Genomic DNA, 144,179 nt, shown 5'->3' with positions numbered 1-144,179 from the left:
ATATTCCTTCCTCTCCTATTTTTCGGTTGGGCGTGGTGGGATCCAGTGAGCACATCATTCAGGCTATGGCCTCAGAGGAACTTGTCAACAAAGACAGTATATTTTGACAAGGAGCAACACAGAGGCCCATTCCCCCAGCCTTCTGGAGAGAGGTGACTTCCTGGCCAGGATGCCTTTGAAATTTGTTTTTCAGGTTTCTCTTTGGAAGTACTGGAATAAACAAAACCCTCCTTTAAATTCTTTCTGTTGTCTTCAAATATTTCTCTTTTGTCTGTGGATAAAAATTTAAATTAAAAAGAGAAATCCCAGCTATTTCTTTTTTTTTTTTTTTCTGATATCGGTTGTTTAAAAAGCTGGAGTATCTCCACACTAAGCAATTATGAGGTTATTGGAGCTGCGTGAAATTCTGATTTGCCAAAGGGATTGTGGCTCAGTCCGAAGCCCTGCCAGGACTTGTAGGTCGAGGGTGGTACAAGGGTGAGAAATTCTGTCCAAACAGCTGCTGTGCTCTCAAAACTGTGAGAGCAGCATCACCTTTGGGTTCCCATAGCCCTCTCCCCACTCCCATCGAGGCTGTGAAAACTGTATTCAAAGAGGACAAAGTTATGTGCAGATATAAGGTTGAAATTGTTTTATTATCTGGCTAAGTACTTTTCAAATGGCACATTTTATGAATTCAGAATAAAATAAAATGCAGTGATGTAAGGGTGTAAATACCTATCCAGTGGTGGGCAAACTGTGGCTCGCGAGCCACATGTGGCTCTCTTGCCTTTTGCGTGTGGCTCTTCCACAAAATACACGGCCTGGGCGAGTCTATTTTGAAGAAGTGGCATTAGAAGAAGTTTAAGTTTAAAAAATTTGGCTCTCAAAAGAAATTTCAATCGTTGTACTGTTGATATTTGGCTCTGTTTACTAATGAGTTTGCCAACCACTGACCTACCCTATCTAATAAAGAGGGAATATGCTAATTGACCATCACTCCATCACAAAGATGGCTGCACCCACAGCTGAAGCCAAGTTCCCATAAGGAGCCTTAACAAGCAATAAGCAGGGACCTGAGGCTACGCCCTCCGCCCCCCCCCCCCCCCCCCCCCCCCCGTTGGGCTTGACAGGGGACCTCAGGCCACATCCCCCAACTGCAGGGCTTGACAGGGGACCTCAGGCTGTGCCCCCCCGCCCGGCAGGGCTTGACGGGGGACCTCAAGGTGCATTTCCCGTCCAGGTGCTGGGCTAGGGGACCTCATGCTGCTCCCCCCACCCCAGCACCAGGCCGGGGGACCTCAGGCTGTGCCCCCCACCAGGTGGGGCTTGACAGAGGATTTCAGGCCACGCCCCCCACCCCGGCACCAGGCTGGGGGACCTCAGACCATACCCCCCAACCCAGCAGGGCTTGATGGGGGACCTCAGGCCACGTCCCCCTGCCTGGCTGGGCTTGACAGGGGATCTCAGGCAGTGCCCTCCACCCAGCAGGGCTTGACAGGGGACCTAAGGCCATGCCCCCCACCCCAGCACTGAGCCAGGGGACCTGAGGCTGCACCTCCTGCCTGGCTGGGCTTGACATTGGACCTCAGGCCATGCCCCTCACCCAGCGGGGCTTGACAGGGGACCTCAAGGTGCACCCCCAGTGCTGGATCGGGGGAACTCAGGCCGCGCCCCCCACCCAGCGGAGCTTGACAGGGGACCTGAGGCTGCGCCCCCCTGCCAGTAGGGCTTGATGGGGGACCTGAGGCTGCACCCCTCCCCCTGCACCCCCCCCCTGCCTGGCAGGGCTTGATGGAGGACCTCAAGCCATGCCCCCATCCAGTGGGGCTTGATGGGAGACCTCAAGGCACACCCCCCCCCACCCTGGTATGGGCAGGGGGACCTCAGGCCATGACCCCCGTCCTGGTGCCGGGCCAGGGGACCTGAGGCTACGCCCCCGCCCGGCAGGGCTTGACAAGGGTGGGACTGGCTGGGTCTGGATCTAGCCCAATGGGGGGGCGTGGCCGGGTCTGGGTCTCACACGATTTTGATGCGCATGTAGGTGGGCAGGGACTTGACTCTGGGTCCCGTGGTGTGCCCCAGACTCTGACAGGAGGAAGGTTTTCATATACATTTTACTAATTTTCTTCCATCTCTGACACTTCTATTATAGAGAAAGGGCAAATAGCAATATTAAATTATTTCCTCTAATTAATCCCCTTTTAATGTGCACGAATTTTGTGCACTGGGCCACTAGTTTACATTTAAAAATAGCCAGCTTAACAGGTACCATGTGAGAGTTGCATAAATGTAACATTGGAGAAAAGATATCTTAGCATATTTTAGAACACAAAACATTGAAGAAAATTTGCTTATATGTCATCTGTTAGAATAATAACAGAAAAGTTACCTCATAATAATATATTCTGTTTGCACAGTTGGGTTGTTCTTTGTAGGACAAGATTACTGAAATAGTCTTTTTATGGAGCTGAGTTGATATCCAGTAATTATTGGGCCACCAGTTTCTTCATATTTTTTTTTACACTCTCATTCTATTCTGCAGCCTATTTTTTTTTTCCTTCAAAGAGGTAGAACATGAATTTCTAAGTGCCTGGTCTTGTAATGACTCATAGTAAACTTTAGAAATGTTTGCTAAATAAATAAATAAATAAATAAATAAATAAATAAATAAATGTAGGCATTTCACAGTACTTTTGAAATACAAGTCTATTTTCTGAGTTCAGTGACCTTTTAAAACTATGGATAGTTACATAAATTCTCATACTTTATTACCATTAATTCTGCTAGATTTATGGAAAATCAATAGGTTATTTTGTTTGGAATAAAACACAACCCTTTTGAAGTTTAAACCTAGAGATAAAGCTGAAACAGGTCAGTGCAAATGTGCAGTATCTAACTTGCTATATAATTTTTTACATTTGCCCAATTTGAAGTGTGTTTACTTTTGATTTAGGTTAACCCTGTATGGCCCTACATTGCCCCAGTAGAAGGTAGAATCCACCCTCACCCACCCCGGTTTCTGTGAGAATAACTACTTTGAAATAGGAGCCAAACTGAAGAAAGTATCCCTCATTCCAGATGTCTCCTGCTGGAACATAGCTCTCAGAGAGATTGTATTTCTGGTGGGGACCAGGCTGCTGATATTATTTCTGACTTCGAAAGATGTCAGTGATAAAAATAGGGTTTAGCATATGGAGTTGAGCTTTATAGAGCAGGCATACAACACTTCCATATGGAATGATCCATCCTCCCAACCCAATATTGAATACAGGTTATGATATATTTTCTTAACACACTGTAAACAGATCATTTAGTTGGTCAGAGTTAGAACATTAGCCTCGGAAGGGATCTTCCATGTCTAGCTGATGCACTAATACTCAGAATTATACTAACTTTCTCTCAGTTACTACAGTCTGTACCTTCTCCTTATGAAGTGCCAACTCTAAGCTTAAGATTGCTCTAAAAGTTGAACAGTCTTTCTCACAAAGAGGTAAAATGTCCCTTCTGCATGTTTGGTAGATGCTGGTTTGCAAAGACATGTTTTGTAAGGATCCAAGGGATGGAGGTAGGCCTAGTGGATAGAGTTTACAGAGAGACTGGGTTTTTGTTATCAATAATCACTTTCTACTGGTCAAAATGGTCTTGGCATGGAGTGGGCTGTTTCATGGTGGTGGGAAAAATAAATTACCCCTAATTGGAAGGTTTTGAGTTAGGCTGTGTAATTAAGGGCCAGGAATATTCTAGGGGAGATTCAAGACTCTGACGGATGTCTAGGATAGAGAATACTTAGAGGATTCAGTCGGCCCTGAGGTATTATGATTCATTTTACAATACGCTTCTTCATCTGTTAGTAACTTTATCTGTGTATATCAAACTGCCCACTTAACATCTCCACTTGGATGCCTCAAATTCAACATATCTAACCCCAAACCCTTAATTTCTTCTTCGAATGCTGCTCATCCAACAGTAGTCTCCGTATCAGTAAATTGCTCCTCTACACAGAAGTCAGAACAATTCTTTAAAACTCTCCTACAGCTTCTCATCATGCCTCCTGCTCACTAGGCCTGGCACGGCACTCTCTTTTTCCATGTAGCTGCATGACTCACGCCCCACGTCCTCGGGCTCTGCTCAAATATCTCTCTTCAGAGAGGCTCTCCTGGCCCACAGTGTCTGTGACAGAGCACTTCCTGTCACCTTGTTCTCCATCCCCCTTACCTCCTCTATTTTCCCATGAAAAACTGACATGACCACATACTTAGTAACTCATTTAATTGATTAGTGTATGTCTCTCTAGCTAAAATGTACGCTTCATTAGGAAAGAGAATTTGTTACATCGCCTGCTACATCCTCAGTGTTTGGAAGCATTTCTGACATATGGTAGCTATTCAATAAATACGGTATATATTCAAATGAGGTAAATGAGTAATGACAGAGATTTAAACAGGGAAAGAAACAGTAAAAACAGCATAAGCAATATGTGTATAGGGCAAAGGAAAAAGCAATAGTGCTTACAAATGTTTTTATAATAAAGGCAAATAAATTAAAGTCTCTGATGCCTGTTTGCAAAATTATTCTTCCAAAGTAGCCATTTTGCTATGAACCTCCATAGTCATTATTGCACATGTTCACGCTTGGCCTTCAAAAGGAATAGAGGCATTGCAAACCTCACCAGCACAGAGTGCGATCAGTTTCCCTAGAGAAAAAGCATCCTCGCCACATTCTTTATGGGTCAGCCACACCGCTTATCAGCACTGATTGACATAGACCAGTCACTATCCAGGGGTGAGGAGCAATCATTGACTTTATCTCTATGTCAGTCCTATAGTGGTAGAGAAATCTAGCTTTTATATCTAGAGGGAAAATAAAGCTTTCTTATTTACTCTCCCCACAAATTGGATCTTCCCCATCCAAGTCCTCTGGGACTAGACTTTCTAACTTGCACAAAATATTGTTCAGGGTCTTTGTTTAAACATAGCAAACTTCCTATCTCAGTTAAGCTTGATGACATGGCAGAATTACTTTCAATTTTGTCCCCTAAAAATGGTAATTTCTCCTCTGTGCTGTATGATTTATTAAAATAACTTTTATCTTGAATAATAATAATTACTTATACATTTTGCTAAAAGTAATATTACTATATTTAAATCCATTTTTATTTTTAATAACAAAAAATAATCTCAGTGAATATATTTTAAATCTTTCTTATGTAACAAGAGTTTTAAATAATAGTGGGAAAAGCAATCAAGTTGTTTTTAAATCCAAATATATCATCTTACAACTGTCATAGAATTAAAACTTGAGAACAAAATTTGTGGGAATTATTTATTATAGTTCTTGCAGATGCTTGTATTTTAATGAGAAATGCATCAGAGAAAATAAAGAACAGTGTTTTTAGGTTCCTCAAGGAGTGAAGTCACTTTTTAAAAGTCACATTTACGGTTTTGCATTGAATAGCAGGAAGGATGCTGTAAATCCATGGTCCATTTTGGAATGCAGTTTAGCAACTCATAAAATATTAGACTCTTTGACCCAGTACTCCTACTTCTAGGCATTTGCCCTAAGGATATATCGCATTAGAACGAAAAGATGTAGGTACATGAATATGTCTTGTAAATCTGTTTTTCATATATAAAAATTGTAAACATCCAGACATCTATCTATAGGGGATTGATATAAATTATTGCACATCAATGCAATAAAATTCTAAGCCATTAAACTTAATGTAGCTCAATATTTATCGACATGGAGTGATGTTTGTGACATAGTGTTGAGTGAAAAAAAAAAGTGAAAGATGTTCTAAGCATGATTCCCTTTATGTAAAATTATATCCTTCTCTTTAGAAGGACATTCACTGAAATGTGATTTGTGGTTATTAATGGATAATGGGATTTTGGTGATTTTTTTTCTGGGTATATTTTCATGCTTTTAAGTTTTTATTGTGTGTATGTGTAATTTTAATAAAAGCAATACAAATTTATAGATATTTTCTTAAAATAAAATAAAATATAATAGAAAATATGCTACTTAGACCTATTTATAGCAGCAAGTTTAACTGTCAACAATATGAGATTATTTTGTTTGTTTCTTTGTTTGTTTTGGTGTTTTTTTATTGTTGTTTGTAAATCTTCACCTAAGGATATTTTTCCATTGATTTTTAGAGAGAGTGGAAGGGAGGGGAAAAGACACAGAGAGAGTAACATCAATGTGAGAGAGACACCTCTTCACTCAACTGTGATAAATTGCCTTATCTTTTACATTGTGGTAGAGAGCAAGGGGAGTGGCTGTTCTTTTTAATTTACCTTTATTTGCATAGCTCTTGAAATTAGAGGACATATGTGGGCTGTAGAAATCAAGCTTATAAACTTGTAATCAATGTAACATGATGATATGTCATCTAAATGAGGCCTTCCTTTCCTACATAATGGAGCCATAGTAGGTAATATGTGATATTAGTTTAATGGGTGATATTTTACTCTTCAAGCCTACCATGAAAATTAATTTCCCATTGATTTGATTTAGTTCTGTGCACCAGGAAGTGGATCACTAAAGAACAGGATTATAATATTAATTAAATATAGTTTTTTTTCCCCCTAGTCATTCATTCTTAGAAACCAACAAATATTTACTCACTACTCTGGAAAAATGCAATCCTCTCATCAAATAAAATGTTCATTTTTCATGAGTGATTTTCATAGCCCCAGTGCATACTCTCTGTTCCAGAACTAACTGTTCAGGACTATATAGGGTATAATATGTCTAAAGAGTTTTCTGTAAGTAGAAATGTAATTTAGGTTTTCATTCTTGTTTGCTGCATATTTTTCTTTCATGTTTATTTGTCACACCTTGGAGTTGCCACAGAAGAAGAAAAGAGACCCAGCATAGGAAGCGTTCTTTCCTTTCTTCTCTAAGCGTCAGTCACGGAGAGGGTAAATTAGAGATTCCGAAACTTGTGCCCACATGCAACAGGACACTGGAAACACATCTTCTCTGAAGGTGGATCCTTGGGACTGGAGCTCTGCCAGGCGATAAGGAGAGAGGTCTGAGTTCTCCAGGGGCCTGCTGTACACAAAATATCTGTTTTCTTGGCTCTTTCCTTCAAGCGTTCTTGGATTGCATACCACTTTGGAGATACCTTAGTTTTGGAAACACCACAATTATACAATTTAGATCAACTGATTTAATAAATACAAAATGCCTAGAACAGCTTCTAGAATATTTTAAGTACTCCCTAAGGACTAACTATGTTATAGGCCAATAATTCCTTCTCTGAAACCCTTGGACTCTGATGTATTTTGAAATTCAGGAATTTTTAGATTTTAAAACAGAAATAAGGGGGATATACTGTATCTTGTACAATATCTCAATCACCCCAAAAATCAAACACATTAGTATTTCTTTAGTGAAATAAATTAATATTTACCAAAGTGTATCATAAATAGCTTCATATCAGTTCAGGTCAGATTGTGCCACAGAAAAATTATTTTAAAATTTTTGGTTTTTAGAGGGTCTTTAGTTTTATAGTTATGAATAAGGGATTAGGAACCTATATCATCATCATCATTATTGTCATCATCATCTTTAAAAAAAGAAAAAAAATTTAGAGCAGTTTTAGATTCCTGGCAAAATTAGGTGGAAGATGCAGAGATTGCTCTGTCTCGTACCCATGCATAGCCTCTCCATTGCAAACATTCCCCACCAGAGTGGCACATTTATTGCAATTGATGAACCTGTATTGACAAGTCATTATCATCCTAAGTCCATAGTTTATATTGTGGCATATTCTTGGTGTTATGCATTCTAGGGGTTTAGACAAATATGTAATTACATGTATCTACCATTATACAAAACTAGAGGCCCGGTGCATGACATTCGTGCACTGGGGGAGGGAGGGTCCCTCAGGCTGACCTGCACCCTCTTGCAGTCTGGGACCCCTCAGGGGATGTCTGACTGCCAGTTTAGGCCTATTCCCCATGCTGCTGCCTCTCCTGCCACTGCCCCTGTGCTTGCCAGCCACAAGCCTGGCTCAAAGCTTCTGGCAGAGCAGTGCTCCCTCTGTGGGAGTGCACTGACCACCAGGGGGCAGCTCCTGCATTGAACGTCTGCCCCCTGGTGGTCAGTGCATGTCATAGCAACCAGTTGTTCTGCCATTCAGTCGATTTGCATATTAGGGTTTTATTATATAGGATATTTTCACTTCCTAAAAATCCTCTGTGCTCTACCTATTTATTTTACCCCCTTTTCAACCCCTTGGCAACCACTGATTTTTTTTTACTGCTTTAGAATTATGCCTTTTTCAGAATATCTTCTAATTGGAATCACAATATATAGCCATTTCAGATTGGCTTCTTTCTCTTAAATGTACATGTAAGTTTCCTTCAAGTCTTTCCCTGGCTCAGTAGCTCATTTATTTCAGGGCCAAATAATATTCCATTGTCTGGTGTACAACAATTTGTTTATTCATCTACTAAAATGCATCTTGGTTGCTCCCAAGCTTTGGCAATTATGAATAATGCTGCTGTAAACATCCATGTGCAGGTTTTTGTGTGAACATAGATTGCAACTCCTTTGGGCAACTATCAAGGAGCACAGTTGCTGGGTCATATGGTAAGAGTATGTTTAGCCCTAGCTGGTTTGGCTCAGTGGATAGAGCGTTGGCCTACAGACTGAAGGGTCCCAGGGTCGATTCCTGGTCAGGGCACATGGGTTGTGGGCTCCATCCCCAGCAGGGGATGTGCAGGAGGCAGCCGAACCATGATTCTCTCTCATCATTGATGTTTCTATCTCTCTCTCCCTCTCCCTTCCTCTCTGAAACCAATAAAAACATATCTAAAATAAAATAAAATAGCTGCAGTCTTTACTTAGAGAGCAGGACGTTCAGCTTGCGAGTGGGGAATCTCTGTGTGGTGCACGACTAATGAGGCATTTAAAAATGGGTGATGTTGAGAAGGGCAAGAAGATTCTTGTTCAGAAGTATGCCCAGTGCCATACTGTGGAAAAGGGAGGCAAGCACAAGACTGGGCCAAATCTCCATGGTTCTTTGGGTGAAAGACAGGTCAGGCCCCTGGATTTTCTTACACGGATGCCAACAAGAACAAAGGATCATCTGGGGTGAGGCTACACTGATGGAGTATTTGGAGAATCTCAAGAAGTACATCCCTGTAACAAAAATGATCTTTACTCCCATCAAGAAGAGTGCAGAAAGGGCAGACTTCATAGCTTATCTCAAAAAAGCTACTAATGAGTAATAGTTGGCCACTGCCTCATTTATTACAGATGTCTCATGACTTCTTTTATGTGTACTATAATTAAATTGATCTCATACACCAGAATTCAGATCCTAAATGGCTAATAGAGCATTTCTTTCAGGCAGTTCTGATTTAAATAAGATAGGTTGTTGTTAAATGAATATGGTCACTGTCCTCCCTTCTAAAAATATGGTTGGACTTGATTCCTAGTGTTCAACTTTTCACAGAGGTGGTGAGTGCCATCTCAAAACTGTAGGAGATTGGCTTATATTTAGGTTTATATGACTGGTTGTATTAATATGTTTAAATTCTGAGGAAATCCCTTCACTGTCTCTTAGACCTGCTTGTGTTTCAAGCAAGATTTCAAGTTGTGTTCATTAGCCTGTTAAAAGGAAGGGCTGCAGATAAGCTGGCAGTGACCATTTTATCTCTTTGGTCCCAACTATGCCAATTTAATAAAATTCCCTGCATCTAAACTGTTGCCTTTTACTGAAAGAAAGGCATTTTAGTGTGGTTTCTGTATAATATCAAATAAAGAGTATTGAACACTTCTACATTTTATAAGTAATCTTTAAGGTCAGGTGCTTTTAAAATTCAGCGTGTCAAGATATAGTAGCAAACTGTGAATTCTTTAAGTCAGACTGAGTTATAATTCAGGATTCTCTTGAATAGCTATTCATTGACTATATATGTGTGTGATTGGTAATGGTGCTTTTGCCAGCTCACTAGAATTAAAGTAGAGAATAGATCATCAACACAAAATTGTAAATTATGTCATCATAAGGCTAAAAAAAAAAAAAGAGAGAGAGTATGTTTAGTTTTGTAAGAAGTTGCCAAACTGCCTTCCAAAGTGGCTGTACCACCTGGTGTGGCAGTCACCACACTGTTGTTTGTGTCCATTTACTTTTAATTTATTTGTCTTTTTATTTAAAGTACTAGTGGCCTGGTGCACGAAATTCGTGCACATTAAAAGGAGATTAATTAGAGGAAATAATTTAATATTGCTATTTGCCCTTTCTCTATAATAGAAGTGTCAGAGCCCTGACTGGTTTGGCTCAGTGGATAGAGCGTCCGCTTGGGGACTGAAAGGTCCCAGGTTTGATTCTGGTCAAGGGCACGTACCTTGGTTGTGGGCACATCCCCAGTAGGGAGTGTGCAGGAGGCAGCTGATCGATGTTTCTCTCTCATCGATGTTTCTAACTCTCTATCCCTCTCCCTTCCTCTCTGTAAAAAATCAATAAAATATATTAAAAAAAAAAAAGAAGTGTCAGAGATGAAAGAAAATTAGTGAAATGTATATGAAAACCTTCCTCCTGTCAGAGTCTGGGGCACACCACAGGACCCAGAGTCAAGTCCCCACCCACCCACATGTGCCTCAAAATCAAGTGAGACCCAGACCTGGCCAGCCACCACCCCCCCGAATTGGGCTAGATCCAGACCCAGCCAGTCCCACCCTTGTCAAGCCCTGCCAGGCAGGGGATGTAGCCTCAGGTCCCCTGGCCCAGCACTGGGAGAGGGGCACAGCCTCAGGTCCTCTGTCAAGCCCCACCGACAGGGGGGTGCAGCCTCAGGTCCCCCGTTAAGCCCCGCTGGGCAGGGGCTGTTGCCTGAGTTCCCCCAACCCAGCACCAGGACGGGAAGCGCATCTTGAGGTCCCCTGTCAAGCCCTGCTGGGTGGGGGACACAGCCTGAGGTCTCTTGTCAAGCCCCATGGGAGCCGGGAAGGGCATAGCCTCAGGTCCCTGCTGATTGCTCATTAAGGCTCCTTATGGGAACTTGGCCTCAGCTGTGGGTGCAGCCATCTTTGTGACAGAGTGATGGTTAATTAGCATATTCCCTCTTTATTAGATAGGATGTTTCTCTAGAAAACATACAGTTGGGTCGTGTGGATTTTTTTTTTTATCCATTCTGGCAATCTCTGTCTTTTATTTGGTAAATTTAGACCATTAATATTCAAAGTGATTATCGATGTAGTTGGATTAAAAGCTACCATATCTGTTACTGTTTTCTATTTGTTGCCTTTGTTCCTATTTTTGACTTTTACTTTTTCTGCCTTTTGTGATTTTAACTGAGCATTTTATATGATTAATTTTCTCCCATTTTTTAGCTTATCTATTCTGCTTTTACTTTTTTTAGTGGTTGCCCTAGAGTTTGCAATCCTATATAATAAAGAACTAATATGCTAATTAGACCAAATAGCAGAATAACCATACAGATGACCTTCCGGATGACCTTCTGGATGAAGCCAGGGCAATGAGGGCCAGCTGAGGCAGGTGGGGCTGTGGGGGCTGAGCCCCTTGCACAAATTTTGTGCATCAGGCCTCTAGTATACATTTAAAACTAATCCAAGTTCACTTTCAAATAACATTATATCATTTTATGAGTAGTGTGAGACCCTTTTAATCTATATATATATAAAAGCCAAGCAACCGGAATGATGGAACAACTAGAATGACCAGAACGACAGGAAAGACAGGAATGACCAGAACAACTGGTTGCTATGACGCACACTGACCCAATCGGGGCCCCAATCAGCCCCTCCCAACCTCCTGTGGCCCCTCCCCTTGACTGGCCCGACCCCCAATCAGCCCCCCAACCCCAATTGAGGGCGGGGCTGGCCAGCCAATGTCCTACATCTCCTCCTCCCCCCACCCCCACCAGCCTGGCCCTGATCAGCCCTCATCAGGGCAGGTGACCAGACCCCATCCATGCACGAATTCATGCACTGGGCCTCTAGTAATAAAATAACCTTAATTTCCTTCTCTCCCCTTATATCATCACTGTCATTCATTTCATAAGTATGTATATAGATATTTTTTATGTAGCATACATATATATCCACATGATCAAATATAATCAAATTGTTTTCCCTCTGGCTAAAGGACTTCTTTTAACATTTCTTTCAAGGCAAGTATACTGGCAACAAATTCCTTTCATTTAATTTGAGAAAGTCTTTATGGCTTCTTTATTTTTGAAGAGTGATTTTGCAGGTTATAGAATTCTAGATTGATTTTTTTTCTTCTCAAAAATTTAAATATTTCATTCCACTTTTTCTTGCTTGAGTAGTTTTGGAGGGAAATAGAATATAATTCTTATCTTTGCTCTTCTATAGGTAAAATATTTTGTCACCCTGGTTTCTTCCAGGCTCTTTTCTTCTCTTTCCAAAATTTTCTTTATTGTTGAAAGTATTACAGATGCCCCCCATTTTCCCCCATTGGTCCCCTCTATACTCCCCCCAAGGTCTTCACCACAATATTGTCTGTGTCCATGGGTTATGCATATGTGCATATAAGTTCTTGGGTTAATCTCTTTCTACCCTCCTACCTTCCCTCTGGGATTTGTCAGTCTGTTCCATGCTTCTATGCCTCTAGATCTATTTTATTCATCAGTTTATTTTGTTCATTAGATTCCACATATGAGTGAGATCATGTGATACTTGTCTTTCTCTGACTGGCTTATTTCACTTAGCATAATACTCTCCAGATCCCTCCATGCTGTCTCAAAGGGTAAGATATCCCTTTTTAGAGCTGCATAGTATTCCATGGCTTTTTCTCTATCTTTTTTTTTTTTTATAGTTTAAATGTGATATGCCTAGGTATGGGGTCTTTCTGTGCCACCCCCACCCCCGGCTTTTCTTCTCTGAGCTTCCTGGATCTATGATTTGATGTGTGACATTAATTTGGGGAAGTTCTCAGTCATTATTGTTTCAAACATATCATCTGTTCCCTTTCTTCTTTTTTCTCCTCGTGGTATTTTCATTATGTTTATGTTACATCTTTTGTAGCTGTCACCCAGATCTTATATATTTTGTTTTAGTGTTATTTGTTTTTCTTCTGGCTTTTTTTTCCTATTTGTTTTTCAGGTTGGAAAGTTTCTATTGAGATATCCTCAAGATATTCTTTCCTTAGCTGTATTTAGTCTACTAAAAAGCCTATTAAAGGTATTTTTAACTTCTATTATAGTTTTTTTTTTTAATCTCTAGCATTTATTTTGAGCTTTTGTTTATTTGGTTGTTTTGCGTGTGTTTTCTTTTTATTTTTTGGAATTTCCATCTCTCTACTTACATTGCCTATCTGTTCTTGCATGCTGTCTTCTTTATCCATGACAGCCCTTTGATATTAATTATCATTGTTTTAAATTCCTGACTTGCCATATTCGAATCTGCTTCTGATCGATTCTTGCTATCTCTTCACATTGTGTTTGTTGCCTTTTAGTTTGCCTTGTAATTTTTTTATGTTGTTCATTATATTCCACAAATGAGTGAGATCATGTGATATTTGTTTCTCCGACTGGCTTATTTCACTTAGCATGATGCTCTCCAGGTCCATCCATGCTGTTGCAAATGGTAAAAGTTCCTTCTTTTTTTTACAGCAACATAGTATTCCATTATGTAGATGACCACAATTTTTTAATCCACTCATCTGCTGATGGGCACTTAGGCTGTTTCCAAATCTTAGCTATTGTAAATTGTGCTGCTATGAACATAGGGGTGCATATATCCTTTCTGATTGGTGTTTCTGATTTCTTGGGATATATTCCTAGAAGTGGGATTACTGGGTCAAATGGGAGTTCCATTTTTAATTTTTTGAGGAAACTCCATACTGTTTTCCACAGTGGTTGCACCAGTCTGCATTCCCACCAGCAGTGCACGAGGGTTCCTTTTTCTCTGCATCCTCGCCAGCACTTGTTGTTTGTTGATTTGTTGATGATAGCCATTCTGACAAGTGTGAGATGGTACCTCACTGTCTTTTTGATTTGCATCTCTCGGATGATTAGTGACTTTGAGCATGTTTTCATATATCTTTTGGCCTTCTCTATGTCCTCTTTTGAAAAGTGTCTATTTAGGTCCTTTGCCCATTTTTTGATTGGATTGTTTATCTTCCTTTTGTTAAGTTGTATGAGTGTAAATTTTTCTTGATAGCTGCACTTGTTGTATCAGGTAAAAGGAACTGCTATAAATTGGCTTGGGTAATGTAGTGGTGAAGTGGGGGATGGGAAGTTCTCTATAGTCCTATAATGAAGTCACAGTCTTTTTGTGAACCTATGTGCATGAATTGTGAACTTCACAAGTGTTTCCCAATTGTTTCTAATCCCCCCCCCCCCCCCCCCACTTAGGCAGACGGGATGGCTAGAGTTAGATATTTTTCTTCTCCCATGTGGAAGGCTAGAAGGAACTGCAATTGTGTATTTCTATTCCCCCAAGTGATTTAGGCTCTGATTAGACTCTGGTTATATAGTTTTCCCTGAGGGAACACCTTGCTAAGAAAAATAGAATGCTCTGGCATGTTTTAAATGGTTCCTTTTCCTCTCCGCCTACCAGAACCTTCAGGGGATTTTTGTCTGATATTTACTTTGAGAACCCAGTACGTTCCAGGATGTAAAACTCACGTAAGTGTAGCGGCCTCCTGATGACTGGGTCCCCTTGGAGTTTTTCTCTCTCAGATTTGTCCACTCTGAGCCTCCAGAAATTTATCATTTACATTTTAGGTTTTTCTGCTCCAGCACAGAGAGAATGAGGATTAGCCAGGCAAAACTGGAGCAATTCATGGGACTATGGAACTTGTAATTAGGATGATTTCACCTTTAACTAATGATAAACTCTTCAAATTGGGTAAAACAATAGTAAGTGGCATTTTCTCATGTAATGAAAGCCCAGAAGCAGAAAGAGCTCCCAGAGCATTATATCATACCTGGGCTCTTCCCCTGCCTCTCTGTGATCTTTGGATTCTGCCCAATTCTGTTTACTTCATCTTTAGGCTTTCACAGCTTGACAACATCTAAGAAGAAGAGAAATCTTCTCATTCACTTACCTTTTTCAGGTGTGGATAAATCTCTACCAGAAATCCCCCCTGCAAATACTCACTGCTCATCAGCTAGATAAGTTATATGGAGAGATAGGTTATCTGACTAGCTGATGCTGGTCATAGGAGGTAAATAGATGTTAGGGAGTCAACAACTGTGACCACAGGAAGAACAAAGCAGCATTCTTAGGATTTGGAGTAGACAGGTGTTATTTGTCATCTTGCTTCATATAAAACAATTGTTTGTGTCACCTTCATGGATGGTGAAGGTGTGTGAGGTGAGCGCTTACAGAGTAACAGAGATCGGCAAGGAAGTGCAGGGCATGGCCTCGGAGGCACCTCTCCACGGTGGGACCTCTCCTCGGTCAACTCTTACTTGCCGCAGAGTTAGTGACCATTGTATCCTGTGGTGCTTCTAACTCCAGCAGGAAGACTATGGCTCTTCAGTAAGGTGATGTTTATTCATTGAGTTAGACTCAAGCAACTTGAAAGCTTGCCTAACTTCCTCAGCATATTTTAAATTGGTCACAGCAAAATTTTACAAAAAAGAGTTGGTTACTGAAGAATAGAAAAGGATATTTTGGTCACATGATTGGAAAGTCTACTAACTATTGCTTAAGTTAGCATAATCTTGAAAGCATTTTACCCTAAATAATTATGGGCAAGTTGTAAAAGTAGCAGGAATTACTAGATTCTGAGGTAGAATTTGGCCTTGTCATACCCATGAGAAACTCTTAAAAATGTGGAAAAATCAGGTGGCTTTAGAAACTAGCAAAGATAATTTTTAGTTGAAATTTAACTTCAAAATTCTTTTTTTAAACTTCAATGGCTTCTGGATAAAAGTATTAATGTACTCTAGCATAAAGAGAATTTTCTTATGCACAAACTTTAGCCAAACGGTTTAGTGATCTCTCTAATCTTATTTATATCAATTTATTCAGCCTAAGTGTCAGGTAGAAGAATAATTAAAGTTAATATACCAAGAAGAGTATCCATCATTCAAATGTTCTATCAGAAGAGTTAATGTTTTCCTTTTTGGATATGCTTTGAAAGTATTGTAGGAAATGATAAGTGGCTATCTTGCGTATTTTTATGTTTTCAAGCTCTTCTAAAATTTCATGCACATGCTAGCACAAAGGTCAAGTTTTTAGGGGGCATTAATTATTTTTTTCATTAAGTATTTCTGAAAGGTGACAAGTATCCATCAATTTTAATGTATACCATGATCTGAAATAACATTGAATGCCTGCTTTTCCAAGCTAATAAATATCAAATAATCCCCTTAGAAACACAAGGGTACAATTAATGTAAACAACACCTTCCAGTAATAAGCCAGATCAGAGCTGTAGAATTAAAAGATTAAATATAAACGGATGGCGTCAAGTGAACAAAACAAAAAAAAGAAAGAAATATGCTTTGACTTAGAGGTGCTATCTGGTTAGGGTTTAGTTAGGTTAAGGTTATAGTTAAGCTTATGCAGGAAATGCTCACACCTTATCCACTGAGTACTTACAATACCTCAGGCATTGCTCTAAGCATTTTCTATGTAGCAATTCATTTAAACCTTAGAAGTTAGTACTATTATGCCCATTTTATAGCTAGATGAACTAAGGTACAGCAAGTTTAAGTTAAGTATCACATAGCTAAAAAAAAATGGGGCCAAGATTTGAACCCAGACAGATTGATAGTAGTGCTCATAGACTCGTGCACTATATACAAGTAATTTGATCCTAGATTAGGTGGGATTATTGTCTGAAGAGAACAGCTGCCATTACACTCAAAATTTTCAATTATGCAAGGTTAGCTGCAGGATGGCTTAGAGTTTAAGCGCAGGGATTACAGAGCCAAACCCCTGCCACTTAATAGCCAGGTGATTGTGGATAGGTTAATTAATTTCTCTATATCTCTGAGCTGTAAAACTGGGCTAATAAAGGCACCTAGCTGTTCTCCAAAGTTAGTGTGCATAAGATCCCTAGAAGGTTGTGATTCAATAAAACTGTGGCCGGGCTCAGAAACCTGCATTGTAAGTAAGCACTGCAAGTAATTCTGATACAATCTGTCCGCAGAAACCCTTGGGGAAATACTGAATTCTCTCTCATAAAAGGGGTGGGGAGATCAGGCCTGTGAAACAAGGCCTGGGCACAGTCCTAGCACATGATTGATGGGCAGAAATGGCAGCTCTTATTTGTTTCACGTTACAGAGACAGACTTAGATCAGAACAGAGTGAGAGGAGTCTCAGATCTCAGATGATATTGCAGATGAAGGGACAGAGTATGCCAGGATGATAATGACCAATATTCTCGTACTCTTTGCTTTTGGTTAGGTATCATGAGCAGGAGGAGAGGGGGAAATTACCAGTTCCTTTCCTTCTCATCCCCAAATCTCATTGAAAGTACTTACTTAGGTTTGCCTTCAGCTTTAACAAGAGAGCTACTCTATTTCAAGGGTCCCTCTGCTCATTCTCTCCCCATATTTCCTTACACACTTGCACATGCCAGTTTCCTTTCCTAGGAGCAACCTTTCACTCTACAGTTTGATGTGAAAAACAAAATTCAAATGTCTGGATGAGGTCATGTTTAGTTTGAATATGTTTCAGCAATGTGTCATTAGTTTAAAGAATGTGCATAACCATTTAATAAATCCTTCCTTGTTTTGATAGGGTGAAGTGGTGAAGGAAACTGGAGATTTTACTGTACCTAAAACAAAGGAAGGAAATCCAGGATAGTGGGAAGCAGGCCACGGTGCAGAAAGAGGACTGAAGATGACATACTGACCACGCACTGTGTCTAGCTTTATTGACTTTTGTTTTTTAAAATGAGCTGGAACCCTTGAGGCACTGTGTCACACAGCTGCAAACACAGCTAGCTCTTTTGCATAATTTATCAACTTTTCTTAAACTTACTTGTTTTTAGAGACTTTCTTAATGGAGGTAGCATTATACAGTATTCTGGTGTAATGTCTGGGCCCCAAAAATGTAGTCTAAGAATAGATCTACAACCTATCTTATCACAAATAAGTGTTGTAGATGTGTTTTAAGACTAATGTAACAACACTCACACTGCCTCTAAAATGTCTTAAAGTAGAACATGCATGCAGTGTGTTCCTTCCTTTGGAGTATGGTAAAACCACAGTGCACAGACATGCACTGGGAGTCCTCGGGGACTGTGGCTTGGGTGCCGTTCACTTTGGCGGACAGCAGAAGGAAGGCTCCAGGCTCCTGGGGTTGGGATTAGGCTCACCAGGGGTGGGATTCCTGACCTTTTACAAATCATTTAGCATCACTGAACCTCAGATTTTCTATCTGTAAAATGATGAGTCATGAAAATTAAATAATGAATATAAAATGTCTATTACAGATTCTGGTATATAACACAGAAACATTCATGATGTAGCAGCTCATTACAAATCTTACGTTTTTTGTTATCTCTGCACTAGACCATCGATTGACCTATGCTCAGGCAATTATATATTAAAAATCTAATTCTTGCCAAAACCGGTTTGGCTCAGTGGATAGAGCGTCAGCCTGCGGACTGAAAGGTCCCGGGTTCGATTCCGGTCAAGGGCATGTAACTTGGTTGCGGGCACATCCCCAGTAGGAGGTGTGCAAGAGGCAGCTGATCGATGTTTCTCTCTCATCGATGTTTCTGACTATCTATCCCTCTTCCTTCCTCTCTGTAAAAAATCAATAAAATATATTAAAAAAAAAAATCTAATTCTGGTTTAGTTTCTAAAATGTTGTGTATAATATGGCTTGTGGTATTTAATATACTGGTATATCATGAATACCATAGTCAACACATCTGATTTTTAGCCATAAAGTCACTTAAAAATTAGCCTTATGCTTGAAAGTGCAGCAGGAATCTTGTAACCATGAAACCATACACATGAGAAAAATAATAATGTTTAATAATAGTAGAACAGAAAGACTGGCAAAATCTGGGACATTTATGTAATCACTGAGTAATTATATTAGCCCTAGACTGCTTACTCCGTGCATCTTGTTACATGAAAATAAAATAAATCTGTATTTGCTTGGGTCCCTCTAGTTTGATTTCTGTTACTTGCAGACAAAGACACTCATATCAATTAATAAAGACTAAACCATTCTGGATGAGATAATGAGAGCTTTCTCCCCTGCTCTAGAGAACAGATGGCTCAGCTGACATGATGGAGTGTGGTTGAAACTAAGTAGTCTGGGGCATTAAAACTCATGGTACTGGAGTGGCCAGAGGACCTTTTAAGAACAAAAACGCCTATTGTTCAAAGTTCTTTGCAGTGTTGTATTGTCAGTAAAACCTATTAACCTTATTAATATTTTATGAATAGAGTCTTGTGGAAATGAGGGAATGATGACATTTCTCACCTGGATCAAAAGTGTTTAACAGAGAGAATATGTGGAAGTAGAAGTCGCAAGATCAAAGTGAGTTGGGGAACATAGTCCATGTGGCATACAGTGAAATTTGGGGATAGGCTTTAGGTTTGCACAGGTTGCTTTATTTAGGTTGGGGTTTGAGTCAATCTTACTTGGTATTGGCAATGGAAGGCTTCTGGGTGACATTTGGATGGCATGCCAGTAATCCAATGACTAGCAATTTGGCTAAATTGAAGAATCCTAATAGTGTACTTTTACTACTAAGATATCAGAATGCTTTCAAGCATGTCCTTTTCACCCTCTTCTAATAGGAAATCTACACATACTTCCTTAAGTTATCTGAACTCCCCCCCACCACCCTTATTTTTAGAATTCTTTGCCACTTAATTTCTTATCTCTACTCCAACCCAATAGAGTTGAAAAAATACTTTGTCATCGTGGTGTGTGTTTAAAACGTTCTATGCATCACTGACCTGCAATTGCATTACCTGCTTGGTCTTCCTTTTATGGTAAAACAGAAAACCCGTCGACGGACTTTACAGCTAAAACTTGACTAGAGGGTATATTCATTTCCTGCTGTAACAAATTACTGCCTGCTAGGTGGTTTAGCACCACAGACATCTATTCTCTCACATTTCTAGAGGCCAAAACCATGAAATCAAGATGTCGGCAGGGAGGTTCCCTCGGCAGTTTTAGGAGAACCTCTCCTGACCTCTGCGTCGCCTCCAGTGGCTGCGGAACCCTCAGCTTCCCTGGCTGTGGTAGCGCCACTCCAACCTGTGCCTCTGTTGCCACGTGGCCTTCTTTTATGTCTCCTCCCGGTCTCCAAATCTCCCTCTTCTTACAAGGACACCAGTCATTGGATTGTTTATGAAAGAAAGTTTAAGCTTATAGAAAAGTTTTATAAGAGTTTATTAGAGCCAAATGAGGGCTGACCCAGAAGCAAAATCTCAAAGGATTGAGAAAATGCTCCAAGCACAGCAGTTTTGCAGTTCTTTTCATGCATTTAGAATCAAAGGGGAAGACATAAGGAAGGTCACATGAAATCCATTGGTGGTAGATTAAGGAGGTGGAAGAAAGCAAAGTGGGGAAATCTTTAGGATTGAATGAAAAGTAAAATGGAGAGAGATGCATACTTCTTTTCCATTGGTGGGTGCAGGGTAGTTAACATTTACAGTACACAGTGATGGTATGTGGGCAACAAGATAGCCCTGAGGAGTTTCGTGGTCTCCTGCTCTGGTGCTGGCCATTGTGCCTCTGAGGTCTGGGAAAGAGAATTACTCTGACATTGAAATGTGTGTTGTCTTAGATGCATAAGAATAATGGACAGGGCTCCCTTAAAGTAAAGACTGATTTGTGTTAAGGAAGCTATAGACATGGAACGTGACTACTGCCCAGTTAGGAATTAATGATTAGACCATCCAGCGTGGTTACTTTCGGTCACTGAGCCTGCCAGGCCTTCCAAGCCTGCCAGGTAGCCCCTTGATGTTTACAGAATTTAGGGTGTACCCTAATTCAGTATGACCTCATCTTAACTTAATTACATCTGCAAAGACTTTATTTCTAAATGTATGAAAGGCTAAGTGACCGAACGTCCATCCGACCATGTGACCGACCAGCTGGTACATATGATGCGTACTGGCAATCTACATATAAATAAGGCTAAGTGACTGACCATATGTCCGTCCAACTATCTGACCAACTGGCCGGTACACAAAAATAAACGTTGACTCGTGCATGCACGATATATATAAAGCTCTCACTGGCACCAGTTTTTGTTGTTGTTATATAATGTTATTGTTTATTTATTAATCAATTTATATATTATTTTCATATACATTTTACTAACTTTCTTTCATCTCTGACACTTCTATTATAGAGAAAGGGCAAATGGCAATATTAAAATATTTCTTCTAATTAAGTTCATTTCAATGTGCACAAATCCATGCACCGGGCCACTAGTTTAAAAATAAACATTGACTTGTGCATGCGCAATACATATAAAGCTCTCGCTGGTGCCAATCGTACGCATGTGTTTCAATCTGTCATTGTCGATTGTGAATCTGATTGACATTTCTATTACAGAGAAAGGGTGAATATTGATATTAAAATATTTCTTCTAATTAATTTCCTTTCAATGTGCATGAATCTGTGCACTGAGCCACTAGTTTCTAAATAAGGTCACAGTCATGGGTCCTGGATGGACATGATTTAACCCAGGACAGAGGGGAAGTCCTAAGTATAAACTTCCATTTAATCAAGAGGAAATCATCTCTTTCATCCTGTTCCCATCCTCACAAGTACAAACTGACTCACTGAAAGTCATCTACAGCAGGAGTCAGGACTTTTTCTGTAAAGGACCAGATAGCAAACATCTTGGGTTTCACAGGCGATAGTTCTGTGACTGTAGTGTGAGAGCAGCCACGGACAATACATAAATAAATGAGCATGAAGGTGTTCCAATAAAACTTTATTTACAACAATAGGCTGCAGGCTTGATTTGCTGGGATTATAGTTTGCTGATCCCTGATCTATACCATTGAGAAATTGCTAACCAAGATAGAAATAGATAGAGCTGCCTAAATGTCTATGAACTCTGGTAGACATTCCAGTAACTATGGTTTAACATGTGGTTCAGAAAAGAATAAATTACAGTAATAACATTTTCCAAAGAAATATATCCTTTAAATGACTTCTATGTTTTCTTCTACCTTGGGTATTGAAGAACACGAGAATAGAAGAAAAAGCAGAAAAAGTGTAGGTGTGCCAGGCATCCTGGAGTTAAAGTGCTAGCTGAATATTACTGTGAACACAATGTGGTTTTTAATATTTTGCAATAAAGTAAATGTTGAAGTTATTCCAGGAAATACTATAACCATCCTACTGCTGTAACCAAGTCGTGCCAGTTTAGTCAAGTAAAAAATGGTGCATTCGAGTGCAATTTAATGTGTTGTGGAAGATTTTCATGAACGTGGAAGTCTGGTTATGACCATGGTGACTAGACCCAAGAGAAGCCAAAGGAATTTTACAAGGTACTTGAAAATAGAGAATAAGAGCAAGATTGCCGTAGGAACAATTGGCACTCCTATTTATTGGCCTCTTTAGTTTATTTCAAGAACTATTAAGGCATAGCAAAATAGAAATACTTAAACATCATTAAACAGCAAGGAATTTTACCTGTGGCAAAGGGCACCCAACCAAGCACCTGAAGAGGGTGGCACGAGTGGCATATGTGTAGGGGGGCCAGGCAATGATTTAACCCTCCTGGGCTACTGTGCAGATGGCTATACAACAGCTGTGCCCCAAGATTCTAGCAAATGGTGGAATTTAGGAACAAGGAAGTCTTCAAGATCCAGGGGCATTCTCCCCATGGCAGCACCCACCTCAGTGAGGTGGGATATGCCCCTTTGAGGTTGCCTCTGGCTTGGGGGTGGAGCCCAGGACTTTCACCTTGTCAGGATAAACAAGGGCTAATCGTCACTTTCCATTCTTCCTCAGGTGATGCAGGGCCACACAGATGTGTCATTGTGTTGGCTGATTTAGAAAATTCGAATGGGGCTGTCCTCAGTGATGGACGTGCCTTGTCAGTGTAGGTGGATTAGAGAGTTCTTTTCACTCCCCACGCTGGCCTGTGGAGATGCTCTCCCTACCTCCGGTTTTCCTCTGCCCACTGATAGAGGGCAACATGAGCCTAGAATTTAATATCTGTGATAAGCACTTGGGGCTGACAGTAAAGTGTGTGTGTGAACCTGGAAATAGGCAAATAATGTTCCTCTCTTAGAATTACATCAGCAAATAACACACCTAGCACATGATGGATGAATGCCTTAAAAAAAACAGTGAAGTGTCATACGTTAAAAGGAAGCATGGCAAGGAGTGGAAATCAAATCAAATCGAATGGAAGGTGAGAGAAAGCGGTACCCTAATTGATGTTAGTGTTACACCTGAAGGCAAGGGGCATGAGGGAGAGAAGCTGGAGACAAAAAGGACAGCCTGAGAGTAAGGATTGCAGCGTGTCCCCAGCTCTGCCCTGTCGCGTGGGTGCTCTGACCCGCTGGTAGGAACTTCCCCACCCGCTGGCTGTAATATCGCTCGATGATTGTCAGAGCGTTTATTAGTTGTGCTGAATGCTCTGTGTATGACAACCACTTAATCCTGACAAAACCTTGGGTGATTATTATGATTCCACTTGACACTTGGGCTCGCCAAGGCTGAGAGAGGTCAAATGATTCACCCACTGTCTCACAGCTAGGTAGCCACATAGTCGGGGCTGGCGACCTCTGTCTGAAATGAGAGACAGTGTTCTTAACTTGCTGTCTCTGCCTCTCATGGATATTCTCCTCGAGGAGGTGGGATTGTAGGCCTTGGCAGACTGATCCTACTAGCCTTTGGCATTCAACTAACATATTCACATTTTTATTCTGTATTTGTTAACTTTACTGGTTGGGGTAGACCAAACTGCTGTAACAAACAAGACCCTAAAATATAGTGGCTCAAACACAATAGAAGTTTATTTCTCTCTTGATCAACCAGAGATAAGTTATTAAGTGACTTTTTCCATGTGGGGAATCAGCAAATCAATTACTTCCCTCTTGTGTCTTGACCATTCCCTAGAGTCCTGTTTTAACCTATAACAAGTTGGCAGACAGGGAGAGGAAGAGCATGCGGGAGGTTTCAAATCAGACACAGAAGTGCAAATATGCGCTCTACTATTTGCAAGCTATAGCCTAAGCATGAACCTTCTCAGCCTCATTTCCTCATCTAAGGTTTAAATGAGATGTCACAAGTTTAGTGCACTGCTCAACTCAATAAATATTAGCTATTTATTATATACCTGGCATACTTTCCTAGAAATTGCTCTGTGACATTAGTATTATTCCCATTTACAGAGGAGAAAGCTGAGGTCACATAGCAAGTAAACAGAAGAGCTGGGACTGGGATCTAAAACCCATTCTTCTAACCCCTGACCAATACTTTCTCATAAGTTAAGTGTGGAATCATTGGCCTCTGGCAAAAGAGAACTGAGTTCCTTATGCGCTATTTAAATGTTTTCAATATTAACTAGATCTAAAATATAATGATCAATTCATGCTCCTTTTTCCATCCACTAGGTCTGAGGAAAGGCAGGCTGCCCTCAGTAAATTGTGTGGCACCAGCAGCCTGCTGGTGAGCAGCATGTGGAAATACTTGCTGACACAGACCAAACGTGAACTCAGATAACTTTTTATTTCCAAAGGAGACCTTTTAAAATACTTCCTTTCAGAGAGTAACCACCAAACAAGGTTATACTTTAAGAAAACAAGTTTGGATAGAGAAGATAGAGTTTTTAAAAAATATTATTATACTTTTACAAGTCAGAAACCATATGGAATTTCCACTCTCACATACTTCATAAATGACTTTTCCTGGTTTTCATGAAACTTGATCCTCCAAACTCCAAACTCAGCAAAGTCTGAAGATGAGTCGGTGTCTGGAACTGATATTCTAAAGGCTGTGCAGGAAGGAAAGGAGACTTATGGATTAAGAGGAATGAGACATCTTTTGCAGCCATCAAATTCTGACCCGATCTTACTTCTCACTGTCCTAGTAATATTTCTACTTCTCGACTAAAAAAGTGATCCTCTTGTCTTTTATTTATTATTATTATTTTGACATTTACCAAAAATAGTTAATACACTGACCTAAGATGAATTTTTTTAAAGAATTTTTAAGAGTTTACTAGTGGCCCGGTGCATGAAATTTGTGCACGGAGGGGGCAGAGTGTCCCTCAACCCAGCCTGCACCCTCTCCAATGTGGAACATCCCTCTTGCAATCCGGGACTGCTAGCTACTAACCGCTCACCTGCCTGCCTGCCTGATTGCCCCTAACCACTCTGCCTGCTGGCCTGCTTGCCACAAACTGCCCCCACCCCCCGCTGGCCTTCTCACCCCCAACAGCCCCCCCTACCGGCCTGATCACCCACACCTGGTGTCCCATCCTGGCCTGATCACCCAAAACTTCCCTCCCCTCTGGGCCCCTAACTGCCTCTACCTTGGCCCTGCCACCATGGATTTGTCCACAAGAACATCCAGAAGGTCTCCTGGAAGGTCTCCCAGTCTAATTAGCATATTACCCTTTTATATAGATAGAGGCCTGGTGCATGGGTGGGGGCCGGCTGGTTTTCCCTGAAGAGTGTCCTGGATTAGGGTGGGGGTTCCTTTGGGGAGTGGGGCAGCCTGGGCAAGGGGCCTGTGGTGGTTTTCAGGCCGGCCATGCCACCATTGGGGTGGGGGTCCCCACTGGGGACGGTGCCGGCCTGGGCGAGGGGCTGGGGGGCAGTTTGCAGGCCAGCCATGCCCCCATGGGGTGAGGGTCCCTGCTGGAAGGGTGTGGCCAGCCTGGGTGAGGTGCTGAAGGCTGTTTGCAGGCTGGCAACGCCCCCCAGCAGGGACCCTCACCCCATGGGGTGTGGCCAGCGTGGGTAAGGGGCTGAGGGCCATTTGCAGGCCCCTCCCTCAGCAGCTGGCTCAGGCAACGGTGACCCAAGCCTCCCACGTGCCCAGGCCAGCTCCATGGCCACAGCCCACAGGCCCCTCCTTCGGCAGCTGGCCTGGGAGGGTGGGAAGCTTGGCTTCCTCCATTGCCGGGGCAACCCAAGCCTCCCACTCGCTCTGGCTGGCTCCGTGGCCGCCGCCATCTTTGTCCCACTAATTTGCATACTCACTCCTGATTGGCTGGCGGGTGTTGCGAAGTAATGGTCAACTTATATACTTCTCTTTTATTAGTGTAGATTTGAGCCAAATTGGTGACAATTGCCAAGAAGCAAAATCTCAACAGATTGAGAAAATGCTCCAGAGAATGGCAGTTATGCACCTTGTTTTATATATTAGAAACAGAGGGGAAGGCCTAAGGGGGGGTTTGCATAAAATTCATTGGTGAAAGATTAGGGATGCAGGAAAAAGCAAAGCATGTACATCTCTGAGATTGCATAAAAAGGGAAAGGAATCATCTGGCTCCATCCTGGGGACCCCCCACTCCCCCGGTTCAGCCTCCAGTCTTTGCTGCCTTCTTGCCTCCACCTCAGGAAGACCCCCTTTCCTTTCCACCTAAGATGAATTTTTATGCCATGATCTGCATACAAAGCAGGCAAAGTTGAACAAAAACATGGCTCCTTGGCAATGTAATAATTTGATTTCCTTTGGATTAATATTTTAAAAGTATTATTCAGCATTTATTTAAGGGGGGTGGTTGTGGCTGAGAAAAATAATTTTTGTTCTTCACGTAAAGATATTTGGAAGAAGCAGGAGCAATACACGTTTTGCTGGCTACATAAGAAAGCTGGAGGTAGTTGGCACATGTTTCCAATGTATTTTGTAATGTTTGGGTGAATCTTTATGGGTTGTTGGGCTAGCCTGATTCTCAATATAGTTCTGATGCAAGATGCCCCTTGTCTCAGTTAGCAACTGCTTGCTGACAAATGATCCCCACATATAATGGATTAAATCAACCATCTTATTATCACTCACTAGTCTATGGTACCTCTGGGCAGGTCTGCTGACCTGGGCCAGGCTTGGCTGACATTGCCTGGGCTTGTTCATATGTTTTCTGTGAGCTGGTGGATTGGTTGGGAGCTGCCTTGTTTAGAAAGGTCTCTGCTGGCGTGAATCAACTCCACACCAAGTGGTCTCTCATGTTCCAGCTTGCTAGCCCAGATTTTTTTTCTCATGGTGGAGGCAGGAGTCCAAAATAGAGAAAGCTGCAACACATGAGGTCTCTCATGGTCTGGCTTCAAATTGCTGTGTCATCATTTCTGCTTCATTCCATTAGCCAGAGCAAGTCACAAGGATGGGGCAATGGACTCTACCAGCTCATAAGGGAGAACTGCAAAGTCACATAATAAATGAGGGTGGGTGGAGAATTGTCACCGTGTTTACAATCTACCGTAACAGCAAAATCGTGGAGTAAATGAAGTTTGTGTTTGATAATTAATTGCTCCCTTTCCTACAGCACATGTTAGTTGAAAGCTTAGTGGATTTGAAGTAAAAAAGAACAGGTTCAAATCTCAGTTCTGCTATTTCTTTTGATAATTTTGCTCTCTGAGAATGAATGTATTTGCCTTTAAAATGATGTGATGATGTCTTTCACCTGCCTTCTGAATTGTTGTTGTTTTTTTGGTTTTGCTCTATAAGCTCTCAGATGTTTAATAAATAAGGTTAACAACACACACTCTCTTTCTTGGGCGTTCAAAGCCTTTGTGCTGGTTCCTGGCCTCCGAAGCCCTTCTCCTCCTCCACCAGCAGCCCTGTCCCTTCCCCATGCACATCTCTGCTCCATTGAGGTTTGTCGCCCCAAAACCCTCCTTTCACCCTGGTCTGGACCTTCCCCAGTTCTCATTTTTTTCCTTCATCAAAAATTAACTCTCCTAATTTCATTTTCTTACTTTAAAATTGTTTAGCTAGTTGGATAAACAACTTCAACCAAAAACGACATTGATTCTAGATATAATTTTAACATCACCCTTCTGAGGAAATAGGACTGTTCCCACACTTCTGTTAAGCTCTGCTGGGTTCTCAAAGCACTTGGTATGCACATCTTCAGTAACCACAACCATTGCTTGAGCTTTGGAAGCATTTTTTTCTTCGTCACCTCGACCAGATTTCAAGAGCCCCAGCCCTGCCATTGGCCCGCTGTGTGACCTTGGGTGCAGCACTTCACTTTACACTTTATTTTTCTTGCCTCTGAACTGAGGAAATTGGACAAATGGACTTTGACAGTCTCTTTCAACTGAGATTACCTACGATATTCTAAAATATTTAAGAAGTGAAGTATGGAGAATGCAGTATGGTTTTGAATACTTTTTTTAATTTTATGGTTTACTAAATCAAGTATTTGGTAGCCACTGATGACTTAAAAAAGAGGGAATCATAATTAAAACAGCTCGTGTTTTTATTGAGTAGGCTCAGAGTCCTACTTGAAAAGAAGTCAATTGCTATAAAAACCATCTCATCTCTAAACTTTTAGTATAAATTGAAGAATTGTTATAGTATAATCAATAGCCATATCTGACATGAGGCATTTTCTGTGTAGAGGAATGGATGATGGAAAGAGAAAGAAAAGCAAGGAGGACAGGAGGAAGGGAAGGAGGGAAGAAACCAATAGTTACTGAGCTCTTACTGTGTGTGTGGTAAGAATGATCCCAGAAACATGGTCTCTGGCAGAGATTGTTAAATGTTCAAATGCTGGGTCCTCTTCCTGGGGACTCAGCCCTGGTACACCTGCCAGCCAATGCAGACGGCTGTATCTGGGTGCCTGGGTCCAGCCGACAGAATGTGAGTGGAGGGGATGCCCAGCCTCCAGGTCTGACTTCAGAAAGCCTTCCAACATGCTTCTCCTACTTCTTCCCGCTTCTAGCTTACCTGGATGGAGATATGTGCCGGGTGATCTTGAAGGCCATTTGTTGAAGACAGCAGAACTGCTATCAACCTGCTAAACCTGAGGAGGAGAGGTGCTGCCGACATGCCACGCCCACCTCAAACTACAACGTGAGTGAGAAGAAAACTTGTGTAACGTTTGAGCCTTGCACTTCTGGGCATCCACTTGTTACAGCAACGTAACTTATCCTGCCTAATACACATGTTAATTTTCAAATCATCTCATGAGTTAGATACTATTTATTTTTATTTTATAAAGGACAAAATGAAGCCCAAAGTGAGGAGGTGACTTTCTCAGGTTATACAAATGGCAAAGCAAGGTTTGAACTTGGGTCAGTCACACAGAGACTGCAAACATTCTATCCATGCAGAGAGAAGAGCCTACCAGAGTTAGGCTCTTCAAAATTCTCATCGTACTTGCACATGTTGGACAAAAGACCACCTTTTTATAAATTAACTAGAGGCCTGGTGCATGAAATTCGTGCATGGGGGGGGTCCCCTCAGCCCAGCCTGCACCCTCTCCAATCTGGGACCCCTCAGGGGATGTCTGACTGCCGATTTAGGCCTGATCCCGGGGATCGGACCTAAACCGGCAGTCAGACATCCCTCTCACAATCTGGGACCACTGGATCCTAACTGCTCACATGCCTGACTGCCTGATCACTCCTTACTGCCCCCCATGGCAGCCTGGTTGCCCCCAACTACCCCCCCACCAGCCTGGTCTCCCCTAAGTGTCCCCCCTGCTGGCCTTGTCACCCTTACTGCCCCCCACCCACTGGCCTGGTTGCCCCTTACTGCCCCCCTTGCTGGCCTGGTCACCCTCACCTGCCCCCCTCTGCCAGCCTGGTTGCCCTTAACTGCCACCCCCCTGCCAGCCTGGTCACCTCCAACTTGCCCCCCTGCCAGCCTGGTCGCCCCATGCAGCCTGTGTTCGGTCGTCCATCCGGTTGTTTTGGTGGTGACGGCCCCTGGCTTTTTATATATTAGAACCAGAGGCCCAGTGCATGAAATTAGTGCCCTGGGGGGGGGGTATCCCTCAGCCCAGCCTGTGCTTTCTTGCAGTCTGGGATCCCAGGAGGAATATCTGCCTGCTGTCTTAGGCCCAATCCCCCTGGGCAGTCAGATATCCCTCTCGCAGTCTGGCGCTCTCACAGTCCAGGGCTCTTCGCTCCTTACTGCCCGGAGGCGGAGGCAGAAGAGGCTCCTGCCACCGCCATTGTGCTCGCCAGCCGTGAGCCCGGCTTCTGGCTGAGTGGTGCTCCCCCTGTGGGAGTGCACTGACCACCAGGGGACGGTTCCTGCATTGAGCGTCTGCCCCCTGATGGTCAGTGCGCATCATAATGACTGGTTGTTCTGGTTGTTCCACCGTAATGGTTGCTTAGGCTTTTATTATATAGACTAGAGGCCCGGTGCACGAAAATTTGTGCACTCAGGGGGCGGTGTCCCTCAGCCCGGCCTGTGCCCTCTTGTAGTCTGGGAGCCCTCGGGGGATGTCCACCTGCCAACTTAGGTCCACTCCCCAGAAGATCGGGCCTAAGCTGGCAGTCAGACATTCCTCTGACAGCCCAGGAACCCTAGGACATCCCTAGCGCTGCCCCCTGCTGGTCAGTGCACATCATAGCAACTGGTCATTTTGCTGTTAGGGTCAATTTGCATATCACCCTTTTATTATATAGGACTAGAGTCCCGGTGCATGAATTCGTGCATGGGTGGGGTCCCTCGACCTGGCCAGTGATCAAGGCTATGGGGGGGGGGGGTGGGGGCTGGCCGGCCAGGGGAGGGGCCATGGGAGGTTGGCCAGCAGGGGGAGGGGCTGTGGGAGGTTGGCTGGCCGGGGGGAGGGGCTGCAGGAGGTTGGCTGTGGGAATGCACTGACCACCAGAGGGCAGTTCTTGAGTTGAGTGTCTGTCCCCTGGTGGTCAGTGTGCATCGTAGCGACTGGTTGACTGGTCGTTCCAGTCGTTCAGTCGTAAAAGTTGCTTAGGCCTTTATATATATAGATGAGCTAAGGTAGTAAATCTTACATCAGTCTGAACCCAATATGAGCAAGAGGCAATGTGCCATGATGGTATTAGAGTCTGACAGAATCTAAATCAGCCATTTACTAAAGGCATATCATTTAACTTATATTGGTCTCAGCTTTCCAATCTGGAAAATTAACATAAAATTTTTTTTAAAAAGTCTAGGAATCACTGACGAATGGCTAGCTATTCAAGTTTTCTTTTCCCACTTCCCTTTTGTCAATAACACTTTCTAAAATACATATATATATATATGTAAATATATATACATATATATATATGTGTGTGTGTGTGTGTGTATGTGTGTATATATATCTTGCACCCAACCAAATCTCATAAAGTTACTCTGTCCTGGGGTATAAAAATCTTCAAAAAATAGGGTTGTGTATTAAGAGAAATAATATTTTGAAGATTGAAAGAAATAACACATATTAAGCACCTAGCAAATATGCAAAGTACCTAGCATAAGTAGGTGTTCAATAATATCATGATTTTTTTGTTGTTGGTGGTAATCCTCACCCAAGGATATTTTTCCATTGATTTTCAGAAAGAGACATAGAGAGAAACATTTATGTGAGAGAGACACGGCGATTGGTTGCCTCCTGTACACGTCCTGATCAGGCCAGGGATTGAGCCTGCAACTGAGGTACATGCCCTTGACTGGAATTGAACCCAGGAACCTTCAGTCTTGGACCAATGTTCCAATCACTGAACCAAACTGGCTAGGGCCATGATCTTTTTAATAAGGCGAAGTGAATTCTGTGTTTGGGTATTGTGTTCAGAGTTGCTTGAGAATCCTGCGGGTTTTTTTCTTGCATTTATCTATTGGGATGTGACTTGCTTTACTATTAGCATAAGTCATAAGCATCCTGTTCTGATTTTCAGGAAAAGGAGGTAATTTGGGCTGCAGCCATGTTCTCATTAGAGAAATGGAGAGCAGTTAATGGTTAGTGTTGAAGAACAACAAAGCTCTTCTAGTTGCTTAGCAACTGAACCTGGGGGTGGGGGTGAGCAGAGACTATATAAGCAGCAGAGAGAAGTGTAAAAAATGAATTGAATGTCCAGGTCATTCCCAGGTGGGTGAAAAGAGATTTATGTAGTGTTAATATTTATAGCTATAGCCTATTCATTACATGACTGGAAAATTTAATGAAATAGTTTGAAATTCAGCAGTGGTAAGTCACAGTGGACATTTATTGTTCTAATGCAATACCTAGACTATTTATTTAACATGTTGATTACAAATGTAATATGGGAATGATTTAGCAGTCCTCTAGATCTGGAAACCCATCCTTTTGCATAGACACTACTGCCACCGTGTGGACAATGCTGGGAGCCCACTGGGAGCTGAAGGATGAGGGATAGGCATGAGAAGGTCCATCTCCGGGGATAAGAGAGTGGTCTGCAGATGCTTTTACTCATGTCCCTTAGAATAATTTGAAAATTTGTGGTGCATTTTTAAGTTGCTATATACAAATTTAAATTATAAGTTAAATATAATCGCCTTAGTTTGTGAATACTGATATTCTAAAATGAAACTGCTATCTCACTCCTTTAAATGTATGCAATGGAATCCAAATGGAATTTAAAGGATTTAATACATACCATCAGTCATTTTAAAATCACATGTCAATGCTTTTTTAATAAGTATTTTTGCATAATTCCTTTTCCTCTTTAAATGTATATTTGAATTCTGCTCCCCCATTAGACTTAAATCCTGATGTATTATACAGATATCTTCCTATCTAATAAAAGTTTGATTGATGCCTAACTGCTCCCCTGTCAGCCCAATTGCCCCTAACTGCCCTCCCCTGCCAGCCTGGTCACCCCTAACTGCCCTCCTCTGCCGGCCTGGTCCCCCCAACTGCCCCCCCTGCAGGCCTGATCCCCCCAAACTGCCCTCCCCTGTCGACCCAGTCACCCCTAACTGCCCTCCCCTGCCAGCCTCATCACCCCTAACTGCTCTCCCCTGCTGGTCTGGTCCCCCCACAACTGCCCTCCCCTGCAGGCCTGGTCACCCCTAACTGCTCTCTCCTGCAGGCCTGGTTACCCCCAACTGCCCTCCCCTGCAGGTCTGGTCCCCCCCAACTGCTCTCCCCTGCAGGCCTGGGTCTCCCCAGCTGCCCTTCCCTGTAGGCCCGGTCGCCCCCAACTTTCCTACTCTGCTGGCCTGGTCACCCCCAACTGCCCTCCCCTGCAGGCTTGATCACCCCCAACTGCCCTCCCCTGCTGGCCATCTTGTGGCGGCCATCTGTGTCCACATGGGGGCAGCCATCTTGTGTATTGGAGTGACAGTCAATTTGCATATTACTCTTTTATTAGATAGGATAATGTTATACATAAAATGCTAACATATTATATTTTATATGTGTATATTTCTCTGTAACAAAAATAAATATATAAATTAGGATTTAAATTACAATTTTTTTCTGTGATTATAAGGCTGCATTTATCTATACTTTTAAAGTAGATAATTGATTAAAAAAACACAAATATTGCCTGGCCAGTGTGGTTCAGTGGCTGAGCATTGACTCATGCACCAGGAGGTCACCAGTTCAATTCCTGGTCATGACACATGCCCAGGTTTGGGGCTCAAGGCAGCCGTTTGATGTTTCTCTCTCATCCAAATTTCTATCTCTCTCCCTCTCTCTAAAAATCAATAAAAAACATTTGAAAAGACACAGATATTTATCAATAATCCTTAAACATTAGAAAGTAGAACTTTATTTGAAAATCTACCCCCTAGAGCTTTTAAAAATATTAGTTCACTTACCTATGAGGAATATTTATTATTGCTAGAATGAGAGAAGAGTACACATTGATACTATCTATGTCATTTTTTCTAGTTGCAAGCCTCAAGAAACTTCACTCACAGAAATAAGTAATAAGACTGGAAGAAAATTTTTATTTACTTATTTATTAATATATTTTTATTGATTTTAGAGAGAGGGAGGGGGAGGGATAGAGAGAAACATTGATGAGAGAGAAACATTGATTGGCTGCCTCCTACTGGGGATCGAGTCCACAACCAGGCATGTGCCCTGACCGGGAACTGAACTGTGACCTCCTGGTTCATGGGCCAATGCTCAACCACTGAGCCACACTGGCTGGGCTGGAGAAATTTTATTGGCAACATAACTCGATTCTTTGAATTGTTTCTGAGTTACTTGCCAAATATGACCTAGTACTCTTTTAATATACTAGTATATATATTGAGAGCAAAAGAATTGGAAGCTACCTAACCTGCAAAAAATTGGGTACCCAGTCATGAGAATCATTTATTTTCTCAGCACAGATACCAATGTTTAGAACTGTCCCTGTGATGGACATCCCGTAGATTTCTATAACCCAAACAATGTGCCTGCACAGCCTTCAATTGTGTAGGAGGTGAGCTCTTCTTTTTCAATGGATGGAAGAACTTTAAAAAGGGGGACATGGGAGCAAAGTACTATAACAGCACAGCACAACGTGACAGGTATACCAGCATTAGCTGGCCAGAGGTCACCAAGGCTGACAAGTTTCTCCGGTTTAGTAATTACTACGATGACCAGCTTTAGAAATGGATACAAATGGAATCTGAAAATACAAGGAAAGGATTCCCTCCAACTTATTTTAGTATCTACCTGTCCCTTGAGAACTCTTTTTACACCTCAGGTTGAAATCACTTGTTTACCCCCAGAGCCAGTCTATGATGAAGCTTTTCATAGGTTTGATGCCAATTTGGGTTGTGACAGTGCTGGTTAAGGGGACATAGTTAAGTTTTCAACCTGTTGAATTTACTGAGTTGAAATAGCTTCCTTATTTTGCTATAATGTCTTCTGCATTAAGAAAAATGGCGCTAGGAGTTGTTCATAGCAACTTTGAAGACCCATGCTGTGTTGGCCCCCCATTTGTCATGCTTTTTAAATGGTGTCAGTTAGGATAGCCTGCATTAGGCTGAGGTAGTCAACAACCCAGATCTCGGTGATTTGAGAACAAGTTTTATTTCCACTCATGCCACATGTTCATTATGTCTCTGCTCCTCGCTTAACGCAGTGCCAGGGCAGCCCCTCTCTGGGACATCTGGTTTCTTGGCAGAGGACAAAGCAGACACAGAAAACTATGAGCAGTCTCTTAAAGCTTCTGCTCCAAAGCAACGTGCATCATTTCCAAACATCTCGTCGGGAAAAGTGAGCACATGATCTCTGCTGAGTTCCTCCCAGTGAGGATGCACGCACTCCCTCCAGGAAGAGGCAGCAGGGAATCTGACCAGTACTGCAGCTTCCCACACCGTGACAACACCACGTCTAGGAACCACTGGTTTATCGTGAACAGAGGATAATCATTTTCTAAAGTTATTATATAAAAATATTTATTTTAATTTTAAAATGAAAAAAGATTTCCAACATAGAGAATAGTACAGAGACGGACAATAAAGACACGAGCACTTATATCCTAGAATTAGCAACTGCTAATTTAACATCTGCCATACTGCCTTCAGATCCTTTTGTTAAAAAAGAAATAAAACACTGTAGATGCAATTGAAACACCCTCACCAATCGCATCCCATCCTCTTTTTAAACCCCTACCGTTCTATAAGTAACCCTGTTCTGATGCTAGTGTGTATTCTTTTACGTATTTACTAGGGGCCTGGTGCATGAAATTCGTGCATAGAGGTGGGGGGAGGGTCCCCTCAGCCCAGCCTGCACCCTCTCCAATCCAAGATCCCTCTCACAATCCGGGACCACTGGCTCCTAACTGCTCACCTGCCTGCCTGCCTGATAACCCCTAACTGCCCCCGCTGATGGCCTGGTCACTACAAGCAGCTTGCTGCTCAGTCATTTGGTCGGCCCTCACTAACCCCCTGCCGGCCTGTTCGCCCCATGCAGCCTGCTACTCAGTTGTTTGGTCAGCCCTCACTAACCCCCCTGCCAGCCTGGTCACCCACTCATCCTGCTGCTCAGTCATTTGGTTGGCCCTCACTAACCCCCCTGCTGGCCTGGTCGCCCCATGCAGCCTGTTTGGTCGTCCATTCGGTTGTTTCGGTTGCGACAGTCGCTTAGGGCTTTTATATATAGAGAGATTTCAAAAGTGCTTTAAAATCTACATAATGTAAAATGTATAACTTTTGACAACTTAATTCAGCATTATACATTTTAGACATCCTCCGAGATGATGCATACATATGTGGTATGAATAGATCACAATTTATCCATGTTGTGCTTCTGGCCTGTTTATAGCTTTTGTTGTTACAAAAATGGAACAGTAAACACTTTTATATGTTTGTCTGTGTTTAAGACAGAGTTTCTCTAAGATTTATGCCCTCAGAATGATGGAACTTTACCAGGTGGCCGTGCAGGTTTGACAGCTAATTGCTTTTGTACATCAAATTGAAGCTTTACAAATGGCGGCTCCAAAGAGGTGGACTTACCGGGAAATGGGGCTGTGGCCCAGTCCTGTTACCGACCAGAGGTGGTGGGTCTATTATTGCCTGTTGGGTAAAGAGAAGCTAGATTCTGAAGCAGGAGGGTTTTTGCCGAGCAAAGGTATTCATGAGGCAGCCCGATGAGGAGATGAGGAGAAAGCCCAAATTTGTCTCCCAGAATAAAGATTTGAAGCTAATTTTTAAAATAGGGATAAGGAGGACTATGCATATTCAGGAATTCTAGTTCAGGGAGATATTCTGATTGGATAGTCTTGGAACTATGCCATCTAAGGTGAGGAATGTGACAGAGGCTGAGGGGAGAACACAGTGATTTCAATGTGGCAGAGTTTGATGGGTCAGTCCTACATGTGTCCATATCTGGTCTCGGCACCGGATCTTCCTTGCTGGTGGGCCTCTCGCTTTTTAAAGGGTGTTGAATGGCTACAGTGGCACCTCTGTTACTTGAGTTCTGTGAATCATGTTCTGATGTGCTCTGGAGGGCAGCGTAGGGTCATTTGGCTGCTAACTGTACTTGCTCAAGCTTCTGGGACAGGTTCTGGCTTCGTCTGGTGGGCTCTGGAGCACTGTGAGGTGACCTGGTTTGTTTATCTGCCAAAAAACAAACAAAAACACTAGAGAGAGAGAAAAAACAACAACACACAAACGCTTAGGGTTTGGTGTCAGTGTGAGGGCCTGCCTTGGTCTTACCTGAAACCATCTTGGCAGAGAGAGTGAGAGACAGCCTCACAAGACTTTCCTGGGCCCCTGCGTTGTGTGTAAAGCATTGGCAAGGTCACCATCCTAGAAAACTAGCATTTCTGGGCTGTGCGTGATGTGGTGAATGGGGCCTGAGAAGCCACAAACTCAGCAGCTCCTTGAGGTTGGGCGAGGAAGGCCCAGCAGGGGATGCCAGGGAGTGGACGAGGTGTCAATGGAACTCACAGTGGTTGTCAAAGGGATCACAGGGACTGAAGAGCAGAAGGCAAAGTGTCCATCTCAGCTGATGTCAATTTGACCAGGTAAGGCCTGAGAACCAGCTTGTTCTTGCCCTGATGCCATGATGGCAGGGAGAGGTGTGGCTGTAGTGGAGCTGCTGTTGCTAGCTGGCATCTGTTTCCTGCTTTTCCCAGCCTGACAGAACCACATGGTGTTAGGTGCCCACCCCTCCCTTACAGAGCCCGTGGGCCTCAGTTCCAGGATTGTCTACGTCAGCGGTCGCCGACCTTACAGACCTCACACACCACCAGTGGTCCACGGAGCACTGGTGGGCGACCGCTGGTCTACATGGAATCAAGGTCATCCTATGTCCCTTGCTCATAGTTGGTCCAGAAATGAACATGTGACACAATTTGGGCCAGTAAGAACGGAGGAAAGATTTTCTGGGGAACTCTGAGGAGGTCCTTTCTTCTCTGAAAGAACATTCAAAGCGTTCTTTTCTCTCTTCCTTTGATCTTGGCTTGTGTGGAGCTGTAATTGCTGCAACCTAAGGATAAAAGGGGCCTATGAAGTAAGGTGAGCAAAAAGGTCAAAGTGAAAATGAGCTGGAGTCATTGTCCTGTCTCTGTGCTTCAGGTGGCGTTAGCCAACAAGGCCTCTTCTTGTTTAAGTTTGCTTGAATTGTGTTTTTAAATACTTGCTGCTAAAAGTACTGCACCTAGAGAATGGCAGGAAAGGTATGTGGGGAGAAGTAGGCTTACTTGACTGATTTTATTCTGAATGGACTGAAATTAATTTCTGTCATAAGGTAGAATAGAGGCTTAAAATAGGAATTAATTTCAATCACAGAACATATATAAGCAGTCCTTACTTTGCACGGTTCTGATAAGCATGCGTGTCAGTTACCATGGCTCAGTTAAATAACACCAGTCCCCAAGTCACATGGTTCAAATTTCAGTTACTATGATATGATATATTAATTGTAAGTAATTGCATAAATGTGGAAACTTTGCTGCTTCAGTCCACAAATCCCCACATCAAAAACGGGTGGCAAACATCACCAATGGCCAATCACGTCACTCCTTTCAAATCTTGTTGGTTGTGCACAGTCTTTTCATGCAGACAGCAAAGCATGGAGTGATGTTGCCTCTGTGCTTCCCAATGATAAGCACACGGCCCATTAATAAGGTGAACACTGTATTTTCCATCCATGGTTGGGAATCCGCATATGCAAAGGGCTAACGTAAGTTGGATTTAAGTTACCTTCGGATTTTCCCCTGCAGGGTGGTCAGCACCCCTAAACCCAGTATTCGAGAGTGAACTGTCCTTGAAAGACAGAATTGGCCAACAAAGAGAGAGTGAAGCAAAGAAACAAAAAGTGATCATACTAATAGACAAAAGTGTGGTGATTGTGGGCATGGGGGAATGATGGAGGTGGAAAAGGGCATAGAGGGGATAAGTGGTGATGGGAAAAATAAAATAAAATAAAATTAAAACATTTACAAAAGTGATCATACTGGAGGTGAACAGTACTTGAACATAAGCGGGGTTAGGAAGAAATTGTTGGTATGGGGTGTTGATACTGCTACCATTTGAGAGACTCTAGACATGCAGTTAGAGAAACTAAATGAAGGTGAATTTATCAACTTAAGTGAGGAAAGCGATTGGGATGGAAAGGATGGCAATGCCCCAGAGAAAGTGATGCCTCCAAAAACTTTACACCAAATGAACTCTTGGAGATATTTCATAGAATTAAAAGCATACATTTTGAAGCTGTCCCAAACTTAGAAAAGATTATAACAATTCATACGTAACATGGAAAAGATGATCAGTACTTATCTAATTAATACAGTAAAAAGATGAGTACTGTTTAAACTATTATTGATAAGTTTTAAAAAAAGAAATCAAGTACCTTAATTCTCAATGTTTCTGATGTTTTAAATTACATACTAAATAAATAGTAAGCATTTTTAATGTTTTGACACAAAATTTTAAAGATCAGAGAACAGTTGCAATTATGCTTCCATGTCTTTGTACCAGCCATTCCCTCTGATGATCTTATGTGCATCTTCCCAAACCCGTTCAGATGTTAAGATTATTTTGCACAGTTTCAGTTGGCTGTGCAAAGAGAGGACTGCCTGTGTATTCAAGGCACACCTTTTTGCACACCTGTTTGTGATCTTAAAATTAGTACATCCTAAAAATTGGGTAGGTTTGCATGGATGACTCCTTTAACATTTTGTTAAAAGATTTTGCCTTAGCTTGATAAGTGCCATGACTTAGGGACACGTGTGCATGACTGAGATATTGGGAGAATTGTGTTCTGGTCTCAGTTTTCTGGTTAAGCTGTATGATCCAGGGTGAGTCACTAACTCCCTGGCTTCGATTTCCCCTCTATAAAATAAGTGAGTGAATATGATGACTTTAAGGTTCTTTTGGGAACCACATTTCTATAATTCTCTACCATTATTTATTTTTTTAATATATTTTTTTACTAATTTCAGAGAGGAAGGGAGAGGGAGAGAGAGAGAGAGAGAAAATCAATGATGAGAGATAATCATTGATAGGCTGCCTCCTGCACGCCCCACACTGGGGATCAAGCCCGCAACCTGGGCATGTGCCCTGACAGGGAATGGAACCATAACCTCCTGGTTCATAGGTGGGTAGTCAAACACTGAGCCACGTCGGCTGGGCATCTACCATTATTAAAGAGGTAAAAATAGTGGAATGCTGCCCACCCCCAAAATTACTTCCATTTGCATAATAACAGTAAATGTTTATTGAGAATAAATGACGTCGGTGGATGCACATTTTGTGGTAGGAATTGTGAATACAGATATAAATCATCTGTGGTCTCTGCCCTTAAAAAGCTAATATTGATTCCTTTTCTCTTCAGTGAAAACTAAAAAAGTTTTAGAGGTTTATATAATGGATTCATTCATTGCTTTTCATGGCACCTTCTGCAGAACCTTGTAAGATACACTAAGAAAAAAAAAAGTCCCACTATGAAACCAGTTACATTTATTTTGTATACAGACTATATTTCTTCTTGTGAATTTGTCTCTAATGAATCTTCTATTTAAACAAAATTAACTGTTTGATTTTGTTAAAACAGTTAATTTTGCTATACCAGAATTACCCACTTTTGAGTTTTTCAGGGCAGTTGAGGAGACTGGATACTTGCATAGAAGGGCCAATCACACTGAAGACTGATAGTGGGCTGTTTTCAAAAAAGGATTTCGATATGAGATAATAAAACAAAGAAAACTATTTTAGTTTTAGGTATAATTTCTAAATTTCAGAATCATTTTCAGGTAAAAAGGAACATTGAATCAAAGCGATTTTAACACTAAAAATAAATTAATGGCTACCAAAATTTACTTTTATGAAGATGAGCTATTAAGTGCCATGACAATCACACAGGAGAATAAAATCTTAGACAATGTTAGTTTGTACCTGTTTTCCCAGGCTGTTAAATGTGAGCTTGGCAGCGGCAGCAAATTAGAGTAAATGTTGCATCCCAAAGAGTTGGTAGAGGAAGTTTTGCAAATCGTTACATCACTGTTGAATCCCTTCACCCTCAAGGTCTTGAAGGTTTTGAGCAAATGGATTTTGTGGAGATTGCTTTGGAGGCTAGTGCTATGGTTTCTCACCTCTGCCTCCTCAGAGGCAGCCACGAAAGGAAGGTGCGGGTTGCTGCTTGCCTCTCACAGCTTTCCTGCAAATGGAGGTGTGTTCTGGTGTGACCCTGACCTGGGGGATCTGGGGGTGTGGGTGTGCCAGCAGCTTTAGCACTGAAGGAAGAGGCTGCTGAGTTTGGCTGGGCCTTTTCTCCAAGAATCAAGTTCAGGACACGTATGTGGGTTGATGGTAGAGCAGCCTGGGACGGTTCTCATCCTGCCCAAGAATCTGTGACCTTGCTGGGGCTGGACATGTAGACAGGCACACGAGGAAGGACAAGTGCTCAGTGGAGACACAGAACCGTGCCATCCTCTTCTGTACATGGGCCCCAGTGCAGGAATTTTCAATACTCCTCCCGCATATGAACTGAGACGGTCTTTGTGGCTTGAAATGACTATAGAACTTCTATTACTTATAGTAACCAGATAAGGCATAGCACCTAACCCAGGGGTCCTCAAACTTTTTAAACAGGGGGCCAGTTCACTGTCCCTCAGACCGTTGGAGGGCCGGACTATAGTTTAAAAAAACAAACCATGCACAAATTCCTATGCGCACTGTGGGCCCGGGACGAGTTGGCTGCTAAGCAGGACAGGCAGCGGCACCCGGCGGGCCGGATAAATGTCCTCGGTGGGCTGCATGTGGCCTGCGGGCCGTAGTTTGAGGACCCCTGAACTAACCTAATATTCATTCCAGGGCAAGGGAGTTACCCCCACTGGATATTTCGATTCTAAAGCTATTGTTTTCCCTAGCACCTCACAATCCAGCAGGGGAGACTAACAACAATATAACGTAATTGACTGTGGAGGTGTAATGAGTTAGTGTAAATCTGATTAAGCCTGCTTGGAGGATCATTAAAAGTGAGGGTTAACAGCCCTGGCCAGTGTGGCTCAGTCGGTTGGGCATTGTCCTGTGCACCGAGAGGTCAGAGGCTCTTATGCCCAGTCAGGGCACATGCCTGGGTTGTAGGGGCTCCATCCCATTGGGGGTGTGCAGAGGCAGTGGATCGATGTCTCTCCCTCATCGAAGTTTCTCTTTCTCTCTCTCTAAAATCAATAAAAACATCTATTTTTTTAAAAAGTGAGGGTCACCTGACCAGCATGGCTCAGTGGTTGAGCACTGACCTATGAATGAAGAGGTCACAGGTTCGATTCCTGGTCAGGGCACATGCCCAGGTTGCAAGCTCAATCCCTAGTGTTGGGCGTGCAAGAAGCAGCCGATCAATGATTCTCTCATCATTGATGTTTCTACCTCTCTCCCTCTCCCTTCCTCTCTGAAATCACTAAAAATATATTTAAAAATAAAAATAAAATAAAAAGTGAGGGTTAACAGTGGAATTTGGCTTTAAATTAAAGGTGGGCATTTGCTAGACTGAGAAACATTTAGCCTTTGGTCTGCATTCACCTGTGATTCTTAATATTGCATAAGCATGAGTATCATCTGGAAGCTCCAAACCTCCAGAGATTCTAACTCAGATAGCATTCCGAAGCTTAGCAGCACCAGCCCTCACCCTCCCAAGCTCCCAGGTAATCCTGATGCAGTAGGTTTTGGCATTTGGGAACCACCAGGTCTCAGAAAAAACATCTGACTTGGGTTTCTGAGGGCCTGTTGGCTATCCTACACCTGGTCATGGTTTTCCTGAAGACGGCACTCAAAAAGTCCACCAACAAACATAACTAACATGTCTTCATTTTTATTGCTATTTTATAAAGCCTAATATTTTTCAAAAAAAGAAAATCAGTTTACATGTAGTAAGTTACAAGTGAACAGCTATAGATAACATAGCCATTAGAAAAAAAAAAAGAACTAAATATGAAAACAAAAGCAGTAAGCAGCAATGAAATTAACACCTACATAAAACTAGCAGTGCAATAAGATAAGCAGAAAGCAGCCTTACACGGAAGGAAAAAGTGATTTAAATACAGAAATAGCACCTTACAAAGAGGAATTGAGACATGTAAACTTGGTAGGCAGATTCAAGTATAAAAGTTATACCCCCAACTCTTGTACCAGAATGAAAGGGTTTCACAAACCCTGGACAGTGTAGGGCACACACCCTCCTCAGTGCCAACTCAGAGCTGCATTTCCTTAGTAGGATCACCAATGATTGTTTTTTTCTTTTACTAAATCATACAGTGACAGACTCAAGATTGCCACTGCCGCGTCACGGCCCCAAACACCCAAGTCAGCTCAGCAGCTTCACGGAGTTGGTGGCTCTGTAAGAAACGGATGCATCATCCGGACAGAAACCACCATGTGTTGTTTTCACATGTCACACAGCCACATTATGACGTGGGTCCTGAATACAAAAGGCACCTGTTCTTAGTTTTCTATCGCTAAGTATGGTGATAGTCCCGTTTATGGGGTTACTTCCTAACTCCCCGCAAGAACTGTGAATTCTCCGAGGTTTATGTGGTTATATCATGAACAGAATTTTTTATAAAAAAGGTAGTAAAGTTAAAGTGAGGAACTGCTAAGGACAGAGGAGATAGTCAGTCTGTGTTTTGATTTAAATGCAGACCTCTCGAGTGAAAATATTCGGGACAGTCCCCAGCAGGGCAGCTCTGGCCTGCATCCCCCTGTACAGGCATATACACCGGAGTCCTGAAAAGGGCCTGTTTTTATTTGTTCCGATAGGGAACTCATCGTATCCATTCAAGGTAATCATTATCATGCAATGGTGGATGACTGAACATTTTTATCTGTTGAACTCCAGAGAAGGTTGTAAAAAAGGGGAAAAATAACATCTTGTAAACTTTAAAAGTTTAGTGTTAGTAAAATTTTATATGGTAGCAAATTTACTTATTCTAACTACCTACTTATAGTTTTAAAAAAATCTTATGGGGGTAATAAGGCTAATAATATCCGGTAGTTAATATAAAGCTACTTTACATAGACTCCCAGAGTCTCTTAAATTAATATTTTTATTCTTTCATATAACATTTTATTGGGTCCAAAAATAAAAATAAAATAAAACCCTAAACCAAGATTCCAAATCTAAGCTAGAAATTAAAAAGAAGAGAAAGGAATAAAGAAAGAGGAAGGGAAGGGAGGGACTCATTTATTCTGAAGAAACAGGAGTGAGGTTAAGATCAATAAATTTAGTATACAAAGATCTAGTCTGGCTATATACTGAAACCCTGAAGTAATCTGGCTTGACAAAGGGATACTGCATAACGGATTACCGAATCGCAGTCATGCTGAACTATAAGCCCTGCATTTTCTGTCCACTGAAAATAACTCTGGTTTGAATGCTCTTGGGTACTAAACAACCTCCACTTTCCTCTTACCCTTCCAAACTGAAGACAAAAAAGTAAAAGAAAAAATAATCACCTATTGTCCTGTTATCAATTTCGACATTAATTCTTCAGAATTCTACCAAAAGGTCCTAATCAGATTCCAATTTCCCATACAATTACTTTCCACCCTCCTGATTTATTCTATGAACAGTAATTGCTAGAAGGCATCCATACCTGACATTTAATATTTAAATTAAAAAAAAAAAGCACCCCACAGGGGCATGTAGTGAAGGACAGTGAACACGGTAGGGTTTTTTTGTCCACAGTTACTGAGAAGCAGCGGTTCGGCTGCTGTAGTTCATCTAAGTTCTTGTGCCCAGACAGGGTTAGCACATCCATTGCAGCAAGGTGTGCCATTCACAGTTATTTTGGTCTTGACATTCTGTCACGTGTACCAACATTATCCACATTATCTTTAAGTTGTAAAGTAAGTGCAGGGCAAATTATAGGGGAAAAGTACACACATTCAAGTCGTCATACCCTGAAAAGCATGTTTTGCTGTACTTGTAAACTTTCTGCACGAAGTCCCATTCCGGGAACACAATAAATAACACGGGAGGATTCACAGCTGAGGCTGTCTCCCTGATGAAGCCTAGGAAGCCGTAGCTTTTTAAACTGCAGGAAGGAAGGCTCTCTCACCACAGATCTACTCAGGGCGAGTGGAAATACACGTCAGGGACACTCACCCTGGTTAAGTGCTAGACAGGCCCCACCTTTAGGGAAACCACAGGCTCCAGTAGCTCGTTCAGATCTACTTCGAGCAAACAGAGAATTCTTGGAGCAAAACCACAGGTCAGCGGGCGCTTTCCCTGTGACACCAGGCACAGAGTCTGGGCGCTAACTGGTACTAAACGCGCCATCAGTAACAATGACTTTCAGGAGAATAGACGGTGACGGGAAGTTAACGTGAGGACCGGCGGATGAAAGAGGCGCGATGGCGTGCATTCTGCTTCCGCTCCAGCGCCAGGACACGGCCTGTGACACAGACAGGGAAGCTCAGGTGGTCTGAGGCACGCCACCGGGCAGAGCACCAGGTTAGTGGGCACCACCGCTGGGTATTTCAAGTCTCCGCTGCGCCGAGCTGGCGTTTTGCGACTGCTTGCTCTCTCTTCTCCTAGGGACACGGTCTCCAAGGCTGCCGGGCGTCTTGAAGAATGTCTCACAATGTGTGTGTCGGGTGCTCTTGGGGGTCCCTGGAGTTGGGGACTAGAAAAGAAAAAAAGAGTAAATAAAAGCAGAAGTGAAGTCAAATTGTTCTCAGTCTCTGAACTGGAAGCCCAGTCCTGTGTCATTAGGATCCCTGGGCAGGCGTTCCCTCCTCTTTGCTTTTCTATCACATTTATGTGATTTGTCGCCTCAACCCTTACCACAATTGGAAATAAACTTATGTTGTGTGCAGAAAGGCAGCCTCAACAAAGAATTTATAAGCGGGGCACCTGGAGCCAGGGCCTGGGCTCTGCCATAATTAGCTATGAGACCTTGGGCAAATGATGTAACCAGTATGTCCCTCAGTTTCTTCATCCATGAGTACTGACTTTAGAGGGTTGTAAACACTGAATAATATACTGATAAGGTACTTTAGAGCATGCTAGGCAAATAGTAAGTGTGTTTCTTGGCTCTTACTGATATTTATCCTCTCCTGTTAAATATTAAACATTTATCCCCTTAACAAGCTCTAAGAGGACTGTTATCCTGTTTACTGTTACACCTCACTGCCTAGATCAGTGCCTGGTGATCAGAAAGTATATGTTATGTTGTAATAGCCTTGTTTAAAAACCAACATGTTTATTTCAATGTCTGCTAAACTTCTGAGCCTCTGAATAACATGTTTAAAATATTTTTTTTGCCGCAACATAACTTTCTTTTGGAGAGAAAGCAATCACTCTGAACAATGCTTAATGCATGATAGGAATTCAACAAATACTTATTGACTGAAGTATAAATGGAGTTTGGGGGAGAAATATAGTTTATATTAATCATATACACTTATCTATGTATATTTGCATATATTCTGAGAGTGTAGGCATATAGATGCCTCCTAAACATTGCATTTTAAGAAATGACAGATGCTAAAAATCTTGTGTCAGTATCAACACTTCTGAAGTTTCTCTTGTTTCTGTACAATTAAAATTCAGGGTGGTCTCCTTTATGGACCTAATGAAATGAAAACTTGGAGAATCTGAACATTCAGCATCCATAAAAAATTTACCTGAACTAAGCCCAAAATAATTTCCTCAGATTTAAAGAAAATAAGAAACATTTTTGTCTTTAAAGCACGAATCTCCTGCCTTAGGCCTTTGTACTTTATAAGCAGGTAACCGGATCTATAAGGGAAGCCGGGAGAACCTCTCCCGGAGCCTCCACTCTGCAGTCAGGTGACTAAAACCAAAGCTGATGAGATGCAGGCACACCCGTCCCAGAGTGATGAGCCTTCTTGTGCAAACTGAAACGAAACTTCAGGACTCACCTGCTGTAATTTCACCATGGAGCCTGGATGTCCTTCGTACACTGGGGATGTGGGCTGGATGGCGTTGTGGGGCCTGGACATCACTGGACTCTGGTTAAGTGAGTGAGGACCCTGAAGCTGAGGGTCTGCCGAAGGGAGTGTCGAGGAGTTTGGGTTAACCAGGGCTGCAGGGCCGATGAGAAGATGAGGCGTTGATCTAAGGCCTGGCAAGCGGAAATTCCCAGGTCCCGTGTTTGGGACAGTGCCGGGGGCAGGGGAAACTGGCCCGGCCATTGTGGGAGAGTAGAGAACAGGAAATGGGCCCAGTGTCGAAGATGGTAAGACCATGCAGGGCACACCGAGGGATGGCAGCTGACCCGAAGGGGGTCCCATAGCATGAGGGGTCTGACTGCCAGGTAAGAGCACATTGAGACCATTTAATCCTGAAATAAGCAAAACAAGGCAAAAGTCAGCATGAAGGTCCCATTCAAGCTCAAATTCCTCAGGGCGCTTGCAAATGGGAGCCCCCAGTAAATCAACCCCACCTGAGCGGCCAGCCTCTCCTCTGGTCCCTCCCAGCCCCTCCCCTGGTCCCTCCCAGCCCCTCCTCTGTGCTCTCCCAGCTCACACTGCCTCTTTGCAGCAGCGGCTCTGGATGAAACCCCACATATTTCTGTGTGAGAACTGGGTGGATGCCTGCGTCTCCTGAGGGGGGATTCCAATGTCAGTACCACTGCATCGAAATGGAGGAGGACTATGAACTTGGATGGGAAAAACTGTATCTTTACTTCTACGACCTTCTAGCTGAAATTTATATTCCCCTCAGTTAAGATCACGGGCAACACAACAGTGTTATTAGTACCTTGACTTTGTCACTAGAACAAAGCACAGATATATTCATAGAACATTACAGCTTTGGCAGATTTCTGAATAGACTGTTACGCTCATCTCAACTTTTAAATTATGGGAGTATTGGATTCTCTGTCACATCTTTTTATTACTATAATTAAAAAACATTTTTCTAACTGTATCTATAATAATAAAAGTGTAATATGCTAATTAGACTGGACAGCTGAACGACCTTCCGGACATCCTTCTGGACGACCTTCCAGATGAAGCCAGGGCTGCGAGGACCGAGCCCCTTGCACGAAGTTCGTGCATCGAGCCTCCAGTTTCCATATAATTGGCTTCCTCTGTAATCCCTGTGTTCTGTGCACTTGTAAGCGTGCTGAGGAGGAATCCCTGGGCTGCACCACAGAGGCAAAGGGCCCATGGCTGCGTCTGGGTTTTGTTCAATGCATCTGTAACACTGAGAATCATGTTTAGATTAAACTATCACAAAACATTTGCTAAAGGAATAAAGCATGTCTTCTAGAGGAGTGAATAATAACCAGTTCCTACACCTACCTGTGAAGTGAACAAGGACTTGAGGAAAATCAATTTAAGTCTCTTTCCATCCAGAGCAGCTTCATGTACCCTGTGCATATCTAAATTAGGTATCTATTATATTTCAGGTTTACTTCAAAATGGTAACAGCATTTATTGAGTCTTACTAAGTGTCAGGCACTATTCTAAATGCTTCAGATACAGTCTCATTGAACTGCATTTTCACAGCTCCCCTTCCCCCCCATAAAGCAGGTGCTGTTATGATTGCCATTTTACCAATGAGGGTGGCTGCAGACGCGTCTTACGCTCCCACAGACAACAGGTGGCTTTCACACCCAGCCCTCTGCTGCAGCCCTGCCACTGGACCAGTCACAGGCTCAGTCCCTCTGGATATTCAAGAGATCAGCACACTCAGGGCACACAGTGGCCGACTGGCTCATAATGTCTCACTGCACCAATGCCAGACTCAGCCGAATTATAAAAAAGAATCATTTTTTGAATTTGTTGTGCCTTTTTAAATTTTAAATCCTCACCCAAGGATATGTTTTCTTACTGATTTTAGAAGAAGGGAGAGAGAAACATCGATGTGAAAGAGAAACATCAGTTGCCTCCTGTAGGTGCCCCAACCGGGGATCGAACCCACAACCTAAGTATGTGCCCTGACCAGAAATCAAGCCCACAACCTTTTGGTATATGGGATGTGGCTCCAACCAACTGAGCCACCTGGTTAGGGCAAATAAAGTTTAATACATTAAAAAAAAAATCACCTGCATAATTATTTTCCCATTAACTTTGAGGTTGGTAAAAGTCTAAGCAGCCTCTCCCTTCGTTTCATCAATGGAGGACACAAGAGGGCTAAGAGTCAAATGACTCGGAGGCTCATCAATGAACTGCTTTGGTCAGGTGACACGGAACAAGATTTAAAAATCCAACTGATCGTCAATTACCCCAAGGGCCTCTGGGACGTGACGACATCCCTTACCTGCTGGTGGCTGCACGTAAAGACACTGCAGCAAAGAGGGCTCTGTGGTGCCTTCATTTTCTTGCAACGGCTTTTCAATCTCTGTGTTTCTTGGAAGACTTCCCCACTCAGAAGAAACGAAGCCATGTGCTGGAGCCTTTCCCCAAACTCCCCTTGCAGCAGGGAGTTGGCTATCCAAGTGCATATCTTCCAGGGACACAGACGCCCTGTTACCCAGCATCTTTGGAGAGGCAACGTCTGAGGAATCTGAGGATTTCTAAGCACAACCAAACCAGGAACCAGAAAAGCAAGTCAAAATCCCAGCAGCAAATCTTAATAACAGCTTTATCAAAACAGCTAACATAGAAACAGGAAGGTCAAACACAGCTGTGCACAACAGTGATTTGTGTATGTCTGTTGGCTCAGTCACGTTTTAGGAATGGTCTGAAAATCAACGTCACGTCTCAAGCACAGAAATGGCGGAGATTTTCATAATGGAAAACTGGCCATGATGTTCAGACTGTGAAATAAGTTTCTCAGATGCCAGCACAGAAAGGGTGAAGATTCCACAGTCTTTGAGGGGCCTGATAAGAACTGCGGTGAGGCCCCAAGCTGTCTTGGTTATCCAAGGCACATACCAGTCAGTCTTTCATTTCTGTTCTGCAAGCCATGCTGCATACACACTTAGGAAAATTCGCCCGGGCAGGAGAAAGGGCCTTCGTTAGTGAACCGATTCCCATGAAGGGTGCCCAGCTGACTCACTACAACCGGCTGCAATGCCAGTGCTCCTGCTGTCTGCGAGTCTCACTGGTCACATCTCATTAACCTCTGAATGGCCACGAAGTGGGAGACGTGGACAGCTCCTGTTTTTGCTCTTTTCACTTCATGGGGAGGGAGACGGGATCTCTGAGCAGAGATGAAAACTGACCAAGCACAGACTCTGAAAGTGAAGTAGTGCCCACGTTCCTGACTCTGGAACTGAGTGGAGTCCTGGATGAAGACGGTTTCAGTGATTTCCATGCATTTAAAACAAAAGGACGGAAAACATTCTACCCATAATGCCACCACACAGGCGTGTGAACAGTGGTGGCCTGTGTGGTGGCATTATGGGTAGAATGTTTTCTTTAAACATTTTGTCATTTTATACAAAGTGTGACTTTTATAAAAACCACTTTTCTTACAGTACTACTTTATGGCAAGGTTTTGGGGAAAGCTAGTTCAGGGCTTAAATATACAAGTGACCCATGAAATACCCCCTATTCCAGACTCAGTGGCTTATTAACCTCGGTGTGTCCTTATTAGGAAGAAGCTCCAGTAACGGGATGTCCCTAAACACACCCACCGGGAGCCCTTACCTTGGGCATGACCAGGGACAGAGGGCCGTCTTCGTAGCCCCTGCCTTGTCTTTTAGCGGCTGGCTCCTCCTCTGGCGGCTGCCTCTCCTCACCCAGGCGCTTCTGGGCTGCGGCTGTGGACCACAGCGCTGCGGCCGCCGGGGCCTCTGAGCCTCTGCTGTCCCTCTCGGACCCGGACTCCGGGGGCGGTCCCTCCCGCAGGCTCCCGCACAGCATGAACAGAGAGGTGGAGGGCACGTACAGCAGGGGCTGGCCGGCCAGCAGGGCTGGCTTCAGGCTCTCCATGTCTGAGGCCACAGAAGCGAGGGAGACACCTACTTGTCCATTCAGACCATTCTGTGTGGGGAAGGCCTGCAAGTCCGCTTGAGGCGCGGAGAACACCTGGTGGACTGAAGGACTGACACAGTATTCTGAGTCCACAGGGTGGACAGGGAAAGGAGCGGCGGGGTCCAGGCTGCTTGATGGAAGCGTCACCCCCGCACCGTCCGAGGCTTTGCCCCTGCAATAAAAAGAAACGTAACAGGAACCACTGAGTTACCGCATTCTGCCAACTCCTGACTCTACTTTTCTGAAGAGACGCACCAAAGCAAGAGCAGGGGAAAACTGCTCCGCTGTTAAAAGTGTATTCCCTGAACATACGTGAGCTAAGCTAACCGCAGAGGCGATGACCAGGCATAACCAGTATGGATGGCTGGCGAGGGTGGGGGAAGAGCTGATGGCTAATGGGGGAGTTGCTCTGGGAGGATCTCAGTTTAGAGCTAATACTGGCTCCTCAACTTCCTCTTCCACATCTAATAGTTATCAGTTATCCAGGAGGTACCCTTTACCAAGCACATGGATACTATAATAATTAGCATAACATTATAATACTTTACATAATTATTATATTACTAGAGGCCCGGTGCATGAAAATTCATGCACTGGAGGGCGGGGCGGGGGGTCCCTCAGCCCGGCCTGCCCCCTCTCACAGTCTGGGAGCTCTCAGGGGTGGGAACGCAACACCCCCATCACACCTCTGCTGCTGCCACTGCTGGCAGCACAAGCCTCGGCCGACCCTGGTTACCTGCACCTTGGGCCGGCCCTGGGTGGCTGGGCAGCCACCATCCGAGGCTTGCCTGTGCCTCCGGCCAGCCCTGGTCAACTGGGGGGCTGAGGGGGCTGGGGGACTCCGGAGGCAGGTGCACAGAGTGGCTGGACCCGCCTGGGGGCGGGCCTGGCTGTGCCACGTGCCTGCCACCCCGGCGGGGCTGAGGGGACTGGGTGCCGCCATCTTTGAGGGCATGACAGGCAATTAGCATATTCCCTCTTTATTAGATAGGATTAGTCACCACTCTCATTCCCCCCAGTTTCCTAGGGAACAAAACTGAGGTTCAGAGGGTAAGCAATCTGCCGAAGGTCACCCGAGGGGCCTCTTGCTCAGTCACTGTGAGAGATCCGGGCTGCTTAAGAGACTGGACCAACTTTGATTTCAAGGATATATCCATTCGTCTCAAATCCTCTGTGAGACAAATGAAGTGGGCCGTGAGTGAGGAAATACACTTATCTACAAAATTATTCTTTTCTGTCATTCTTGTCCCATTCTGCTCAGTATTACTATAGACTTTATAGGCAACACATTCAAAATCAAGGCCCATCAATATGTGAGATTATAAACATTATCTGACCTTTTATGCAGAAAAATTTCCAAATACTGAAAAATAAAATGTTTATATGTTCAGTATATTTTTGGAAATAGATGAGGAAACTCCTTTAGAAACTGGTAAACAGAGAACAGAGATTTCTGATTACCTTTCTGATGGAATCACTGAGACCTGGATTGCCCACAATCTCATTGTCCACTGTGCTGCTGGAAATAAAATGGAGCGCTCCAGGCTGCAGCGCTGAGTGACTCTCAACCACAGCCCGCTCTGAATAAGCGATCGCTATTACCCAGCTCTGTGAAACTCAGTGTGTCCACACTGAGCACATTACCCACCTTCCTACCCCCAGCCGTCTACCGTCAATCTCTCCATCTCCACCACTGTCACCATCACTGGGACCCAGGTGTTTCTGCAATGCCTCCTCCTGCTCTGGTAGTCCTGCTGACTCACGGTTTACACTGCTTTCCCTCTGGCTGCGCCAGCTCAGGCCTGCACCACAGACAGAATTGCTGCAAATGCTCTGCTCTGTGATCTGCTCACCTAGAGGACATTCTCTACTTCCAACCCCACCTGCTTAAAGCAGCCAGAATGGTCTTCCCTGGTGAATCTGCAATAGTCTGCACCATCTGTCTCCTAAATCCAAACCCTTCTACCTGGCTTTCGAAGCTTTTTGCCAACTTGGCCTACTTACCTCCAACACCCTAAGCTCTTCTTCTGAATGGTATTTCCTTTCACTATTCTATTTGGATAAATCATTATCGTTAATCAGCTTGCTGTCCCTCCACTCCCTGACCCTGCCTCTTCCCACATGAGTCATTAAAAACGTCTCTTGTTCCTTCTTTAGCATTTTCTCTGATATTATGTGACTGCTGTAAAAGGAGAATAACAGTACCAACCTCAAAAGACTGTTATGATTAGCACTGGCCAGTGGTTAGAGTGTTGGCCCATGCACCAAAGGGTCATAGGTTCAATTACTGGTCAAGGGCACATACCTGGGTTGCGGGTTCAGTCCCCAGCCCTGGTGGGGGCACGTGCAGGAGGCAACCAATTGATGTGTCTCTCTCACATCGATGTTTCTCTCTCTCTCCCCCGCTCCCTTCCTTCTATTCTCTCCCTAAAAATCAATGGAAAAAATATCCTCAGGTGAGGGTTAAAAAAGATTGTTATGATTAGATGAGTTAATATACATAACTTCTGGATTAGTACCTGGCAGTCACATGTTAGAATGATGACAAAGTGATTCATAGACTATGATGCATCATTTTTCAGTGTCAGACTAGTAGTGATTTATCCTTTTGGGGGCATTTGTTTTTTATTTTTTTTCCCTATGAGCTTTCCTAGCTCAGGGGATAATTTTTTGTACTTTTGTGTCCCTGATACTATATCATGCACATTGTTTTGCATAAAGGGAAAACTTACAAACTTTTAAATAAACAAATGGCTGACTTAGGAGCAAGATTGCTAAAAGTTATCTTTGGGTGGGTGGCATTTCAGTTTAGTCAAAGTTAACATTCGGAAATAGAGAATACACCTGGAATTTTTAAAAGACTTACTGTGAATTGTCTTCTATTTGTTGTTGGTAAATAGCTGCCAGACTTCCAATTTCTAGGAAGCCACCTGGTCCTATAAAGGAAAAGGAAGGTCTAAGAAATACAGCAAGAGACGTACACATACCAGTTTTTTTTAGCAGGACGCATTTTCACAGCTCAGGGACTAGAAGACTATCTCAAGTCTATTCTGGTTTTGATTCAAAGAGAGAAATTTTGAGAAGCTAGCTGTTACTGGTAAATTCAGGTCTCATCAAGAATTGGTAAGAAAAACAAAACAAGTGGTGCTTTGTATAGTAAGTCGGATGCATTTTTGAGATGCATCAAACAGGTCATCCGTGGCAAGCTAATTGATCTGCCAGGCCGACTAGGATCAATATCAAGGAAAGGGCCCATGGTCACACCCTGTGAAGTCACCAACTCTCTACCCCCAATAGTTGTCCCACTTTAGGCAGGGCCTAGAGAGGTGACTGGATTTAAAGTGCCAGTGCGTGGGTAAGGCTACGATGACATGGACTGACGTAGTCCAGGGTTCATTAAAGGCAGGTAGATACCTTGTTCTTCCCTGGAAGGGCTGCTGGGTTCCGAGTTCACTTTCCTGTGAATCCTCTCAGAAGCTGGAACTTTGTTGAAGGAGCCACATCGAGCCAGCTTCTGTGTAGCACAGGCTTGAACTTTGCTGTATGTTTCTCTTTTCAGTTCTGATAAGACAGATGCAGAAACATCCACTAGTTCTTCATCTACATAAACGAAAGATTTGGCAGTGTTGTTACACAGCTATAATTCCGGATAACTTTACCTTTTAAGATATGGCTTGGAAAGCCTATCATTGTAACGGAGCTACCCTATAAATGAGAAACTAAGACACTCCAAGGAATTATATGAGCCTGTCTCAAACCCCAATTTCTTTCGATGTACAATTTTTATAAGTTAGTGGAGGACTATAAAGTGAGACTAAAACCATATATATTCTAAAATTACCTAACCTGCAATAAAAGTAGAGCAAGATGTTTTTCACCCCAAAATAGAAGGGACCTGACATTTCAGATACTTTCTTTGGGCAGAGTATCAAAGGGAAACCCAGCTATGCTCAGCCCAAAGTGCATATTTTGAGATTTTTAACGTTAATTGAAATCAGTCTCTTATGCCGTAGCTCTAAGGCAATGAATATAAAAATTTCTATATTCTATTGCTTTATTATTTCTTATGCAGTAGGAGGCCCCGTTACCCAGTGACCAAAGGAATAAGGTCAACAGAAACCTCGTAGTTGAAATGCTGCAGAATAGTAAGGATAATAAAAGGCTGGGCCCGAGGGGCCCGTTTTATGCTTCAAGGAGCCGATATGAAGTCAGGACAGAATTTCTACATAGAACCAGGCCTGTATTTCTAGGTAGAAATAGTCCCCATTGCTGTTGCTCAGTTATTCCTACCCTGTTCTTCTGTGCTGTTTATTTCAAAGCTCAAAGCATGCCCATTTTAATAAGACTGATTAAACAGACTGAAGGGTGCAGCCACATTTATATTCTCTAAAACACACGAACATTGAAAAAGAAAATCACCTTTATGGGTTTCTATTTCTTCTAACAAAAACACAGTAAATGTTCTTTTTAGAAATTCAGAAATTACAGAATCAAAAAGAAAAAAAAAAGATCAAGACAGTAACGGGGATCAGAGTTCCCATCCTTCCTGAAACAGAACATTGGACAATATAGATAAATCAATCAGCGGCTCTCAAGACACTGAACATCAGGACATGAAAGACAATGATCCTTTAGAGCCAGGAATCAAGTGAGGCGAGCTCCATGACTGCCCCAGTTCACTGCCTGGAGAAGGTTTCCAGGTTGGGGTGCAGAGAGGGGGACCTAGAGAGAGCCGGAGGTCCCTCCAGGTTGAGGATGGAGCTGGGAGGCCAGGAAAGCCAAGGCAGCTGGAGGTTGTATGGCAGAATATTAGAGAGGAGAGCCATACAGAAAGAGAATGCGGGGGATGGGCGGAAGGAGCCCCTCAGGTATGCAGTGGAGTACTCGCACAGGTGAGAAAACTACCCAAGGCCAGCGGGGAAAGAACCACTCAAAGGGAGCAGAAGGAATAGTTGTTTCAATAGTGGGGACAATGTACATGCACATACACTGAGTGGCCAGATTATTATGATCTCTGAATGCATAATAATCTGGCCACTCAGTGTGTGTGTGTGTGTGTGTGTGTGTGTGTGTGTGTGTGTATTAGAGGCCGGGTGCATGAATTCGTGCATGGGTGGGGTCTGGCCAGCCAGGCCAGGGGGAGGGGACATGGGCGGTTGGCCGGCCTGCCTGCTGGTCGAACTCCTGGTCAAGGGGACAATTTGCATATTAGCCTTTTACTATATAAGATATACACTAAGTGGCCAGATTATTATGCGTTCAGAGATCATAATAATCTGGCCACTCAGTGTATATGCATATGTGTATATGTATATATACATATATGCATGTATACATATGTGTGTGTGTGTGTATATATATATATATATATATATACACACACACATACGTGTGTGTGGGTGTGTGTGTATACGTGTGTGTGTGTGTGTGTGTATGTGTTTTAATCATCACCCAAGGATATTTTGTCATTGCTTTTTAGAGAGAGTGGAAGAGAGAGGGAAAGACAGAGAAATATCGATGTGAGAGAAACACATCAATTGGTTGCCTCCTGCACGACCCCCCAACTAGGGCCTCAGCTGGGGAGGAGCCTACAATCGAGGTACGTGCCCTTGACTGGAATAGAACCCGGGACCCTTTTCGGTCTGCAGGCCGATGCTCTATCTACTGAGCCAAACTGGCTAGGGCTACATGCATATTCATTGTAGCTTTATTTGTCATAGCCAAAACATGGAAATAATCTAAATGTCCATCAACATGTAAATGATTGAAGAATGATATATCCATACAATGGAATACTTCTTAGCAATAAAAAGAAAAAAACTACTGATAAATGCTAATACATGATTAATCTATATAAATGCTAATACATGATTAATCTATATAATAAAAGCCTAAGTGACTGAAACGACCAGAATGACTGGTCACTATGATGTGCACTGACCATCAGGGGGCAGACGCTCAAAGCAGGAGCTGTCCCCTGGTGGTCAGTTCACTTAAACAGGGGAAGCGTTGTTCAACCAGATACCGGGCTCAAAGCTGGCAAGCACAGTGGCAGTGGTGGGAGCCTCTCCCGCCTCCGCAGCAGCACTAAGGAGCAGTGAGCAGGCAGGTGGTAAGGAGTGAGGGGTCCCAGACTGCGAGAGGGCACAGGCCGGGCTGAGGTACCCCCCCGACCCCCAGTGCATGAATTTTGTGTACGGGGCCTCTAGCCACAAAATAATTATGCCAAGTGAAAGAAGCCTGATAAAGAGTATAGGGAGTACAGCCTATTCTTGTTGCTTGTGGTTCTCATGTTCTGTGAAGTGAGCATGAACAATTAATTAGCAAACACTGAAGCACTGCTCCTAGAGGAAATACAGGGTTAGGTTCCTGCATGCCTCTGGTCACAACATTTTTGTCAACTGATCAACACATAACCCTGTTTTATGTGTTTCTTTTTAAAGACATCTTATTTAATATATATTGTTGATCCACCAGTTCTGAACTCATAGCAAACAGCACTAGAACTCATGCCTCAATGAAGCTGCTCTAACATGTATTTTCTCTGTAAGGTAAATTATTTAGAAACATTAGACAACACTTCAGTACTAGACAACACTTGGGCACCACTTCAAACAGCGAAATCACCAACTCCAAGCACACAAAGGTGAAACGGGGCATTAAAAGGACCACAAAAAGGACCCTCGTGTATAGGATGAGAGCTGAAACAAGGCAGAGCACTGCCCAGCTCAACCTCAGTTGGCAGCTCAAACTTTCTGCCACTCTGCATTTCTGTGAGCAACTTAGAAAGTGCTGCATTAATTTTGGAGTGACAAATTTTAGTAGATAAATTTGTAAATATGGAATCTGTGAATAATGACTGTATGTGACTCACTGATAAAAATTTTTATAAAATACAAACAAATCTAGAGTGAAAGAAAGCAGATCAGTGGCTTTCCCTGGGGAGAGAAGAGGGGAGGAAGGAAGGACGTTTGAAGGGTCAGAAGAGACTCTGGAGGGTGATGGGCTCACTATCTTGACTGCAGTGATTATTTCACAGACGCATAGGATGCAAAAGCTTATCAAATTGTAACTTTAACCACATTCCACTTATAATGTGCCATGGTAGCTCAATAAAGCTGTTAAAGGGAAGAAAAGGCCAAGATGGTGGGAAGGGAGATGAGGAAAGAGACATCTACTAAGTTTAATTGTGAGGAATTGCTAATCAAGGAGTGAATTAAGGGAATCAAAGGTAACTCGATGTTCCAAATTTGATAGCAGGGTTGATGATGAGGATATCAGTAGAAACTAGGGAATGCAGAACGAGGATCACATTTCGGAGAGTAGGTAAGCTACTTTTGAAGTTCCTGTCCTGGTTCCAAGCCCTCTTTCCCTCCTCAGATCAGAGCTCCCCCAGTTGCTGTCCCACTGGTTATGCAAATACATGAACTCATTTTCTCAACTCCAGCTCATTTCCCCAACTACCTCATTTTCTGCAATGATACCACCACCCTCGAAACCCTCCTCTCCTTCAACCTATCTAAAGACCAAAGACCCCTTGTCATGTCAGTCTATGTATCTAGTACAAATGTCTTGGCTTGACCTTTGAAGCCCACCAAAAATTCTGTTGCAGCTGATCACACTTCATGCCTCATCACTTTCTGCCCTGTGCCCTCCACTCAGATCAGGAGGCCTGATCTCTCCCAGCCACACGACTTTTGCTTAGGTATCAGTTTCTCTAACTAAAAAGCTCTCCATCCCTCCAAAACCTAAAAGTCCATCAGAACTTAACCCATATCCTTTGATTTCCTACAGCACCACTACCACCGTGTACAGTGCTGAATTGTTTTTTAAGTTTCAAATGAGTGCTAATTATACAACTCCAGTAGAGGCTCATTAACCAATGGAAGTGACCAAGGCATGGATCTGGGTACTCAGGTAATCAAAGAGGAACAAAAGACCTCTTCTGCCCTCATACCCACAGAGCAGGGACCACAGCATCACACCAGTATCACCAAGTACAACAGCATAATACTAAAGTGCAGTAGGTCAGATGAGAGACTCTCTGCTCTGGGTGAGGAGGGAAGCTTTATGGAGGGGTTAACATTTGTGACATATCTGGAAAGGGGGAACAGAATATTTTCATGTCAAAGAGGAGAGGGCTTCACAGGTGAAAGGATGAAGAGAAGCCAAAGGCAGAGCAACAGAAAATGGCAAAGTTGTATATTCCATGTAGGCACAGATGGCGTGCTATATACAGCTTTCAGTCTCTCATGGCACGTGCACAGTCCACATTCAGTAAGTACTTGCTGGGTTGAATTAGTTATACTAGATTTCAAGTGGTTTCATCTAGATCCTAAGTGAATAATGTGCTACAATGAGGTAGAGAGCTGTATCTTCTATAGGCCTGGGTTAAGTGGCAGGAATTTATACCACTAACACCAAAATTGCAAGGGTAATTTAAAAATGTTAATGGCTTTTACTCAGGCAGCCTAGTTATATGTAAAGTAGCAGGATCCAGTCCCCAATTGCTCAGCTATTACCTGTGAAATAGGTAGAAGATAATACCCTCTTCTGCTCTAGTTTTAGTGAAATTGACATTTGTAACCTTTGAAATAAATGATAAAAAAAGGTGTTCACTGCATCCATACTATATTTAGGAGCCATTTTTACCATATATTAGTTTCATGATAGCAATAGTATAATTTTTACATTATGTGGAATTTCAAAAAACACACAATATTTTAGGTATTCCCCTAATGTAGACATCACTCGAGTTTATAAATGTCATTTTAAATCCCCTGTCCCAAATTTCCAGGAAAAAAAAAATCTTCTGAATAAAATAGAACATGCTAAAGGGCTATATTTTACTAGTTACAGAAACTCCCACATCATAAGCTCTCAGTATTTCCCCTCCTACTGTGTGAGCCGACCAGCACGTACCATTTGTAGACTAATACTCACTGTTCTGAGTGTGACATCACAGTCTAATTTGAATGTGACTTGGGTAACGGAAAATGAGGGGGAAGATCGACCTCACTCTGTAGTAGATGTAGGATTTAGAAATGTAGGATTTTAAATAAAATAGGCCCCTAACAAAACCATGCCTCACCACTGGAAGCGAAGTCCACAGGCCCGATCCACTTGAAGGCTGGCTTACGGCCTCGCTCTTCCGTTACGTGCACTTTCTTGATCAGAGCCAGGCTGGTCAGGACATTGGCGATGTCATAGAGACGTCGTACCTTTGCTGGGAGACATAAAACACAATTACGGCCATGCTGCCTGTGACACCATTACATTGTAGTTTACGTGACAGGTCACTTTTCTTGGCCATCATATAAACCTCAGGGGAGAGCAGTGGGTGGGATGAAATGACCAATGGCTCTGTCATGAAATCACCCAGGATTTATGTATCTGCAGCCACAGACCAAGGTCGGGGTGTCCTTCTGTTTCCACAGCTTCACACCTTTACAAGACAAGCAGGGAGCGCCATGATTGCAAAAACACCGGAGGGAGGGAAGCGGGCTGTAATTAGAGGCTCAGTGAGTGTGATTCTGATGTGTGGCATGTCGGAAGCCTGCCTGAGTTTCTCCCAGCAGGAGGCTGTGGCACCAGCTCCACCAGGCAGCTGGGCTGTGAACATGACAGGGAATCCCCAGAGCTTCCTGCAAAGCTGCACTCCCGGGCACAGAAGGTGTTCCCGGGCTCAGGATTCTGAGGTACTGCTGTGCCGGAGACAGGCAGTTCCTCACCTGAAGTCCCGGCCTCTGGCCACCCAGAGGGGAGGGGGTGGGATGCACAATCCTTGAGTCTTAAGAGGTTTGGGGAGACACGTTTGAAAATGCATGGACTAGAAGAGAAATTCAGAAGGGGTGGTAACACAGTGAATAGGCAGGTGATGCCCAGAAAGTAATTTCTATTTAAGAAACCAATTTATAGGTAGGAAACCCACTTGACTTCAGGGCTAAGATCAAGCAAAGGAGTGTTGATTACTGTCTAGAAATAGCAAGCATTCATCCCAGATGCAATTTTCTTTCCAATCGTGGGAGAGCTAGGTTTTATTTAGTAATTTCTCCCACAGGATGGCTCTAATTCCAGCTGGAAACAAACAAACAGCTAGGTAATGTTGAGCTCATGGCTTCCCAAGGCTTGAATGGACTACCAGCAGCCAAGAGCCTCTGGCTTGGGACCCACACTCGACAGAAAGTATGAAGCTCGGAAACGCTCTCCTTGTCCACAGCCATGTCCCACCACCCTTTCCCTACTCTGGTCATTCTGCTGATTCTTACCTGTACACACCTTTCATCTCCTCTCATCAGAAGAGTAGGCGGGGGGTGGGGAAAAAAGGGGAAACAAAACTCAGACATTCTGTCTTGGATGCTGCGATACTAAAGAGAAATTTGAAGTATCTTACACACGGATTGCATTCTGCTTCCACCATCCACTCTAACTGCCAAGGGGACTTCAATGGGAATCCTAGCATGTGACTAACTCATCTCTCACAGCACCACAGATTTTGGGATGCAGGAAGGCGTGCACTTCTCCAAAAAACCATTATTCTTTTACTTTCAGAGGTAGAAAACATCACCGTATGAATCCCACCCTCCTGTGCTAGCTAGGTGGATTTAGGTGAGGATGCTTACTTTTAAATTTACTATGGTCCAGCGCATTCTGGCTTCCTTCTATCAGTATTTTGGCAGCCACATCGAGAGTAACAATCTTGGTTTTAGAGACAAGGAACAACATGACAAACTTCTGGCTCATGATTCTCAGAGACTTGTCTTTTCTGTTTGCAGATGCTACAAAGGGAATGAAGCAAAGGCATCAAAAAAGATAATTTACCACAAGAAAGACTGTATTTACAGTTTGCCAGAACGATCTAAGTCTGCTAGTGCATGGAAAGATCACTTTTATTACAGAGAGAAGCCTTCTGGACTGTCACAGTCGATGGCATATAAAGACAAGGCGGATTCTCTTGCTGCTCGTAAGATTTCCGTAGGAATAGACTCTGAAAGGCGAATGTTAATCCACTCTTAATGCGTTATACTCACACTGTGTGGAACAGAAAGCAGGAGGTGGTTTTCCTAAAGCAGCTCTCTGCCAGGATTGATGTGGGAGGAGAAAAGGATAGGGTAGAGCCCTACCCGGTTTTGCTCAGTGGATAGAGCATCTGCCTGCGGACCAAAGGGTCCCCGGTTTGACTCTGGTCAAGGGCACGTACCTCAGTTGGGGCACGTGCAGGAGGCAACTAATCGATGTGTTTCTCTCACATCAATATTTCTCACTATCTTTCCCTTTCTCTTCCACACTCTCTAAAAATCAATGGAAAAATATCACTGAGTGACGATTAAAAAAAAAAAAAGGGATAGGGTAGGGATGAGGAACTGTTTTCAAACATCCACTCTGCCCTCAAAGGCAAGGATTCCACTTTAATTTCTCTGTGCCCCAAATACAGGCAAACCTCGTTTAGTGCACTTCACAGATATTGTATTTTTTACAAATTGAAGGCAAGAACCCTCCACCAGCAAGAAGATTACAACGTGCTTTATTGTGGTGGTCTGGAACCAAACCCAGGCTGGCTCTGAGGTATGACTGTTTCCAGAATGTACTGTAATCACAGCAGGTGCCCAGCTCTTCCATTTCTTTTCACAAATAAACTGTAACTAAATAGGAGAACTGATGAGATGTGTGTTGCTGAGGATGGCAGGCAAACCATCCCGACAGATGGCTGTCTCCCCTGGTTATTAAGATACAACTGGCTCATGGGCTGGAACTAAAAGGCATGAGGCAGTAAACTGAATGAAAACCAGGCCCACCTTTCCATTCCTATTTCTTAAATTTGCAAGTGAAATGTGAGTGATACTTGCACGTTATCATCTTAGCAAGAGGGAGTAGGGAGAGAACGATGAGGATCTGTGGTTAAGACAGGAAGAGGATAAATGAGTCGGGAGGGGAAGACCAATGCAGATGTAAGTGAAAAAAATTCTGCATCCAAGGTCTATCTTTCTAATCAACATTTGCTAACGGGGTTCTTTTCTATATAATCTACTCCATTATGCAACTTGAAAAATTAATACCATTGTAATGATAACGTCTTTCAAAGCAACTTTTCCTTAAAGGCTCACAAATAGAAACCAGCATGGGGCTGTCAATCTGGAATGGGAGCTCTGTTAGCGATCTGCGGTCCAAACACCCAACACCAAGCGACCTGCCAGTAGACAGGTTTTCAGTGAGGGTGAGTGGGCAACCCAGTGGGGGAGCCATCTGTCTGCCTTTCTTCAGTGGAGAGAGTAAGAGGACACCTCCCTCCAGGGTTGTCAATCTGGCACTTCCCATCTCAGCAGTGAGTCTCTTCAGAAGAGACCATCACTGTCTCTCTGCTATTACTCATGTGGTTACAATGAACTCACCGGAGGGACAGTCGGGCTCAGAGAAATCCAGCAACTGTTGATCGTGGGGTTCTGCACAGCCATCTTTTTTACGTTCTCCCAATTTGTAATCCACCAGGTCCAGCTCCCTCTTTTGGAGGTATGCCATCTGCTCCTCATACTTCTGCTCCTCTCCTCGTCTCTGGAGGCTCCTCAGGGTTCTCGGCAGGCTGTGCCGCCCGTGCCAGCCATACTGATTCTTGGCCACGCGGCTGACCAGGTGCAGTGACTCCAGCACATTCACAATGTCATAGATGCGTCTCCTTTCAACGCCTGTTTGGAAGACACAAGCCAACCATCATCATGCAGACATTTTTGAGGATAAATTCCTTGAGAGCCTGGACCATGTCTGTGAACTACTTTGCGTGATGCCCAGTGGAATGTCCATCAAGTGTGGCTGCGCCACAAATTCATCCCGAAAGGGTGCGAGTAACAGAAATTTTTTTCTTCCCTTTTCTTGTGATCTAACCCCCAGTAGGATAAAACATCCACCCAGAGATGGCTGATGTCCTACCTGTATTACATACAGCACATGTCTTTTCTTTAGCCCTGTTGGCACGTTACAATGGGTGGTGGGACTGAGCAACACAGGTGCTAGCACGCCTGATGGACACTTGGTGAATGCTGGCTGGCTGACTTTGACTTATCGCCCTAATCATGCAGACTATAAAGTAAATTGTGTCCAAGAACAGATACCTTGTTTGGACAATACTTTCCTTTCCTGGAGTTTGAATGATGCAACATAATTATCTTGCTAACTCTCTTAATGGTCCAATAAGAGAAACAGATGGTAAGTATTTTGTGTCCTATTTCACACTGGAAACTGAGGAGTCAAGAGTTTGGGCCTCTTCTCAAGATAATGGATGAAGCCACAGTTAGGGCTGGAACAACATCTGAGTACCCTCTGGTTCACCATGGTTACAGACAACTCTTCCCGTGCTCTCATTCACTGTATCCCGCCAAGCAGCCCAGAGAAACAGAGACTTCGTGTACTGTAGACGGACCATCAAGTTCATCAGTTCCCTACCGCTTGCCCAATGATCTGCCCAAATAGCTAGGATTATGAGCTGTCTACCGAATTTACCAAAAATATTTATGGTGGTTAGTGTGGGGACTTTGGGGTTAGACTGCCTAGATTTGAATCCCTGTGTTGTCTGTCCCAATCAGGTGACCCTGAGAAGCGACCTAACCTGTCTGTGACTTAGTATTTATCTCATAAGATGAGGAGGGTTCAATGGGACCACAAACATGAAGAGTCTCCAACACATGTTCACTGTTTGGCGCTTCCTGCGTGGCACTGGGGCTACCTCAGGTCGCTGCTGGCGTAAGAGGATTAGTGGAAACAGATGTAAAAACCTCCTGTGCAACAGGCCCTCGGGCTTCTGGAACCACCTCTCCCTCTGCTCTCAGATAAGTATCCATAACAGAGGCCTCCAGGCACCTTGGAGAAAACCAGCGCAGCTGCAACCAGGCCCTCTTTCTGTGCACTTGCCAGGAGCTGTTATATAATCCGGGCAGACGCAGCAAATGCAGCATGTGGCCCTTCAAAAACTTAACAGGAGAAACAGACTGGATTACAACGAGAAGCCCGGAGCTGAGAGGAAGTTCATCACATGCATGAGGAGGCATTTCACAGCCCATCAGAGCATTTCAGCTCCTGACCCTGAAAGGCTCCTCACCCCGTGTCGGTGCCAGGTGTCTGCTGGAAGGTGGTGGCAGGGCAGTCAGCAGCCCCCTGTCCAGTCCCCCGGGTCCCTTGCTCCAGTCTGTTTTCCGATATTAACACATCGTGTTTAGAGTGTAACATTCTATAAACCTTCCCATTAGAAATGTCATGTGAATGCAACTGAAACACCCCAGGGCCAGCCATATGCCCGGCTGTTTTGTTGTTTTGTATTAGATACAATCTGTTAAGTCTCCATCTAGTGGCTAGACATCCCAAGAAGGGAAAAGAAAAGAAGATTCTGACCACCCGGAAAGTAAGACATTTAATGTGCACAACAGGCGTTTAGTAGGTGATGCTGGTGATGCATGTGCAGCTGCTGCCGGCACCATCACCCAGCTTTTCTATCAGGACTGAGTGTACCTGTCCTCCGTCTGGTGCACTGAAAAGTCCCATTTCACAGGTCTCAAGACGTGCCAGTTGCTCTGGGCCTTGTCCTGCCAGGAAGGTTTTCCCTGACACCACCCTTCCTTTCCTTTTGTATCCAGGCAATCCTGTTCATCCAATTCACGGCACTAGTTATGCCATCAAGGATTTACCAATTCTTACCAGGCTTCCCTTAGTCCCCAGTGGAGCTTACCAAGAACATCTCAGCCCCACAAACTATTTTCTTAGGCCGTGCTATTTTCCACTTACTAAAGTCCTCCTAGTCCTTCAACGTCTTACCTGTAATATCCATGTCCAATCTACATGGGACCAGAATCTGGGAAACTGTGCAATTTGACTGCTCTGCACATCCTTGGTTAAAATGTGGTCTTACAGCTTATGACCCGGGATGCAGCAAGGAGTTTAGTTTCAATCCGGAGTCAGTCACCCTTGAAATAATTTCCGGGAGGGACCTCATTTTTGACCTCACATGAAGAGAGATGGTAAGTTCATCTGGCAGGTCTGGGTGATATGAGGCATTAGCCAGCTGTTGCAGAAATCCCTGGTTCTGCCCCAGGCAGTCACAACTCGGGGGCCTGCAGAATGACCTGCAGCCCCCGAGTGGAGTCTGTCCTGTAACACAGCCTTCCTCCCTCCAACCGTTCGTCTTCGGCACTGACATCACTGCAAGGTCCTGGCTTCATGAATCCCAGTGAGAAGGACACTGATTTGCTGCTTTACCCTCGTCCTTTGTAAAGACTCGTTTCCAGGACGCTGTGCCTCCAATGGGTCCCTTTGCCCTTCTTGTCTCATGGCCACCAGTGCCAAATACTGTGTTCCCATTTCTGGCTTTCAAAACGGATCCCCAAGCAGTCTACTTCCCCTTCCTAATTGCAGAGGTTGAACGGACAGCTTAGGGCAGAGGGGATACATCTAGTAAGAGCCGAGGGAAAACTTCCATGTAACAGTAAGAGCCACCCATGCCAGGGCCCGAGTTAGGCCCGTTACTGACATTATCCCAACCTGGCTAAGTTTCTGCCAGGTAGGTGCTATGGTCCCAATGAGAAAAGGTTGATTAACTTCCTAAAGCTCTCATGGCCTATAAATTGGAGAGCTGGGCTTCAAATCCAGCCTTCCCTGACCCAAAGCCTAGCCCGTCCATGGTCTTCCCATCACAACCCATTGCATCCTCATTATTTCAGTTTCCAGCAAGCACAATCTTTTTAGCCATCAGTTTGAATAATTCAGACTGACAATCTTCTGCTGGTGCATATTTCTCTGGGCTATGGGAAGAACTAGAACTAATAAACAAGTTAAAAATATAATCTATCAAAATTATGTATGTAAAACCTCCTAAGGAGACACCCTCCACCTTCAAATCTTTGTGATTCCTGCTTATTTAATGATTGTAAACAATATGGGCATCCTGAAACCAACTGCCATCCATGTCCACTAGGGGTCTCTATTCGGAAGCTGCTGGACTTACTTATAGAACATACAGCTTTGCACATTGTACACACCCTCCCATGTGAACACATGCATTCCTCTTTGTTATAAGGTTTAGCTGTTTGAGTTATGACCAGATGTGCTTTCCCTAGTTTGGCAGGCTTTTTGTGAATAGCACAGAATAGGGCTTCAAACATAATGCTCTTGCTCTCCAATCTTGCTTTGTAGTAGAACTAATACCAATTCTGAACCCTTAGAAGCATTATTGTAAAAATAAACAGTAGGATATTTCAAGACATTTTTTAGTCGGTCTGAAATAAGATGAAATTAAAATAGGAGACAGGGCTCTGTAATGTGAGTCTCGTCAAAGTGTTTTTTAAGCTTAAGAAAACCAAATTCTTGTTGACCCTCAGGCCTAGAAGGCCCCTGCGAGCCTACGCTGGATGGTCATGACAGAAGGAAGCTCCCCCTGCCCCTGTCCTCACCCTTTTGGGGGGCCTGCCCCAGGAAACCAGTGTCCCACTATAACTGGGTAACCGGACGATACATACCAAGACTGACAGCCACTTCATCTAGGGAAATGGTGGTTTTCTCAGCTGACAAGGGATAACTTGGATAGCGAGCTAGAAACTTCTGGCACAGGAGTCCTAAACTTTTCTGTTTTCTGCTCGGCCTGCGCTTCTCAAATTTCTCCACAGCAACGTCCCCAACAACACGAAGCTACAGAGGGCAGACAGAAGGGAGGGGAGGAGACATCATGGTTAACATCCTAATAGAGAAATTGCAATGGCCAGTACTGGCAAGTTGAGGGGACATCCAATTCCATACCATCCTAGAGTCTAATTAAAATACATTTCCTAAACTAATTTTCTTAGCATTCTGCCTATTACCTTCTCTAGACTGGATTTCTTGTCCTTTGCAATTTGAGGCCGAGCCTACTGGTTAAAAGCGTGAACAATGAATAGTGCGGTCATTTACAGGTTGCTAGAGTCCTGCTGACAGGGTGTTTGTTGGACTGTAGACAAGCATCACTAAGAGCTTGTTAGAGATGCAGAGCCTCAGGCCTCATCCCAGAACTGGTCCATCAGAATCTGTCTTTCATAAGATCATGAGTGATTTCTGTTGACATGAAATTGAAGATGCATTGGTCTCCACTGTGTCATTAAACTGTTTTGTAAGTTCACAAATGTCCAAGGGTTGATGGAACTAAACAAGAGCAGCTAAATCTTATTCTTTCTTATTGCAAATACACAAAACTAGTGTCCTTGTCTCTTCAACCCACATTTCAAAAGGGCTGAATTCAACCTAAGAAAACAAAAGATTTTTCAGTGAACATATTCAAGCAATAGGATGATCCCAATAGCTTCAGAAAAAACATTTAATACATTTAACAACCATTCATGATTTTCAAAAATGCTCTTCGACAACTAGGAATGGAGAACTTGAATAAAGTGTATCCATAAAAACCCAACTGAAAACAAGTCTTAAAGAGAAAACCTTGGAATTACCCCCTTAAAAATCAGGGAAATGATAAGGATGCTCCTCTTCTACACCATACTGGAGATAGCCAGTGGATGAGGACAAGAAAAAGAAACCGAGGTACAGGAATTGGGAAGGAATAAATAGGCAAAACTTTCATTCTGCAGTGATTGTTTACATGAAAAATATAAGACTGACACATTATTAACAATAATAAGAGAATTTAGAAAGCTGCTGAAAAGACAAAACTCTTTTAGGAAAAAAATCTAGCAAATATCTATTTGTATAAAATATTAAATTTGCATCTTTAAAGAAACAGACTTAAAACTTAGAGAAACACATATACTCATGGGTAGGAGGGCTCAGTACCATAAACAGGTTCATTCTCAAATTAATCTACATGCAATGCAATTACAATTAAAATCCAATCTAAAGTACTTATGGAAGAAAAAAGGGCAAAGCATAGTCCACATATTCTGAAGGAAAAATTGAGGTTCCTGTTTTGCCTGATATGAAGGCTTATTACAATACTAGAGGCCCGGTGCATAAAATTCATGCACTCAGGGGAGGGGCCCCTCAGCCCGGCCTCCACCCTCTTGTAGTCTGGGAGCTCTCGGGAGATGTCTGACTGATGGTTTAGGCCCACTGCCCATGGGGAGCGGGCCTAAGCCAGCAGTCAGACATCCTTAGCGCTGCCATGGAGATGGGAGAGGCTTCCGCCACTGCCTCACTCGCCAGCTGTGAGCCTGGCTTCTGGCTGAGTGGCACTCCCCCTGTGGGAGCACACTGACCACCAGGGGGCAGCTCCTGCATTGAGCGTCTGCCCCCTGGTGGTCAGTGCACGTCATAGCAATGGGTCATTCTGCGGTCAGGTCGAAACCGGCTCTCCAACATCCCCCGAGGGGTCCCAGATTGTGAGAGGGTGCAGGCCAGGCTGAGGGACCCCACCAGTGCATGATGGGGGCTGGGGAGGGACATGGGAGGGCTCCAGGGCATGTCCGGCCTGTCTCGCTCAGTCCCAGTCGGCCGGACCCCAGCAGCAAGCTAACCTACTGGTCAGAGCATCTGCCACCTGGTGGTCAGTGCACGTCATAGTGAGTGGTTGAGAGTCCTTAGCATCTCATTAGCATATTATACTTTGATTGGTTGGACAGCCGACCAGATGACCAGACACTTAGCATATTAGGCTTTTATTATATAGTATGGTATTGGTGGAGGGATGGACAAATTGCCTGAAGGAACAGAAAAGAGCCCAGAAACAGATGCACACACAAGTGAAACTATGATATGTGACAGGCGTAGCACTGCCAACTCCAGGGAAGAGTAAGAACTGAATACATGATACAAGTACAAGTGATATAAGAAGCAACATAAAGGGAAAAAAAGACAGGCAACAAATTGAAATGTAACACGTATAACTGGTACAGGTTTAGTTTCATGCATATACTAGAGGCCCGGTGCACGAAATTCGTGCACAGGGGTGTGTGTCCCTCAGCCCAGCCTGCACCCTCTCCAATCTGGGACCCCTCAAGGGATGTCCGACTGCCCGTTTAGGCCTGATCCTACTGGGCCTAAACGGGCAGTCGGACATCCCTCTCACAGTAGGATCGGGCCTAAACGGGCAGTCGGACATCCCTCTCACAATCCAGGACTGCTGGCTCCCAACTGCTTGCCTGCCTGCCTTCCTGATTGCCCCTAACTGCTTCTGCCTGCCAGCCTGATCACCCCCTAACCACTCCCCTGCCAGGCTGATTGATGCCTAACTGCTCCCCTGCCAGCCTGCTTGCCCCTAACTGCCCTCCCCTGCAGGCCTGGTCACCCCTAACTGCCCTCCCCTGCAGGCCTGGTCACCCCTAACTACCCTCCCTTGCAGGCCTGGTCACCCCTAACTGCCCTCCCCTGCAGACTTGATTGCCCCCAACTGCCCTCCCTTGCAGGCCTGGTTCCTCCCAACTGCCCTCCCCTGCTGGCCATCTTGTGGCGGCCATCTTGTGTGTTGGAATGACAGTCAATTTGCATATTACTCTTTTATTAGATAGGATTATAAACCCTACAAATCAATAAAAATGAGCAAAGAACACAAACAGGTATTTCACAGAAGAGGAGAAAACATGGTAGCCAGTAAAGATATGGAAAGAAGCTTAACCTCATCGGTAACCAAGGAAAAAGCAAATGGATACCACAATAATATACAATTGTACACCCACTGAATTGGCAGAAATTAATAAATTTGAGAATTTCAAGTGTCAGAGAGGATACGGTTCAATATATGTTTATACATTACTGGTGGAAACAAACCGCTCTTGGTAAAACAATGTGGCACTGTCTTGTGAGTAGTTGAACATTCAATAACCTAGTAATTGCACTGTTAGGTATATACCCTAGAATAGTGCTCAAACTTTGTGGTCACAGGATCCCTTTATATTCTTATCTCCAAACCAGAACAATACTATTAATTTACATATTTATAGATTTAAAAAATCCACCAAAATGACTGGAAGAGAAATAACATTCCAATCTATAAGCAACTTTTCTTAGCAAGTCTGGGAAAAAGTTTGATGGGAGAGTGAAAATTATTGACCACTGATTTTTTTTTTAAGTATAGATATGCAGCTTATTTAATTGCTCTGGTTAGACATGTAATTTAAAGATAACTTTAAAGCCCAAACCAACAAACTAAACATACATGAGAGTAATAAAGCTTCCCAGGTCAAAGACATTTAGATTAAAATATCCTTGCCTGGCCTGCATGGCTCAGCGGTTGAGCGTCGACCTATGAACCATGAGGTCACGTTTTGATTCCGGTCAGATCTCTCTCTCTCTCTCTCTCATCCCACCTTCTCCCTCCCTCCCTCCCTCTCTGAAATCAATAAAAATATATTAAAATAAAAAAAATCCTTAAAATTGGAGCAAAATTAAATCCACAGCAGCATTTTTAATAAAAACACAAATTCCCCCATTAAATCAAAGTTATTAAATATCATTGCTTAAAAATGGATTTTTAAATGTATTGGTTAAGGGAGTATTATAAAAAGAAAGTGTTCCCTATTATCTGTGTCCAAACAATAAGTTGCTGAAGGCCTGGGGTGGGGGTGGACTAGAGGGAGTCAATAGGGGAAAAAGGGGACATATGTAATACTTTTTTTAAAAATTTCTTTATTGATTACTGTGTTACATATGTGTCCTTATTCCCCCATTACCCCCTCTATTCTCCCGCTCATGCCCTCATCCCCCTGGTGTCTGTGTCCATTGGTTAGGCTTATATGCATGCATACAACATATGTAATACTTTTAACAATAAAGAATTGTTAAAAAAAAAAAAAGAAAAAGAAAGCGTTCATTGTGAAAAATGAGATACAGAATGAGAATTCCCTTTCAGCTATATAAAGAAAAGATATTAAGCTTATTACTGTCTTTGGCTCAATAGTAGCTAAAAAATTGAGAATTCTATGATTTTTTAAAAAATAATCAAGTAAAAAATTTTAATTCTATCATAGCTGCTAGGAACACAGCCTGTTTACCTGCAGAGAGTCTGTAAACACTTCATCCTTGTTCTCAATGGGTCTGAACAGTCCTTTCTTCTTCTCCCAATCTCTTATGTCAGGGCTGGCAGCACTAATGAGCATCTTCAGGTTAGCTGTGGGCGTCCATGGTTCTGTCTGCTGTCTGTCCACAAGCTTAACTGGAGTAATGGGATTTCTTTCTGGAGTGAAGATTTTTTGCTTCGATAAATCAATTGGTTCATTTTTTATTGGAGTTTTCGGGGTCATCCTTGATCGATCAACAAATATATTTTCCTATTTTAAAAAAAGAGACCTTTTAGCAAGAATGAGACAGGTCAGCTATCAGCTAAGAGAACTGTTTCGTTCCCACCATGAAAATACAACCAGACCATATGTTCAGGGCTGAAAAATAGTAGGATAGGACTAATGAAGACAGATAGGATACATGGGACGCATGGAGAAGCTCCAATGGGAAACTGATTATAATCTGCTACTCCTTTTATGCATGTTTTTCATGGCATCGCTGTGAAAGAAGTCATGAGTATATCTATCACTGGTGGATGCTTGTAATAGTTGGGGATGAAAAGGGCAAATGTGAATTGAGTCCATATACTCCTAAGTGCCATATTTCTTAAACATTATAAGTTTGCACTAACCAGTGAAGAAAACAAATGCTTTGTAGTTCAGTGTTCAACAGTGCTAACATAACAATGAGCAGGACCAATGGATATAAGTGCATCCAACAAAATGCCACATGTAAAACAAACCTAGAGAGCAGTCTTACTTCAAAGGACTCATATGCAACCCCGACCCTATATGACTCCCCACGTGAGATTACCAATCAAACTGACCTACAGCCTGTTCAGTAAGAAGAGACCACTGATCACAAGCTTAGGTGTCATGGGGGCGATATTAAATTGCTATAGAGACTTCTAAGTGCTTATCTCAAGTTCTGTTCTTAATTTTTTCCAGCTTGGTAATAGTTTGTGGAGTAGAACCCACCCTCAGATCACACTTTGAGATTAATGATGGGTCCATTATGTCCCTTGTAAAACAGGACTGAGTACAGAGAACCCACATTTGGAACTACTGAGTAATTAAAACAAATTTCTTTCCCCTAAAACCAGTTTTTGGCATTCAAAAACAGAAAGATTCGGCTCTTCTTATAGCAGAAGTCACCTCCAGGCAATAGCGTCTTATACAATTATGAAGGTGGGTGGTTAAATATTTGTCACTCCCTTTCCTGTACTAGTAGCACTCTATAGCTGCTGCATGCTTGGATTTTGGCTGAACAGTGGTTTACAAAAAGTGCTTTCTTATAAACGAGCAACACGTGCAGAGGGAAAAGATTGGGAGAAACTGGAATCTGGGTTAGCACGCCAACTCTTGTTCTTGAATTGGCAGAAGCTTCCCACTAGCCATGGTGGTCTGTCCTTCTGGAACAGGAAGGAAGTGGGTGGGGATAGGAGCCTAGGTTTCTCCCGCCACAGCAGCAGTAAGCATCCAGCCTGGGGCGCTGCATCTACCGACTTATCTCTCTCTCTCTCTGTCTATTATCGTTTAACTCCCTTTTTAAAAAATTTTTTATTGTTGACTCTATTACAGATGTCTCCCATCCCCCCCCTCTGCCTCTCTCCACCCCACCTCTGCCCCTCCCAGGCCTTCACCACATTACCGTCTATGTCCACGGGCTATGCATATATATTCTTTGGCTGATCTCTTCCTCCCCTCTCTACTGATATCTCTTAACAAGTTCCTACAAGTGTGCAATTCTGATGAAGTCTTCTACAAGGGGGCCCTCCAGGGAAAGTATTGAGGGTTTACTATGTGCCACACCATGTTTCATGTACTTTATGGATATTAACCTCTTCTAATCCTGTGACCTGGGTACTATTATTTTTCCAGTCTACAGCTGAAGAAACCGAGGCACAGAGAGGTTAAATAACTTGCTTGAGGTTACATACAACCTCATTCCGTAGAAAAGTAACTGGTATGCAAGACATACTGAAAGCAGGAGTTTCTGAAATTATGCATCTAGAAATAAGCTTGTCCTGGGTGCCTGTTGGAGGAAGCTGTCTTTTTCACAGCTCCAACACACAGTACCCAGCAGGCCCCACAGTATCGATGGAGCGGGGGGGGGGGAGGAGCGGGGGGAAGCAGTTCTGCATGCAGGTTCTGGTGCCTGCTACTCCCTGGTGCCAGGGAGGGCACGTTCCTTCTCCTCACTAGGCTTTCAGCCTTGCAACTGAAAATGAAGTTCATAAAAAATACCAACCTCAGGGTTATGAGAATAGTTCCTGGCATATAGTGAGCATGCAATAAAACTTAGCTATTGTCTTTTCCTCTTTCCTAGTCTTTATTACCATTCATTCTGACACTCAGAGCTAATATATTTAACTTACGGGGTGAATGTCTTGTCTCATTCACGAGACTGTGCACTTCTGGAGGTCAGGGAGTAAGTACATGTCTCATGCCTCACAATTGTTGGCACAATGCCTTGCCCCGTACAAGTGTGCAGAGAACACAGTGCCTTGATTATATGGTTATTCAAAAAGGTATCCCTACAGTAGAGGGTGTGGTCCAGGCTTACTGAGCCAGACAGAGATTCACCTGCCTTCTCTACCTTCCATGGCACCTGTAGACACAGAACCCATGTGTTCCTCCTTCTTTCTTACCAAGGAGCAATTCCGATAGATCATTTCCTCCAACACTTTGAGATATATTTTCGCTACAGTTTAATATTACAGATGCACCTCGGCTTATGAAGTTATGTCCTGATAAATCAATTGTAAGTTGAAAATATCATAAGCTGAAAACGCACTTACTCTACCTAACCTACTGATGATCATAGCTTAGCCTACCCTACCTTAAATGTGCTCTGAACAGCTACATTATAGGGATGTAACCCCATTATAAGTCGAGGAGCACCTGCAATTGCCTTCCTCTTCTCACCAGAAGCAGGAGACCCAGATGGGCGTTTTGTAGACGTGATGGGATGCGAAAACACAAAGCACAATATCAAAAAACACTGGCAACGTAATACATTGTAGAGTATGGGTTGTTTACCCGGTGATCGTGTGGCTGACTGGGAGCTATTGCTTGACACCTCTGCCCAGCATCATGAGTAATTACCCTACTGCATATCACTATTTTGGGAAAGAGCAAAATTCTAAATTCAAAGTATGATTTCTACCAAGTGCTTATCACTTTCACACCACCATGAAGTTGAATAATTGTAAGTTTAACCATCTTAAGACAGGAACATCTGTACTTAAAGTAGGAAGAGAGTCAGGTTACCTGATATGTTGTGATTATATCACACCTCTATATCAAAAGAAAAAAAATGTCTAGCAAATTGTTTTTCAAGGTCTCAGCAGGTGGGTAGAAAGTCGACTGCTATCTAGTAGACCCTGCTCCATCCGCCTGTTTATCCTGTAATCCTGACACTGTATAAGGCAGTGGAAAGGGGATTGAAACAAGAATTTGGAAACGTGTTTTTTGTCTCAGCTCCGTATCTTTTTGGTACTGAACAAATTGTTCATTCTGTCTGGGACCAAGTTTCCTGGTCCATAAAACAAGGAGTTCAGACTAAAGTCTCTATCTCCAAGGCTTTCCAACAAGGCTGCCCAGCACTGTGGTAGATGCTTGGATGCAACCAGACCTCTTCAGGAAAGAATCATTCCCCCAGCTGCTGGAAGTGATGCCAACAGGAAGCCCTTAACTGGAATGCCTTGGTTGGCCAAAGAGGGCTGACTCATCTGGGATCTCCCTGTCCTGGGGAGGCCTGATATGTAAAAGTCCGGCCCCCTTGCCCGACTCAGGACTATTCTGATGGGTCATTCTAGACCTCCCCTAGGGTAAACTCAGACTTCCCCTGAAACTGTGTTGCAGATCTGCCTCTTCCTCTGTTCATTTCTGCTGCCTTCCCTTCTCTTCCCTTTCCAGGCAACTCATCCTAGAACTCTCCCTAGAAACCTCCTACACACTAAGCTCCCTGACACACCTGCTTGTCAGGAAATCTAAGCTGCAACACCCTAGAAATCACTTCCTCCCTCAGACAGAGCCTGGAGAAAGTAATCCAGGACGCAGGTTTTCTTGTTTTCATATGTAAATGGAAATAACACACACTGGAGAGCCTGCCACAGAGTTACTGTGAGGATCAGATCAGATAATGAAGGTGAAAGCAGTCTGTAATGGTGAAGTGCTATACAAATGTTCATCATTATTGATTATACCAGCGTCAAGACTGCTGTACGCTGCCACAGAGAGGGGTTGGTAGTCAAAAGATCTTGGGTTCAGTCTTGCTTTTGTTTCAGATACAGCTTTGATCATGTGACCTCAAATAATATAATCTTTTGGCATTATGTCAACCTCTTTTCCAGTTCCATCTTATGCAAATTCCACATTTTGCCCCAACAGTCCACTTGCTTTTCTTAAACCTGCCCTGCACATCATCACATCTGAGCTGCTGTTCACACCATCACTTGGTCTTTAATGCCACAGGCTAAGCCTTGCCTATTGTTTAAGGCTCATTGCAAAGACTACCCGTTAGAAAGTTCCCCTAACTACTGACTAACAGCTCTTTCCCTTCAGAGCACTTCTAGAATGAGTAATCCACACTGAGGACTTGGCCCTGATCATAACCCAGGGGTTCCTCAAATTATCAGTGTGTTCTGATCCACTGCTTCTGACTGAGGTCACCTTCCGGGAGCCAGAATACCTCACTTGACCTCACTGTAATAGTTAAGACTGTTGACTGTTCTTTGCTCTATAAAAACTGTTGGTCCTGAGATAACAGTCTTTCTCTGTTGGTTCTCTTCCTATTTCTGTTTCCTCTGTCTCCTCCATTGGTTCCTCTTTTTCCACTCTTACAAACCTCAGCCTGATACTTGTCTCTACTTGCTCTCTCTTGCATAGTTCATGACTCTCATGTACATGATTTTAAAACCAACTTGTATGTTGATAATTCTCAAGTTTGTGTTTGGCTAGCACCTTCAACGAATTCCAAAGTCGGGCGACCAGCTGCCTTCTGCACATATTTATTTACCTGTAATCATACAGATACAGATATATATATATAGATATATTTCAAACTGAATTCGCCTTCTTTCTTAACCACTCACAAAAGAGATGAATGACCTTCCAAAAAAACCTGTGCTCACTAAATCTAGGCATTGTCTCCAAATATACCACTCACTTCTATTTTTTTTAAATTGATTTGAGAGAGACATTTATTTGTTATTCCACTTACTTATGCATTCATTGATTGCTTGTATGTGCCCTAAATGGAGATCCAACCCATAATTTGGCATATTGGGATGACACTCTAACCGACTAAGCTAACCAGCCAGGATCTCATTTCTACTTCTTTACTAGTTCTCTACTTGCCTAAGTCTTAACATTCATTCCTTGAAGCCCTAGCTCAAGTGTTACTTCTTGCACAAAGCAGCTCAATACTCATGGCTCATCTCTTTGGCCCAAATCATCCATTTTCTATTTCTGTCATGCTTAAATGCACTGTAAACAAATTAGGAGAGTTGTTTATAATCCCACAACTGGGCCCAGTAAATTTGAATAACCAAGTTGAAAACTCCTTTATGTTTTAAGTTTCTCCATGAGAAATAAGAAGATGCATGTATGATACAGTACCTTAAGAATTCTTAACCAGTCAAGAAAGATAAATGCTCTATATCAGCAGTCGCCAACCTTTCAGACCTCACGGACCACCGGTTGGCGACCGCTGCTCTATATGCCAAATGATGCACAGGACACTGCAGCAAGCATCCCTCAGAGGGTTTTAAGAAGGAACAACTCAGCACCATGAGTCTGTGGCCTTGCTGAATCTCTTGAACATCTCTTAAACACCCACACCTCATGTTGTTTCTCCTGCCTAAAATGTCCCTCTCACTCACTCTTGTTTTCTTGTGGGTTGAACATCACAACCTTAATGTTAGCTCCTCGGAAGCCTTCCAACTCTCTAGACTCCCCATGAATTCATTTCTTCCTCCTCTGTTCCCTGGGGACCACTTTGTTCTCACTAATTACAGCACTTATCAAATCACAGTACAGTTGGTTAGTTTTACATCTGAGTTCCTAAAAGTCTCTCAAATAAATGAGGGCAGGGTCTGCATCATATTCATCTTTGGGCTGTTAGTTTGAGTACAGTGTGAACAGTATGTGTTGCTGAGTGCTCAACAAAAACCCAAAGAGGGAGGTGCTATTTATTAGTTGCATTTTATAGAAGAAAGAAACAGACTTAATGAGGTTAGAAGACATATTAACTCCTAATAAACAACTGTCCCCTTAGCACCTTTGACATAAATATTTGTTTAAAGATTGAATAAATATATCTGTTTGAGGTGACATAGTGAATGAATAGCAGAGCAGAAACTCAAACCCAGATCTGACGCCAAATCCCATGTTCTCACTATCCCTAGAAATCCTTCACAGCAACAGGAAAAGAGACAAAGCCCCTCCAAGCAACTAGCAGAAGCACTCTGTTCTTATCCCTTGCTTTCTCTTTAAGAGGTGAAATAATTCCTGCTCAGGCATTCCATTTCAAACATTGTAACCACTTTTCCAATCACTCTTGAGTCACTTGAGTTTTTCCTCCATATCCATTAGAATGTGAAAGCTCAACTAGATATAGCACTTACTGATGCTAACTAACTAGAGCAGAAGTTGAAGGCACTTGATAAGAAGTCACTGACCCAGCCCTAGCCGGTTTTGCTCAGTAGTAAGAGCGTCGGACCAAAGGGTCTCGGGTTCGATTCGCATCCAAGGACACTGTACCTGGGTTGCAGGCTCCATCCCTGGCCCAGTCGGGTACATGCGGGAGGCAACCTATCAATGTTTCTCTCTCTCTCTCTCCCCACTTCCACTCTCTCTTAAAAAAAAAAAAAAAGTGAATGCTAGGAGGGAAAAACCCTACATGGGAAAAGCATAAAAGCATACAATTTCACACCTATCTAAAATTAATGGTTGTCAAATATTCTTCAAAGGGCCATACAGGTTCTTTGCAACCAGGCAGTTTCATTGTTGACACTAAGTCTAAAATTTAGACCAGGACCCTAGAAAAGTTCAATATCCAAGGAAGTTGCTATGCTCAGATTTATATTCAAAGTTTGTACATTCAGGTTTATTATATGTATTTGCCTTTGCCTAAACACACTTAGATGTTTGCTACTAACAAGCTCTTACAGCTTTTTGGTAGGGAGGGCACTGTTTGGTGGCCAGTTTACTTGGTAATGTTTCTTAAAGACACCACCATGGTCTTACAAATCACAGGGCAGAAAAAAAAGGGGTAATGACTCAGTGCAAAACCAGACCGGCGGCAGCACTACAGAATACGCCGCGTGTGTTGGTGGGCTCAGTCACTTATCTCCCAATATGGGTGAATGGAACTGCCTCTAGAGCTGATTAATGAATGGGTATGAAGAACATTTCACAGTATTTTAATAATCCAGCATTTATAGCAGAGAGTCTTTCTTCCTGGGTACTCAGGGTTAACATTCCTGCACAGCATTAGCTAATTCCAATGTTGACAACTACAAGTATTACAAACTTTTGATTGAGGGGTTCAGCCTATCTTTGATTAATATAGATTGGTTCCAACACTACATCTAACCTAGCTTCTTTCCGCTGCACAATGACTGAGAAACTCAATTATTAATGGTTTGGGTGTCTACATTACAAAAAGTATATTTCTACAATGTTCATCATAGTCATTAGGTTTATAAGACAAATACAAGTGGCATATTGAAACACTTAGTTGAATTAGACATCACTATCCTAAATATGTTAGACTTTAGTGCACTTACCTTTTGTGCATTTTCCCCATCTTCAATTGCAAAATCTAGTCTGGGCTGCCTGGGGTTGATCAGGTCTTTCAGTGTTAAACAATTTACTTCCATCTGTAATGCACAATTACATTAGAAACGATTTTACAATTAGATGCTTTCTCCCCCAACAAAAATATCTATTTGTTATTTGCTCGACGTGGACATGAACTTCCCCTTCCTAAACTCATCCTGGGAATTTCCAGGAGCATAGCCACCCCCAACTCTCTAAAACGCACATGAACGAATACAAACACGCATTAATTACTGAAAACTTGGGAAGAAAAAGTCGACAAAAGTAGTAATTTTTTATGAAAAGCAACAGAACAAAGTAAAGTTACAAGTCAGGAAGGTGCAGGGCAAATCTGTCAGAAAGTACAGGGTCTCCTAAGGTCAGTTAATTTTGGCGCAAAGAACTGGGAGGAATTCGGCTTTAAAGAGGTTTGAACGGGGAGTGGGGGGAGAGGAAATCTGATCGCTAGACAAAATCCATTCTGCGCTTAGCGCAGCCCCTTTCCAAGCTCCCAAACAGACCCCAAGGATAAACTCTTCCAACGTAGCCCCCCAAAAGTGAGGAAAGGCAAGTGCCCAGTACTGCCCGGCTGGCGGAGCAGCTAGACAGGACACCCCACGCGGTCCTGGTCCCGCGGCATACATTCCTCTATTCCCCGCCAGCCGAGGAGGGGAGGTGTGGCAGGCTGGCAGCCGAGGCGGGAGGGCTCCCTCTCCCCCCAATTCCCGCCAGCCCTACTTACTACTCCCGCTTTGCGAAGGAGGTTTCCAGACTCTACCGGGACCTCTACGGCCTCACACCCGCGTGGGATCACGGATGGCGATGCGATCAGCAGCCGGGTGGCAACATCGGGCGGGGAAAGCGAAACGCGCAGACCCCCGCTCCGAACGCCCTTCGCTGGCGGGGACTCCGCGGCGTCCGGACAGCGCCAGCGTCCCGACTCGCGGACCGCGACTGCAGCCCAGGGTCCGGGTCCCCGCTAAAACACCTCCTCTGGCGCCTTGAGACCGAATTTGAGAATCCACCAATCAGCGGCGGCCGGCGGAGCGGCCCCGGCCAATCACGCTGCCGCACGGCCGGGCTCGCCGCCCCTCGGAGCCTTGGCGCTCCGGGCCGCGCGTTGCGCCCGCACCCGCCCAATTGTTGCGGCCTCGGCCCCCTCCCCCTTCCGGGTACCTGGAAACCTGGCTTTGGGGAGCCGATTCCTGCTGTGGACGCGGGCCGAGCGGCCGCGGGAAGCCAAGGTGGGGGCGGGCGGGGCGGCGGGAGGAGGGGCTCTTTTGTTGGGTTCAGAAGACCCGCTCAAGTCCTCCAGGCTGGCGGCGCGGGGAGAGCGCGGGCACAGCCAGCGGAGGGGGAAGCAGATGGAGGTGGGAGAAACGACATACACGCTCTGGATGCTGCGGCCGCCACCCCCTCCCCCAGCAACCTGCGCAGGAGCCAAGTTGCCCAGGCTTGTTGGGGCAAACTTGCTAACACCGAAAGCTGGTGTGACCTGTGAGCCATGGTTACTGCTCCTCTGCGAGCAGATGGCATGCCAGTTAGCCTTGGAAACGAGACTGCAAGCCCAGCCAGCTGTTTTTTCCTGTTTCTCTCTCTCTCTCTCTCTCTCTCTTTTTTTTTTTTCTTTTCTTGCAAGTCCCGAAAAGTTTCTTGGTGGTGTTCCCATTTCAGAACGTCGCCAATAATTAGAGGGAAAAAAGGCTTTATTAAATAATTCCTTGCACTAAGGACTAGCGTTCTGGGAAACAGTCGAGAAAACTTCCTCAACATTGTATTAAATATCTCACTTCCTTCAACTTTAGTTTCTTATTTAAAATATGAATATTGATAGAGACAGTCTTGTGTGTGTGTACATGTGCATTTTAATAGACGTTATTGTTTAAATTTACAGAAAAATTGAGAAGATAGGATAGAGTTTCACCAATTTATTAACATTTTATATTTGTGTAGTACTTTAGTTAAAAACAACGAACCAACATTGATATATTATTCTTAACTAAAGTCATTACCTTATTAAGATTTAATTGTTACCTAATGTCCTCCCCCTCTTTCCCTCCCCGCAAGATACACCACATTACATTTAGCCTTCATGTCTCCTTAGGCTCCTCTGCCTGTGACAATTTGTCATACGGTACTTTCCTCATTTTTGATGACCTTGAGAATCTTGAAGAGTGCCGGTAAGTCATTCAGCAGGGTATCCTGCTGCTGGAATTTGAGACAGCCTTCAGTAAAGCATGTCTGCAGACATTTCCTTACAAACCATATACTTTATAGCAGGGATATCTTTCTCCTTTTAATCTTTTCTGTACCAAGTGCTCCACTTCCCATCCTTCACCTCCCTAATATATATATATTTCTAAAATACTGTCTGTAGAATTCAGAATGCTCAGCCTAGTTCACTTTGTACTCTGTTTAGATTGCTAAAAATCACAGCTAAGTCATGTGTTCAAAAGACAAGTATGGAAACCTTAGACATAAAGAAAACATTGGTAACAAAAATTTGACATTTTTATATTAGAGGTGATATTTTGAACTGAAATCTGTCTTGTAGGTAGAAGCATAAGGAGAGAAGTGTAAAGAATAAAAATGCAATTTATTAAAATTTGCACTTACATGGAAATAAAATTTAGATGAGGAAATGTGTTGTTGTTTTCCAAACTGTATTAATTTACTGTGGCTGCTATAACAAATCACCACAAACTGGTTGGTTTAGATTAGGGGCTTAATCACAAGGAACAACAACAACCTGTAATTATTGGAATTGAGAGTCTAGGTCAGTGGTCGGCAAACTCATTAGTCAACAGAGCGGAAAACCGCGGCTCGTGAGCGGCATGGCATGTGGCTCGCGAGCCGCAGTTTGCCGACCACTGGTTTAGAACAACAGAGATTTATTCTCTCACAGTTCCTGGAGGCCAGAAGTCCAAAAGCAAGCCCCACACTCCTGGGGTGTTAGAGGAAAATCTGTTCTTTACCTCTTTCAGCTTCTGGTACCTGTAAGCAATTCTTTATTTTTTATTTTAATTTTTAATTTTATTGATTGACTTGAGAGAGAGAAGCATCGATTTTGTTGTTCTACTTATTGATGCATTCATTGGTTGATTCTTGTATGTGCCCTGACCAGGGACCAAACCCTCAACCTTCGTGTATGGGGACAACGATTCTCTAACCAACTGAGCTACCTGGCCAAGATCTGTAAGTAAGCAATCCTTCCTTCCTTCCTTCCTTCCTTCCTTCCTTCCTTCCTTCCTTCCTTCCTTCCTTCCTTCCTTCCTTCCTCCCTCCCTCCCTCCCTCCCTCCCTCCCTCCCTCCCTCCCTCCCTCCCTCCCTCCCTTCCTTCCTTCCTTTTTGTAATCCTCACCCAAGGATATTTTTCCCATTGATTTTCAGAGAGAGTGAAAGGGAGGAGGGGAGGGAGTGAGAGAAAGGGAAACACTGATGTAAGAGAGACACGCATCACATTGATTGATTGCCTCCTGCATGTGCCCTGACTAGGCTAGGGAATGGAACCTGCAACCCAGGTATGTGCATGAATCAAACTCATTGAACCAGGAACCCTTTGGTCCACAGCTGATGCTTTAACCACTGAGCACATCAGCCAGGGCTGTAAGGAATTCTTGACTTCTGGCTGCCTCACTCATACCTGAGCTCTCTACATCAGTGGTCACATTGCCTCATCTCCTTCTGTCTGTTAAATCTCTCCTGTGTCTCTTATACAGACACTTATTATTGAATTTAGGTTCTACCTATATAATCCAGCATAATTTTATCTCATATTCCTTAATTATATTTGCAAAGATCTTTTTTCCAAATAAGGTGACATTCACAGGTTCTAGGGATTAGGATGTGAATATACCTTTTTTTTAGGATCACCATGTAGCCTTCTAGACTCATATTAAAATTATTAAAAATGTATTCATTTTTCTGATATTTCAAAATAATAGTGATTGTTTCTTTGAGGTCATTTTTGTTACAGATCTTTTCCTAGCATTTTCAGAGTATTTTTTTTTTTCTATTTCAATTCAAACGTAGCCACTGTTCAAAACAAGAAAAATTCAATATGTAGCCTCAGGCACTTGTAATGCCATTGATTGTTTAAAGTAAGATTGATCTTAGATTGGGAGGAAAATTGGAAAATGAATGTTTTATGGGCAAATTCAGAGACATTACTCCAGCACTCTTATTTATATTGATGCTTTCAAGTCCCGGAATTTGTAAATAATCCGTCAATGTCTCAGTTATTCAATTGACACTGGTGGTGGCTGGGAACTCTGGTGGGGCATCAGTTCCTGCATGTGCTTCTCCGTGTGGCCTGATCTTCCTTCCAGCATCGTGCCTCAGGGCTCCAAGAGAGTCCAGCCCATGAGGGGAAATTACATTGCCTTTTGCCATGTAGCCTCAGAACTAAGACTACAAATCAGTTCTGTATTTTTATGGATGAAGCAGTCAAGGATCCACCCATATTTAGGAAGAATAAGGAGAGGACATACATCCTACCTCTCAGTGGGAGAAGTGTTGAAGAATTTGGGGCTAATTTTAAAACAGCCAAACCAGGTTTCATGCTAATTTAATTGTATTTCAGTTCTACCTGGACAGTCTGCTTGAAAGGTCATTAACTTGGGCACAGTATGGTATTATCTATATGGCAGCAGTCCCCATGGCCCTGTATTGTGCTAGCGCCCTGGGTCTGGGTCCTGTCTAGACTTTAGAATCACCTGGGAAGATTTTTTTTAAAATACCAATATCTGCACCCTACACCCATATATTTTGAGTTTACTTGATCTGGACTTGGATTTGGGTTTGAAGCATTTTTTCAATGCTTAGTGTCTTGTTCATTAGCATCATGCCAGTTGTATGCCTATTCATCAATTCCTTTGGATGCTTCTGACTCAGTGGTTTTAGAATGGGATTCTCAGGTCCCATCAATGAGAACGGGAAGAATTGGGCAGGTGTAGAGGTTTCAGAGGGCTGAGTCTTGCTGATGTGTGGAGATGTCACCGGTTTTTGGAAGGACTTGAGGTTGTCAATGAGAAATATGAGCAGGGCATGTGATGGAGGTATATCAGAAGGATGAGCAACAAAGGTTGTGCTCAGGAGAATATGTGTCAATGATGTCTGCATTCCTCTGTGCAAAAGGCTTCCTCCACAGCTTCTCAAACTTGCAAATAGCCTTTTACCCTTTTGGGGTTCCAAATCCCAAGATTTATCTCACTTTATAGAAAGAATTGCACTGTAGTGAAATATAATTCATGTCAGACAGTCTGAGTTGTCCAGTTAATGGATAAGCTTTCTTCGATATTTTTCTCCCACTACTGCAAGCACAATCATCTTGATGTATCATCTGTTCACAAAAGTGCAACCACAGAAGGGAATTAGAAACTGAGTTTTCACCACGTGGGTGACAGAGGGACTTTTGCTTCACATCCTGGCAATTCTCAAGTCTCCTTGAGTGGATCAGTTTAGCAGTTCTTAACCTGAGGGCTGCCATTTAAAATGAACTTTGTTTTCAGCCAGTCATGAGTCTGGGAATATGACACATTTGCCTCTCTAACTGCTAATAAGTTCAGAGAAGTCAGAAATTAATTTTTTTCTTTTTAAGAACTTTTAAAAAATTTTGCTCCTATATTATTTTTTATTGAATTTATTGTGGTGACATTGGCTAATAAATTATATAGGTTTCAGGTGTACAATTCTATGATATATCATCTGTAAGTTATATTATGTATTCACCATCCAAAGTCTTGTCTCCTTCATTACCATCTATCCCCCCTTAACCCTCTTCTACCTGTCCCCACCCTCCATTCCTCTGGTAATCACCATACTGTAGTCTGTGTCTATGAGAGGTTTTTTATTTATTTTTATTTTTTAGAAAGCATAAAATTTATTCTTGTCTGATACCAAGTAATGTCAGATGGAGAATAAGCCCATGAATATTTCCTGCTCATGGCCTTAGCAACAACAACAACAGATAAATTCCAAAGGGCAGCCATGGCTCCCATTGCAAATCACATCCAGATGTCCAGCAGTTCAAAGGGAGGTGCTTAAGCTGTGATTGCATGTCCCACAGGGAACAGAGGGAATTCATTCTTTATCTTTACAGACACATTTTCATTTTTAGCACTATGGCGCAAGGTCATTTTCCTTAGGGAGCATGACATTAGCATGCTCACTAAAAGAAAGCATAGCGTATTTGGTGTGCATGTGTGTTCTTGTGTGTGCATACTGAAGGTAAGAATGCAGAAGGGGATTGTATTGTAATAAACATTCCAGACCACAACAGATAGGACCGATTTTGAGCTGGGTTGGGTGTTTCTTGGAACAATAGGATAATGTGTCCTGGGATAGCCCATTATATGGTGCCATTTTTATGCTGCAGGTTTGGGCCTGGTTTTTTGGAGGGACCACAATGGTTGGGACAATAAAAAGGAGGATTGACCACTATCCTGAAACATATTCTGGAGAAAATGGGGACAAGCTTCTCCTTAATCTTCTAACCCAGAAGGGAAGGAATTAACTTGAGGAGTAGGGAGACATAGTTATAGACTAAGCTTGGCTATGAACTTGCTGGAACAAAAGGTTTGGCTCACCTAGGCTTCAGCTTTCTCTTACAGCTGGTAGTAGGCTGATTGGAAGACTTCTGAAGAACCTGTCAATTCTGTCATTCTAAATGCTCATTGGATACTGAAGATACCCTCTTAAGACTGTTTGCTTCTGACTCCTAATCACTCAGTGTGGATATGTAAGAATATTGCTGACTTTTTCACTTGAAAATGAAATCACTTTTTAAATTTTATATTAGGTGAAACTAAACACATCTGTATTCATTATATTACATATGTATATGCATGTATGCACACATACATACATAAATAATGAGAATGATTAAAAAATATCAGGCCAAAGACTAACCTCTGTCACGTTCATTTCTCTAAGCTTTCTAAATGCCTAAATGTAACTTTTTATATCTACCTAATAGTATTATTTTAATAGCATTTATTCATGATAACTAGAAGCCTGGTGCACAAAATTTGCATACTCGGAGTGGGGGGTCCCTCAGCCCGACCTGTGCCCTCTCTCAGTCCGGGAGCCCTCAGGGAATATCTGACTGATGGCTTAGGCCCACTCCCCATGGGAAGCAGGCCTAAGCCGGCAGTGGGACATCCTTAGTGCTGCCACAGAGGCAGGAGAGGCTCCCGCCACCGTCGTCGCTGCACTCGCCAGCAGAGAGCCCAGCTTCTGGCTGAGCGGTGCTCCCCCTGTGGGAGCACACTGACCACTAGGGGGCAGCTCCTGTGTTGAGCGTCTGCCCCTGGTGGTCAGTGCGCGTCATAGCGACCAGTTGTTCTGCCATTCGGTTGATTTGCATATTAGCCTTTTATTATATAGGATACTTTGTATTATCATGAAATGAAAATATTTTCATTGTGCAGTGGAAAGAGGAGTTTGGGGTTAGGGGCTCAGGGACTAACAACTTAAGTTACCTTGCCTGTGCAGAGCCTCCCATCTTGGGAAAGCTAGAGAAATGGAGTATTGAGTCCAGACAGAGATATTAGCCCAGATATTGACTAAACAATCAGGAAAATGTTCATGTACAAAGATTAAGGTATTGTCTACAAGAAGTCCCTGTTAAAATCTTCATGGTTCCTGGAAAGAGTAATCATTTAACCAGTATCACCCATGTAACATTAAGACATCTTTCCTTAGACCATACCTGGTGGTGAAAATGGACTTAACTTTTAAGTATAAAGCATTGCTTCTCTGTAATACCTTGTGTAGCATACTGGACTTTCTAGTCTTGTTCAAAGACATCTCTGCCTCTCCAGTGAATTCCAGGCAACCCCAGCCACACATACTGTCAAATCCTTCCAATTTTCCCGGACATTCAAGGCCTCCATTGCCATATGCTGGCTTCTTTTTGTTCTTACCAGTGATGCATGACATCAGGCATCTCCATGTAGTATGGCTACATCCTGTCAACAAAGCTGTTGGCACTCAGAAGGTCAGGGGTGCTCTGAGATGCCACTGTGCCCTCCCTCAAAAGTGCTAGCTACTGCTGCTGCCATCAAGTAAAGCCAGACTGGATCTTGGGTGCCTCTAGGACTGGTGTTTCTGCTGCTAATGGTTCTGCAAAGTGCTGCTGCCACGGAGTACGGGAGATGGCCTGGGCCCCCTCTTGTGCTCCTCCCACCCCCCCAACAAAGTCGTATCAGGCCAGTGCCTCTCTGTGCTGAAATAGGGAGCCAGAGAACATTCTCATTCTGTTGGTGATTATTTTTCACTTCGTATCCCTTTTCCTGAGCGTTCGGTCATGGGGCCTGAACTGGGGGCCAAGTCTGGGGAGCAGACACTCATAATTCCTCCTCTCCCCCGGTGGCTGAGACATTGTAATTGGACCAAATTTTAGTCTCTTTGGATGAATTTCCCATGATGCTACTCTCTACTCCTTAAGATGGTCACTTCTTGGGCATTCACTAATGGCCTCACTACACTCAGATGAGTTTATCAGTGTGGCTGTAGAGAATGGGACATCAAAGCCACAAGGCCTGGGAAGAGAGAATTCAGGGCAGGCTTAGTTGGGGCAGATGTGAGCACAATCAGGTAAGATTGGAGACAGTTATTCCTCCAGGAGGAAGGCTTGAATGGGGGTCACGCTACATTTCTAATGGGGTAGGAAGGGGTAGTGTCTCCTGATAAAAGGAGAAATATTCAGAAAGGAGTGTGGAAAAATTGAGGCTTGTGTGACCAACTTGGAGTATTGCTTGGGATTCCTGGATTATTATTGTTGTCAAAGATTGAATAGATGTGAATAAAATCTACAGTGAATGAAATATCTAAATAGAACATACCTATCACTTCCAAGATGGTAGAACATAGACTTGTTTTGTTCTTTTATTCAGTCATACACATATATAAAGAATGATACCATCTAGCACAGAGACCCACAAGGCCCTACAAATTAGAATGTATTCTTTTTAAAAATATATATTTTATTGATTTCAGAGAGGAAGGGAGAAGGAGAGAGAGATAGAAACATCAATGATGAGAGAGAATCACTGATAGGCTGCCTCCTGCACGCCCCTTACTGAAGATTGAGCCTGCAACCCGGGCATGTGCCCTGACCAGGAATCAAACTGTGACCTCCTCGTTCATAGGTTGATGCTCAACCACTGAGCCACCCTGGCCAGGCAGAATGTATTCTTTTGCTCAACATTTTATTGACATGTGTTAAGTTTTCTTTTTCACATATTCTTTTGGCCTACATTTTGTTGGCATACTTTAAGTTTTCGTCTTCTCATCTTCAGATGTCTGTTGTAAAAGTTCCATCAAAAATGTTTTGGCCAAAGGAGTGCCAAAAATTATGTTTAAGGTTATTTTTAAAAATTGTAGGTTCTTATCCATGAAAGCAGAGCTTCCTTTATTTTATCTTATATTTTATGTAGTTTAAGGAAGTAAAGTATGAATATCTTCCTTTTATGTGGTTTTCTTTTTTCTTTTTTTTTTTTTTTTTTTGCAAAATATCTAATATTTTGTTGCATTTATTTCTCTTCTCTCAGGTCTACAACTATTTGGTAAACTGGTCTAATATCGTGTGTGTGTTGAATTCCTTTCTTTTTTTTAGCTGATGAAGTTAAATTCTACCTTATCCTTTTGACTCCTTCTTCCTGTGTTTGATACCCAGTTTTACTGGATTTCTTATTACTTGATTATGTTCCCATGCAGCCACTTCTGCTATTTTCTTAAGCTTGCTAAAATTTACTCTGGAAAGTTGTGTTTTAGTTTTGCTGATTTCTTTACTTGTCTCATGGTTGTTAAGTATTTTATTGATGTTTGCAATTACAGTGGCATAATGCTAGAGCATCTGCTTAGGGTAATTTGTACTTGCTCTTTTCTTAAACTTTTTGTAATCTTGTGATTTTTATTTAATAATTAAAATTTTCAAAAAGAATCCACTTTAGTCAGTATCAACATGAACCAAGCAAAGTTGTTAGTTGAAGAACAGTACAGTTATGTAAATGATTTACCTTTTATACAGCGACTCTGCTAAAGGAGTAAAAAAATTACAAACTCAGCTGAAACATAACTGGAAACATATGATAAAGGGAGGAAAGCAGACAGTATTGCTGGGGGGGATACCCCATGTTTCAACTATAGGGCTAATTTTTCAATAGTAAGAAAATAATTTCACTCTCATTATTTTCTAATGATTCTCTTGTTAAACATGCAACTAGAAATTAAGAGAAAGAAACCTCTGTATAGTCTGTGAGGCCAGCTACACCAAATTTCACAGCTGTAAAACTGACATCTTGATAGTTTTCCTGTTAAAAATGGTAGGCTAATTATTGTTTTTTGTTTGTTTGTTTTGTTTTTGTTTTTTTTGAGCAATCAAAGTTTGAAAGAACGCAGTGCAATCCTGTCTCTTAGGCCAACAGCAATCTCATGGTTGATAATAAAGATGGCACTGAGTATGAATATATTTTAATAGCATTAAACCTCAATGTAAAGTTCTTATGGGCTGAGTAATTCAGAAAGTGCTTATAAGACTTTAGGTTAGTTTCATTCACTTTTTGCACATTAATTATTAATACCTGTAATGAAAGAATAATACTATTATGCATTGGCAGAGTCCTTTTCACTACAGAGGACACCAAGCACTTTAAAAGCCAATTTCTGCTCTCGATGCACATACAGATCCATGACTTGAGCCACCCAGAGCATGAATATTATATATGCCTGCATTTCAGACAAGGAACTTTGGCACTACCTTAAAGGTATGTCCAGACTCCAAACACTGCTCACCACCTCTACCACAACCTCCTGATTCCAAGCCACTTTCACCTCTTCTGTGGATTGTTTTAATAATGTCTAAATTGGTCTTTCTTTTTGTTGACCCTCTGTAATTTGTTCTTAAGTACCAGCTACAGTGAGCCAAATTATGTCAGATCATGTGCTCCTTCTCCCAATACTCCAGTGTCTTCCCAGTCCATTCAAAGTAAAAGCCAAAGTCCTTACAGTGTTCTACAAGGTGTTCAGATCCCGCCTCTTTTTGTCACCTTCAACTTTCCCACTCATTTGCTTCAGCCATGCTAGGCTCCCTGCTTATCTTTGGACACACTTATTCTCCTGCCAGAGAGTCATTCATTTACTCTTTCCTCTGCCTAGAATGCTTTTTGTCCAGAGAGCTGTATAGCTCTCTCCTTCATTTCTTCCAGGAGCATATTAATTAGGGTAATGTTAGTGTCCACAGCAAAGAAACCTTAAATTTGCAGCACCTTAACCAAACAAAAATTTATCTCTGCTCATGTAACAGTCTGATAATGGTGCTCCTGGATGGCAGGTGGCTTTCCTGTGTGTGGCAACTGTTGGGCCCAGGCTCCTTCCATTTATGGCTCTGCAATCTCTTTAGACAGGCCTCTGAGTCCTCTGCTTCTAGCTAATGGAAGGAGAAACAGACTGTGGATGCATGGTGTACATCACTTCTCACATTCTTTTGAGAAAACAGCTAGTCACATGGCCACACTGGATTTAAAGTGGCTATGGTCATAATCACTGGCTCTGGAGCACATACATCCCAGCAAGAATCTAACTTTGGACAGGGAGTAAGAATTCATGGGACAGCTCACCATTTCTGACACAGACTACCCTCTGGCCACCAAAGTTCCACCCAGGTGCCACATCCAGGATGAAGTCTATGTACTCTGGGTAATGGGTTCCTTTGTTTCAGAGACGTAGGAATTCAAACAAAATCTGTCTGCCCACTTCTCTCCAAAAATACTCATAAAAGTATGGACCAAAAACAGGATAGCCACAGTAGAAACTCACATTTAGAAAAGCGTAGACTGGGAGATCCATGCTGTGACTGGTCCACAGCAATGAGGGATCCAACAGGGCAGGTGTTAGGAAAGCTGGTCTCTGGAGGTGGGGCAGATTCCTTCATTAGACTGTGGTCCTGCTCAGTGGACAGGAGGTGCTTATTCACTGTTTCTGTGGTCCTTGGCTCTGCCCTCTGGGATGTACTGTGTCCATTGATCCTTCCTGGCAATATCTGACATCAGCAGTAAAGAATATGACTTCCTTGGAGCTTGCACAGCTTTCACAGCCTGCTTCCTGCTGGTGGATATTTGAGGTCCCTGAGAAGATATTTTACAGTCACAGGCTCTTTAAGGCCTAGATCACTATTCTTTGGGAACATTATTCCCTCGATTTATAGTTAGTTCCACATGCCAGTAACCATATCAAAAGTTCTTTCCTAGAAACGATTTTTAGGTTGACTCTATTTCTTTCCCTTCTTGCCCTTATACATCCCTCTCTTTGATGGGGCTAACCTGAGGGTCCTTCAAGCAGTAGAGTTGGTGGTGAGAGACCAAGTTACCATGATCTGTGTTTCAGCCTTGCACATCTCTGCTCTTAACCAAAACAACTTAATGGGTGCATTTGCTCAGAGCATTTCAGGTCTGATCTCCTACTGCTAGCTGCCTAGAAACAGTCAGCTTCCAAACCTGCAAACCTTGATTTCTAGATTCTCTTTATCATCTTTTATTTCTGCTTGCAAACCAGCTGGTTCTTTCCTGAACACATTTCTTTATCATCTTTGTTCAGTGCAGAGAGGAGCTTTCTGTATATTTTATGAACTGGATTGTGTCATCCAAAATTCATATGTGGAAACCCTAACCCACAATGTGGCTATATTTGGAAATAGGCCCTTTATGGAAGTAATTAAGGTTAAATAAGGTAATAATGGTGGGACCCGAATCCAGTAGGACTGGTGTCCTTATAAAGAGAGGAAGAGATACCCACGGTACATAAACAGAGAACAGGCTATGTGAGGACAGAGCAAGAAGCTCTCTGAAAGCCAAGGAGAGAGGTCTCACCAGACACCAACCCTGTTGGCTCCTTGATCTTGGACATCAGCCTCTAGAACTGTGAGAAAATAAATTGCTGCTGTATAAGCCACCCAGTCTGTGGCATTTTGTTACGACAGCCCTAGTAAACTAACATAGCATCTATAGACATTCTGGATCCTTTGAACTACTTACTCTGATGCTACAGGATCACTAGGTTCTCGTTCTGTCTTACAGGCATGCACAGCTTTACCATTACATATCACAGGTCTCTGATTTGCAGCTTCTAATGTCTCTTTTGTGCTATCTGTTACCTGATTGCTAAGATAAGGCTGTACATTGCTGTTCTTTGTTTTTAATACAGCATTTCAAGGAATCAGTTTCTGTAACAAATGGACCTCCATTTTGGAAGATTGACACAAAAATTTTTATTTTTCTCTCATATAATAATAACATATGGGTGTGCCTGTTTAATGGATGGCTGCCTTCAGTATGGAGATTCAGGGTCCCACCCTTTTTTATCTTGTGGCTCTACCTGTGCTGTCCAATGGTGCCTCATGTGGCTTCTGAATACTGGAAAGGTGGGTAATAGAACTTGAAACTGTACTATAAGTGTAAAATGTATGCTGGATTTTGAAAAAAAAAGTATAAAGTATCAAATATTTTTTCTATTGAATACACGTTGAAATAATTTTTGGAAATATTGGGTTCAAAATTGCATTTATTAAAATGAAGTTTACTCATCTTTTACTTATATTAATAATTGACAATTATATTAATAACTAGAGGCCCAGTATGTGAATTCATGCACCAGTGGGGTCCCTCAGCCTGGCCTGCAGGATCAGGCCGAAACCGGCTCTCTGACATCCCCAGAGGGGTCCTGGATTGCGAGAGGACGCAGGCCAGGCTGAGGGACCCCACCGGTGCACGATCAAGACCAGGGATGGACACAGGAGGTTGGCCAGCCAGAGAGGGACTGTGAGAGGGCTCCATGGTATGTCTGGCCCATCTCGCTCAGTCTCAATCAGCTGGACCCCAGCAGCAAGCTAACCTACTGGTCAGAGTGTCTGACCCCTGGTGGTCAGTGCACGTCATAGCAAGTGGTTGAGCAGCCTTAGCATATCATTAGCATATTACCCTTTGATTGGTTGAATGGACGACCAGACACTTAGCATATTAGGCTTTTATTATATAGGATAATATTATACTTATATTAATAATATTATACTTAATTTTATTATAATCTTGTGGCTACTAGAAAATTTATTTATTTTTACATTTATTTATCTTTATTTGCTGAGGATATTACAGATGACCCCCATTTCCCCCTATTGATCTGCTTTGCCTGGTTCCCATCCCACCCCAGGCCTTCACTGCACTATTGTCTGTCCATGGATTATTATGCATATATTGCATATAAGTTCTTTGGTTATTCTCTGCCTTGCCCCTCAACCCCCCTTCCCTCTGAGATCCGTCAGTCTGTGTCATGCTTCTATGCCTCTGGGCCTGTTTTGTTCCTCTGTTTATTTTGTTCATTAAAATAACACACATGGCTTCCATTACACTTCTCTTGGACAGCTCTGCTTCACTTGGCAGAAATGGAAAGAGACAGTGGAGAAACCATATCAGATTCATGAAACCCTGGCTCAGAAGTAAGATAACGCACATCTCCACTTCCACTGGTGACAAGTAGTTATGTGGCTATGTCTACACACAAGAGGAGCTGGGAGATGTAGTCCTGCCTCAGAGGTCACTTGTTAGCAACAGTTCTGCTCTAAGAAGGGGACCCATGAATGTTTGTGGACAGCTAGTTCTCTGTGACACCAGGTCTTTGCTCAAACATCACCTCCTTAGTGGAGTCTTCCCTGACCACTGCAACCACCCCGGCATTCCCTTTCTTCTCTGTTTTGTTTTTCTCCAGAACACTTCCGCCATTTGGCAGATAGTGTGTTTTATTTATTTGTTCATTTGCTTGCTTTCTCACTGTATGTAAACTCATTGAAGGAATTTTTTTTCACTGTAGTCCAATATGTATAACATAACAGTTATCATTTTAACCATTTTTACATGTACAGTTCATTAGCATTAAGTACACTCACACTGTTGTGCCACCAACACCACCATCCACCTCCTGAACTCTTTCATCTTCCCAAATGGAAAGTCCACACCCTTAAATAATTGCTCCCCGTTCTCCCTTTCCCATCTCAGTGCCTGGCAACCACCATTCTGCTTTCTGCCTGTATGATTTTTGACTTCACTAATTACCTCATATAAGTGGAATCATATTATCTTGTCTTTTTGTGACTGGCTTATTTTACTTGGCATAATGTCCTCAAGGTTCATCCATGGTGTAGCATGGGTCAGAATTTCTTTCCTTTTGAAGGCTAAAAAACATTTTGCTTATATGTTCCTCTGTCTATGGATATTTCCATTGCTTCTACAGTTTAGTTATTGTGAACAGTGCTGCTATGAACACGGGTATACAAATCTCTCTTTGAGACCCTGATTTCAATTCTTGTGAGTGTGTACCCAAAAGTGGCATTGCTAGAGCGTATGGTGATTATATTTTTAACTTTTTAAGCAATTAGTTCTCCATAGCAGCTACACCATTTTACATTTCTAGCAACAACACACAGGGTTCCAATTTCTCCACATTCTTGCCAACGTTTGTTACCTTTTGTGTGTGTGTGTGTGTGTGTGTGTGTGTGTGTGTGTGTCTGTGTGTGTGTGTGTGTTAAATAGTAGCCATTCTAGTGAGTGTGAGGTGGTATCTCATTGTGGTTTTGATTTCCATTTCCCTGATGATTAGTGATGTTGAGGAACTTTTCATGTGTTTATTGGCCATCTGTATGTCTTCTTTGGAGAAATGTCTATTCAAGGCTGAAGGCATTCAGTTTTGTCTGTATATTCATTGTGGTGTCACCAGTGCCTGGAATTGTGCTGCCATGTTCCCGCACGCTCAGGACTGTATGCTGAACAAATCAATGATTGAATCTTATTGGCCTGTTAACCCACAAATAACGCATTGGGGAAGGAATTTAGGGTCCTTGAGATGACATAGATCAGAAACTCATTACTATAGTTGAGGTAAATAATATATCATATTCTATCAGTATGTAGGTATGAGCAAACCAGAGTTAGACATAATAGACAACACAGATTTTAAGCTTGAGCTGAAATTTGCCACTCTGTTGTTGTTTTTTTTGTTCTGAATAGTATGAAAAAATTTTTTGGAGAACTTTCATTTCTCATTTATGTATTTTTATTAGTATCTAACTTAAAAAAATTTGCATACTTTTACATTTAAAAAAATCAAAATTTTTTTTATTCTCCTGTTTTTTAAGTTATACATTCTTTAGTCTCTTAGTGGTTGTATTTAATTTGTATCATATCAGCAACCAATAATAATTATTATTATAGTGATAATGAATACTTTTGGGGGTTAAAAAGAAGACAGAACCTAATTATTTTTTGTTGTTGTTAATCCTCAACTGAAGTTATTTTTCCATTGATTTTTCAGAGAGAGTGGAAGGGAGGGAAGGAGAGAGAGACAGAGAGAGAGATTGGTTGCCTCCCATATGCGCCCCTGCAACCCTATGATGCACAGGCCGATGCTCTAACGATTAAGTAACACCGGCTGGGCCAGAACTTAATTCTTGACAATAAATGTAGTAGGTAAGCCAGGAGGGAGGATATCAGAGTTAAATTTCTAAGCTTTTTTATTGTCTGGAGCAGTTAAAGTATTAACTGTAGACTTAGTTGTTATGAATACAAGGTATTATTTTAAAGATAATAAAGAGAAGACATAGAGTTTGTAATCTTCAGTCAGTAGAAGGAAAAAATCAGAGAACAATCCATAATTCTACTCTTAGTTATACACCCAAAATAATTGAAAGCAGTGACTTGGACAGGTATTTGTACACCCTTGTTCACTGCATTATTTAAAATAGCTGGGTAGTGGAAACAACCCTAATATCCACTAACAGATGAATGGATTAACAAAATACGGTGTATATGTACAATGGAATGTTATTCAGCTATAAAAAAAAATGAAGTTCTGATACATGCTACAACACAGGTGAACCTTGAAGATATTATGCTAGGTGAGAAGTCAGACACAAAAGGACAAAGATTATTTGATTTCACTTATGTGAAATATCAAGATTAGACAAATTCATAGAGACAGAAAGTAGATTAAGGTTTTTTACCAGGGGCTGGAAGGAGGGAGGACTGAGGGAGTTATTGCTTAATGGTTATAGAGTTTCTGTTTGAGGTAATGAAAAGTTTTGGAAATAGTGGTGATGGTTACACAATATTATGCCACTCATTCATACACTTAAAAATGGTCAAAATGGCAGATAGTATGTTATACATATTTTACCTTAAAAATATAAAAAAGCAAACTGACAATTTGCCTGAAGAAAGAATAAAGAACCAAAAAAAAAAAAAAAAGAACAATAAAGAGAAAAAGCACAAGCAAAAAGATAGAAATAAGTCTAGGTAACAAAATCTATAAATCAACTGAACTCAACAGCTAAAAGAGATTATTAGATATAAAAATGCAAAATCCACCCTGGCAGAGTGTCTCAGTTGGTTGGAGCGTCCTCCTGTACACCAAAAAGTTATGGGTTCATTCCCAGTCAGAGCACATTCCCAGGTTGTAGGTTTGATCCTCGTTTGGGCATGTATGGGAGGCAATATTGGGGTCTCTCTCTCTCTCTCTCTCTCTCTCTCTCTCTCTCTCTCTTTCCCTCTCTCTCCCTTCCTCTCCCATTCGTCCCTCTCTCTCTCAAAAATTAATAAACATATAAATGTATCCTTGGGTGAGGATTTAAAAAAATGAAAAATTCATTTGCATGTTTATAAGAGAAACATCTGAAACATAAGGACTAAGAAAGCTTAAAAATAAAGGAATGAAAAAAGATATCCCAGGAAAATGCTAGCCAAAAGAAAGCTGAGGTTTCAATATCAATATTAAATTAGATTTTAAAAGACAAAAATATAATTAAAGGTAAGAAGAGGCACAATGTAATAATAAAAGGTTTATTTCAGCAGGAAGTTTTAATAATTCAAAAAATTCAGAACTCAATAAAAACGATAAAATATACTATAAAATTTATAAACCTTCAAAATATATAAAGCAAAATTAATATAATCATATGAGAAGGGGACAAGTGCAATATTCAAATGGAAGACGTCAACAGGTCTCAATTATTGATAGTTGTGTAGATTAAAAGTTTAATGAATATAGCTCGGCCTATGTGGCTCAGTGATTGAGTGTTGACCTATGAACCAGGAGATCACCATTTGATTTCACGTCAGGGCACATGCCTAAGTTGCAGGTTTCACCCCCAGTGTGGGGTGTGCAGGAGGCAGCTGATCAATGATTCTCTCTCATCGTTGATGTTTCTATCTCTCTCCCTACATCTCTGAAATCAATTAAAATATATTTTAAAAAAATGTTTAATGAATATATGGAAGACTTGAATCACACATTTAGCAACTGGAAGTTAATAATATATATAGAATCATGTTTACAGGACCAATGATTAAAAAACACGTATTCTTCTCACAAACATAAAGAACATTAAAACACACAAACAAATCTGATTATGTGCTAGACCATAAAACAAGCCTCAACAAATTTCAAAGAGTGGGTGTCATACAACTCATATTTTCTGTCAATAATGCAATCTAGTATAAAATCAATAAAAAATATTTTTTAATGCAGAACCCCACACATTTGAACATTTAAAAATACCTAGTTCTAAGTAACTCTAAGTCAAAAAGGAATAATAATGAAGATGAAAATAGACTTAGAACTCAATGATAATGAATATACTAAATATAAAAATTTTAGGGATGGGCAAGAAAGGTATTTAGAGGGAAACATAATAATAAATGCTTTTCAAAGAAAAAGGATGTAGGTTGAAATTCAAGAAGTTAGATATACATTTAGAAAAAAAGGAATAAACTCAAAGAAAGTAAAATAAGAACAAAAATGAATGTAAAAGAAAACAGATTCAAAGGAGAGGATAAACAAAGTGTATATCCTAGAGAGATTCTTAAACATGTGCATCAGATAAAATAGACATAAATGATGATAATACATTACAAAAATTTGAGGTAAACAAAGGGGACATAAGTAAGTCACAAATAATCAAAATTTATACAAAAGAAATAAAATCTGAATAACATTATATCTTTTAAATAACTTGAATTGGTAAGAAAAAGCCTTCCCACAAAGAAAATTCTACTCTCAGAATTACTAGTGAATTTAAGCAAAAATTTAAGAAATAATACCTGTCATACATAAGAGGGTCTAGAAAATTCTATCTAATAAAAGAGTAATATGCAAATTAACCATCACTCTGCTACACCCACAAGCCATGCCCACAAGCCATGCCCACCAGCCAATCAGGAGGGAATATGCAAATAAACCCAACTAAGATGGCTACGGCCACAGAGAGCAGGAGAGAGGCTTGGGTTTCCCCGGCAATGGAGGAAGCCAAGCTTTCCGCCTGCCCTTGCCGGCCCAGGCCTCCACTCAATACTACAAAGTTTCAATGATAGAAGATAAATAAAACCAAACAGAAATGGCAGCAGCCACGGAGCTGGAGAGAGCAGGAGGCTAGGGTTGCCCCTGGTGATGGAGGAAGCCAAGCTTTCCGCACACCCTGGCCAGCCCAGGCCTCCGCTTAAGGCTACAAAGTTTCAATTATAGAAGATACATAAATCCCCCCAAAAATGGCTGCCGCCACAGAGCAAGCAGAAGGCTTGGCTCCGCTCCAGGCTACAAAGTTTCAATTGTAGAAGATAAATAAACCCCAGATACCAGGGCCTCCGCTTGGGTCGCCAGGGGGCGTGGCTGGCCTGCAAACCACCACAGGCCCCTCAGCCAGGCTGCCCCATGCCCCAAGGGAACCCCCACCCTGATCCAAGACACCCTTCAGGGCAAACCAGCTGGCCCTCACCCGTGCACCAGGCCTCTATCCTATCTAATAAAAGAGTAATATGCAAACTGACTATCACTCTAACACGCAAGAGGCTGCCCCCATGTGGTCAAAGATCCTGCCCCCATGTGGACACAAGATGGCCACCACAAGATGGCCAGCAGGGAGGGCAGTTGGGAGGGACCAGGCCTGCAAGGGAGGGCAGTTGTGGGTGATCAGGCCAGCAGGGGAGGGCAGTTAGGGGTGACCAAGCTGGCAGAGGAGGGAAATTGGGATGACCAGGCCTGCAGGGAAGGGCAGTTAGGGGTGACCCAGCTGGCAGAGGAGGGAAGTTGGGGGCGACCAGGCCTGCAGGGAAAGGCAGTTGGGAGGGACCCAGGCCTGCAGGGGAGGGCAGTTAGGGGGGACCAGGGTTGCAGGGGAGGGCAGTTTGGGGGGACCCAGGCCTGCAGGGGAGGGCAGTTAGGGGCAAACAGGCTGGCAGGGGATCAGTTAGGCATCAATCAGGCTGGCAGGGGAGTGGTTAGGGGGTGATCAGGCTGACAGGCAGAAGCAGTTAGGGGCAATCAGGAAGGCAGGCAGGTGAGCAGTTTGGAGCCAGCAGTCCTGGATTGTGAGAGGGATGTCCGACTGCCCGTTTAGGCCGGATCCCACCGGGATCCGGCCTAAACGGGCAGTCGGACATCCCTCGAGGGGTCCCAGATTGGAGAGGGTGCAGGCTGGGCTGAGGGACACCCCCTCCCCCTGTGCACGAATTTTGTGCACCGAGCCTCTAGTACTAGTATAAGAGAAAAGAATACTTTCCAAGCCATCTTATGAGGCCAGAATTTTCCTGGTAACATATATTAAAAGATAATAAAATTAAAGCCCAATATCTTTCAGGATCAAAGACAGAAAAATTATTAACAAAATATTATCAAATCAAATCCAGCAATATTATGACCATATTAGACTAATTCCAGACATGCAAGAATGGCTTAGCATTCACCAATCAATGCAATTCATCATATTAAAGGAATAATAAAGGGGAAAAACATCATAGGTATAGCAAAAGTACTTTAAAAAATTCAACACTCATTAATGATTAAAAACAAAAAACCTTGAGAAACTATAGAAGAAAATGTCTTCAACCTGATAAAGGGAGTCTCAAGAACCTTCAAATAACATCATATTAATAATGAAGAACTGGCTGTCTTCCTTCTAAGACTGGGAACAGGTAAGGATATATGCTTTCACTACTCTTCTCAACATTTTTCTGGAGATCCTAGCTGTTGCGGCAGGCAAGATAAAAAAATAACTGGAATATAGATTGCAAAGAAAAAAGTAAAACTTTCTAGTGTTTGCAAAAGATGTGATAGTATATGTAAAAATTTCTAATAAATCTGCAAAAAAGCTACTAGGACTAATAAGTGAATTGATACAGATGGCATGATACCAGTTCAATATGCAAAACTCTATTGTATTTTTAATACTAGCAATGAATATTTGGAAAATCAAATGAAAAGAAACAAATATTATTTAAAATGCCTAACACTAAATTTAACAATATATAATTAATATCTTCACTTAGAACATTACCATATAATGCTTAAGAAAATTAAAGAAGAGCTAAACAAATGAGACTATATATCATGTTCATGAACTGCAGGAATCAGAACTATTAAAGTTTCAAAATTCTCCAAATTATTCTATTGATTTAACATCTCAATAAAAAAATCCTATAGCCTTCTTTTTGGCAGATATTGGCACAATTGTTATAAAGTTTATATGGAAATGCAGAAGACCTAACCAATACAATTTTTAAAAATAAGAATCAAGTTAGAAAAATTACACTATATACTTTCAGGATGCTATAAGTTACAGGCCTTAAGATAATGAATATTAGCATAAAATAAATCCTATATAATAAAAGGCTAATATGCAAATTGACCTAACGGCAGAACAACTAGTCGCTATGACATGCACTGACCACCAGGGGGCAGACATTCAATGCAGGAGCACTCCCACAGGGGGAGCACTGCTCAGCCAGAAGCCCTGAGCTGGGCTCATAGCTGGTGTGCACAGCGGTGGTGGTGGGAGCCTCTCCTACCTCTGCAGCAGTGCTAAGGATGTCCCCCGAGGGCTCCTGGACTGCGAGAGGGTGCAGACCGGGCTAGGGACCTCACCCCCACCCCCGAGTGCACAAATTTCATGCACCGGGCCTCTAGTATATAGATAAATGGACTAGAACAGAGTTCAGAAATACACACACACACACACACACACACACACACACACACACACAAACAATTGCTTTTTGGTAAAGATTTCAAGGTAATCCAGTGGGTCAAATGATAGTATTTTCAACAAAGGCTATTGAAATAACTGAATATATATTTAATTATAATGAATATTATAATTTTATTCCATATAATTTAATTTATAATTTTATGAAATAAAATGAATCTCAGCATGTTCTTTATATACAAAGATTATTTTTAAATAGATCATAGACCTGAATGTAAAACCATAACTATAAAACTTTTAGAAGAAAGTATAGGAGACAGTCTATGTGACCTTGAAGGAGGCAATATTTCTTAGTACAAACCATAAAAAAATTTAAAGGATAAATTAGACTTCATCAAAATTAAAACCTTCTATTCCTTGAAAGAAACCATGCAAGGAAATTAAAGGCATGCCACAGATTGAGAGAAATTATTCTCAATGCATATATATGAAAAAGGTACTTGTACCCAGAATGTATAAAGAATTCTTACCATCCTATCTAATAAAAGAGTAATATGCAAATTGACCATCACTCCAACACACAAGATGGCCACCCTTGTGTGGTCAAAGATGGCTGCCCTCATGTGGACACAAGATGGCCGCCACAAGAAGGTCAGCAGGGGAGGGCAGTTGGGGGTGACCAGGCCTTCAGGGGAGGACAGTTGGGGGGGACCCAGGCCTGCAGGGAAGGGCAGTTGGAGGGGACCAGGCCTGCAGGGGAGGACAGTTAGGGGCAATTGTGCCGGCAGGGGAGCAGTTAGGTGTTGATCAGGTTGGCAGGGGAGTGGTTAGGCATCAATCAGGCTGGCAGGGGAGTGGTTAGGGGGTGATCAGGCTGGCAGGCAGAAGCGGTTAGGGGCAATCAGGCAGGCAGGCAGGCGAGTGGTTGGGAGCCAGCAGTCCTGGATTGTGAGAGGGATGTCCCTCAAGGGGTCCCAGATTGGAGAGGGTGCAGGCTGGGCTGAGGGACACACAACCTGCACCCCCATGCATGTATTTTGTGCACCAGGCCTCTAGTTCAAAGATAAGAAGGCAAACAACCCAATAGTAAATGAGCAAAAGATTTGGACAAATACTTGGCAAAAAAGATATAAAAATGGCCAATAAACATAAAAAGACACTCAGCATTATTAGTCATTAGGAAAATGCAAACTCAAACTATAGTGACACATTATTACCCTCTAGAATGCCTAAAATTATGAAAAAGATTAACAAAATCAAGTGCTGATAAAAATATGGAGCATCTGTAACTCATATATTGCTGGAGGGGGTGTAAAATGGTACACACGCTTTGGAAAACAATTTTGCAGTGTAAGTTAAACAAGCAGTTACATCACCTAGCAATTCCATGCATAGGTATTGCCCTAAGATAAATAAAAATATATTTCAACACAGTCTTGTTCATGAAATTCATAGCAACTTTATTCATAAAAGCACCAAATTGGAAACAACTCAAAGGCCCATCAACAAGTGAGTGAAGGCCATACATTGGAATTTTGCCCAGTCATAGAGGAAGGAACACACAACATGCAAGAATCTCCAAAAAATTATTTGTGTCACAGGAGCCAATCAAGAAAGAGTACATACTCTGTGAATCCATTCATTTTTCTAAAATTCTAAAAAGTGAAAACTAACCTACTGGGACAGAAAGCAGAAAAATGTTTTCCTATGGCCAGGAGTGAAAGATCCACAGTGCACGTTTGGGGTGAGGAAATGTTCTATATCTGGGTTGTGGTGGTGGTGGTTGTAAATTGTGGTAGCTATACTTTGTCAAAACTTTCTATGGTTATCTTAAAACAAGTGTAGTTTCTTGTATATAAATTATACTTCAATAAAGTTGCTTAAAAAGATGGATGGCAAAAAGATCAACGTCAGATCTCCTCAGCTTATTTGAGCACTGCTCTTCTGCTCTACTCAATGAAGCCTGTATTCCTGGGACTATGGCTGCTAATTTGGGTGCTGCAACCAGGGAGGCTTTGAAATGATTGGTAAAGCTATTCTCTTCCAGGAGTTTCTTGGATTGCTCTTTTTATTGCCATCTGTTATTGTTTCAGTGAATGTATTAGTTCCTAAATTATCTGAAGATTTCCTCTGTGGCTGTAAGGATAAGTAAAAGGAGTAAAGCCCTAACTGGTCAGGGTTTTTTGCCCTTTTCTCCATTCTCCTGCTTTTCAAGATGTTGCCTTGAGATTAATGATAAAGAAGGATTCCATATAATCTTAGATAATATACTGATTTGGAATATAGTCATTGTTTCTAGGGTCAAATTATAAACCAGATTTCACATTCTGGGAAGAATAGTGGATATTAGGAAATTAAAAAAAAAAGCAATATATTTATCACTGCATTATTAATGATTTTCTAGAATTAATCAAGTATTACATTTTTATTTGTGCTTTCCTTTATTCTTCACCATTGCTTTTATAATGCATTTACAATTAGTTATAATGTTCACAAATGATTTCTTTGTAAAAAAAGGTTTTGCCAAAATTAATCATGAGAATATTTTCTTTCATTTGAGAGCGTTTCCATTTTGTTAAACAAGTGACATTTTTAGTTTTCACCTTTAATTTTAATTCTGCTGAGAATTACCAAGTGTCTGCTATTTGCTAGGCATTGTTACTGGAATTGGAACTGCCGGGGTGATAACTGGACCTGTTCTCACAGCAAGAGAGATATGCAGAGAAGTAATTTAAGAAAATTCAGTCCCACATCATGGAAGCACATTTAAAGGACGGTGAGAACCAGATGAAAGAACACTTGGTTCTGCCTTTGGAGAGAGCATTAGAAAGACAAAGTGGCTATCCAAGTTTGAGGTATCTCGAGGTGAAAGAGAAGGGAAGGCAGTTTACATAGAGGGAATGGCCTAAGCTAAGAATCAGGCTACTTTTGCTCCCATGGGCTGGGAGTGTTGAATCAAGGAACAGGTTATTCCAACAAACTTTCCATGATAATTTCAAGTTGTATTCTAGATTTTCACAAATATTCATGAATCAATACCTCCGAAGTGGGCTGCACTAAAGAATGAGAGTGAGAGGATTATATATAGCTAGCGGAGTGGGCTGTCAGAGCCCCAGAGATGAGCCCATGTGAGTGTGTCACTCCTGTAAATGTCAGTCATCATGTGTATCATAATGGGAAGAATGTAGATTGTTAGGTTTGGAACATTTAGACAGTAATTGAAAGCATTACTGAAATCACAGTAAAGGGAAACATTTTAAAATGTGGGAAAACGAAAGTGCACACCAAGTGACTGTACATAGGATAGTCTAATCAAGAGTGGAATTGGATTTATTTTTTCCCATACCTATAATTCTATGCTCCTTCTCTTTTTTCTCTTTTGATTGACTTTATTGGGGTGACACTGGATGACAAAATTATACAGGTTTCAGGTGCATAATTCTATAGCACATCATCTGTACATTGTATTGTGTGTTCATCACCCCAAGTCAAGTCTCCTTTCATCACCATTTATCCTCCCTATATCTTCCTCCACCTTCTCCCCATCCACCCCTAGTAATCACCACACGATGAGTTCTTTATCTCTCTTTTTTCTTTTTTTGCTCAATCCCTCTATCCTCTCCACCCCCGCCCCCAATAGCTGTTAGCCTGCTCTCTCTCTATGAGTCTGTCTCTATTTTGCTTGTTAGTTGGTTTTGTTCATTAAATTCTACAAATGCATGAAATCATAAGGTACTTGTCTTTCTCTGACTGGTTTGTTTCACTTAATAATCCTCTCCAGATCCATCCATGCTGTTGCAAAAGGTAAAACTTCCTTGCTTTTAACAGCTAAGTAGTATTCTATTGTGTATACCTCAGCTTTTTTATTCACTTATCTACGGATGGGCACTTGGGCTGCTTTCAAATCTTGGCTATTATAAATAACACCGCAGCGAACATAGGGGTGCATATATTCCTTCAAATTAGTGTTTCAGGTTTCTTTGGATAAATTCCTAGAAGTGGAATTGCTGGGTCATAAGACAGTTTCATTTTGAATTTTTTGAGGTAACTGCATACTGCCTTTCACAGTGGCTGCACCAATTTGCATTGCCTTTTCCACACATCATCACCAAACAACTGAGCCATACTGGCCAGAGAAATGCATGATTTTTTTTTAATGCATTGCTGGATCTGGCTTGCTAATATTTTGTTGAGAATTTTATCATCTATGTTCATCAGTGATATTGGCCAATAATTTTCTTTCTTTGTAGTGTCTTTATCTAGTTTTGGAATTAGGTAATACTCATCTGGTAAAATGAACTTGGGAGTTTTTCCTCTTCTTGGATTTTTTGGGATTGTTTGAGAAACATAGATGTTAGTTCTTTGAATGTTGATAAAATTCACTTTTGTTTTTTGGGAGGTGGTTTTTTTTTTTTGTTTTTTTTTAATTATTACTGCTTCAGTTTCACTAGTTGTAAGCTGTCTATTCAGATTCTCTGATTCTTCTTGCTTTAGTTTTGGAAGGTTGTATGTTTCTAGGAATGTATCCATTTCTTCCAGATTGTCCAATTTGTTGGCATAAAGTTGTTCATAATATTTCCTTACAATTGGTTATTTCTCTGTTGTCATTTGTTACTTCTCCCCTTTCATTTCTGATTTTATTTATTTGGGTCCTATCTCTTTTTTTCTTGATGAGTCTGGTTAAAGATTTGTCAATTCTAGTTTATCTTTTCAAAGAACCAACTCTTGGTTTCAGTGATCTTTTTTATTGTTTTTTTTTTAGACTGTATTTTGTTTATTTCTGCTCTAATTTTTACTATTTCCTTCCTTATACTCACTTTGGGCTTTGTTTGTTTTGTTTCAAGTTTCTTTAAGTATAAAGTTTATAGTTTATTTGAGCTTGTCCTTGTTTCTTGAGATAGGCCTGTATTGCAGTGAATTTTCCTCTTAGGACTGCTTTTGCTGTGTCCCATAGATTTTGGGTTGTTGTGTTCTCATTTTCATTTGTTGCAGGGTATCATTTGATATAGTCCCTCATATCATTGTTAATCCATTCATGTTTTTAGTAACATTTTATTTAGTCTCAATGTCTTTGTGTGCTTTTCAGTTTTTTTCTTGTGATTGATTTCTAGTTTCATATCATTATGGTCAGAGAAGATGCTTGATATGATTTCAGTCTTCTTACATTTATTGAAACTTGTTTTGTGTCCTAACAGGTTATCTATCCTAGAAAATGTTCCTTTGTACTTGAAAAGAATGTATGTTCTGCTGTTTTGGGGTAAAATACTCTGAAGATATCAATTAAATTCACTTGATCTAGTGTGTCATTTAAGGTCACCATTTCCTTGTGGAAGAAGTATCCACTGATGCCAATGGGGTGTTAAAATACCCTACTATGACTGTATTACTGTCAGTCTGTCTCTTTATGTCCATCAAGATTTGCTTTACATAGGTGCTCCTATGTTGGGTGAATAAATGTTTACAAGAATTGTATCCTTTTGTTGGGTTGCTCCCTTTATCATTATGTAATGTGCTTTTTGGTTTCTTACTATATAGCCTTTGTTTTAAAGTCTATTTTGTCAGATATAAGTTTTTCTACCCCAGCTTTTTTTTCTGTTTAAATTTTTATTAATAATTTAGTTACCTTTATATCATAATATATATGTTTTTAATTTTGTTTTGGACAGATATAGTCTTTTTTGTATTTTTAATTTTTTTCTTTATTGATTAAGGTATTACATCTGTGTCCTTAACCCCCCCTTGTCCCCCCTCCCCCTGCTTGTGCCCTCACCCCCCTAGTGTCTGTGTCCATTGGTTATGCTTTTTGCATGCATACAAGTCCTTTGTTTGATCTCTCCCCTTTCCCCCACCCTTTCCAGCCCTCCCTCTGGCTACCCAAGCTTTTCAAAAATTTCCATTTGCATGGAATATCTTTTCCCATACCTTTACTTTTAGTCTGTGTATATTTTTAATTCTTTGGGTCTCTTGTAGACAGCATATATATGGGTCTTGTTTTCTTATCCATTCAGCTAACCTATGTATTTTGATTGGCGCATTTAAGCCATATACACCTAAAGTGATTATTGATAAGTACATATTTATTGCCATTTTATTATTTTAACTATGTTCTGTGTTTCTTCTTTTTCTTATTCTTAAAGCAGGCCCTTTAACATATCTTGTAATACTGGTTTGGTGATAACAAACAATTTTAGCTTTTTCTTGTCTGGAAAGTTCTTTATTTCTCTCTCAGTTTTTAATGATAGCCTTGCTGGATAAAGTAGTCTTGGTTGTAGGTCCTTGCTTTTCATCACTTTGAATATTTCATACCAATCCTTTCTATTTGATATATTTCTGTTGAGAAATCAGCTGGTAATTTTATGGGAGCTGCCTTGTAGGTAACTGTCTTCCTCTTTCTGCTCTAAAGATTCTTTACCCTTTGCCATTTTAATTATTATGTGTCTTGGTGTGGACTTGTGTCTTTTTTCTTCACCAAGTTAGGAAAGTTTTTGGTCATTATTTCTTCAAATAGGTTGTTGATTCCTGATTCTCTTTCTTCTCCTTCTGGTACTCCTATGATGTGGATGTTGATGTTCTTCATGTTATCCCAAAGGTCCCTTACATGGTCCTCATTTAAAAAAATATTTTTTTCCTGTTTGCTGCTCTGATTGGGTGTTTTTTCCTACTTTGTCTTCCAAGTCATTAATTCAGTCCTCTACTTCTTCCAATTTCCTGTTTATTCCTTCCAGTGTGGTCTTCATTCCAGATGTTGTATCCTTCCATTTTAACTGGTCCCTTTTTATAGTTTCTATGTCTTTTTTTTTCATGCTGTTAAGCATCCTTATAATTATTACTTTGAACTCTGTATTTGATAAGTTTCTTGCTCCATTTCATTTAGCTCTTTTTATAGATATTTCATCTGTTTTAGCTGCATCTTTATATTTATTTCTATGTGTTAGATAGATCTGTTATGATTCCAAATCTTTGTGGAGTAGCCTTATGTAGTAGGTGTCCTTTGGGGTCCAGTGGAGCAGTCTCCTTGATCACCTAAGCTGGGTGCTCTGGGAAAATCCCTTGTGTGGGTTATGCGGGCTCTCCTGTTGTAATTGGGTCTTGATTGCTATTGGTCCATTCATGCATGGGATCTACCCTCAGGCTGGCTGACCGAGAGATTCAACCCATACCACAGTGTGCAAGCTGCTGTGCAGGTGCCTGCTGAGATTCTCCTTTGGACATGCTGCTGGTGAGGCTTATTCTAACTTGCTCTATTTCTGTCTAAAGTTGGGCACTGGGCGTGTTGTTTCTGGATCTCTAAGGAGAGACTCTGGATCTCTAAGGAGAGATGCTGCCTGTGACTGGCTCTTCACAACCTGTTTGGTGCTACCAGTGATCCAAAGTTTGTGGCTGCTTCTGTTGGGCCTGTGTGTGCTCAAGAAGGACCAAGCTGAGCACCAAGGTCAGCTTTGACCAGCACTGGGCCCAGGAACAGATCACCAAAAATCCCCAAGCACCCCATAATCCACCTCTACCTCCCTCTGCCTGCCGGCTGCCAATTAGGTTCAGTCACTGAAAGAGCCTCTGGCTGTATTCCTCAACAGGGTGTAAGCTCCATAGGGTTGGGCAAGATGCATTCCAAAGAGTGGAGCTATTGCTTTCCCCCAGGCTGAAGCTGCATGGAGGGGAGTACTCCACCCTAAAAAGATGGTGTCTGCAGTATAGGGGAATGACTCAGCAAAGGGATCCTGCCGACTGACCCTTTAGCTTTCCTCCCAGAGCCACAAAACACAAATTCTCCTTACATGACTCTAGTCCATTCTTCGCTCCTCTGCCAGAGCCCAGGGTGAGTGGTTGCAAATGAAATCTGTGCGTTGGCCCTTTAAGAGGGTACCTATGTCTCTAGTGGACTCTTCTCTCCCTGAAGGACAGAAACCTTGCTGCTTTTCACAGACAGATGCTATGTGAACTGGGGTTTAGGCCCCACACTTATTAGGGGGAACCTTCCCCCTACCCGCAGCTGAGATATCACTCTGGAACCTCAGCTGTCACTTGTGGGAGCAGGACAGGCCTTTTCGTGTCTCACCCTTTCTACGAGTCTCAATGTTGGCTTCTATGAATCCTTGGTTACACGTCTTCTCTTCAGCTAGTTTTCAGTTGCTTATGCGGGATGGTTGTTCTGTAATTTAGTTGTAATTCCAATTTGGTTCTGGGAGGAGGTGAGTGTAGCTTCCACTAATCTACAGCTATCTTGGATCTACTCCAAAGGTACATAGTTCAGTTCTTGTCCCCAGATACTTAGCAATTTAGTGTCTGTGCTTTTTCTCAAAGAAGAAAAAAATTCATGGGTCCTTTTTGAAGGATGGTCTAGATTCAGAATTCTGACCATTACATTCCTCACATCTATAATAATAAAAGAGTATTATGCTAATTAGACTGGACATCCTTCCAGATGAAGCTGGGCTTGCGAGGGAAGCCTGGGTCCCGTGTGCCAGAGGGAAGTGGTGCAGCAGCCGGGGGAAGGAAGGCCTACTCTTGCACGAATTTTGTGCATTGGGCCTCTAGTTAGTTATAAGGGTGGCACAAGCCTGGGCAAGCAGTTGCAGACCTGGACATATACCTAAAACAGGAGTGGAGAACCTTCTTACTGCCAAGGGCTATTTGGATATTTATAACATCATCCAAGGGCCATACAAATTATCAATTCAAACATGAGTCTGCTATATTTGGTCAAACATTTAATTAACTCACCCCTAACGCCTTGGCAGGGCCAGACCAAATGATTTTGCAGGCCTTTTATGGCCTGCAGGCCAGACATTTCCTACCCCTGACCTAAGAGAACTAGCCATATACAAATCTAGTAGCTTAAAATCACAACAGTTTATTATTTCTCTATGTTAATTTCAATTCAGGGAGGGGTCAGATGCACTTTCCCTCAGTGACAATATCTGGGATCATTTATGTGGCTGAATTCAACTGGGAGCTCAGCTGGAGTTGGGACATGTGGGGCCTTTTGTCTCTCAGGGCACTTATTCAGTGTTCAGTTTGGACTTTCATACATCACAGTAGCTGGACAATAGTCTGGTTCATCTTTTCATCCAACCTTTGTTTTATCCCTCTATGCATTCCCTAAACTCTAAAGAAGTATGTTATACAAGACATGCTCATGGCATTTTCTTGCCCCTGCTTACCTTCTGCCTATTGAAATCCCTTTCCTCTTACAAAGCCCATATCTACTACCACTTTCTCAACAAAACATTTACGACATTTTTCTTTTCACCTGCCATATCCATACCCTCTGATGGTGGTATGTCAGCTCCTTCTAGCTCTCACAAAATTCTGTTTATCATTCTGTCTTGTGTTTTGTTCAGCTGTTCAGTTGTCCTGAGAACAGCTTGGCCATGTCCGTGAGTACTTATTCTGTGAACCTACTTTTCTATGGCCCTGAGGTCTCTTCTCTTCAGACATATGTCCCATTTAGATGTCTCAACTTCCATATGAAAATGTCAACTTTCTATATTTTGATTGATTAAGGAGTCATATGAAATTGAGCATTGTAAAATAATTTGTACTCCAAGTTCTTGTCAGGGGTTATAACCTAGAAGTCTCTGCTGCCCAGTACCTATCAAAAACTCAATTGTAAAATAATATATATGAAGAATTGCCTGAAAGATATGCAGCCATCCATTCTCTAGACACACTCAATTTTATTCCTGGATTAAGCTAAACCAAGAGAGAGCTGCAGCCTGAAATACTTTTGTTTTAGTTCCCCAGAGAATTGCTTTTACAGAGTTGCCTTCGGCATTATGCCATTGGCTTTCATTTTGATGGACATTATGAGGAATAGCCTGTTCAACATTTTGCCCATAAATCTGAAAATCTAGATGAAATAGGTGATTTTCTAAAAACATAAATTATCAAAATTGAGTCAAGTGGAAAACCTGACTAGACCAATGACTGTGGAGGCAATTGAAAAGGTTGCCAAAGAGCTAAGGCCTCCATAGCTAAGACCTTTTTTTTGAGTAGGTATCTACTATTTATTGGCCTAGCAATTATGTTTCTTGCTATATCTTTCTCCATTTCTTCTTATACTAGTCAGTATCACTCTTTCCTTAGGGGATGGATGTTCCCTCCACCCCAATTATATGATACTATTAGGGGCCTGATGCACGAAATTCATGCACTCGGGAGTGAGTGGGAAGGGTCTCACAGTTTGGGAGTCCTCAGGGGATGTCCGACTGCCGTGGAGGTGGAAAAGGCTCCTGCCACTGCCGCTGCACTTGCCAGCCATGAGCCCAGCTTCTGGCTGAGCGGCGCTCCCCCTGTGGAAGCACACTGACCACCAGGGGACAGCTCCTGCATTGAGTGTCTGCCCCCTGGTGGTCAGTGTGCATCATAGCAACTGGTCATTCCACCATTCAGTTGATTTGCGTATTAGCCTTTTATTATATAGGATAGTAGCAGGAAATAATAATACACTGATTCCTGGCCACAGGAGTAAACCATTAATTTTGAAACTTATTTGCATATATCCTCTATATATTGATTCAGGGTGGGGCATATGACCCAAATAGGGTTAATCAGAACCCTTTCCTATGATTGTATATTCATATTATTCTGGGCTGCTAAATAGAGATGATGTAAGCTGGAACTGAGTATTGTCACACTACCCTGTCCCACATGACTTAAGCCCATGTACAATGAGAGATGGGCAGGTGTGTGTGTGTGTGTGTATGTGTGTGTGTGTGTGTGTGTGAGAGAGAGAGAGAGAGAGAGAGAGAGAGAGAGAGAGACGGAAGAAAGAGATGGATGGAGTGGATGGAGGCAGGGATACTGACACAGGACAGACAGACACACAATCAGAAACTCTCTAACTGAGAGATGGAGACTTAGAGAGACAGACACACATACACAGACATACAGACAGAACTCAGACACAGACATATAAATAAAGAGAAAGAAAGAAAAGAGGTTCCAACATTGTTCAAGTCCTTAGTGTCTTTCCTATATGTAGAGCAAAATATTTCTTTAAATTTTTTTGCTAAAGTTAGTTTCATTTAATTATCTTTCACTTACAAGTGAAATACTTCTGATCAAAATGGTTTTATAGGTGAACTTAAAAAATAATTAAGGGACAGATAATTCTTTTGTTCCTTTTACTATTCCAAAGCACAGAAAAAATAACCCCACAAAATTTGTCTATCCGTTTTATAAGGCTAGCATAACTCTGACCTAAAAACTGAAAAAGCATAGCACAAAAAGAAAACAATATATTTGAGTATGGATACATATATCTTGAATGTAGCCCAGAAGGTATCTTTGTCTTCGTCCTCACAGGATGATTCCTTGTCCCTGCACCATTCATTGCAAAACCCACCCCTTTCTCTGACTTACTCAGAAAACTCAATCACATTATATATGTCAAGATAGACAAGTTTTTGTAAGGTAACAAATAACCCAAATTCTTAGTGGTTTAAAACAATGAAAGCTTATTTCTTTCTTACTACTAAGGGCCAGCTGGGGATTTGCTCAATCAGGGATACAGGCTTTCAGAGTGTCAAGCATTTGGAAAATTATGTAGTGACGGCTACCAGAGGAAGAAACATGGGGGATCATATTCTGGCTCTTAATGCATTGTCACAGAGATGATATACATAATTCCTTTAGATATCTTTGGCTAAGGCAAGTCACATATCTGCATCAAACTTTTAAAGATTGAGTAAAAGTCATTCTATCTTAATCCTGGAAATAGGAAGAACTGGAATATTTGCAAACAATCCTAATGATTACCAGAAAACTCCTTTCTAGGCACCAATTATTTTGTTCACTGTTTTCTACATTAAAAACATAATGGTGCCCATCTCCAAGGGAAGCTACTCAAAATTCCCATGGTGTAATAACACCAGACTCAAGGTCCAGGATCTCTGGGTGGTGTATATGGGTGCTTCATTAAGAAGAAGGTAATGCCTAATAGTGTCTATCAGGCCTGAATGTGGCTTCTTTTGATCTGGAAACTTTTGAACTAAAATGTCATCTGTCCCTCACATACTCAATCAATACACACAGGGATTGGGTAATAGGAAATTATCCCCGTTTCTGAGATTATTCCTGATCAAGTCCTGATTTGGCTTCCTCGATCATTCATTATTCTTCATTGTTCCTAGTTTCTACCCCTAAGAGATTCTTTCTTTTCCATTATTCTCTTTGGTCATATCTGAAGGGAGTATCTGGAACCACGCCTTTTATTGGAGCAAGCAGCTTTATTGGTTCATATCCTGTTCAATATAAGATTGGGTCCTACCTCTGTCTTAAGTATAGAACAGTCATAATCACTTTGGCCCAGGTAGGTGGTACTTTTGCCATACAAATCTCTCAAAAACATCAATAGTTTCTTCCTTATTTGATTTCAGTCAGCTCCAATGTGCCAATACGTAGATGTAACCACAGTTCTTTTCTGGACATAATTCTCATATTTGCTCTTTGTTTGCCTTGCCTTGTACCACATGATTTCTCACTCTATAGCAGGTTTTCATCTTTTCAGGCTTCAACAATGTTTTCTTTACCACCTACTTCCCATTCCTTAATCCAATGCCAAAAAGTTTAATATAGCAGCATCGCACTACAAGCTAGCAATTTCCCTATCAGTTAGGATAGACCAGGTTATACTTCACTAACCATCTAAACATATTAGTGGCCTAAGACAACAAAGATTTATTTTCTGCCCACACTATGTTCATCACAGGTTGACTGTGGGTCTGCTGTATGTAGTCCTCATTCAGGGACATAGGCTTTCAGAGATTTCACTGGAACATGGCCAGTAGTTGTGACAGGAAAAAGAAATGTAGAAAACTATGCATGGCCACTGAAAGCTTCTGTCTAGAAATAATCCATGTTACTTTCACTTATATTTAGTCATCAATGCAAGTCACAATTTTAAGAGATTGAGGATATTAAATCCTGCCATCTGTATGGAAAGACAGAGAAATAGACTATCTGAGAACATATCAATAAATGCCCTCCCCCCTCCACACACACACTGTAATATTAATGATTTTTGTGAACTTTACTGGAAATTTGTGGGGACTAAAGAAGGAATTATAGTACATGGTATATAGAATCTTACAGAAAAATCCTCACCTGAAATTTCTTCCTAGTTCCTTTTCAGTGGTGTCACTAATGTTTTATATTTTTCTCTCCTTCTTTCCTCCTTCAGTCCTCAGCCTCACTGGCTCCTCTCTGTCACTCTCAGTTTTTCTGTTTGGAACTTAAAATTCCATGCTTCTTTATTATGGAGAGCAAATTTCATTATCTTGTTGTTTGCACATTCCCTCAAGGTCTTATGTACCATCCTAAGAGACTTATGAAGCATTTCTTATGAACAAATATAATGCTTTCTCTAAGAATCCCAGTGAATGCAATTTTCCTCATCTTATTACATTAATAATATTAGCAATTTAAATACAGCATTATCAAGTAGATTTTGTTCCAGAAATGAAAGATGGTTTAGTGTTACTATATATATTATTTCAATATCTTATATTACTAGATTAAAAGAGAATTCCCATATGATCATCTGGATCTGCTCTGTCCAACATGGCAAACACTAGCCACATTAGCTCTTCCAATTGAAATTAAATTATTAAAATATTTCTTCTTTATTCCCACTAGCCACATTTCAAGTACTCAATAGCCATGTATGGCTGGTGGCTATGGTATTATCACCAATATAAATCAACATTTCCATCATTGTAGAAAGTTCTATTGGACAGTGCCAATCTAAATAAATGCTTAATAGTCATTTTTTTTTAAAGTGGAAATTTTTTTTATTTTTGTAAATTAGAGTTAGAAGGAAACCTTATTAAGTTGAGAAGTAGTATAATAAGAAGCTAATGGTAAATATCACATTAAGCAGTGAGACACAAGTAGTATTTCCATTATGTTCAGGAAAAAGGTTGACCCTCACTATCACAATTGTATCTATTAGGATTTGGTTTGGTTTTAGTTCTCTCTCTTCTTTTGTTCATTCAAGAAAACTGTAGAAAGGCAGTTAAGAATGGTAAAGTGGGTTGAATCTAGGGGCCCTTCTTTAGGTACCCAGATTCATTCTATCACTTAGGGTGTGGTCTTCATTCTCAGATTTTAAGATGACAACTCAAGTTTGAGATACCATATCTGCATTTAAGGCAGATAGATAGAGCAAAGGACAATGAGTAAAGAAAAAAAGGCAATGTGGTATCTGCTGATTTAAAGGCATTGGCCAGTAATTGGTCATGTGGCCACACTTTGTTGCAATGAATGCTAGAAACTAGCCTTTATTCTGAATAGCTGTGTTGCTCATCTAAAACCTAGGGTTTCCTATGGATGAAGAAAATATACTGAAGGACAGCCAATACTTCCTGCCTTACCACCTTATTTAATATTGTTTTCAGGATTTAATAAAAGCAAAACAAGGAAGTACAAATATTGGAAAGAAATAAACACAATTATTTTCCTTTTCAGAAGATATAATTAGACACCTCAAAATACAATGAATCAACTGAAAATGTATTAGAAACAAATTAGAGAATTCAGTAAGATGTGAGAGAAATATACAAAAATCATGAACTTTCTGATTGATGTTTTAATCTGTGAGAGATGGGAAATATAATGAAAAAAAATTGAAAACTAGACAATGCCTACAGATAAATTTTGCAAGAAATGTGTGAAGTTTATGTGAAGAAAACCATAATATTTCATTGAAGGACACAAAAATAAGATCCAGGTAAATGAAAAATCTTGGCATGTTGCTGGATGAGAAACTCAGTGTTGTAAATTCCCCCAAATTTGTAAATTTTATACAATTCCATTAAAATATATTTTAAAATGTATTTTAACATGTAAGTTAATGGTGAAATTTATGTTATGATTTATAGAACAGCAAGAAACAGAAAAAGAACAATGAGGGCATGTTACCTAGACGACAAATGTACTGTACACTACAGTGATGGAAAGTGTGATATCAGCTGAGGGACTGCTAATGGACAGAACAGAGTTCAGGACAAGGTATATGTGGCAGATGGGAGCAGGATAAGCGTGTCACCTTGGGAAAATTCTTATCCATTTTAGATTTCTCATCTACTAGTATAAAATGGTGATGAAGTGGTCTACACTGCGTAGAGTTGTTATAAGGTCAGCATGTGTAAAGTATTTAGAACAATGTCTCGCCTATTGTAAGTGCTATGAAAGTGTAAACTATTAATGACAGAATTGAATATATAATAAAGGTGCCATTAAAATAAATGAGGAGCCTGGCCAGCGTGGCTCAGTGGTTGAGCTGATCTATGAACCAGGAAGTCAAGGTTCGATTACCCATCATAGCACATGCCCCGGTTGCAGACTAGATCCCCAGTGGGGGGCATGCAGGAGGCAGCCGATTGATGTTTTTCTCTCATTGATGTTTCTGTCTCTTTATTCTTCTCCCTTTCTCTCTTTCTGAAATCAATGAAAACATATTTTAAAAAATACAAATACTAGGCCACAATCCCACTCTCTCTCCCTCTCCCTTTCTCTCCTAAATTAATAAAAATATATTTAAAAAATAAATGGGGAAAGAATGTGTTATTTAATACATGATGTTGGAGGAATTGATATTTGGGGGAAAAAAGGAAGGAAGGAAGGAAACTAGAACTCTAGCTCACATTTATTATAAATTAAATGGTATAGATTTAAAATTTAATGTAAAATTCCCATAAAAGTATTAGAAAAATGAGAAAGAATTTTAAAAGTATTTTTGGAGTGTGTATGGTCTTCTAATATTTACTCTTATCTATAGCATGATACCAATGCAGTAAGACATAAAATAAAACATTGTCAGATTTTACTGCTAATCAAAAAAGAAGTTGAGATAAGGTGATGGGTGGGGTGGTTGTGGTATCAGAGAGTGGTTGGGCAGGCAAGAGATGGTGGATCAGAAAATGGTTATTTAAATACAATAAAAACTTTTATGTCTAATTTCTTTATAAACCACTAGAGGCCCGATGCATGAAAATTCATGCAAGAGTAGGCCTTCCTTCCCCTGGCTGCCAGGGCCAGCTTCCCTCTGGCACCCAGGACCCAGGCTGCTTCCCTCCTCTGGCTGCCAGCAGGCATCCAGGACCCGGGACCTGGGCTGGCTTCCATCGGGCCACCCGCAGGCACGCAGGACCCAGGCTGGCTTCCCTCTGGTCCCAGCTTTGTCAGGAAGGACATCTGGAATGACGTCCAGTCTAATTAGCATACTACCCTTTTATTATTATTATAGACTAGAGGCCCGGTGCACAAAATTCGTGCACGGAGGGGTGGCCCTCAGCCCGGCCTGCACCCTCTCCAATCTGGGACCCCTCTCACAATCCAGGACTGCTGGCTCCTAACCACTCGCCTGTCTGCCTGCCTGATCACCCCTAACCACTTCCGTCTGCCAGCCTGATCGCCCCCAATAACTGCTCCCCTGCCGGCCTGATTGACGCCTAACTGCTCCCCTGCTGGCCCCAATCGCCCCCAACTGCCCTCCCCTGCCAGCCCAATCACCCCCAACTGCCCTCCCCTGCTGGCCTGATGGCCCCCAACTGCCCTCCCCTGCCAGCCTGGTTGCACCCAACTGCCCTCCCTTGCAGGCCTGGTCACCCTCAACTGCCCTCCCTTACAGGCCTGGTCGCCCACAACTGCCCTTCTCTGTTGGCCATCTTGTGGTGGCCATCTGTGGCAGCCATCTTGTGATGACAGGGGGGCAGCCATCTTGTGATGACCTCGCGTGACACCACCTAGGATTTTATTATATAGGATGATACATACATGGTTCAGATTTTAATTTTGAAGTGCTGCACTTTGGTAGCAGAAAATGTCAATGAACATAATAGGTTTTACTTTTTAATTTTCAGGAGTATTTACTTTAAGCAAATCCATTTTAAATGATTGTTTCTACTTTGAGCCATGTATTCAATAGATACTTATAGTTTTTTTTTAAAAAAATTTCTTTATTGATTAAAGTATTACATATGTGTCCTCATCCCGCCATTAACCCCCCAACCTCTCCCCTCCGACTCATGCCCTCACCCCCCTGGTGTTCATGTCCATTGGTTAGGCTTATATTCATGCATACAAGTCCTTTGGTTGATCTCCCCTCCTTTCCCCCACCCTCCTCTATCTTCCCTCAGAGGTTTGGCAGTCTGATCCATGCTTCTCTGTCTCTGAATTTGTCCCTGTTCATCAGTTTATATTGTTCATTATATTCCACAAATGAGTGATATCATGTGGTATTTATCTTTCACTGACTGGCTTATTTCACTTAGCATAATGCTCTCCAGTTCTATCCATGCTGTTGCAAATGGTAAGAACTCCTTCTTTTTTAATGCAGCATAGTATTCCACTGTGTACCACAGTTTTTTAATCCACTCATCTGCTGATGGGCACTTAGGCTGTTTCCAAATCTTAGCTATGGTAAATTGTGCTGCTATGAACATAGGGGTGCATATATCCTTTCTGATTGGTGTTTCTAGTTTCTTGGGATATAGTCCTAGAAGTGGGATCACTGGGTCAAATGGGAGTTCCATTTTTATTTTTTTGAGGAAACTCCATACTGTTCTCCACAGTGGCTGCACCAGTCTGCATTCCCACCAGCAATGCATGAGGGTTCCTTTTTCTCCGCATCCTCTCCAGCACTTGTCGTTTGTTGATTTGTTGATGATAGCCATTCTGACAGGTGTGAGATGATACCGCATTGTTGTTTTGATTTGCATCTCTCAGATAATTAGTGACTTTGAGCATGTTTTCATATGTCTCTTGGCCTTCCTTCTGTCCTCCTTCGAAAAGTGTCTATTTAGGTCCTTTGCCCATTTTTTGATTGGACTGTTTATCTTCCTTTTGTTAAGTTGTATGAGTTCCCTGTAAATGTTGGAGATTAAACCCTTATTGGTGATGACATTGGCAAATATGTTCTCCCATGCAGTGGGCTTTCTTGTTGTTTTGTTGATGGTTTCTTTTGCTGTGCAAAAGCTTTTTATTTTGATGTAGTCCCATTTGTTTATTTTCTCTTTAGTTTCCATTGCCCTAGGAGCAGTATCGGTGAAGAAGTTCCTTTGGCATATTTCTGAGATTTTTCTGCCTGTGGATTCCTCTAGTATTTTTATGGTTTCCCGTCTTATGTTTAAGTCCTTTATCCATTTTGAGTTTATTTTTGTGTATGGTGTAAGTTGGTGGTCTAGTTTCATTTTTTTTTTGCATGTATCTGTCCAATATACTTATAGTTTTAAAAATTAGATGGTAATTATGGGAAAACATCACAATTATAAATCAAATGTATAAGATAGCAATCTTAGAGCAGTTTGCTTGTTCCAGAGTCAAAATTGGAAGTGGGTTGTCTTGGTGAAGGGAAGACAGCAGTGTTTTAAGTATCATAATTGTTTTTATAATGCACATTGAATCTGATGGAAGTAACCATTGCAACAGTCCATTTGTGAGCTTTTTAGAAAATTATACACTTAGAAAATTATAAAAATGTAAAAAAATTAAAGTAAAACGGGCAGAGCTTGATATTGCATTGAACACACACTATTCATTATGAGGAAAAGAGCTGTAAAAATGTAGAATTCTACTTTTTTTTTTGCAAAAATTGATGTAATCAATAGAAAATTTAGTTGTCAAATAACTACTAACTTGTTAATTTAGAGGCATTAAGATCTATTATGTCAATCTGGCTGCTACCCAGATTGTGCAATATTCAAAGTGCCGAATTAAAACTCCATAAGGTGTAAGTGTGATAACATGCAATACAAAATGATTTTTACAGAAATATTTTATCACTTGCATTTCTCCTCTTGCCCCAATTTCCCAAGAGTTTGAATCCCATGTGAAACATTAATGGATTTCTGTCTCACTTAAAAAATGATGTCTGAGAATTATTATAACATCAAAGTGCCTGTAGCTACTAATAGGTATTTTCTTTAGCTGCACAACATGAAAGAAACTAATAAAAAATAAGTTAAAAGCAAGACAGTCAAGTATACTTGATATTCTTTGATTTATGAAAGGATGTGGAGAAGTTCAGGCTTTCTTCCCCCAGGAGTGATAATAGGGCTCTTCACGCAGTTAAAAAAAAAAAAAAAAAAAGAACTGGGTGTCCCGTGTCTCTAATTATTAATTTATTATTTACTAATGCCTTAAAAGCATTGTTTCCCACACCCCCTCACTGACACATTGGACACTCAGTGGCGATGTAGTCATCTTATTCAATGGGCCCCATGGCAGCACTGGACTGCCCTCATCTCTCCTCCTTCCTCTGCCGAATAAAGAGAAGTTTCTTGGAATGGGTCATGTCATGGTAAACACTGAGACAGCTGCTGTTTTTTGTGTCGGGAGATGTTTCCATTTCTTCATCATTTCAGACCAACTTTCCAGGCTCAACATCCTTAACCTCGATCTCTGTATGTATTTTGGGGATTGTGTGTGTTGTGGGCATCTTTATTTTTTCAAGGAAAAGAGGGATGGATGAATATGAACTTTGCTCCTCTACCCTCCATCTCTAACCTTTCTCCAAGCAGTAAATATCAGAGTGTCAGTTAACCTTCCACCTTTTTGCCCTGAAGTTCAGTTTTTCTCTGGCTGGGTTCCTCCTCCACGCCTCCCCTGCAGAGGTGTCACATGGGGACTGCTTCAGCATTGCCTCCCATGGTCCAGAGCCGATGGGCTCCATGGCAGCACTGGACTGCCCCTACTATTGCCATCATCCCTGGCAAACCATCTCTCTTTCACCTTTACACAAAACCCCCTTTCATTTTGGACTCTGCCTCCTATTCATACTATCATCTAACCTTGTTCTGGCTGTCATACAATTGGGGTCATTTGTTGAGGCATCTGGATCAGTCTTCCGAGTCATGCCATGATCTTCAGTGACTTTACTTTCTATGTGGTTGATAAATTCAATATTTTAGTGTCAAAGCTTCCTGACCTTCCCACGTCCCAGTTACCCGCATGGCTACCTACTGGGCCCAATCAGCACCACCTCTGCAATCTTTAATTCAGTCTTTCTCCTAGCCTTCAATCACCTAAAACCTGACCCACTGCTTCTTACTGCCCTTCCTGTGTGTTTGTTAATTCCTATTCTCTCAGTCCTTCCCTGCAGTCTTAACACGCCCAATTCTCTTCTAAATAAAAAAGCCAACTTCATCCCTGATCACAAGCCATGATCTCTGGCTGCCTCCTCATATTTCCTATTCCCTTCTGAGTCAAATGCCTCATATAAATTGACTTTATTTTCTGTCTTGGCACATTCTTTAGGAGTCAGGCAACTGATTTGACCAGGCCAATGAAATTGCTATTTCTGGCCATTATCTCCTAATTATCCAATCCAATGGACTGTTAATCTCTCTCTCTCTCTCTCTCTCTCTCTCTCTCTCTCTCTCTCTCTCTCTCTCTTCCTCTCTCTCTCTCCTTACTCTCTCTCTTTCTTTCTCTCCCTCTCTCTCTCTCCAGTGGTTGACCCACAGTCCACTTTCCTTCCTTGATTTCTGTGGTACAGTTCTCTCAGGGTCATCTCACAATTTCTTTCCAGTCTCCTTTGCCAGTCCCTTCTCTTGTTCCTACCCGAAAATGAGAACCATCCATTTTTCTCCTCTTTTTTTATGTGCTCACTGGATATCTTATTCTCCTCTTTGACTTCATTTATAGACTGTGGATTCATGGACTCTAAGGAGAAGTGAGTGAATGAATAATGCCTTTCTAAACAATACATTTTGTCTCAGGAATGATTTAAAACTGCTAAGAAGGACACAAGAGAATCCAACTGAGTAACACAAAATAAATATTAGGCAAAAGAAATGAAGAAAAAGTAAGAGAAAAATTTCCCCTAGGAAGAGTGGTACTAAATAAATACCCACATCCTTCTGTTACACTCTCTGTACAACTACTGTCTCTGTCCCCACTTCCTAGCTCCACTGCCACTGTTTGGGTTCAATAAGCACCTTAACATCTCTTGCCTGAACTACCGCCATATTGTCCTAACTGGCTCTTGGTCCTAGTCTGGACCCTCCTCTCCCTGTCCAGTCTCCATCTGATTCACCTTTGTATCTTTGGCATTCACCACAGTGATTAGCACATAGCAGGCAAGTAAGGTATTTTTATTGGATGGATTCATGTACTGATGAATGAATGTATGCACATGTGGATCTTCTGAGGGGCATATTGTAATGCTGCTTTGTAATATCAGAAGAATTGTATCTATGTTCATTCATGTGCCCTCAGGATCAAGGTAAATAGTTGTGCAGAGTGGTAACAAAGTGTTGTTTCCCAGATTTTGAGCCTTCTTTTTATCTCTCCTGTGGGCAGGCACTTGAGGAGGAGACAAAACTCCCTTCTCACATTAGTGTTAGAGGAAACTATAAGAAAGGCCTAAAGAGGAGAAGAAGGAGGAGATGAGCAGCTGTGCATCCACAAACAGCCTCGGGGAAGAAAGTAAGGAACTGACTCAGAAAAGCAATCAAAATTTAACTAGATCCAGGTGTGGAGGTTCTCGTGGGAGGAGAAAAGGGGAAGAAAACGCACCTGTAACTGGGAGGTATTTGGTAGGAGAGGATGAAGGAAGGAATTTAAATGTATTAAGAATATGCGTAAAAGTGTGAGGGAGCCAGAGGGAAAATTGTAAGACAAGTACATGAAACGTTAATCAGTTGAGGATATAGAGGCTCTTGATGAGAATTACTGCGTTAAAGGAGTTAATAACTACAGTCCATCACCTGCAGGAAGTAAGTTGACTGCGATTGTGCTTCTATCTAAGTAAAACAGTGCCATGAGTTAGCTAATGGAAGAGGGCAAGAATTGACTCAGTCTCTTACGTAGAGCAAAGGGAATGAGCAAGAGTAAGTGGTTTTAATGAGCATCACTTTATTTTTGGTGTTGGTCCTGGCAACTCCCAGGAAACAGTTTGAATTCTTCAGTACTCGTCTTACTGAAAGATGAAGCCAGGCAGAAAAATAGGTGCTGGGTACCAACTCTTGCTAAGTAGCATGTTGTGACTTCCAGAACAGGCTCTGTCCTACAGGAACTGTGTACTGATCATGGGAGATGTCCTGGCGGAGGAGCGTTTACTGGAATTCCTTCATGGAGCCACGGCTTTCTACTTAAAGGCATGTTGCATGTCTTCTTTTTGGCCAAGGAACAAGAGAAAATAGAAAGAAGGTAAGTTTACTAGCTTATTAAATATCTAATGATAGTAATAATCACATTAAGAGCTAACGTGTTAAATACTATGTTTAGATTACTGGTCTTAGTGCTTTAGTTGTATTGTTTTATCTTTTTAATTATTGCACCAACTTTGGGATAGGTGTAATTTTCTGTTACCAGGCAGTGGAAGATGATACTTATGGGAAGATGGGATTCCAACTGGTTACACTGCATCTGTGGGTCATTGGGTGTTCTAGGGAAAATTACATTGCTTAAAACTCAGTGTGCGCACATGTAAGTTGAAGATATAATAGCCATCTTGAAGACTTGTATTAAATTAGAGATAATCTATAATAATAAAAGGGTAATATGCTAATTAGACCGGATGTCCTTCCTGACGAAGCCAGGGCTGGAGGGAAGCCAGCCTGGGTGTCGGGTGCCTGCAGGCGGCCGGAGGAGGGAAGCCTGGGTCCCAGGTGCTGGAGGAAAGTTGGGGGAAGGAAGGCCTACTCTTGCATGAATTTTTGTGCATCAGGCCTCTAGTATTATATAAAGTGTCTAACATGGTGGCTAGCATGGAGAAAGTGCATGATAAAAGGGAATTAATGCCAGGTCCTCTCTGATTAAGCTCGTTTTTTGGTCTCATATTTTAAAGTCAGAATAAAATAAATAAATACTATTTTCTCCTCTAAGCCCAGATTTTTTTAAGTCTCAGAAAAGGGAGTCCTGAAACAGGAGATCAATAAACCAGCTCATAATGAGAGTGAGGAGATATTCTTGGCTCTGGCTAATGATTTTTATGATATTGAATTTCTGTTCAATAATAGATACATTTTGAGCCCCAAAAGTTAATATCATAGTCAGATATTACTAGTGTTTCACAAGTCCATTCCTGAAGGTCCAATAGAGGTTGAATCAGAAAGAATACCTGCAGAAATCAGAACTGAGTGATTATTTTAAGTTAATATTTGGCCTTCCAACAGACAGTGCAAAGCATAAATCAAAGGGAGATCAAGCCATGGACAGTCCTGATTACATACTTCCCCAAACTAGACTCAGATGACTTTAGTGGGTTTTGATAAGTTCAGATACTGAAGGGGTATTTCAATTTTTCAGGAAATAAAAGGCAGAAGTGATAGTGACATATTGTGGGAATTATTCAGGGGCTTGGTCTTAATTACCATTGATGTCATTTGCTCTTTGTATTTTCTTATTTTTATTTCTATATACTTCGATTACTTTTTAATACTTTTTAATATTCCATCCTTAATATGCTCAGTACAGCTGAGCTCTTCAGAGGAAAGATTTAGTCAATCCCACAAGCAATATAACTAGTTTTTAGGAGACCTGGCTTTCCTGCTGCTAGTCATATTTTTATGGGTTACCTCTACTCAACCAAAGGAATGAGTGAGGGGTTCAGAGAGAGGCAATGGGATACACACGCCTATAAATCTGTTCCGTTACTACTCTCCCTATTTGCTTTGGCTTTGTTAAAAATTATTTTTCAGGCTTTTTAATGTTTTTTAAATTAAAAGTTTTTATAGCAAATACTACATTTACATTGTTTAGAGCAGTGGTCGGCAAACTCATCAGTCAACAGACCCAAATATCAACAGTACAACGATTGAAATTTCTTTTGAGAGCCAGATTTTTTAAACTTAAACTATATAGGTAGGTACATTGTTATTAACTTAATTAGGGTACTCCTTCAATCGCACTGTACATGTGGGCCAGCACGTGGTATTTTGTGGAAGAGCCATACTTAAGGGGCCATAGAGCCACATGTGGCTCGCGAGCCCCGGTTTGCCGACCACTGGTTTAGAGAGTCAAATAGTCCTGTAAGGCTCATTGTGAAGAACACCAGCCCCTGCCAATGATACTTGCATCTTCCACATTTCCCATTACCAAGAGGCACACACCTCCACTTATTTTCAGAAAAGTTGTTGTTGTTCTATATCTGTACATCTCGAAATAGGCTGGGTGTATTGCTGTTTCTTGATTTTTCCACTTTTAGATATTATTTACTGTTATGGAAGGTGAAGCTTTAGCTCACTTTCACTTCCTTCCCTGCCCACCCCAATATATACTTTCCATCCATCCATTCTCTCATCCTGTCAATAATGCTTTATAATACTGTATTTAAAATTTTTGTTGGATTAATAGTCAACATTTAAGGGTACAGTTTGATACACTGTGACAATCTATGCTCAATTTCAATTATATCAAAACATTTCAATTATAGCAAAAATATTTTCTTGTGCTCTTTTGCAGGGTTTCATGGTACATTTTTAAAAGCCTTTTACTTTTAACCTCTTTTTACATTTAAAGTGGCTTCTTGTACATAGAATATAGTTATGTCTTTTTTTATACATATTGATAATCTTTGCCTTTTAATAGGGGTGTTTAGGTGACTTTCATCTAATGTAATTATCTGGTTGGGTTTAAGTCAACCGTTATGCTATTGGTTTTCTATTTGTCCCATTTAATCATTATTAATTTTTCAGATTTTCTGCCCATTTTGGTTTTAATATTTTCTAGTATTTCATTTTATTTCCACTGCTGGCCTATTTACTATAACTCTACTTCCATCTTTTAATAATTTTCAAATTCTTTATTATTTCTAAATATCCTTTTTGACACCATTCTATTGTTCTGTGGATATATTTTTTAATCACTGTGAACATATTAACACATTTTTGAGGCTTCCTTTACCCTGCTCAGTCTCTCTGATGTGCTTTCCTTTCTCTGTTGTGTCTGTCTTCCACATCAGAGGCTTTCCTCAAATGTGTTACAACATACCATAGAGAGATTCCATTTTGGCCAAAACTGGTTTGGCTCAGTGGATAGAGCGTCGGCCTGCGGACTCAAGGGTCCTGGGTTCGATCCCGGTCAAGGGCATGTACCTTGGTTGCGGGCACATCCCCAGTGGGAGGTGTGCAGGAGGCAGCTGATCGATGTTTCTCTCTCGATGTTTCTAGCTCTCTATCCCTCTCCCTTCCTCTCTGTAAAATGTCAATAAAATATATTAAAAAAAAAAAGAGAGAGAGAGAGATTCCATTTTGGACAGTGACTTACCAGCCAAACTGGATCTTCTCTTTTGGGGACTTTTTTAAAAAGAACTTGAAGTTTTATTTTTCAATTACAGTTTACGTTCAATATTATTCTGTATTAGTTTCAGCTGTACAGCATAGTGGTTAGACAATCATATACTTTACAAAGTGTTCCCCCCATATTTCAGGTACCCACCTGGCCCATACATAGTTATTACAATATTACTGACTATATACCCTATGCCAGTGGTTCTCAACCTTTCTAATGCCGCGACCCTTTATACAGTTCCTCATGTTGTGGTGACCCCCAACCATAAAATTATTTTCGTTGCTACGGTGCTTCATCACTGTAATTTTGCTACTGTTAATGAATCGTAATGTAAATATCTGTGTTTTCCGATGGTCTTAGGTGACCCTGCTAGCGGTTCTCAACCTGTGGGTGGTGACCCACAGGTTGGGAACTGCTGCTGTAGAGCCTGAGACCATCGGAAAACACAGCGGCGGCAGCCTGGGGTCTCAACCACTGAGTCACACCAGCCAGGCAGATATGGAGGAATCTTAAATGTTTCTTTTTAAAAAATATATATTTTATTGATTTTTTACAGAAAGGGATAGAGAGCTAGAAACATCTATGAGAGAGAAATATTGATCATCTGCCTCCTGCATACTCCCCACTGGGTATGTGCCCCCAACCAAAGTACATGCCCTTGACCGGAATCGAACCTGGGACCCTTGAGTCTTCAGGCCAATGCTCCATCCACTGAGCCAAACCAGTTAGGGCTGTCCAATATGTTAAAGAAAAAACCCTATCTAATAAAGAGGGAATATGCAGGGGAGGGCATTTGGGGGTGACTGGGTTGTCAGGGGAGGGCAGTTGGGAATGATCGGGCCAGCAGGGGAGCAGTTAGGTGCCGATCAGGCTGGCAGGGGAGTGGTTAGGGGGTGATCAGGCTGGCAGGCAGAAGTGGTTAGGGGCAATCAGGCAGGCGGGTGAGCAGTTGGGAGCCAGCAGTCCCGGATTGTGAAAGGCAGTTGGACATCCCCCAAGGGATCCCAGATTGGAGAGGGTGCAGGTTGGGCTGAAGGACAACTCTCCCCCCCAGTGCACGATTTCATGCACCGGGCCTCTAGTTGACATATAATATCTTATTAGTCTCAGGTGTATATCATAGTGATTCAATATTTATATACATTGCAAACTGATCACCACAATAAGTCTAGTTACTATCTGTCATCATATAAAGTTATTACAATATTATTGATTAAATTCCCTATACATTACATTTCCATGACTTATTTATTTTAAACTGGAAGTTTGTACCTCTAATCCCCTTCACCTATTTAGTCCACCCCCAAGCATTCCCTCTCTATGTATATCTTATTCATGCTTATTCAGAACTTCCCATGAGTTCTTACGTAACTTGAGACGTAGTATTGAAAAATCATTGTTGCTGAGGCTTGAAGACATAAATGCTCTTTGAGGTAGAATTAGAACATCTGTTTGCCTGCTCCAAGTGCTGAAGATAGTTCAGTATCCCCATGATTCACACATCTGAAGGCCTAAATTTGCTCAGAGTCAGCCTTCTTCCTTACCACCCTCACCCTCACTTCCACTTAGTTACTTCATGCTTTCTCCTTGCTTGTTTGATGTTCTTGCTCTGGTTTGGCTGTTAGCCTGGTTTGTCCCTTCATCTCTATGAAACTCTTAAATGGCTCCTTTGTAAAAGGGTGTCCTAGCTGTGACCTTTGGCCCTCAGGAAGGACCTCACTCTCTCACCCTTTCGTGAGCCATTCATTCTTCCTTGGTTCTGAGTTGGAAGTCAGGGAATTGGACATTCTATAAGTATTAAGGACTTTGACTATCATCAGGATCACCAGGTCTCAACCTTTGTTCCTAACAACATGTATGAAGAATACCTTTCACATTAGCAACACATTGCCATGAGTCTATCTGGATTTTGTGAAATTCCCAGCGCACTTGTAGTATCATTCTTTTTTCACTCACTCAAGAATGCAACCAGAAATGTTAGTGAGAGAGACATTATTAATGGGATGCCTATAAATCTACTGTAATTTATGGAAATTTTATAAACTTCATTACTTTATGATGTGTAACAAATTACCTAAGTCACACCTGATCAAGAAAATTCAGTGAATTTTTAAAGCTTTATCTCTTTATAAAAAATGTCTTAAGAGTAGGATTCTTTTTAGCAGCAACTTCTATCTGAAAAGCCCAACATATAAAAAAAATTAAGAGGGAATTTCACTAATTGGATTAGGGTCAGGGCCCAGAACTCATTCCCTACAATGGACCCTAAAACCACTCCATCAGAATCCTTTGGACTTTGCATAGCACCATTTGAAAACCCAGCACCTTTGATTATATTTTAAACTTCAAGCAATGATTCCAGGAAGATGAACTGAATGAGAGTTCATCCAGTATGAAGAATCTAGGGAAGTATTATTTTAGAAGGGCACTATTGAACTGTGATAGCCACGTACCATTTGGAATGTTGGAACTGAACTCTTATGCATGTTCTTCCTACTCTTTTATTACTACCATGTTCCTCCAGGCAATTTGGTAATGTTCTCACTCTTCTCCTTGTGACTCATGATTAACACCCAGAAGATAAGGATGCCTGGTGTGGTTCCTTTCCAGAATCTCACCCCTATCCATCTAAACCTCACCCTGCCTAGAGGGTGAGGTTTGTTGACTAGAGGCCTGGTGCACAGATTCATGCACTGGTCGTGGGCATGGCCTGCGGGGATTGGCCCGCTATGGGAGCGCTGCTCATCCCGATCAGCCGGGGGGTGGGCCTAAGCCAGCAGGCAAACATCCCTCTTGTAGTCCTGGACCCTTTGCTCCTTACCGCCTGCCTGCTCACTGCTCCTTACTGCTCGGCTTGCTGCTCCTTAGCACTGCGTGGAGGTGGGAGAGGCTCTCACCACCGCTGCTGCGCTTGCCAGCCTTGAGCCCAGCTTCTGGCTGAGCAGCGCTCCCCCTGTGGGAGCGAACTGACCACCAGGGCGCAGCTCCTGCATTGAGCATCTGCCCCCTGGTGGTCAGTACGCATCATAGCGACCAGTCGTTCCCCCCGTAATGGTCGCTTAGGCTTTTTTTAAAAAAAAATACATAATCTCACTACTCTTTTTTTCTTTTCTTTTTTAAAAAATATATTTTATTTTTTTTTATTTTTTTTTTTTCAAATTTTTATTAAGGTATTATATGTGTACATATCTTACCATTGCCCACCACCCCCACCCCACTCCCATACATGCCCTCACCCCCCAATGTTTTGTATCCGTTGCTTACTCTTATATACATGCATATAAGTCCTTCAGTTGATCTCTTATTTCCCCCACCTCTCCCTAACCTTACCACTGTAATTTGACAGTCTGTTTGATGCTTTACTGCCTCTGTAACTATTTTTTTGTTCATCAGTTTATAATGTTTTTCATTATCCCCAAATGAGTGGGATCATGTGGTATTTTTCTTTCATTGACTGGCTTATTTCACTTAGCATAATGTTCTCTAATTCCATCCAAGTGCCTACAAATGGTAGTAATTCCTTCTTTTTTACGGCAGCATAGTATTCCATTGTGTAGATGTACCATAGTTTTCTGATCCAGTCATCTGCTGATGGGCACCTAGGCTGTTTCCAAATCTTAGCTATTGTAAATTGTGCTGCTATGAACATAGGGGTGCATATATCCTTCCTGATTGGTGTTTCTGGTTTCTTAGGATATATTCCTAGGAGTGGGATTACTGGGTCAAATGGGAGTTCCATTTTCAGTTTTTTGAGGAAACTCCATACTGTTCTCCACAGTGGCTGCACCAGTCTGCATTCCCACCAGCAGTGCACGAGGGTTCCTTTTTCTCCGCATCCTCGCCAACACTTGTCGTTTGTTGATTTGTTGATGATAGCCATTCTGACAGGTGTGAGATGGTATCGCATTGTTGTTTTGATTTGCATCTCTCGGATAATTAGTGACTTTGAGCATGTTTTCATGTGTCTCTTGGCCTTCCTTCTGTCTTCTTTCGAAAAGATTCTATTTAGGTCCGTTGCCCATTTTTTTATTGGATCCTTTATCTTCCTTTTATTAAGTTGTATAAGCTGCCTGTAGATGTTGGAAATTAAACCTTTATCAGTGATACCATTTGCAAATATGTTCTCCCATACAGTGGGGTTTCTTGTTGTTTTGTTGATGGTTTCTTTTGCTGTGCAAAAGCTTTTTATTTTGATGTAGTCCCATTTGTTTATTTTCTGTTTGGCTTCCATTGCCCTAGGGGCAGTATCACTGAAAAAGTTCTTTTGGCATATGTCTGAGATTTTGCTGCCTGTGGATTCCTCTAGTATTTTTATGGTTTCCCGTCTTATATTTAAGTCCTGTACCCATTTTGAGTTTATTTTTGTGTATGGTGTAAGTTGGTGATCTAGTTTCATTTTTTTGCATGTATCTGTCCAATTTTCCCAACACCATTTATTAAAGAGACTGTCTTGACTCCATTGTATGCTCATGCCTCCTTTGTCAAATATTAAATGCGCATATTGGTTTGGATCGATATCTGGATTCTCTATTCTGTTCCATTGATCTATATGTCTGTTCTTGTGCCAGTACCAGGCTGTTTTGAGGACAGTGGCTTTGTAATACAGCTTGAAATCTGGTATTGAGATCCCTCCTACTTTATTCTTCTTTCTCAGGATTGCTGTGGCTATTCGGGGTCTTTTTTTATTCCAGATGAATTTTTGGAGAGTTCTTTCTAGGTCTGTGAAATACGCCGTTGGTATTTTAATGGGGAGTGCATTGAATCTATAGATTGCTTTGGGTAGTATGGACATTTTAATGATGTTGATTCTACCAATCCATGAACATGGTATGTTCTTCCATCTGTTTACATCTTCCTCTATCTCTTTTTTCAGTGTCCTGTAGTTTTCCGCATATAGGTCTTTTACCTCCTTGGTTAGGTTTATTCCTAAGTATCTTAATTTTTTTGGTGCAATGGAAAATGGGATTGCTTTTTTAGTCTCTCTTTCTGTAAGTTCACTGTTGGTGTATAGAAATGCCATAGATTTCTTGGCATTAATTTTGTATCCTGCTACATTGCCGAATTCATTTATTAAGTCTGTTAGTTTTTTTATGGAGTCTTTCGGGTTTTTTATGTACAATATCATGTCATCTGCAAATAAGGACAGCTTTACTTCTTCTTTTCCAATTTGGATGCCTTTTATTTCTTCTTCTTGTCTAATTGCAGTGGCTAATACTTCCAGTACTATGTCAAACAGGAGTGGTGAGAGTGGGCATCCCTGTCTTGTTCCTGTTCTTAGGGGAAATGGTTTTAGTTTTTGCCCATTGAGTATGATGTTAGCTGTGGGTTTATCATATATAGCTTTTATTATGTTGAGGTATGATCCTTCTATTCCCACCTTGTTGAGAGTTTTTATCAAGAAAGGGTGTTGGATTTTGTCAAATGCTTTTTCTGCATCAATTGATATGACTATGTGATTTTTATCTCTCAATTTGTTTATGTGATGTATCACATTTATTGATTTGCGGATATTGAACCATCCTTGCATTCCTGGGATAAATCCTACTTGGTCATGGTGTATGATCTTTCTGATGTACTGCTGGATCCTATTTGCTAGAATTTTATTGAGGATTTTGGCATCTACATTCATGAGGGATATTGGCCTGTAATTCTCCTTCATTGTGTTGTCTTTATCTGGTTTTGGTATTAGGGTGATGCTGGCTTCATAGAAGGAGCTTGGAAGTGTTCCTTCCTCTTGAATTTTTTGGAATAGTCTGAGGAGGATAGGTTTTAGTTCTTCCTTGAATGTTTGGTAGAACTCTCCTGTGAAGCCGTCTGGCCCCGGGCTTTTGTTTGCCGGAAGCTCTTTGATGACTGCTTCAATTTCTTCCATAGTTACTGGCATGTTGAGCTGTTTAGATTCTTCCTGATTGAGTTTTGGAAGGTTATATTTTTCTAGGAATATGTCCATTTCCTCCAGATTGTCCAGTTTGTTGGAATAGAGTTGTTCGTAGTATTTTTTAACAATCCTTTGTATTTCAGCGGGATCTGTTGTTATTTCACCTCTTTCATTTCTGATCTTGTTTATTTGGGTCCTCTCTCTTTGCTTCTTGGTGAGCCTGGCTAGAGGTTCATCAATCTTGTTTATCCTTTCAAAGAACCAGCTCTTGGTCTTGTTGATCTTTTGAATTGTTTCTTTGGTCTCTATGTCGTTTATCTGTGCTCTGATCTTTATTATTTCCTTCCTTCTGCTTACCCTGGGCTTTTCTTGTTGCTCTTTTTCTAACTCTTTGAGTTGTTGGGTTAGGTAATTTATTACCCCTGTTTCTTGTTTTTTGCAGTAGGCTTGTAGAGCTATGAACTTCCCTCTCAAGACTGCTTTCGCTGTGTCCCATAGATTTTGGATTGTAGTGTTTTCATTGTCATTTGTTGTCATGATGTTTTTTATTTCTTCTTTGATCTCTCTGGTAACCCAGTCATGGTTTAATAGCATGCTGTTTAGTCTCCATGTGTTTGATTTCTTTGGGTTGTTTTTATTGTAGTTGATTTCCAGTTTTATGCCACTGTGGTCTGAGAAGATGCTTGATATGATTTCTATCTTCTTGAATTTGAAGAGACTTTGCCTGTGTCCCAACATATGGTCTATCTTTGAAAATGACCCATGTGCACTTGAGAAGAATGTATATTCTGTGGCTTTGGGGTGAAATGTTCTGAAGATGTCAATTAATTCCATCTGGTCTAGTGAGTCATTTAGGATTGATGTTTCTTTGCTGATGTTTTGTTTAGAGGATTTGTCCAATGGTGATAGTGGGGTATTAAAGTCTCCTACTATGATTGTATTGCTGTCAATGTCTCCCTTGATATCCTCCAGGAGTTTTTTTATGTATTTGGGTGCTCCTGTATTGGGTGCATATATGTTTACCAGAGTTATTTCTTCTTGTTGGATTGCTCCCTTTAGTATTATGAAATGGCCTTCCTTATCTCTTGTTATGTCCTTCAGTTTGAGATCTAATTTGTCAGAAATAAGTATTGCTACCCCAGCTTTTTTTTCAGTTCCATTTGCCTGGAAAACCTTTTTCCATCCCTTCACCCTCAGTCTGTGTGCGTCTTTTTTTCTGAGGTGGGTTTCTTGTAGACAGCAGATATATGGGTCGTGTTTTCTTATCCAATCCGTTACCCTATGTCTTTTGATTGGGGCATTTAATCCATTTACATTTAAAGTTATTATTGATAGGTACTTATTTGTCGCCATTCCTATTCTTTACCCCTGTGTTACTTCTTCACTTCCTATTTCTTTTTTTTTACAGCAGACCCTTTAGCATTTCTTGCATTGCTGGTTTGGTGGTAATAAATTCCCTTAGTCCTTTTTTGTCTGTGAAGCTCCTGATTTCACCTTCAATTTTGATTGACAGCCTTGCTGGGTACAGTATTCTTGGATTCAGCCCCTTCCTTTGCATGACTTTGTATATTTCATTCCATTCCCTTCTGGCTTGATGAGTTTCTGTTGAGAAATCAGTTGCTAGTCTGATGGGGGTTCCTTTGTATGTAACTTTCTGTCTCTCTCTTGCTGCTTTTAAGATTCTTACTTTGTCGTTGTTGTTTGCCAATTTAATTATAATGTGCCTTGGCGTCGGTCTTTTGGGGTTCATTTTGCTTGGGACTCTGTGAGCTTCTTGGATTTGTGTGTGTTTTTTCTTCCCTATATCTGGGAAATTTTCTGTCATTATTTCTTCAAAGAGGTTTTCTATTCCTTGCTCAGCTTCCTTTCCTTCTGGGACCCCTATTATGCGGATGTTGTTTTGTTTCGTGTTGTCCCAAAGTTCCCTTAGACTCTCCTCTTGCCTTTTAATTTTTTTTTCTAGAAGTTGCTTTTCTTGGGTATTTTTTTCCATCTTGTCTTCTAGCTCACTGATGCGGTCCTCTGCTTCTTCTAGTCTACTCTTGATGCTTTCTATTGAGTTCTTTACAGCAGCGATGTCATTTTTCATTTCTTCTTGATTCTTCTTCATTTCCTCTTGGTTCTTGCTCATATTGTCGAATTTGTCTTCCATTCTTTTCAGCCACCTTATGACCATTTCTCTGAATTCTTTTTCTGGAAGGTTGCTTGCCTCCATTTCGTTTACTTCCTTTTCTGGTGATGCCTGCTTTTCTTTCATATGCGGGCTGCCTCTTTGTCTCCCCATGGTCTCTCTTCTCTGGGTGTCTGGTTATGTAGTTCTTTCTCTCCTGGGTTGATTTAAAGGCACAAAATACAGCACTACCAGGTACAACTCACAAGGCACTGAACAGGAATGTATTCACGATATTAATAACCTCCAATAAAGGTGACCACCAGAAAAAGGCAAATTAGGTGATAGGAGAGAAAGAAGAAGAGGAAAAAAGAAAGAAAGAAAGAAAATAAGGAAAAAGGAGTGTGAAAATGAAATTGGGAAAAGGGAAAGTAAAGAGAAGAAAAAAAAGAAAAAAAAAAAAGTAAGAGAGACAAGAAAGTGACTAAGAGAGATAGGGGAACAGACTATATATATTGGGGATAAAACTCCAATAGAACAATCACTAATCCCAGCAAATGCCAGCAACAAGTGCCTGGGGATTAGTACAAACTACAACACCAACTAATATGGAGTGAGGCAAGGGAAAGCTGAAGCACAAAACAAACAAAAAAATAAACAAAAGAAGAATAAGCAAAACAATCTCACAAAAAAGCATAAAAATTGGATATAATCTACATTCAAAGCAAACAACAACAAAAGGACAGAGAGAAGGACAAGTTTATGGATAGCTCAGACAGCGAAGGGAGAGGTGTATGTGGACTTGGAGCAGGGGATTGGAGATTAGATATGTAAGTAGGGTGAAATTTTAACAAGGGGTAAACAGAAAGAATAGGGAGAATCTAAAGCAGTAAAAGGGTAAGATAAACAGGACACTGAAAAGGGGGAGGTTAGGAAGAGAGTGATGGCCTAAAGGTAGAGTTGAGATAGAGTAAAACGATGCTAAAGGAAAGATAAAAATAGAATGTAGAACCCTAATCCCAAAATAAAATGAAGAGAAAATAAAATGACACTTAAAAAAAAAAAAAAAAAAAAAAGATAAAATAGCAGTAGTAATAATACGGATTGAAAATAAAAATGTAATAATTAAAAAGGTAAAATCAAGTGATGAAAAAAGAGAAAAAAAAATTTCTTGATTAAAAGATGCAAAAAATGAAAATAAAAAAGAATAAAAAAATAAAAGGTAAAAATAAAATGTGAAGTAGTGAAGGTCATTCACTTCCTCTGTTTTTCTGTTTGGCACGCCTGTTTCTCAGTCCAGACAGTATTGCAGTTCCCTGTGATCCACTGCTCTTCGGTGTTGTAAGCCAGTCCTGATTTTAAGCAGGCGGTGTGTCTTAATTTCTCGTATTCCTTTATTTTTGATTACACAAGAGTCAATTTGTGATTCAGCCCCTGGGTGGCAGTGTTTCTGGATTAACTTCCGGGTCTATCTATGGCCTCTCTAGGCAGTGTTAGAGCCTTCTTTCCCGCACTCGCCACTGGCCTGTGGGAGTGGTCTGCCTCAGAGCTGACTCTCTGATGGTCACGCCCAGCTCCGATCCCCAGGTTCCAGAAAAACAACCTTCCCCTGCAGTCTCCCAGGGTGTCCCCAACTGGGTGATCCTATGTATTGGGCTAAGTAATCAGAGGCCAGAATTTCAAGAGGAAAAAGCTCAGTTGTGCGAACTCCGGGACTCCGCGTAAGCCCAGGCACCCAGGGAACGCAGGGGCTGCGCGTAAGTCTGGACTGCCTGAAATTCTTAGGGTGTCCCTGCACTTCAGATCAAAATGGGTTGCTTTTTAGAGTGCCCTTCTCTTAGCAGCTCTGAGGACCCCTTTCCACAATCACAGATCACGCCAGCCCCTACAGCCACGGATTTTTCTAGGCACAGACTTCCCTGGTCCTCCAGCTCCCGCAAAACGCGCGTTCCTCTCTCCCTCCGGGACCAGAGACCTCACCTTATCCCAGGCGAAATCTGACCTTTCCGTGGTGGAGTGTAGAGCTCCTCTGAACCCGTGTGCTTGCGCCAGTTGGGGAGCGTTGTTCTGGGGCTTGCAGCTGTTCCTGGGGTGCCGCCGTTGTGGATTCTCAGGCTTCAGATAAGCTCCACTTTCCGGATCAAGATGGCGCAGACTCCGCGTCCCAGCCCGCAGCCAAAAATATATTTTATTGATTTTTTTACAGAGACCCAGAGTCAAGTCCCGCCACGGCACAGGACCTAGAGTCAAGTCCCTGCCCACTCGCGTGTGCCTCGCCGTGCATGCAGCCCTGCCCACCCACACACCTATCGCTGCACACAGCCTCCTGGTGACCGGTCTTTGGTTGTTATGGTGTTAGGGCCACTGGGTTTTTATAATATAGAGAGATTGCTCATCTATCCACTTCACTGTGTCCTTTGGACACCCTCTTCTAATGTCAATGCACTCCATTTTATACTCCACACCACGTTTTGTTCTTTCTCCTATGTTCCTTTATCTTGGTTAATGACTCCACTATCATTCTGTTTCACATACCATCCACTTCATATTAGTCCTCAATTCCTGTTAATTCTAGGTCTGAAATGTCTCTCAAATCTGACACCACATAGCCTCTAGGCTATTGAAATAACTGCTTGCACAGAGCTTTGGCTATAGTTTATACTCAAAAATGTTTATTGATTGTAGTATGTCTTAGTTTTTATCTTTTTATCTTATAGACTTTACTCATCCACCCTACCCCCTGCTAGTTTTACTCTTCCTGGATTCAATCTCATTTTTAGATAAAGATATTTAAGATTTTTTTCTGTTCAATATTTATAGTGGGCTCTCTTTGTAAGACTAAAAGTTGTAACCTTAAGGTAGGATTTTCACAGAGTCTATAGCAAACTTTAGCAATTTTATTCAATTTCTTTATATAACACTGTAGTTCCCAACCTTGATTGTGTTTTGATCTGGGACCAGAAGGAGAAGGAAAAGTGAAATAATAGCATGTTTGGAATTGTGCATGACTTAAAGCCATTTTTAAGTTGCAGGCATTAAAAATTTGAGTTTGTGAATGTGATATGTTTGACAATGTCATCTAACATGTGCAACTTAATCTTCCAGTGTCTCAGTTTACTTACCTGTAAAGTGGGTGCTTTATGTTACCCCAATCAATGGTACCCATATCATAGGAATGCAAATTTAATCATAAATGCAACATTCTTGGTACAGGGCATTTCTTTTTTTTAAAAAAATAAATCTTTATTGTTCAGATTATTACAGATGTTCCTCTTTTTTTCCCCCATAGCTCCCCTCCACCTGATTCCCCACCCCACCACATGCCCTTACCCCCTGCCTCTGTCTTCATCCATATGTGTAAGATTTTTGTCCAATCTCTTCCCGCACCCCTCACACCCCCTTCCCCCCGAGAATTGTCAGTCCACTCCCTTTCTATGTCCCTGATTCTATTATATCCACCAGTCCATTCTGTTCATCAGATTTTTTATTCACTTGATTTTTAGATTCAATTGTTGATAGGTATGTATTCGTTGTCATTTTGTTGTTCATAATTTTTATCTTTACCTTTTTCTTCTTCTTCTTCCTCTTCTTAAAGAATACCCTTCAGCATTTCATATAATCCTGGTTTGGTGGTGATGAACTCCTTTAGCTTTTTCTTATCTGTGAAGCTCTTTATCTGACCTTCAATTCTAAATGATAGCTTTGCTGGGTGTAGTAATCTTGGTTGTAAGTTTTTGCTGTTCATCACTTTGAATATTTCTTGCCACTCCCTTCTGGCCTGCATAGTTTCTGTTGAGAAATCAGCTGACAGTCATATGGGTACTCCCTTGTAGATAACTAACTGTTTTTCTCTTGCTGCTTTTAATATTCTCTCTTTGTCTTTTGTCCTTGGCATTTTAATTATGATGTGTCTTGGTGTAGTCTTCTTTGTATTCCTCTTGTTTGGGTTCTGTGCGCTTCCTGGACTTGTAAGTCTATTTCTTTCACCAGGTAGGGAAAGTTTTCTGTCATTATTTCTTCCAATAGGTTTTCAGTATCTTGCTCTCTCTCTTCTTCTGGCACCCCAATAATTCAGATGTTGGTATGCTTAAAATTGTCCCAGAGGCTCCTTACACTATCTTCATATTTTTGGATTCTTCTTTCTTTTTGTTTTTCTGGTTGGGTGTTTTTTGTTTCCTCATATTTCAGGTCTTTGGTTTGATTCTTGGGGTCCTTTGATCTACTGTTGAATTTCTGTATATTCTTTATTTCAGACAGTGTATGCTTAATTTCTGACTGGTCCTTTTCCATTTTTTTGGCATTCTCATTAAGATCCTTAAAGGTCTCACTAAGTTCCTCAGAGGTTTTGGTACAGGACATTTCTTAAAGTAAGCCCTTAGGAACTAGGACATATTACAATCAATCCAGAGGAGAGATTTTAAGAAACCAACAGTTTATGCCTCATTTGACCCATAGTTGTATTTAGTTGGGCTTGCACAGTGTTTTTATTTCTTTTAAATGAATTAGTTCCCCAAATTTAAAAATTTGGGAGATATATAAAATACATGTTTGGAACTTTTCAGAAAATTGGAGAATTTGGCATCAGTGCTTGATAATGGTAAAAAACTCTATCAAGTTTATCCTAATTACTCCCATTCTCTATTATTTTATACCAAAGGTGTATCATTCTTTCACTACCAGCTGGTTTCCAACTCCTGGACTAGAGGATTTCAGTGGAAATCTTGCTATTTTGGAGATTTAAAAATTAGATTTGAGCTGTGCTAACTTTTGTGAAGAATTATGGTTTCTCTTCAAAGAGGGAGTATGAGTCACTGTATTCTCAAGGCCTTTCTGATGTAGTTTAAGACTTCCAAAACTGCTGATACTGAACACTCGTGTGAGAAACCGTGGTAGGTATGAGCTCCTCTTTGGGAAAACCCTGTTTTACCTACTGTTTTGCATGTTTGTATTATCTTGGAAAATGTTTTTTTTCTCTTCTGAAGTATGATTATTAATATAGTAGAGGCCCAGTGCATGAAATTCGTACACAGGTAGGGTCCCCAGGCCTGGCCGGCGATCAGGGCCAATCAGGGCCTTCTGGCTGCCGGCTGGGACCTTCCTTCATTCAACGCCACCCCCTGGTGGTCAACGCACGTCATAGTGAATGATCGAATGCCCCGTCTCCCGGTTGAACTCCTGAGGGGACACTTTGCATATTAGCCTTTTATATATATAGACTATATATAGATGTCTCCCAAGTTGGCATCGCATATTCCAAATTGGAGCAGTAAGGAAAGGGGCAAATGAAAGAAATGCACATCAACAGACACATCTTTTTTCTGTGTTTTTTTTTTATTGCAGATGTAACTTTTGCACACTGAAAATCTTGCGATCACTGATCAGCCAGCCCTGAATATAAGTGACATGTTGTTCTTTTTCTTGTCTGATTGCCAGAGTCAATTCACCCAAGATTAGAAAATATTTTGGTACATAGCCTCTCACAGGAACATAAAAATATTAAATTGATAAATTTATGCACCACTGTGAATTCTTTATGAGTGAGTTGTCAATTGTTTCCTTTAAGCAATGAGCAATGTTTATAAATATGGAAAATTGCAAAAAAAATGTACTATAGACATTATTTCCATCACAAGAGGGTTATGATCTAATGAGGAAGATGGACATAATATATAAGAATAGAGGAGAACAGAGCACAAATATCAATCTATAATGAGTGATCATGATTGCACTGTTGTGGAACAATGAGTATAGCAATGATAGATGCATGTCTAGAGATGATAAAAATAGCCAGCATTAAGTAGGAGTGTTCTTTATAGCCTGGCTATGGTAAAGCAATCAATTCTGGGAAGTTTTTGAATAAATTTTATAAAATTAGAAATCAAGGAACTCTGTTGAATTCAAATGCTTATTAGTCATATTCATCACTTCTTGCAAACATTATAACTTTTAGTTTTTCAGGTTGTGCTGTCTTTGACTAATATGTGATATAAAATACAAAAACTTCAGTTGAAATCAATTTATAATGCCATCTTCGATATTCTTGGTAGAGCTTGTAAAATTCATTCTTTTTCAGAGTTGCTCAGATTTAAATACAAATAGTTAACTTGAAGGCTAGTGGGTACAAATGAAACACAGTACAGAATAATCGGAACAAATATTTGTGATATTATGATAAAAGTTGCTCATGTTAACTCCTCATTGGAACATTCATCATTTTGAATTTAACAGTGAAATAAGGAATCATATTGTTGCTATGCATCAATGCAAAATACACTGAAACAGCAACTATTCTCTGGGTCTTTCAGTTTGAATACAGCTGTGAATAATTACTAAGAATTAATAGACGCATTCAAAACAGTGAATCTATGGCATTCATGTAGCAGCTTTGGAATTAAGGTTTTGAATTCTGAAGTCCTTCGTTTTTATAATTTCATTCCATGTATTATTAGAAAAGCAATACTTTGTACTCTTATGAAAAGTATGATACAATGGCTCAAATGCTAGATGAAAAGAAAGGGAATTTTGGTTCTGTTCGTGGCTTAGAAGATTGAACAAATATCATATATCTTTGAGCTTTGATTTCTTCATTTGTTCTTTCATTCAATATTTTTTATGCAGGCCTTCAATGTGATAGACATGATTATAAAGTGATAAAATAAGAAACAGTCTTTGTTTATATAATGGGGGATAAATAAGTAAACACACATAAAAATATAATTTCAGATTGTGAAAGGTTTTTTTAAGGAAAATAATAGGATGCTCTGAGGAAGAACCAGGGGGCTGACAGCAAACCAATTTTAGGTTTGCTGGTTAGCACTGTCTCTGAGGAAGTGACATTTGAGCAGAGACTTGCGAATTGAATAGGAGATGGTCAATTTTAAGAGAATAAAGGCGGAAGACTGTGTCAGAGCAAGAAAACAGTACCTGTAGAGACTGGTGAGAAAGAATGTAGTGTGTTTGAGGAACCCAGAGGAAGCTGACGTGGTTATAGCTTAAGATACAAGAGGAGAATGGTCATAGGTCAGGTGAGGTATGAGAAGCTTAGATCAGTGCACAGGCTTTGGACCTCAGCCATGTTCAGGGAATTGGATTTTATTTTAAGAGACACCAGAAGCCATTGAGGAGTTTCAGATGAGGTGTGACATAAGCCTGAAGGCTGCACTGGGGAGAAATGATTGAAGGGAAACAAGAGGAACAGGGAGATAAATTAAGAGACTTAATACATTATCCAGCTCACGGAGATGGTGGTGGGCTTTCCTTTAGTGTTGACAGTGTAAGTAGACAGAGGGAACAGACCCAGGATGTATTATGGAGGCAGGATGGACAAAACTCACTAATAAATTGAGTGTGGGGATGAAGGAAAAACAGGTGTTCAGAATGACTCCTAGGTTTCTGGTCTGAGTGAGGGGTGGACCAGGTGCCATTACTGAGAGGGGGAAGGCCAGGGTAGTGATAATACTTCCTCCCCTGCGCTGCTTGGAGACTGCACCTGGAAAAGTCGATATATTTCCTAGAGTTGGTCGTCGGTATGTAAATAAGAACTATTTATTCTGATTTAGCATAATATAATATGTATCAAGGGCATTGCTACCAAGACTTACAAAGATGATGGCACCATTTAAAAAAAAATCAGATAATTTAGTCCTTTTTTCACTAGTAAATGACATATTGGAAACATTAGAATATTAAACAATACATGCTACTGAATCAGGAGGGAAACTGAATTTAAATAAAAACCTTTAATCAGTATGCTGCAAACATTGAAGGAATGTGATACAAAAATTGAAATTTTAGGCCAAGGAAATAGGTCAGGGGACTTAAAATAAAAATAAATTGGCCTAAAAAGTCCTCCAAGGGACCATCTTTCTCTTTCTTAGAGGAAACTCTTACTGTTAAAAGTATTTTGGTATGAAATATTGAATATTTGAGGTCAATCTCCTTCCCATAAACAAGTTACTTTGGAGACAGGGCAATCAGTATAGGTTGTTTGAGAGAATTTGGGGAAGACTAAAGAGCTGGTTTCCTGAGTCAGCAAGGACTAAGTCATACATGGAATTCTAGGACCATCAGTCATCCTTCCTCTGTAAATCAATGAGAATTAGAAGTACCTCTCATGTCAGAATGTTAGAAAAAGGATCTTATTAAAAAGACCTACATGGGTTATTATCTTCGTTGTAGGGATGAATGGAATCCTAATAAACTGTCTTTGCAGTAAGACAGGTCTATGGAGACAAGGTAATTTTTTTACAAGGTCATTTTCATTTCTGTACACTAACAACAAATTGTCCAAAAAAATTAAGGAATGAATCCTATTTACCATATTATCAAAAAAAAATTTAGGAATAAACCTAACCAAGAAGGTGAAATACTTGCACATTGAAAAGTACAAAATATTGTGAAAGAAATGAAAGAAACCAAAAAATGAAAAGACATCTCATGGTCATGGATTGGAAAACTTAATACTGTTAAATGTCCGTATTACCCAATGTGATCTACAGATTCAGTGCAACTTTCTATCAACATTCTAATAGCATTAAAAAAATTTCTCTTGATTGTTGAAAGTATTACAGATGTCCCTCTTTCCTCCCATTGACCCTCTCAATCAGGCCTTAACCACACTATTGCCTGTGTCCATGGGTTATATACATCCTATCTAATAAAAGAGTAATATGCAAATTAACCATCACGCCGCTACACCCACCAGCCACTCCCACCAACCACGCCCACCAGCCAATCAGGAGCGAATATGTAAATAAACCCAACCAAGATGGCTATGGCCACAGAGAGCAGGAGGGAGGCTTGGATTTCCCCGGCAATGGAGGAAGCCAAGCTTTCCGCCTGCCCTTGCCAGCCTAGGCCTCCAACTCAAGGCTACAAAGTTTCAATGATAGAAGATACATAAACCCAAACAGAAATGGCGGCAGCCATGGAGCTGGAAAGAGCAGGAGGCTAGGATTGCCCGCGGCGATGGAGGAAGCCAAGCTTTCCGCACACCCTGGCCGGCCCAGGCCTCGCTTAAGGCTACAAAGTTTCAATTACAGAAGATACATAAATCCCCCCAAAAATGGCTGCCGCCACGGAGCAAGCAGAAGGCTTGGCTCCGCTCCAGGCTACAAAGTTTCAATTGTAGAAGATAAATAAACCCCAGATATAGGGCCTCCACTTGGGTTGCCAGGGGGTGTGGCCGGCCTGCAAACCACCACAGGCCCCTCACCCAGGCTGCCCCATGCCCCAAGGGAACCCCCACCCTGATCCAGGACACCCTTCAGGGCAAACCAGCTGGCCCCCACCCGTGCACCAGGCCTCTATCCTCTCTAATAAAAGTAATATGCAAATTGACCATCACTCCAACACACAAGATGGCTGCCCCCATGTGGTCAAAGATCCTGCCCCCATGTGGACACAAGATGGCCACCATAAGATGGCCAGCAGGGGAGGGCAGTTGGGAGGGACCAGGCCTGCAAGGGAGGGCAGTTGGGGGCGATCAAGCCTGCAGGGGAGGGCAGTTAGGGGTGACCAACCAGCAGAGGAGG

The 144,179-nt window shown here is 41.7% G+C and overlaps 1 protein-coding gene and 1 pseudogene across 2 annotated transcripts; one reads left to right on the top strand and one right to left on the bottom strand.

Moving 5' to 3' along the window:
• The first annotated feature begins 8,911 nt into the window (after positions 1–8,911).
• Positions 8,912–9,227, top strand: LOC308244419 (cytochrome c-like; annotated as a pseudogene). The gene has a single exon. The product of its transcript is annotated as a cytochrome c-like (transcript).
• Positions 9,228–45,185: 35,958 nt separating this feature from the next.
• E2F7 (E2F transcription factor 7) lies at positions 45,186–79,462 on the bottom strand (the record flags this gene model as incomplete). The annotated part of the gene is made up of 12 exons (XM_080660827.1): positions 45,186–45,356; positions 46,618–47,039; positions 48,965–49,220; positions 50,299–50,797; positions 53,492–53,561; positions 54,040–54,225; positions 59,717–59,851; positions 61,248–61,403; positions 63,015–63,305; positions 67,119–67,287; positions 71,568–71,843; positions 79,370–79,462. 12 exons carry the CDS (start codon positions 79,460–79,462, stop codon positions 45,186–45,188), a joined length of 2,724 nt encoding a protein of 907 aa, XP_080516953.1.
• Positions 79,463–144,179: the final 64,717 nt, after the last annotated feature.

This window comes from Plecotus auritus, assembly GCF_963455305.1.
Source record: "Plecotus auritus genome assembly, chromosome: 3".
Lineage (NCBI taxonomy): Eukaryota > Metazoa > Chordata > Mammalia > Chiroptera > Vespertilionidae > Plecotus > Plecotus auritus.
Note: the sequence above shows the minus strand (reverse complement) of the source record. Positions and strands in the feature narration are given on the sequence as shown.